Source organism: Passer domesticus, chromosome Z, assembly GCF_036417665.1.
Source record: "Passer domesticus isolate bPasDom1 chromosome Z, bPasDom1.hap1, whole genome shotgun sequence".
NCBI classification, from domain to species: domain Eukaryota; kingdom Metazoa; phylum Chordata; class Aves; order Passeriformes; family Passeridae; genus Passer; species Passer domesticus.
In genome coordinates this window covers 25,388,920-25,533,098 of record NC_087512.1, presented here as the reverse complement: position 1 = coordinate 25,533,098, position 144,179 = coordinate 25,388,920, and the positions used below count along the sequence as shown (strand labels likewise).

General features: G+C 36.6%; 1 protein-coding gene and 2 long non-coding RNA genes across 8 annotated transcripts; 1 reads left to right on the top strand and 2 right to left on the bottom strand.

Moving 5' to 3' along the window:
- The first annotated feature begins 30,296 nt into the window (after positions 1-30,296).
- Positions 30,297-143,872, top strand: SV2C (synaptic vesicle glycoprotein 2C). 4 transcript variants are annotated; one of them, XM_064402719.1, is made up of 13 exons: positions 30,297-30,650; positions 56,569-57,269; positions 77,651-77,831; positions 91,033-91,184; positions 111,929-112,062; positions 112,218-112,307; positions 117,005-117,115; positions 118,707-118,795; positions 119,158-119,322; positions 122,038-122,171; positions 123,449-123,652; positions 124,505-124,664; positions 134,277-143,872. In XM_064402719.1, exons 2-13 carry the CDS (start codon positions 56,693-56,695, stop codon positions 134,458-134,460), a joined length of 2,181 nt encoding a protein of 726 aa, XP_064258789.1. In that variant the 5' UTR covers positions 30,297-30,650; positions 56,569-56,692; the 3' UTR covers positions 134,461-143,872. The 4 variants fall into 4 exon arrangements, with proteins under 4 accessions (XP_064258789.1, XP_064258790.1, XP_064258792.1 ...); XM_064402720.1 differs by lacking the exons at positions 30,297-30,650; positions 56,569-57,269; positions 77,651-77,831 and adding exons at positions 83,597-83,770; positions 84,793-84,912; XM_064402721.1 differs by lacking the exons at positions 30,297-30,650; positions 56,569-57,269; positions 77,651-77,831 and adding exons at positions 83,851-83,902; positions 84,793-84,912.
- Positions 62,180-84,408, bottom strand: LOC135289263 (uncharacterized). Of its 3 annotated transcripts, none has more exons than XR_010352046.1 (3): positions 83,650-84,408; positions 81,819-82,701; positions 62,180-62,613 (listed from the first exon to the last, which is right to left on the bottom strand). It is a non-coding gene; the product is annotated as an uncharacterized LOC135289263 (long non-coding RNA). The 3 variants fall into 3 exon arrangements; XR_010352044.1 differs by lacking the exon at positions 62,180-62,613 and adding an exon at positions 78,576-80,011; XR_010352045.1 differs by lacking the exon at positions 62,180-62,613 and adding an exon at positions 78,576-80,011 and having other exon boundaries at positions 83,784-84,408.
- On the bottom strand, positions 93,290-101,253 carry LOC135289264 (uncharacterized). Its single transcript, XR_010352048.1, has 3 exons — positions 101,211-101,253; positions 99,197-99,258; positions 93,290-93,421 (listed from the first exon to the last, which is right to left on the bottom strand). It is a non-coding gene; the product is annotated as an uncharacterized LOC135289264 (long non-coding RNA).
- Positions 143,873-144,179: the final 307 nt, after the last annotated feature.

Sequence of the window (144,179 nt, the reverse complement as noted above, 5' to 3'; positions counted from 1 at the left end):
GACCCCGCCTGTGCCTCCCACCAGCATAATAAGCATACTACTTTCTAACTTTAACTAGTTAGAGAGTCTTTGTCCGTGATTTTTGTTTTTGGCGATTCAGTAGGATGAAATGAATGAAATGTTTTTCAGAAGGAAGCCAAACTCTTCTTCCTAACAATTAATTTGGGCTAAAGTAGCTCTGCTCAAAACTAGATCAGAATACAATATTTAGGTTTCTTAGTACATCAGAGATACTGGGGAAGAGCAGCAATGATTTTAAAAGACACGAGTATGCAGAGATTTTTGCAGAAATTTTGAATGAATGTTAATTAGTGATGCCAAATATGTAATTCTCTTGTTTGGTGCACTGAAAAGCTATGCCTTTGACCTTTGGTCTCCCTTCCATTTGGACCTATTTCTCCTGCACTGTAGAGAGAGCACTTTCTTCTCTTAGAATCACCCTCTCACTACTGTCAAAATGATTGATGGGTTTTTCCCTCTTGTGCCTTCATAACTCTTCATGTTAATAATTTCCATGTATTTGTCCTTACTTTATGTATCAGTGCTTAGATATATAAATCAAAATTAAATGCTGAGGGAGAAAACATGATTCAGAAGTCTGTCTCTTTCTGAATTCATGAGTACCTGATCGGATCACTAATATTTTCTTTAGAAAACTGCCAAAGTCTTTGGGAGTCAACAGGCGTACACACAAGGACCTCAAAGTTTGTCTGTGGGAAGAAGTTGATTGTCTTGGCTTCTCTCCAAGCTCACTAAAATTTGGAAGTAGTACCCGTGTCTTATGCTACAATACTCTGGTGCAGCATTGTACCAGGAAGAATGACCATATTTTTCCTCAAGACCCATGATCAGGTTACTTACTGTGGATGAGTGAGGCTGAAGTTCAATTCAGTCTGTCTCTAAAGAGACTGAAGTTTATTTCCTACTTCTCAGATTAGTTCCCTCTCCATATGATTAGTGGGATGTTTGAAGATAAATAGCTCTGTGGCCCCCAAGACAAGAAAGGCATTGACCTGTTGGAACAAACCCAGAGGAGGGCATTGAGTGTATCGGGGGCCCGAGGACATTTCCTGTGAGGAGACAGTTGAGGCTGTTTGGCCTGGAGAAGAGAAGGCTCTGGGAAGCCCTTATGGCAGCCTTTCAGTACTTACAGGGGTCCTGCAAGGGAGCTGGAGAGGGATGTTTCCCAAGGGCATGTAGCAGCAGGACAAGGAGCAATGGGCTTAATCTGAAGGTGGTTCAGTTTAGATGAGATATGAGGAAGAAATTCTATCTGGTGAGGGTGGTGAGACACTGCAACAGGTTGCCCAGAGAGGTTGTGGACTACCAAACCCTTGAAGTGTTGAAGGCCAGGTTGGATGGGGCCTTGAATGACCTGGTCTAGCAGAAGGTATTCCTGCCCTTGATGGTGGGGGCTGGAACTTCATGATCTTTAAGGACCACCCACAATCCAAACTATTCTATGATTCTGTCTCTAAATCCTCCTTGCTACTTTTCTTGAAATAAAGGAACATTAAACTATATAAGAAAGAAGGCCTCTTTTACCTTTTTCACTTTTCACTGCTGCAAGTACTTGAATATAAATGCCTAAGAGATGTCAGATTTGTGTCCAGATTCATACTTAACACTTTTAAGCTAAAACTGGTCTCCACAATTACTCCTAAAACTTATATAATATTGTTATTTAATTTTCTAAGAAATGTAGAACTGAGGAAGGAAATTTCCCCAGCTTTCACTTCTGCCTGGTGCCTCTTGGCACAGACACTTCTCCATACCTCAATGGTCCATAACTTTTTTATTCTTTCATTATGCAATTCAGAATGACTGAAGTGTTCACAGGCAAACAAATTAATGGAGGACTTTTAAAACTTAAATATATATCTTTCCATTACAGCCCTGTAAAGGGTAAAATGCTATTTAAAAGCTGCTGATGCTATCTTACATGTGTGCAGAAAATGCACATGATTACTTGAATTGATTTGAACCTGGATGTATCTTGAAATTTTCATGAGAAAACAAGCAATACATTATTCATTGTAATGTTTTCAATAATTTATTTTGCATGTACTTTTTACCCCTCTCTCCACAATAATCATGCCAGGTTTAATTTAAAAAGTAATAAACTCCAATATAGCTCTAAGGCAATCAAGTTTCTCTTGTGTTAATATAATTTGGAACCTACCTGGTTTGAAATACTAATTTTTATTTTGGAAGGCTAACATAGGTCAGTGACATCTTAATGAACATTTGTAGATGTTTATGCTTGGATTACTATCTAACAACCACATATTCAAATTAATCTGGTTTGAATATGTTTCCTGTTATGTGGTGTGTTCTTTCTAGAAATGTCATATAGCCCTCTTCAATTGGAAAAAGAGGAGGCAACTAAGGGGTTTTTCCCTTCTGTCATTCTTTAGAAGCAGGAAATACAAATCTGTTAAATAACTTGCAGATGAGATGAAACAAACCATATGGTTATTAAAAAAAGTCTGTGACTTGTTAATTTCCAAGGTCTTTTCTGGTCTTTTCTACACATAAATTTGCTAAAGCAGAATTTATATTTCATAGCATAGAAGGCTTAATGTCTGTTAATTTGAAAGTAAAAATAAGCCATCTTCAAGTGCCATATGAGAAGTGAGAGATTTCCTTATTCCTTACCTCAAATCTGACAGCATCTCTTTTCATAAATTTTACTAATTATTTATACAACAAATCTTTCATAGGTAGGCTGGTTTTTTTTTTGTTGTTTTTTTTTTGTTTGTTTGTTTTTATTTTTGGGGGTTTTTTTGGTTTTTTTTGGTGGGGGTTTTTTTGTTTTATTTTGTTTTTGGGGGTTTTTTTGGTGGTTTTTGTTTTGTTTTGGGGTGGTTTTTTTGTTTGTTTATTTTTGTTGGGGTTTTTGTTTATTTGTTTTTGGTTTGGGGGTTTTTTTTGTGTTAAAATACACTCATTCTTTGAAATGATGTCTCAAATCTAATTTTGCACCCTAAAAAGTTTATATGGAGGAACCATAAATATACGTGCTTGTGTGCACATAAGCAGTCATGTACACATAGAAGGTACCAACTCAACAGGTTTCACTTCTAGGAAGTGAAATATAGCATTATCACCACTGAAACCTAGGAGATTATCCAACTTCCAATTAAAAGTTGCTCAGTTCTTTAATTTGGGTTGTGAACTGGAATGACAGCTTTAGAGTGTCCAGCTGCTCACAGTGAGAGGTGGCCCAGTTATAGAGGGCACCATTGTTACTGGGCATTGTGTTTGGGCTGCTTGGGAAAAGAAACTTCAGAGAATGTTTGTGCATTTTTTTTCCAGTGTTTCAAATGATATGTTCAATGACAAATTGAAACACTCTCATCACCATCTTTCTTTAACAATTGATAACTGCTAGCAATGGGTAGATTGGTTTCATAACTGTGAATATTAATTCTAATTTGTTTGGATCTTTGAATTTGAAATATTTAATTTTTTCTGGGAGACTAATGAACCTTGATGTTTGGACATTCAGATATAGTTAGATTTATTTTACCTCCAGGAAGCAGTATGTACCATAATATTCAGAGGGTATTAGGTAACAAAATTCAATAGGTCATCTGTGCAAAGTGTAACCTCACATTTGCCAGTGATTTTTAGGAGAATTTTTATATATCCTCTTGCTAATACATATTATTATTGTTGTCCAGGTGTATTATACTCTCAATTTCTGTAAGTTGTGTGTTGTAAAAACAAACAAGTATTGCTGTATTAAGGACTCTGTTCAGTAAGCCTTGAAGCCTTAATTGTTTAAATTTCTTGTTAGGTTCTGCCTTCCTCAGAAGTGCAAATATTACCAGTGATCTCTAATTTCAAGCTTTACTGATTTCCAGAAAGCAGATGATGAAATGAACTGAGGAGAACATGGCATTTTAAGAATTGACCTTCTGTTGCCATTTTGCCCAGAATTCTCAATGATATGCCCATCATGTTTAAGACTTTTGACCTAATTCAATACCATACTGGAATTGAGTTTTTCCACTTCAATTGCAGTGTCACCATTTCATACTTTCTTTTATGGTTTTATTTGCTACATCCTAGCTTGCACCAAATTTTAAGGAATCTCTTAGAAATATGAAGCATAGAAAAGTAAAGAAAGCAACTTCACTGCTTTGGGCAAAGGCTTCTGCTATCTGGTGGTATATCTTATAACTCCCTCCTAGAAAAAGAGTGTATATAACCATTTATTGCTTAAATTACCATTGGTTAAACTTTTATTTTTTTAATGTGGTTAAAATAAATAAACACATGGACACACATTTGACATCTCTTAGGCTTTTATGTTCAAGTACTTGCAGCCGTGAAAGGTGAAAAGGGTAAAATAATGAACTATTATTGATGTGAGTGGAGGTGATAACAGTAGGTCATCTTTGTGTTGAATGTAGCAATTCTTCTGAAACTCTCTGCCACCATACTCTCGCATCCAAAAATATTGCAGTCTACATGGATATGGAATTCAGTGAGTTAAAAACAGTTTGGGTGACCAGGCCGTAGGTTGGTGGGTAATGGTTTGTACTCTACTTCAGCCCTACTTCAAATGTAGAATTTTGGGGATCTGTCTGAAGCATACCCTATTCTACACCCTCATCAACGTTCTGAAGGTAGTGAGAGTGCACATTTGTCAAGTTTGCAGGCGGGACAAAACAGGGGACCTGCTTGAGGGCAGGGCTGTCATTCAGAAACAGGTTGGAGGTATGGGCTGACAGAGGATTTAATAAATACCAGAAAGGGCAAATGCAAATTATTTTGCTTAGGAAGACAGGCTGGGAGCTGACCAATGTGGGAGAAGATATGGAACACGCCTTGTGCGTTGCTTTGGCCTGGGGTAGGGTTAATTTTCGTCATTGTGGCTGCTATGGGGCTGTGTTTTGGGTTTGTGCTGCACACAGAGTTGGTAACACAGAGATGTTTTTGTTATTGCTGGGCAGGGCTTGCACAGAGCCAAGGCCTTTTCTGCTTTTGGTACTGCCACACTGGGGAGGGGACTGGGGGTGCTTGGCAGGTTGGGAGGAGACACAGCCAGGACAGTGACCCCAACTGACCATCCCAAACAGAGGGATATTCCAGACCATGCGGCATCATTCTCAGTGTATAAAGTGGGGGAAAGAAGCAGGAAAGGCGAGGACATTTGTGGTCATGTCATTTGTCTTCCCACGTAAGCATTTTGCATGATGGGGCCTGGCTCTCCTGGAGATGGTTGAACACCTGCCAGTGCATGGGAAGCCCTGAGTTAACTCCTTGGCTTATGTACACAGCCTTTGCTTTCCCTATTAAACTGTCTTTTTCTTAGCCCATGAGTTGTCCAGCTTTCACCCTATGATTCTCTTCCTGGTCTCTCTGGGGAGGGAGTGAGTGAGCAGCTGTGTGAGGCTTGGCTGCTGCCTGGGGTTAAACCCCTGGAAGTCTTGGAATGCAGCAAAGTGAATGTGAGCCAGCAGTGTGCCCTGGCAGCAAAGAATGGTATCCTGGTCTGTGTTCATAGGAGCACAGTTCATAAATCAAGGGAAGGGACTGTGCCTCTGCTTGGCCCTTATTAAACTACATCAGACTACTGCATCTAGTTTGAGCACTCCCTAAAAGAACATCACTAAACTGACTGAGTTCATCATGAAGACAGCAAGATAGCTGGAGGGTTTTATAAGACCATCTCTTTCTGTACACAAAATGCTATCCAGACAGATTTTGACATTTCCTTGCTGAGTGTTATTGCCCTTTCTGGCACCTTTTGACTCTCACTTGTATGCTTTGCACCTATTTTATTTTATTTTATTTTATTTTATTTTATTTTATTTTATTTTATTTTATTTTATTTTATTTTATTTTATTTTATTTTATTTTATTTTATTTTATTTTATTTTATTTTATTTTATTTTATTTTATTTTTTCCTTTGTTATTCTTGCTGTTGCAATTATGATATCTAATACATGCAGCATTACCTTGTATCTCAGACTTCAGCCAACCTCAGCAAAGTAATTCAGTGTGGTGCGCAGCCTGACTTGTGTCATCCACCAGCTACCAATTTTTTTGTGTCTCGCAGCATTTCAGCATTTAAGCACCCCACATGCATTGAGGTATCTATCCACTGCAGGAATATAGAGAAATATAATCATCTGCAGTTCTGTAATGCATGACATGCAGAAGTTTGTGACAGTTGCAGTCTGATGAGAATTGGATGAGAAGATCAAAAGGAGCTCATCTTCTTAGTTACCTATTGTATGCAGAGCTGAAGATCTATAAAACTTGAAGAACTAGGAAGAAAATCATCAGATGTAAGAGCATATCCTTCCATTTCAGGAAGAGGGATGTAATGTTCAGCAACAGCAGAATCTTTTCCTTGTTTAGTTTGTATCATAAAGGCATTCTGACTGTGCTGGCACAGGTGCTGGGTCATGTCCAGCATTTCACTGTCACTAGTGGTGTCCCCCAAGGTTCAATACTGGGCCTGAGGTTGTTTAACTTACTCATTCATTACTTGAATCAAGGAACAGAGGCCTCCTCAGCAAGTTTGCTGACAACAGAAAGCTGGGAGGAGTGGCTGATACCCCGGAGTGCTGTGCAGCCTGTCAGAAGGATCGTGGCAGGCTGGACCACATCAATGTCTGTAAGTATCTAAAGGCAGGCTGTCAAAAGGATGGAGCCAGGCTCTTCCTACTGGTGCCAAGCAATAGGATAAGAGGCAATGGGTAGAAACTGATGCACAGGAAGCTCAATTTAAATATGGGGAAGAACTTCTTTCTGTGTGGGTGACCATGCATTTAAAACAGGTGAAGTGAGAAAATCGTCAAAATTGGTGAGGAAACATGACAACTGTGGTTTTATCTTGAATCTTTGTAGGGTATTGGGTTCACTCAGAGTCTCCTAAATCACCCCAGAATTTCTAGGCTTGGAACTTTGGAAGCTCATACCTAAAAATTCCAGAAATAAGAGGCTTCATTAAGGTAATTCTTTTATATACAAAGACCCAGTAAACCAGTAAAATTGCCTCTAAACCTTATCTTAGTTACATTTTTTTGGAATGCTATTTGCTTCTTGATAAAGGTTTAAGCTAAATATCTCTCATATTGACTTTATTTTGAAATGGAGTAATTAAAATATGTCTAATTGAAGTTAAATTATTCAATACTTCTCAAAATATTTGAATACATATTCATGAATAACAATAACTTTTTGAGCTGACTGAGCCCATACTTTGAGTGGGTACATGCTGTTCTTCATCAGTTAAATTCAATATGACCTGCAGTTGGGCAATATGAATGTGAGAACTGCAGAAAAGTTACTGGAAATTGATGCTGGGAGTGATGCTGCAGTGTGCCAGCTGCAGTGTGACAAATGTGTTTGTGCTTAGCTGTGTTCTGAAGTAAATGGCAGTGGCTTATCTCTCAATGTCCATGACTGTCTGAAAAGTCTTTGTGCTAAAGGCAAGTTAATATAAATCACTTGCAAGATATTTTTTGTTTAAAACATGACTGGAAATGGTAAAAAAAAAAAAGAGGGTGTGAAGTAGTGGAATGTACAAATGGAGACACTTTCAAGTTGTCTAGTCAAAATGAGCTAAGCAGTAAAAACTTAAGAATATTTAGTCATTTGCGCTACTTTGTCTTTTCACATTTTAAGTTTTCATTGTAATTTTATCCCTCAACATTTACCTATTTTATACTATGTTTTGTCAAAAGCAATGTGATAACAAATAGAATTTGTGAAGGAGTACATAAATGGAAACTGTTTCATGTATCTGCAAAAGAATTTTACTAGACAGCAATTGCTGTGAAACAGCTTGTTTCTAAAACACTGTTTTCTACTGGATTCCAAGGCTCTTCTACAAAAGTCTTCCCTAAGAGCCAAATGCTTGCCTTGGTGACAACTGTTATATACTTCAAATCTGCCATGTACAAACACTACAGTAACAGCCTATTTTAACAACTAGAGGTGTATATCTGCAGAACAAAAAATGATAAGGACAGGTTTCCCTGGGAATTTTACCAGCAACAACAGAAACAACAGAAATTAATCAAATACTTAATTCCTGTGAGCGCTCTGTAAGACTTCTGAGTTTATTGCAAATCCCTCCTAAAATATTTAATCACAATAATATTTGGTCGTAGTCAAGAATTGGTAATCAGATGCTCATGTATGTCTCATCTAAATAAGTGATGGAGAGAAATCTAGGTTGGGAGGGACCTCAGGAATTTAATGTGTTGCTCAAAGCAGAGCTAACTTCAAAGTTAGATCAGGTTGCTCAGGGCTTTGAAATATTTCCAAAGGTAGATATTACACAACCTTTCCTGAAACCTCTTCCAGGGTTGAACTACTCTCCCAGTGAATAATATTTTCCAAATGTCTTTATGCTAAGAGGATTTGTTAATTTACTAATACAAAATTATGGTTTTATGGTAAAACTGCTTTCCACTGGCATATAAAAATAACTTACACAAATGCCTTATTGGCTTCTCTTATTTAAATATGTTTGTTATTGTTTGATATAAAGTAAACTATCCAATCAAGTACAGGTGATTACACCAAGAGAGTAAACACAGAGTCATAGAATGGTTTGGGCTGGAACAGATCTTAAAATATTTGCTGTTCCAACCCACATGTACTGAGCAAGGACATCTTCAACTAGATAGGCTGCTCAGGTGTCAAACAGGGCATCAAACCTGACCTTGAGTGTTTCCAGGGAAGGGGCATCCACCATGTCTCTGGTCAATCTGTCCCTGTGTTTCACCACCATCAGTGCACAGTAATCATCCTTATATCTAGTCTCAAATGCTGGGTCATGTCCAGCATTTCACTGTCACTAGTGGTGTCCCCCAAGGTTCAATACTGGGCCTGAGGTTGTTTAACTTATTCATTCATTACTTGAATCAAGGAACAGAGGCCTCCTCAGCAAGTTTGCTGACAACAGAAAGCTGGGAGGAGTGGCTGATACCCCGGAGTGCTGTGCAGCCTGTCAGAAGGATCGTGGCAGGCTGGACCACATCAATGTCTGTAAGTATCTAAAGGCAGGCTGTCAAAAGGATGGAGCCAGGCTCTTCCTACTGGTGCCAAGCAATAGGATAAGAGGCAATGGGTAGAAACTGATGCACAGGAAGCTCAATTTAAATATGGGGAAGAACTTCTTTCTGTGTGGGTGACCATGCATTTAAAACAGGTGAAGTGAGAAAATCTTCAAAATTGGTGAGGAAACATGACAACTGTGGTTTTATCTTGAATCTTTGTAGGGTATTGGGTTCACTCAGAGTCTCCTAAATCACCCCAGAATTTCTAGGCTTGGAACTTTGGAAGCTCATACCTAAAAATTCCAGAAATAAGAGGTTTCATTAAGGTAATTCTTTAATTCTTACAATAATAAGGTTTCACCAAGTTTTTAGTCTTAACAATGAGGTTCATAATTTTAAAACACTTCACCATCTTTATTGTCACAACTCAAAGAAAATGTCCAAATATTCATTTTCTCACTTCTTCTTACAGATTTCTTGTCATATATGTTTGTATACTCTGCCAATTGTAACATGTCTTTTTATATAATATGTACACACAAGGGGCTTTTATCTCTACATAGATTTTTCTTGAGGAATGATGTTAAATTTGTAGTATTTCTCCATCTAAAAATACTTAAGTACCTGATCTTGGCTTAAGATTCAGTTAAGATTTTTAAAAGACACTGCAATGTAGATTAAATCTATAAATCAAAGTGTTGAAAATGTAGAATGTTATTACATGGATTTCTCTGAGATACTGTGCCAGAGATAGGTAGAAGAATGGAAGTGTGAAACTAAAGAAAAAGAAGACACTGCAACATAGAAATTGCCTAAGCCTATGAAAAGATTCCTTTCTTTGAGAACTTTTTGCTCTGCGTTTGAAGTAGCTCGTTAGTAATGTATTGTAGAGTGATCTAAATAAATTAATTAAACTGAAATATGGTGATCCACAGGAAAGATCAGAAGTCCATCTGCGAAAGAGATCACTCACATTCAGGAAGATGCTTGGAGCATAAAGAGTCTTCATGTCCTAAGCCACTAAGTTTTTATGGACAATTTTGAGGAAGGTGCTGTCTCTCTCTTGCCTAACTACTGAGATTGAAACAATGATGATGTTCTTTCCCACCAAAATAAATAGCTCTATCAAATTCAGACAAACAACACTGATAAATTCAGAAGAAACCTGACTTAGTTAATTACTGGCCACTGACAAATCTTCCTTTTTCCAAGCAAACTTACGGGAAGGATTTTGAGAATCTAAGTACAGGAGATATCCTAGACTTGGCAACGTCTGGATCTAGATTAAACCTTTAAGGCAACCTTCTCTCACTTGGATGAGATGTTGGATGTTCTCCTGCCATTGGTAAAGAGTACACAAACCTTTTTGAACCAGTCATTCCTGAACTAGTAATAATTTGTCTGAGAGAGATGGAAAAATTCCCAAAGTTATTTGCAGAGAAGAAATGTATTAGTCATTCTGAGATACTGTACCTCCCTTACCTCTGGAATTTCATAAAGATTAGCTTTCTGTATGACCCTTTTAAACAATCATAAACACTGAATGGGCTGATTTGGTATTGAATAGAGTGTGAATTTGCATGCTTCTTTCTGTCTTCTATAACACAGAATAATTCCAGAACACCACCAATATAGCCCAACACTTTGCCAAGAAATATTGGAGGAAGCAGATCAGCTGGATATAACAGAAGCTACAAAAGACTGACTATGCTGATTGTGAGAAGGAAGATCTCAGAGTTTGTTTTAGTTACAATGTTTTCCTTTTTGATGGAAGAAACTTAATTTTAACTCCTTGGTTTCTTGCTTACTAGTAGATATTCTTCTGTTGAAGAATGCATGCATCTTGTAGCATGACCTGCCAGTGGTGGGCAGACTGGGTCCTGTCTTGAAAAACAATGACTGTTCTTCAATGTTACATTGAAGTTTGTTGTTTCCCAGTTAAATTTTAGAAGTATGGTGTGAAGCTATACATCACTCACAGGGCAATGTTTCATTCTGGCAACTGCAGCACATCATGCCTGACCTATGTTCTCCACACTGGTTCTCCTCAACCTAGTGAGAAAACACTTGAATGTTAAGTGAAACCTTATCCTTAAAACATTCTTTTAGCTATCCTTTTGTGATACCCAGATTACTGGGGATGCGAAGTGACAGAAATTGTTCTCCTTAGAAATAATATAATGGGCTTTAGCAGAGATAAGGTCCCTGCATGCAGAATTTGGAATTTCCTCAGTGAGAGTGCAAGAATGACCACAAAGTTTTGCTGGCTCTCCCTCAGAGTATATGCTGTTATGAAACAGTGGGACAGCTGGGAGAAACTGTGAGTGTTTAGTGTCAGAAAATTTCCTATGCCTCTGATGTTTACCTGACCTTTGTGATACATCAGGACAACAACCAAAGAATTCTTGTCTATCCCATAAAGTAGCAACTACTTTGAAGTTTTCCAGCCAGTAGAAATTTAAAAATCTTCCAGATATTGGCTCCAAATGGATAATATTGAAATGTTATATGATTAATGTGTTGTTCTTTGCACCCTAAAGAAGTATTAGAGAAATGTTATTTCTTTATTGGGATGTACATAGGTGAAGTGCAGTAAGCACCACTTTGAAACACCTAGACCCTTTAAAAAACAAGCTAGTTTTTACAGAGATTTTTGATGTTCCTTTCCTTCTCAGGGGAAGGAATTCTGTGGGGCCTGATTTCTGTGGTACCCATAGATAGCTGAAATTGTCCTAGTGTCTGAACAATTTTTTTGTGTACTATCAGAGACAGATGTAGGACAATGACAGAATGTGCTGAAGGAAATTTGAAAGCAAGGTACAGATCTCTGATAAGCAATAGCTGTTCAGTGACAAACACAGTAATTTTAATCCCTGACGTCTATTTCTTTCATGGTGTTTATGAAACCATGTCAATAATTTCTGCTTTCGTATTTTCAGACCAAGGTCAGGCAATTATAAGGGTGGCTTTTCATAAACAAACATATAAAGTACAGAACCAATGTGACAGTGGAAAAGAAGAAGAAAAGAGTCCTCACAAATTGTTTCTTCACTTGACTGTTGATTTTGCTAAGTACATACGTGCCTTTAGATATATATAAGCTCCATGAAATTTGAGTTAGTCCACTGGGAAAAAGCAAGTAACACAGGCACAGACCACCTCCTCATGTTCCATTGGGCTAACTTATTAAATTTTCAGAGATTTACTAAACTTAATGTCAAACTTTTGTAATCACAATAGGGATAAATTAAGTTTCTGAAGTGGTACACTTCACATTTCACTTAAGATTTGCTGCAGTCACTTATTTCTCAACATGTTGCTGATTACAGTCCTCTAATTCTGAGAGGGCTTTTGGTCTTGGATGGCCTATGAACTCTGTTTCTACGGGGATTTGCTACAGTCAGAGCCAAAAATACCCTTATCAAAATGGTGATGAACAGGATGATTTTTGAAGTTATTAGTTTTTTTCTGGTCTCAAATATATGGAAAGAATGAGAATTTTTTTTATATTTGAATGTTTATTATATGCATACATGACTAAGGTATATACATCAAAACAAATCCATGCACAATCTAAGTTTTCTACATGTGATTAAGAGAGAGTTGTGAAAGGGTTAATGTTTATATATAGCAGGTATTTCCAATTTCAAAAAGTAAAGAGAATTAAAAATTTGATATTTAGTTACATCTATAAATGTATTCTTTTAAAAAATAATAAAATTTTCATGATTACTGTGATGTTAGAGGGGAAAAAACCCTTTTATTTCAAGGAATTATTGAACTATTCTCATTATTTTTAGTTAGAGACGGGGATTATGCAGCATATACAATAAACTCTTGGTAGGACGAGAATTTGGAAGTAATACCTTTTAGATTTTCACAGCACTTGAATAGCTTGTGAAATAGCTTTGAGAAGATTAAATGTTTTTTACAAACTCTATCTATTTACCTATATAATAGCTTTTTTAATATCTAAGCATCTGTACAAAGAGCAACCCAGAAAGGACATATTTAATTTCAGCTTTGCTTTTTGCATGGCTTTTCAGAAAAACACACTGAAAAAAATCAATTTAAAAATTTCATTACATTTTTCTCAAAATTCAGGAATATGAGTAGTCTTAAAGAAGATAAGAATATTATATTCCACTGAAGACAGCATTTGAGTGTCTCCTCACAGACAGCTTTTGAGTTCCTCAAAGAATGGAAACTCCACAACCTCTCTGGGCACTCTGTGCCAGTGCTCAGCTACTCTCACAATTTATACTTTAAAATAATTAAATTTCAAAAAGCCTTTTAAATTCCTAAGCATCCACTTCTGAGCACTGCCCAAACTGGTGGGCTAGAAGCACCTTTGATCTAACAGTTATATAATATGCTTTCTTATGGTTTACTGCAGAGGCTTTCTATGCAGCATAAAGAGAAGGCAAGTTGTTCAGCAAGACATGAGATCTCCTCTACAGAGTCTTTGATTAAAACACTCCAGAACAGTAGAATTCATCCGGCGTTCCTCATCCATCAAGCTGTCCCCTAACCTTGAACGTCTCTGTGATTTACAGTGTTAGTCTTCTCTCTCTTGCATCTGATTTGCAGACAAATGCTTCGCTGTTTATCTTAAGCTTTTGTTCTTTTCAGGCTATAAGCTTATCAGGAATCATTTTTTAGAGCAGCTTTTTGGAACAATACCATCCAGTGTTTGAGATTGCAATACCGAGATACTAGGGAAACCAAACTTTCTAGATTAATAAACTGCAATTTCCTTGCATAAATTTTACATATAGCTATATACATATATATATGGAATATTGGATTATGGTATATGAATAATATGAAGTACAATTTCAGCAATCAACAATAATAAAAGAGACTAAAATTTTTTAGCCTTCTAGAATATTTTTTTTCACTGACTGTTGTGCTGCAACAAAACTCTCAGTTGCAGGAATATAACTTAAGTATAATTCTTTAGGAAACTGGAGTCCTAACCACACAAATGATAGTTTTATTCTATTTATGTAACAAATATGGCAGATCTCTTGAGTGACCTACATTTTAGTGTTCAGTAACCAGCTTTTTGTCCTCATATGTTTGGCACCAAGCGTCCACCTTTTGACAGCAAAAGACTGTCAGAGATCAACAACAATTCAACTTTTGTCTCTGTAAAAACCCACCAATGTTTTCCATTACTCTAATCACTCCTTAAGGTTTTGTGTTAACCAGATGCAGCATTCTGTGGTGGATAGCAGCCCCATTTAAACAGTGCTCTTGTAGTACATTGGGTTAATGTATTGTGATTTGATGGTGCCTAACACTTGGAAACACGAAACCCAATTGAAGAGCAACTATTCTGAGTTGGTAGCTTCTTAACTCATTTAATCTGCTTCTTCTGCATATTCCAGGTCACAACTTAGGGCTTTATATGATAGGATGTAGTGATTTTTTGTCTTTGTTCTTTTGGGGTTTTTTTTACTCACTGAAAATAATAGTAATTGGATTATGTATAGGCTTAGTTTTATCCAGATTGTGAATGAAGGTCAAAATAAGTTGTATGATATTGCTTTGAATACTTCTGCAGGCGATAGTGCTGGTAGGAAGACCACAATATCTTTTAGACTTTCAATTTATCTACGGGTGACTTTACCTGTGTATTACCACAGGTCTTGTATGATTTAAAGACTCTTTCCTAAAGAGTTACTAGAGAGGCACAAGAGTGATCCATTTAATTCTTGAATTTTGCACTGTATTTGAAGGTCTGGCATATTTTGAGTAGACTAGGATATTATTGCTGTTTAAACATAGGCTCCATCAATGTTGTTTGTACTCTAATTAGAAGTTACATAATAACATCTTGTGACTTTGAAATGTTTCACAGCACATCAGGCTTCATTATGTGTAAGTTTAAAAAATCAGGCAAATGTTTCTAAATGCTATTTTATTGGCATAATAATCATGCAGGTGCTTATATATTGCAAGACATGATTTTTATTTTACTTTAGAATTAGTTGTTCTTTCAGTATTTGAAGTCTAATATGATGTTAGAGGTAAGTAAATGTTGAAAATTTCGTCAAATATTTTTGAAGTGGAATTAAGTGCCACTAAGTTTAAACTCTTTCTGTATTTGCTTCTGCAAGTGTTAAAGCACGTAAACTTGCTGACTGAAATGTTAATGAAAGCAGCAAATATTAAGTAAATATTAGAGACTACTGGCAAGAAGTAAATCCTGATTGTAAAACTCAAGTAACCTTCACAGAAACATGACCCTCAGAGCCTCCTGTCAAAGGAAATAGAAAGTGTTTGTGATGGTTCCTCCATGCTCTTTGACTTTCATTTTAAATATCATCCATAGGAAAATATTTGTAAAAAATCTCAAAAAATGCAAGGCACACACAACATCAACAAGTTGTAAATAAATAAGCCAGTTAAAAGATGCAATTGTGTACCTCTTGCCTTGTTCATTCTGTCTTCCTTTAAATTATATTTGCCTTATGTTCTCTTTTTTCTCCTTTGTGGCATAATTTGTGGTTTAGTTGCATGATAATGAAGTTCTTCAGGAACTTGTGTGGAGGACAGGGAGTCTTGAGCATTGTTAGTATTAGATTCATCTGCATATTTCTCTAATGAGATAGATCCCACTGATCTTTCCCATGGAATTCTCATGAGGTTTAACAAGACCAAGTGCAAGGTGCTGCTCGTGGGTCAGAGCAGCCCTGGCACCAGCACAGGCTGGGGATGGACAGATCACAGCAGCCCTGCCCAGAAGGACCTGGGGGTGCTGGTGGCTGAGAGGCTGGACATGAGCCAGCCATGGGCACTCCCAGCCCAGAGAGCCACACGTGTGCTGGGCTGCATCCAGAGCAGGGTGGGCAGCAGGCCAGGGAGGGGATTCTGCCCCTCTGCTCTGCTCTGCTCAGACCCCACCTGCAGGGCTGCAGCAGCTCTGGGGCCCAGCACAGGAAGGACATGGACCTGCTGGAGGGAGTCCAGAAGAGGCCTCCGAGATGCTTAGAGGGATTAGAACCTTTCCTATAAGGAAAGACTGAGACAATTGTGTTTGTTCAGCCCGGAGAAGAGAAAGCTTTGGTGGGACCTAATTGCAGCCCTTCAGCACCTGAAGTGAGCTTACAAGAAAGAGGGTGAGGAATTTTTTACAAGCATATGTAGTGACAGCACAAGGGAGGATGGTTTCCAACTGAGAGAAGTTTTAGACTAGATATTGCTGTGAGAGTGGCAAGGCACTAGTTAGACAGAGAAGATGCCGATGCCCCACTCCTGCAGTGTATAAGGCCAGGCTGGATGGGATTCTGAGCTACCTGGTGTAGGAAGAAGTGTCCCTGCCTATGGTAGGGGGGCTGGAAGTGATAATCTTTAATGTGCCTCCAACCCAAACCATCCTACAATTCTGTGATCCTGCACCATGGTAGGTAAGATCATATATCATCTTGAGGTTGCTTCCAGAGCAGTTTTTCTGGGATGAGAAACTACTTCTCCAGTACACAGCTCAGCAGTCTTATCTTTGAGTAAGATCTTCAATTGCATATAATAATTTAATTTATTCATTCAACAAATAAATAACATTCATAAATTGCAGATATTAGAGCTTTTAGTTGCAGAAGATCTGATTTATTGCAGAAAAGCGGTAGATTTTTATTATGAAATAATCAAGAATTGTTTTGACTTTTGTCTTCTGCAGAGCAGTATCCAATTTGTATCACTTTTATTGAGAAGCAAATTATGTGTGATGAAAATTTACGTAGTGTTTTTTGGTGTACCACAACTGTATCAAAGAAAGTACCAGCGACTGTGGAATGGGAAGGAACAAGATGTTTACTTCATTCTCAGCCAGCTCTAGCAGGTCTATCTATTAACCAAATGAAAAAACTGTGACCTTGCTTGCCTCTGTATTTAAGCTCTGAAAATACTTTCCATGATGCTTCCCATTGTGAAATTAAAAAAAGGTCATGTTTTATTTTTTTGTTCATATTAAGAAGTAATGTTCTTAGGAAGCTGGTGTCTAGCTCTTGCCTGGATGGCAATGACCATGCTTAACAAAATTAATACTAAAGCTAGGTCTGTTTCTAAGCATGTAAGTCAAGGTCTTTGAAATGTTTAACGGTTTGGTGTTGTCAATATTTTAACATTCAGCACTTTCTGAATATTGGTCCTCTTTGTGATGTTACATAATTTATATTCAATACATGGTGATTTTTTTTGAATACTGTTGTGATTGATAAAGATTTTATGACTAGACAAAAAGCCTGTCATTATATATAGTCATATCAACAAAAACAGGTTACATTTAGTGAGAACTGAAGAAACACACACATCATATTGTGATCATGGCTTTCAAAGGCTGCTTGTCATGGGCTGAGGAGGAATACATTAATGAACTGGGAAAGCCGAGACAGAAGTATGGCAGTGTGCTGCTAAGCCAGTTTGCAAATATGGTCCATACTTCTAATTTTCATAGTAGTATTATTAGCCAGTCTCCCGATTATCTACTGACATTATTTTAAGGTGTATTATGCTGTTTATAAATTCATGTTAATCAAAACTCTTTAGAAGAAGCTTGAGTTGGGCAAGTGTAGTAAAGTAATTTCTGATTTTCAAGAGTATAAAGTCTCACTGCTTATTCTACAGACATCCTTTGGATGGCATCTGGCAGAGTAGTGTTGCACCTAAGTCTAGACTTTTGTTCCAAGGGTGAATGTTTTTTGTACTTTGGAACCCGAATTCTTCAAGACAAAAGAGCACATTAGACTAGCAGAGTTTAGAAGATATATGAAGTGTAAAAGTGCCTTGATATGAAATATACTATGCAAAAGGTAGGTATTGGTCATGAAAAGGTCATAATGTCAAAACTGAGTATATTAATACGTATTAATTTTTTCTCAATGTCACAGATATCTGGCAGTTGCTTTTACTGACCTGTCTAATAAGTTGTTCATCTCTTCCACTAAAAAGTTCAAACCTTTATCATAAGCTTAATAAAGTATAAACAACTATAATGCTTGTAATTAGAGTCTTCTTCCCAAGACCTGACTGTCTGCTAATGAACACCGCTGTTTTGTCCTAATTAGTTATTGACACAATAACATTTTGTGTACAGTTAGACAGAATGAATACACCATATACCTTGAGTACCAATGATGTCTAGGCTGTGTGGGTAATCCTGTAATATCACAACAGATATTTTAATATAGCTTGTGCCTGGTTATAGATAAACTTCATGATTTATGGTGAATTAGATTTAGATATTGTCCTGGTTATTTTTAATAGAATAACAAGTAGTCTCATATACAGACTTCAATACATTTAACTTAACAGTATTTTCTATTTTTATCTGCCTGCTTATTCTTCCTTAGACCACTTGTTCCACATCCATAAACTGCAGCTTTGCTCTAAGGAATTTGCTTAATTATTTTTATTCAAATATATTTTTCTTTAACTGTGCAAACAACATTGTAATCCAATTTAGCAATTAATCTTGTAGTGTGGCATTAATTTTTGCTTAAAAAGTAGCTATGAAAGATATGCTGTATATATTAAAACTGAATAGAATTAGAAAAAAGTATGTTCCTTATGCCAGCAAAAGTTTAAACTGGGAACTGGGTTCATGAATTGTTGGGAAGTGTACATGATCTTAAAAATAGAGAAAAAATAAGAAAGTGCCATGATCTATATTTGTCTCTAATTTTTTCCCAAAGTTTTTTGATTCTCTTTGCTAATTTTGCCTTTTTGCAAGGCAGAGTAGTCTTCAGAATTCCATAAAAAGAAATATCAAATCTGCCAGTATTAAAAAGGGTAAGACTGAAATCTCAGTGCATATGTGTATAGTGTGACATCTCTAAATGTCCTGAAGTGAGAACAGAGCCCTTTCATAACCCATCACAATGCTGTAGCACTGGTCATCTCTGATGGAGAAATGTAGTAGTTACATCCAAGGCTAGTGGAGCTTTTAGAGTGCTGCAAAACAACCAAAATTAAATCTGCTCTCTTATACAGACCACACGTTGTGGTATCTGGATGTATCAGTCATTATGGTGTCCCCACTTCCCTTAACCCACTCAAGTGGGAGAGTGCTATTGTCTCCGTTTCGGAAATACAAAACAGACAAAGCTGACTACTTGTCAGGTGTCACAGAGAAATTTGTGGACAGAAGTGTGAACTGTATCACACTTCTGCAACTGGATGACAACCTCCAATTCTGTTATCAGATCTCTTGCAGCCTACCCACCCAACACCAGCTGCCCTTTCTCCTGGTACAGAAATACTGCTCAAAGCAATGCCACACCACTCTTGGTGTTTCAGATTCTCAGTGGCTGGAGAGTACCCTACCCACTAACCTGCAAAGGCCAGTTTAAGGACTGCTAACATTACAGTCTGGGAGAGAACATTACAGTCTAGGGGAGAGAAATGCTCCTTGGATATCACAAAAATGGCCATTTGGGAAGCAATAAGCAGCAGAGAGACAGCTGCCATTGAGGCTGGGGGAAACACGGTATCAAAAGGCACCTAGAAACATCAGAGATTAATACAGTTTGCACACAGGAGACCTCAGTGACAGCTCTTTATGAAACAGGATGTGTTAGAAGCCCAGTTGTGGCTTTTTCTATTTTTTTTTCAAGATACAATTGTCAAAAATATTGTAGTCCAGAAAATATGCTTGAGGCTTTTTCTTAAGAAAAAATATTTCTTGGCTGTTTCCAAGTCTTACCCTTTGGCTCTTTTTCTTTCAATTCAACTTTACTCTGTAGAGTGCAGAAAAGTTGGAACAAAAATTACTTTTTAATAGGAGAAACTCTTTTAAATATGCTTATTCATTTTAATTACATGTGTTTCTGTCTGTTAAGCTTTTGAATTCTGTAGCACTTTGAAAGCCATTAGTGATCATTTTTTCTGGTTTTGTTTCTCCTCTCCAGTTTCTAAATAGGGTACGTTTAGGGCGAAAAAAGGATCACTTTCACAAAACAAACAGTTGGGTTATTTTCATCATTATTGAGCTAACATTGTACTTGCAATTGTATCATTTCCACTACTTTACAATGCTCTACTAATTACTCTTAACATACAGCTTTTTATCTTTTGTGTTGATATATTATTTTTTCACAACTCTGTAGTTTTCTGCCAGTATTGCCAGCTGCTCCTTTAAACTTTTACCATGCAAGGAGCTCATATTTTCTGTGAAATGTCAAGAAATGCAATTAACCTTGTTTTGACCTTTTCTCTGCTTTAAGTATACTGCTTTGAATTCTGTGTACAAAGAAAGGTTGTCTTCCACGTTGTACACACAAATTGAAATACTGAGAATAAACCTTAACACAAATTGACAGTATGTCAGGTTAAGCATTAATGTAGGTATGTGTGTGTGTGTACAACAGGCAACATAGATAAATATGTATATGTATGTATTCCTATGCATGTGTATTTAACATAACAAATGTAAGTCTTATGTATCTCAAATACTGAAAACCTGCAAATATATTAATAATGTGTGTTGCTAGAGGTAAGCATGCTTTGGAAATTTCTCCAGAAATGCTTTGTGTCAGTTACAGTGCCTTTTTTCCTCAAACACATGTCCTAAATGCAAAAAAGTAGATAATGAGTAAGAGTTACAAAAGATAAGGGTATTCATAGAGCACAGCAGGTCAGCTGAAACCCTCTTTCCTGCTAGGGGTGGAAATTCGGCAGCAGGGATCTAAACGTATTCTCCCTTCTGTTGTGACTCAGGGCCAGCCTTTGCAGTGCAGCTGCCCAGCCTTGCACGAGAGAAACTGCTGTGTGAGACAATGCTGAGAGAAGTGACAGCCTGTCCCCTTTGCTTGGGAAGTCCTTTGAAGCTCCGGCCCTCGCCTTCAGTCTCCACTGTGTCTTCACTGCCCATGTCTGGCCACATGTCCCTGTGACTCCAGCCCTGACCTGCCAATCTTCATCCCAGACTTGTCTAATCTCTGTGCACTTGTCTGTCACTGGTCTGTGTCTGATCTTGTTTACTGTCTTCAGATCTGATCCTGTCACTCACTTGCTGACTCAACTTTCTGTCTTGACCTTGGACCTGTCTGATAGCTCTGAACTTGTCTGAGGATTGGGACTCTTTGCTGAACCTTGTTACTGTCGCTGGACCTGTCCTACTCACCTTGTTGGGGTGCTGTGAGACTTTGCGCCTTGTCTCTGCTCTTGCCTGCCTTACTGTCGTGTTTAACTCCCTGCTCCCCTTGCTGAGCAGCCTGCTTCTGCTATCCCCTGACATTAGTCATAATAACCAGACCTAATCACAGACATAATTTACCTTAATTTGAATTTGTGGGTGCTCAACTTGATCAGATTCCTAGAAGCACTTCAGATTGAGCATCCAAACACAGGGGTAATCATGTTTAGGCTAAATTCTATTCCTTATTATATCTGAAGGACCTAAAAGAGTGTTAAGTTTTGAGTAAGTATTAAGAATACTTAATAAGTTTTCAGACAATATTGATTTGGGAGAAACTGTTGATGCCCTTGAAGGCAGAGAAGCCCTGCAGAGAGATCAAAACAGATTAGAGAGATGGACAATCACCAACCATGTAAAGTTTAATAAGGGCAAGTAATAGATTCTGCCCTGGGATGGGGCAAACCTGGATCTACAGACAGACTGGGGAATGAGAGGCTGGAGAGCAGCACTGTGGAAAGAGAGCTGGGGGTCCTGGCTGATGGCAAGTTGAACATGGTCAGCAGTGCCCGGGCAGCCAGGAGGGCCAGCCGTGTCCTGGGGGGCATCAGGGACAGCATGGCCAGCCGGGCAAGGGAGGGGATTGTCCTGCTCTGCTCTGAGCTGGGGCAGCCTCACCTCGAGTGCTGGGGGCAGTTCTGGGTGCCACAGTGTAAGAGAGAATGAAGCTATTGGAGAGTGTCAAAAGGAGGTCAACAAAGGTGGTGCAGGGTCTGGAAGGGAAGCCTTAGGAGAAGCAACTGAGGTCACTTGTTCTGTTCAGCCTGGAGAAGAGGAGGTTGAGGAGAGACCTCATTGCAGTCCTTGTGAAGGAAAGGGGAGGGGCAGACACTGATCTTTTTACTCTCAAAACCAGTGACAGGACTTGAGGTAACAACACGAAGCCGAGTTAGGAGGATTAGGCTGGATATCAGAAAAATGTGTTTCACTCAGAGAGAGGATTGTCATTGGAACAGGTTCCCCAGAGAAGTTGCCACAGCACCAACATTTCTGAATCCAAGAAGCACTTGAACAATGCTCTTGGGTACTTTGTGTTATTTTTGGGGGTTTCTTATGCAAGGCCAGGAGCTGGACTCAATGATCCCGATATGTTCCTTCCAACAAAGAATATTTTATGACTCTATGTACATGAACTTTTCTAGTAAATTCATGGCAGAGTATAAATCAGGTAATTAGAGGCAGAAATTATTAGATTTATACTGATATTTCAAGTACAAAAGATGGAGATGAACATAATATTACCTATCAGCGACTTCATCCCCAGAATTCTCCAGTTTCAGTGATCTGAATTTTCTTAGAATGGTTGACTCCACTGATTCAGGCTATGAGCTCTTGAATGTGTACTCATTCAGCATGTCTGCCAACATACTCAATTCCAGTCAGAAGCTCCTCCATCTTAGAGCCAGAAAACTTCAAATAGAAGCATAGAGGTGCTATTTTCAGTGTCCTGGGAAAAAAAAAGGAAAATAATTTTTATTAACTGTGTTATTTTCTGCTTGCTTCTCCTCTGACATCATCCTATTTCCGGATGTGTTACTGGAACAAAACAGCCATTTGGATGATTGTCTCTGTGGGCTTTCTGGAAGAAATGTTTGACTTGGAAGGTTATGAAAATGAAATTAGAAGTGAGCACATTACATGTAGAGAATACATGTGATGATAAGTAGACAGAGCTGTAATAACTAAGGCAGCTGGGAAAATACTTGTATGGTGTTGCTCCTAGCAACAAAATTTATAATTTGAATGTGTGTTTTCAGAAAAATATCATTAGATGAAGAAAGCTGAATTTTCTCTTCCTGTCATCTCCTTTATGCACTACTATATTTTATGTATGTGATCTCAGCCAAAAATGAAATTAGCTCAATAATTTGTAAGTTGATAAGTAGGAGATATGATCAACTGCAGCTGCACATCTTTGCAAAAACAGTGATTAATCTAAATAGAATCTTTGACTTGTTTATGAAACAACACCACAAGTCAGAAATATTTCAGGAGAATATTTTCTATTTGGTGCTTTTGGTCCAAATGTTTATTATTTTACATTACCATTTTGATGTTCTTTTAAAAAGTAGGGACCTATGTAAAATTTAAACGCTCCATTACAAGTTCATCAGTTTTGGTTATAAAAGCTATGACACCCTAGATGTAAAATAAATTTGATTTCAGATGAGCTTTTATACAAGTTTTACCATCTTGGGAACTAAGCATTCTTGACATCAAAAATAATATCAGAAAAAGAAAACTAATTGAAAACCTATAAAACACTGTTAGAAAAATTGTTCAAGGCAAATGTTGAATAAATTATATTGACCAGAAATAGAATTATAGTACACATACTATGAACATTATGATAAAATTAATTATCTAACATTGGGAAAGACTTACTGAGAATTTTTAGATTTATTCTGCAAACTATTTCACCAGGCATGGTTTTATAATATAGATATGACAAAATATCATAAAGAGAGCAAGACTGAAAAATAAATGTCCTTCACAAATCCCTTGTGAAGAACCTAGTGAAGTTGGTGAGCTGTTACTTGTGTGAACATTTGCTTAGACATCCCCCACCCTTGCCTTATATGAAAAACTGGTCACTGGGAGAAACAAGATGCTTCAAATCTATCTTTCAGAGATGACACAATAGCTGTAGGCTTGTGAATGTGGGAGTGGTGCCATGACACTTCCCTGGGGAGAGGGATATATACATACACACACACACACACAAATATATATATATATATATATATAAAAAATATATATGTGTGTGCGTGTATACGTACATATATGCACACATATATAACATATAATTCTAGGATGCAGAGGAATATAGTCAAATTTCAGGTTTACTTCTCCAGCTGTGGCAGCAACCAGAGGATTCAAAAATGTTTTGGATTTATGTTGGTGATTCAGATAGAATTTTAGACAAAGATTTAGAAGTCTCCTTATTTTTTGAATCAGAAGTAGCTTATGGATGGACTCTACAGACATTCCTAACTTCATTCTATTTTTGAAATGTTTTATAGAATTTTATTTGAAATGAGACAGTCTCTTGGAACACATTATTTGCACACAACTACAAGTACTCCTAAGCAGATTTGCAGCTCAGCTGTACTCCTGTCAAAATGCAAAATCTCTGCTAGTTTAAAAGACATAAACATTTGACTCCTGATTCTAAAGCATAAAACAGCTCAAAGGTTGCTGTCCATTGCACCACTCATAGTCTGCTGTTGAGACCCATACCAGAAGGGCAAGAGGGACCCAGGTTCTTGTTAGTAGATTCCTTGGGATACATTGGAGTCAAATGACACTGAAGAGAGGAGAGGAGAGGAGAGGAGAGGAGAGGAGAGGAGAGGAGAGGAGAGGAGAGGAGAGGAGAGGAGAGGAGAGGAGAGGAGAGGAGAGGAGAGGAGAGGAGAGGAGAGGAGAGGAGAGGAGAGGAGAGGAGAGGAGAGGAGAGGAGAGGAGAGGAGAGGAGAGGAGAGGAGAGGAGAGGAGAGGAGAGGAGAGGAGAGGAGAGGAGAGGAGAGGAGAGGCGATTTAGTCCACTGAAGGACTAAACAATCATCAAATAATTTGCCTTCAGGTACAGATTGTTCTTCCTGAATGAAAATACTTCCTGAAATGTGGTCCACAAAAGTGCCTGTTATATATAGATATTTTAAATGTTAAAATTCTGTCAAGATAGCCCTAAAGATATAACAGAATAGAATTTGGTACAGGTTTTGAAGTGCTTAACACTCAGAGTGCTAAACAATTAAGGAGACTCCTGGAGTTCCTGAACTGATTAACAGTTCCAGGAAAATCAGATTCTTTTCATTAACTTAATCCAGAATGAGCAATGCCTGTGCAAAGCACACTTCATGTGTTTAATTGTGTTTATTTTCTTCCACTTCTTACCAAAAACTCTGTTGCAGTCCACCGTGAATCATCCATTTGCACTGATGTGCATTTTATATATATCTATTCATAACTTGTTATTGCTTTGTCTTTGGAAGTGAAGTTTCCTATGGCTACATTCTGGTCTCTAATTTGATTATACATACCTTCAAAGAATGGAGCAATATACATAACAGAAAAAAACCCAAGACCTCAAATCTTCTGTGGAATTTCTGTTAATTACAGGATTTTTTTCTCTTAGAAATTCATTAGGACAAATACATTTGTTGCACTTCCTTATTAAAAAAAAATCAGAAAGGAGATGATGAATACACAATGCTATTCAAATATAGGCCATTAAACTTTTTATATATCTACATTTTATCTGAAACTAACATTAACTAATGTTTCAGCCGTGTGATATGTTCCAGCTTCATACTACAAACAAGGATTCCAAGTCTCTTCAGATGCTCATACATGCCACAGGGAACTTCAAGTCATGATGTGATTTACATATATTTTTATTATACATATGCAACAATTTGAGGCACCATATGCATCACTGAGATAACTGCAGGAAAAATGTCCATTTATGATTGAACTGTCTGATTATATACATTATTTGTTTACAGATTTTAAATTACAATATATGTTATTCGGTATATTTTTCATTAAAAAGGTAGTCCTGGCATAATTTCATTGTAACTTCATGCCATTTATCTAGTCTCAGAGACTATACCTCAAAGGATGTAGGTGCAAATACCTAACTATGAAAATATGAGGTCATTGCAGGGTCTCTGGTACTTCAGAAGTTCTGGTACTCAGCCACTCCTAAGTTCTGTCAGCAGAAACCAAGGAGGTCCCCTCTGAAGCCCATGACCCAACAGGAGGGTGTCTGTTGCCCTCTTGCATCCTTACCCTTTTCCATTTCTAGACTCTGTGTAAATTATTCTAAATTGATTCTAATCCACTTTTCCTTTGCATGTTCCCTCCATGTAGTAAGAGTGAACCTTACTGTCAAGTTTTGTTATGCTTTCTCAAATTCATTTCTCTGCTTCTGTAATAGCTTTGATGGTGATTCTTTGAGCGACCTAAACTACTCAGTCATGACAGCAGTGAGATTGTATTATTCTTTATGTGTAAAGACAAAAAAATCTTGAATAAAAAAAAACACCAAAGAACAAGAAAGGAAACAGAGGCTCAAGAAAATTTTCTGTTCAAGGACAGTGCAGCAGATCAGCAGAAGACCCTAAACTAGGATTTAGGACACACATATTTAATATTCATTATCTAGAAAGTCACTCATTCCTGCAAATCAGATTTTGAAATTCAGGCAACAAACAAACAGATTTAGACAAAACAAAACAAATGTTATTTGAATAAGGACCAAAAGGAATCAGATGTTAATATTCCTCCTGTTGGTAAAGTACTTAGCTGATCAGGTTGCTCCTGCCTCCATCATGTGAGGATTTATTTAGAGATCCTTCACCTTTAATTTTAGAAGAGGTAGAGGATCTTTTGATCAGTGGTAGGTAGGCTTAACCTGTCATGGTTTTTTGTTTGTTTTATGAGGGCACAAGAAAATGCAGTCTGATGGATGTTTATTGCAGGTAAGAATTGTTGCCATGTAGACTATTTAAAAAGTCATTTCATTTGAAAAAGAAATACCAGATTTTTCCCTTTCATTGCAGTCCCCTTTATATTTGTGTAATATTTTCAATTGGCTATGGCTAAACAAAGTTATGCACAATCTTTAGGTTCAAATTCAGAAAACATCTCAGCATAACTAAAGAAAATGGAATTATTTTTTTTCTTTGAGAAAATCTGTAGACATTTTTTCTGTCTCTATCACCTGAAGTCCTAATGAATTTGTGCAGTATGTTTAGGTGGCATTTTCCTGCTATTAGTTGTTTGGAAGAAAGGGGTGCACAAATGCTTCTCTCAGGTCACTGTGCATGGATGTAGTCTGAAAGGTTTATATGCTGGATACAATAGATATTGAAGTGCTTTATTGGCTGAGGTAAGCTGTTTACCATGGCAGCTCAGAGGATTCCTGTGGATCCCTGACCCCTTGCTGAAGATTAACCCCAAATGTTTCTATGTGCTTTACATCTATATTCTATTCATTTCCCATTCCCCTTTAAAGTTAAGGACATTACTTGTAGTAATGTAGAAACAGTGATAAAGGTGGAACTTGCACAAAAGAAACATGCAGTTGGATGTAGGATCCTGGTTCTGTGAATAATTTAACTTTAGTTTCAAGGGAAGTGCTATCAGTCTTTTCTGGTTGCTATTATAAGATGGTTCCATACACAAAAGTTACTGTATTTATTTCCTTGAAAGGAAATAAAGGAGAAATAAAGCCAATATGAGACAGATAAACATTTAAGGGTCAGGTAAAAATACATTAAAAAAGAATGGTGGCAAACTATCTACGGTATTTTTAACACAGACATTTATTTGCCATATACTTTTAAAACCATTATGGGATAAACAATGTTTCAGAATCATGACTTCTGAATTTTTCAATTGCTTTACAAAGTAATGCTACTTAGGTTTTGTTGTCCATCAAACAGCTAGAAAGATCATCTTTGGTTTTGTCTTTTTGGAGAATGAATGCAATGTGTTTGTGTTCATATCCTAGGGTCATCCACTAGCAATAAAAAATGTGTATTTTGACAAATGTATTTTGTAAATGTGACAGCTGTAAATGAAAAAGTCTAGATCTGTCATAGACTCTATAGAAAACTGACCGAGCAGCAGATATCATAAGTTTAAATGAATGCATACAAAGATAAAATGTTATGTTTGATATGAATGAGTACCCTTGAGAGAAAACTTTAGAAAGGTGTAAGCCATTAAATCCAGGAAGAGGAAAAATGGAAGTAGTCTGTATAGAAATCTCAGACTTGAGAGGTATTTTTTTCATCTAAATTTCCAGTATGCAAGAAATCAACCTCAGGATGTCTGTCTTGGTGGCAGGAATAAGACCTGCTTCCTGCCAACCTGCAGTGGAGAGGTTTCAGGGGAAGAAATTTCTGCTTTCCTAAAGATACTCCTCATGTTTAGAAAACAGATCAAGAAGACATTATGCAATTTTACTTCAGTGGTGCCTCATGGTTCCACAATAAGCTGTCTGAGCTGGCACAATCAGTCCTACATATGAGCTGAAGGTTCAGCATCATCACAACTCAGCCTGAGACAAATGAGTCAGTCACTGGTCTAGGTGAAAACTCACTGCTCTTTGACATACTGTCCTTTGGTTTCTGGAATTACTCTGAAGGCAGATCCACTCACCAGCCCATTTAACCCTGAACCACACAAGGGATATAGCTGATGCCAAGAAAGTGATAGGATGAAGAGCAAATGGAAGAACGAATGTGTCCAGCAGAAGCACAGTGTTACATCAGTTTAACCTGGCTATGGAACTGCACACATTTTACTTGTGTGGATCAAATGCTTGTTTCATTCTTTTAATGTATCTTCCTTATTGCTACAAAATGCCTACAAACCCATCTCACAAATGTCCCTCTCTCTAATGCAGTAGATGAGGAGGAAGGTCCCTGCTGTAGTGGTTGTTTCTCAGTGGAATTTGAAGGTAAGTAAGGTTAAGAAAAAATGTTGAGTTTGTCCATTATGCTTTTATCACAGTGGGTTTTTTCCTTAGCATTTTAGTCTTATATGTTCAAAACCTAAATGTGATGGTGTTTCTTTCTTTCATAGTTATATGTGCTCAAGAACTCATAGGGAGCAAGTTTTTATCCTAATCAGTTTATTTCAGTAAAATACAGTAGCATTGGCTTAAGATGCATTTTATACAGAGAAGTCTTCCTATTAAATAGTCAACAGTAAATGGATGGAAATGACATTTTGTCACCATTCTTATGTGTATAGCACAAATAGCCTTTTCTTTTGTTGCCATATGAAAATTTTGGAATATTTTTTTCTTTTTGTATGTTGTGTGTGACAAGTTTAGTATTTTTAGTAAAGTGCTATTTTGTAACACCAGGTGCAATTTTCTAATGCTAGGATTACTGGAAGGGACAGAAAAGTAATAGGCGTTTCTTTTCTGTTTCTCTACTTTCACACTTGACAGCACTCCATGCATAGTTCATTCAGATTTTCCCCTGGGTAACAAATCAATAAGCCACTTTCCTTTGCTGTTTGAGTCTTTTGCTCAACAACAGAGGAAAAGAAAAATATTTTGAAGCATAAAAGCTCACAAATACTGACAGGAAGACTCAAAGGCAGATGGACTATCAAGAATTACAATGCTGTAGTGGGCACACATTGGGCATGTGCAGAGTATGGGACAGGGACAATAATGGTACCTGCCCATTACCCTACCTTTGACCTATAGGCATATTTTGTGGATTAATATTTTTGGAAAGATGAATCCAAATCTTATATTTGTTAATAAAACTAGCTGAATATTTGCTGGTTTTTATTATGGAGTCCTACTTGTTCAGTTTCTCTAACACCTTAATTTTGGCAATACCACTGGGTTTGTCACATTACAGACTTTGCCAATGCAATTGCAAGTAGATGTATACAAGTAAATATATACAATCATATAGGAGGAACTACCTTCATGTTCTTTATTCTACAGTGGCTATAACATCTAGTGTGACAAAGTTAGTATGTAGTTTTCAGTCTTTGATGCCACTACTTTAAATATAAGTTGATTAGAGCAATAAACATAATAACTTCTTACTGTCTGGAAAAAAGGCTTTACAACTAATCTATTTTACCTGTTCATTTTAAAAGAATCAATAAACGTTTTTATGATGTTTTCTTAAAAGCCATGTGGGATATGGGTCCACTATCGCTTCAGGCAACCTGTTCTAATGCTTCACTCTTCTTGCAGTCAGGAATTTTTCCACCCAGGAAAGTGAATATTGCTTGTGGCTGTTCCTGCAGCATCCCTGATCTTCACCCTCCTCAGTCTTTGTGTGGTTTCGCACTGTTGCTGCAAAGTGTTCACTGCTCGCACTCTGGGAAGAGAGTAAAGAGGAGGGATGCAGTGATCTCTGGATGATCATCAGGCCTGTTGCAACCTGTGTTGAAACAAGCAATTTCGTATGCTCTCCCCTGTCCTCGCCTCTCATAAAACACTGTCTTCTGCAATAAAGTGAATGCGCGAGCGTCACTATTTTAATTTTTCTCTTCCAGCAGGAGGAAGGGCCCTGTTTCCACGGAGTCTCCCCAGCCGTGTCTGAGCCGGGGGCGTTTCCGTGCCTCCCGTCGGCCGGCCCGGCCGCTGCCTGCGGCGGGGATGGCCCGGCCCGCCCCGCACGCCTCCGCTCATTGATGGTGGCGGCCGCCGCCCGCCCGCCCGCCGCTCCCCCTCTCTCCCCGCTCTGCCGCAGAGCCTCCACCGCAACGCGAAGCCCACACAGCCGCTCCGGTCCGCCCCTCCTCTGGTCTGTCACGCTCGGCGGCTCCTCCGAGAGGCTCCCCGCTCCCTCCCGCAGCTTCGCGCCGCGAGCAGGAGGCAGCGGCAGCGGAGGGAGCTGCAGCGGCTCTCCGCCGCCTGCCCCCGGTAAGTGATGCTCCGGGCACCCGGGCTGCCGCGACTGCTCGAGAGCAACTTTTCCCCTGTTTTTTTTTTTTTCTTTTTTTTTTCTTTTTTTTTTTTTTTTTTTTTTTTTTTTGGGTTGGTTGGTTGGTTTTCTTGCATGCTTGACTTCAACTTCTTCACGGGACTTAGAGGGGTCTTGCTTGCCGGAGACGGGGTAGAGCTCTCTTCGGGGCAGGTCGGGCGCTAGACGGCAGCGCGGGGATCCCTCTCGTCTCCGCGGTGAGCGTGAGCAGCCTGCGCTCGGCTGCTGCTCACTCCAGCCCTATCCAGATACCGGTCTCTGGACAAAGAGAGCAGGTTACACAAATCCGAGGAGGTATGAGCGTCTAATCTTCGCTTTAGAATCTGGCTTATTAAAGCTGAAACTTTTGCACGCTAGGGGACCAAAAAACAGGGGTGTCGAGGTTCGCAGACTCCAGGTGTTTGACGAATACAAGTTTGCAGATGTCACAGCAGTAAGGGTGGCGAGGAAAACCGAAGGCGCAGAAAGGTTGTCAATTCCAGTTCCTCAGAGGACCGACACTTTCTAAGATGTGTTAAGGAGGTAACAATCAGCATTTCAGACCTTGCAACAGAAAAGGAAGGTGGGGGTGGGGGGGGGGCAGGATAAAACAAAGAGAATAACCAATTTAAGTGGTTTTGAAAACACTGTTGCTTTTGTCACTATAGATTTCCTTCAAGAATTGTCACTCGCATTGACTATGTTGAGAAAATAGTTTGGTATTCGAAACCCGTAAGGTGCAGGGAGGGATTTCCTTCTCTGCAGCTTCAGGAAAGGAGTTCTCCAAACATACTAAGTCCTGTTTTGCAAGGGGCTCTGGGAATTTAGGTCCAAGATGATTCTGACATATGTGGGGAGGAGAGAATAGAGAAGTCACAGTGATGAAAAGTATAGTCCAAGTCCTAGGGTTTGGAAGAGCCATGGGATGGTGAGACTTTTTGAGGCAACACACATCTAATTTAAAAAGGATTGCAGGATAGAAGAGCCTGAGGAATTAAAGAGGCATAGGTCTGGAAGTCCTGAGTGGAGGCAGGACACCCCAGGGGCTGGAGGGCTGAGTGATGGGGGTAATTGAATGTGTAGGTCACCGACTAGGCTCAGGGCCCTAATCCTGCAAACCACTGTGGGTGCAGTGTGAGTAGGGGACGAGGGTGGGAGCTGAGTCATCCTGGCTGGGGTGGGCACAGCACATCTGTACAGAAGGGAGGGGGCTGAGGAAAGAAGTGAAAGATGAGGAAGAAGCACATACAGATAGGTGGGGAGGAGGGAGGCTGTCTCATCGAAAGATGCTGAGATCACCCAGGCTTCTCTGTGATTGATAGTATCCTGCTCTCCTTTCCGTAAAGGGTTAGGATGCTGCTGAGTGTATCTCTGATGGAGAGGGGGATGAATTGCAGAGGTTAGTACAACACAAGGGAAACCTACTCAGACAAACACTCTCGGTACTGCTGGTACTCGGGCTGCATTGCACTGCAGTGCAGGGAGCTAACAGGAACTTCTGCCTTAGGAGAGAGAGGGAGCTGCTGAATTCATCTGTAAAGGTGGCACAAACTATGCCAGAAATTACAGCTTCTCAAGGGAATTGGAAATAGAATTGGAAGTAGAGCTGTAAGGAGATACTGAAAGGATTTTCCTGATGAATTCACAATAAGCCACAGAGGGTTTCAGGAAAAAACATCCCAACACACAAGCCAAATGAAGGTCTCTGGATTAATTGTAAATAGTATATTTCTATTGGAAGTTTTCCTCCAAGTTCTCTAAGTGAAAGGGTTGTCCTGTTTTAACTGTGTCGCATATCTTCTCAAATAGAAGTTTTACGATTTTTTTTTTCCATGGGTTGAGTTCCTCGTGGGAATGAAAACAACAATTTCACTGTCTTGTAAAATGTTTGGTTTTCCCTGTAACTGTTCTTTTATTCAGTATTTTCCTGAATACTGAAAGCAGCATGGTAAACAAAACTCCATTCCTTCCCTCTCACCTAGGCATTTTCTACAATTCCCCTGAATGATAGCTTACTATTTTACTGTTTTGTTGGGGTTTTTTGTTTGTCTGTTTGGGTTGTTGTTGTTTTTTGTTGTTTTTTGGGTTTTTTTAATCCCTTTTCTTAATGTGGGAGCAAGAAGTATCACTTTTCTGTATTCCAAAGAAATGAAGAATTTGATAAAATAGTCACATTAATTTCCAAGTGGACTTTTACTTTTATTTGGAGGAAAGCTTTGCATAGGACAAATACAGAGAAAAAGACAGTCAGTCAATTAAAATTATGGATTCATGTCGAGCCCCCAAACGTCTTGAATTGATACTTGAGGAAAAAGAAAAAACAATCATTTGTTTAATGTCTGTATTTCTAAAGCTGTATTCCTGTGTTGTTTCAATAAAAATGACCCTGAATATCAGTAGCACTGACTAGATAGAGAGTTTCTCTGATGGCAATTTGATGTTAAATTATGCGTCATTGCTTTTGGGAAAAATGGATTTAAATTTGACCAAATGTAATCAAACCAAATGTTTTCTCATTATATATTTGAGAAATCTAATTTCTTTTCAAAAATAATAAGGCAAAGTTGTTTTTTTTTTCTCAGTTCAGAGCAACATGTAAGAAAGATACTTGCAAAAAAGGAAAGCAATACTAAAAAACATTATGTTTACAAAACACAGTGTTGTCTCAGGTGACAATATGAAATCTGTAATTGAATGTATATATACCTGGGAATGTAAACTTGTGTAAGCTACTAGCACTAGTAGCAGATTTTAAATTGGCTTTTTGAAATGTGTGTTTCAAATGTGTGTTTTGCAACTGACAAAAGTTTATCCACAGTAGTCCTGATTATTCTGTTAAATCAGTGTGAATTGAATTGTAGGTTTCGGTGTCAAATAGAATGGATCCAGCTATATAATTATCTAGGGTTTTCGTTATTTGTGTTTTCTCTTTTTCTTTTCTTTGTTGTTGGTTTGTTTGTTTGTTTGTGGTTCTTTTTCTTGCATTAAAATAGTATTAATAAAAATATTTCATATTCTCAATATTATAAAATTTGTTTCAGCATCACAGGCAGATCACTTGGGCTGTATATTGCTGTGAATCTTTGCAACCCATATGCACCACAGGATGCATATCAATGCATGTTTAAACAAAAGCTCATCAATTAGATTAAATGTGTTTGCAAACCTGTGATAGGGAACTCACAGCTGCTGCCACTGTTTTTATATGATGTAGTGCATAACATTTTCCTATTAAAACAGAATGGAGTCCTTTGTAAAATGACTCAGAGGACTAGATTTACAGCTTTTCTTCTTTTAAGTGTTTGTAAGCAATATAAAGAAAAAAAAAATTGAAAGTGTGCTCAAAGTACTGACATTCCAAAGAAAAAGGTAGTTAAATTTCCCTTTTAACTAACTTCTTCAGTTTTTAAATTAAATGGTACGTATTCTCTAGTATCTTTGCTGCAAAACACAGTGGGCCTCTTTTTCCGTAAAGCAGTGGTTGATAACCTAATGCTTTTAATTTATCTTTGATTTTCTCTATTGGTACACTGTTCATCCAGAGACATTCTAAACATACAGAGTATATATTCTTGTATAAATACATACGTCACAGGTCAGTGATCTGCTAGGTTTGTTTCAAATTACCATTTTAATGTCAGCAAGAGCTAAATAAGGGTGCATGAAATATAACCAAATGTAAATTTCTTTAGCATGATTATTATTGAGGCATTTGTCCTCTTGTAAAAAAAACCAAACAAATGGAGGAAAACAACATCGAGCTCAATCCTTCCTTCTGTGTGGTTCCAACTCTCAGTCATTTTCTCACCCAGAGAGGCTAATAAAACTTTAAACGTTGCATACAGAACAAATAAAATTGCTTAAAGGTGTAATGCAGTGTAATTCAATGTAATAATACTAAGATATCGTTAGCATCCTTTCATTTTTGAGACTGATTCTTACCTCTGTTTGTCTGTATTTCTGCTGACTGACTGCTGACAGCAAAGACTTGCTATGCATTAACAAAACATCAGAGACTTTCACGATTAGATGGAGATTCCATCCAAATATTTCTAATTGAACTTAATATGCAGCATATTAAAAAGAAAAATGGCACCTATCACATGATTTATCTGCTTCAGCACACAAGGCATATAGCTTTATATTGATCTGGACTCATAAAAAGCATGGTGCTGCTGCAGCTTCATGTTTCCTTGCCAGCCGCAAGATTTTTTTTTTTTTTTTAAGATAAAGCAGCATCCCTGTAGCTGTTTCTCTCTTTCACTGCAGGTTATTTCTGTGGTCATGGCTGCATGGGCCTAGTTATGTGCTTTGTTCTAGAGTGGAAGTCTGAGTCTCACAAGCAAGTCTTAATTTTTGACGGAAAATCCATGTTACAATGCATACTGTTCATAGCAGCATTAAAGCATCCTGCAGGGTTTTTCCCCTTTAATGATCACATGAGGGTTTGTGTAGGAAAAAGCTTCATGAGATGCATTATGTAAAATAATTATTTGGTCACTATTTTACCATTTAACCACGGTAACTCTGAATGGAGACATTACTTTATTCACAGCACCTCACAGGGCCTCCATACCTTTAGCTGACACCATTTTCATTCTATATGGAGCTGGAGGATAAAATTTGCTGTCTGTAAGCATAGCAGTGCTTATCCCAAGACGTCTTTGCAAAATGTATTCTACCATCCCCACCTCCCTTAACCATAGAGGGTTTTGCTTTTATCTGACAATTGCAGCTGTTGCTGCAGCCTTACAAATAGTGGTTCCCTGTACTGTTCCTAAGGCTGAGAAATTAATGACTTCTTGGACCAGAGCTGTCCATGAGCCAGCAGCGTGTTCTGGTGGCGAGGAAGGCCCGTGGTATCCTGGGGGGCATTGGGAAGAACATTGTCAGCAGATCATGGAAGGTGATCCTGCCCCTGTACTCAGCCCTGGCAAGGTCTCCCCAGGAGAGCTGTGTCCAGTTCTGGACTCCTCAGGACAAGAGAGGCATGGAGCTCCTAGGGTGACTTCAGTGGAGGGTGACAAAGTTGATGAGGGGACTGTAGCACCTCTTTTATTATAGAAGAAAGGCTGAGCAAGTTAAGCCTGTCCAGTCCTCAGAAGAGACAAGTGAGGGGGAACTTGATGCATACAGTACTTGATGCCTACAAGTACTTGAAGGGAGGGTACCAAAAGGATGGACTAGGCTATTCCTAGTGGTGCCAAGCTATAGAGCAAGAGGCAATGGGAAGACACTGACACCCAGGAAGTTCCACCTGAACTTGAAGAATAACTTTGTTGTGTGGGTGACCTTGGACTAGAACAGATTGCTCAGACAGGGTGTGGAGCCTCCCTCACTGGAGATAATCCAGAACTATCTGGATGCAATCCTGTGCCATGAATTCTGGGATGACCTAGCTTATGCAGGGAGGTTAGACAAGGTGACCCACTGTGGTCCCACCCAATCTGACCCATTCCTGTGATTCTGTGATTTGATTCTACGTAAACATATATATGCCTAATGTATTAACTACATATATATATATATTAATAAACATAGCTTTACCAGTATAATTTATTTTTTTAAACTAGACTGATTGGTGTGTTTCCACTCAGGCTCATTTGATTTTAATATTCACCTGGAATACAGTAGGTTAAGGTACCAAAGTTTACCATTCGATGTCTTGTTCTCCTATTTTTCGTATCAGCATATAGTTGTGCAGCTGCTGTTGGCTTTTTCTTTTGGGCAAAATTCTTGGTGTCTAGATACTGCTTCTTGTGAGCAGAACTCACAGACTCTCTTCATGACTACCTAGTGGACAGTTTGCCACTGACACTGCATTCACTTTTCGTTTTAACTCTTTCTCAGCCTAAGAGGAGTGCCATACTTTCAAATAACTAAACCGTTACTTCTTTCATTAAATAAATCAAATTTTGGAAACAGAGAGAATATCAGACAAAAGCATCCTTAGTGATGTAAGACATACAGCTAACAAATTTCTTACTGTGCCTGGAAATTTTTTTAGGGGTGATCTGTTAAGCGGGGGAAAAAAAGGAGTACTAAGGCTCGTGGGAGTCTCTGCTATGCAGATGTAATCTGCTCTTTCCCTTGGTATGCCATCTCATCACTGGCTGCAGTATACTGCAGACGTAATGAAGATGTTTAAAATAGCTAGTTTCTGTGGCAGTTTAGTACACCAATACAATGCTCTGAATGAACTACAGGCATACTTGAGATTATCCTACAGTGCGGATATATTGTCCTCATTCAAAGGCAATTAATTTAAAACTTACAGGAAGGCTTCTGCACAACACTACTGCAGTGCAAAAACGTCATTGGATAATGTACATTTGAAGGTACTCCTAGAAATTATTTAATTCAGTCTGCTTCTAAAGGCAGGGACAATTCTATAGTTAGATTGGGTTGCTCAGGGCCGTGCACAACCAAAGTTTAAATATCTCCAGGGATGGGGACCTCAAAGCTTCTCTGTGTAACCATTCTCATGCTTCACTGGCTCATTATGAGGACTGTCTTCCTTATAACTATGAATTGGAAAGAGGGGCAAAATTGGACATACTAATCTAACCACATCTTGACAAAGAGAGGGGAATGTTGCATTACATTCTGTAATTACAAATAAATACATCATTACATCATACATACAAATGGACACATACAAGGTAAAACTCTTGTTAATGCATTCCAGAATGGGGTTATCCTTCATTTGCAGAGGGTACATGGTGCTGTACAGCAATGTAAGTCAAAATTGGGACTCTGCCCAAAAACTCTTACTACAGAGGACCTGATTTTTTTGGAGACAACATCTCTTATTCTCTCTTAGGAAGATGTTATTGTGTGTGATTTTTCTAGTGTGGAATTCCATGAAAAATATTTGGAGACATGGCTGCCTACAAACAGCATGGAGATAAATGTCCCATTGAGTTATCAAGTATTATGTAATGGCTCAAGTGTCAGTTGACAAAGATATTCTACGCAGGTGGCTTCTCCTCAGCTGTGAGACCAGGGGCACCTATTGCATATTCACGTGTAAGGACTAGTTTAGATCCCAGTAAATCTCACTGTAATTCAAATGTGGTTAATGCAATTTCATTCAATGGGAATTTGGCCTAGAATCTGTCAATATAGAGGTCTGTTGGAGAGAAAGGACTAAAAAGTAATTGATCTTTTTTCTCTCTGATTATTTTCCTTCTGATTTGAACAGTCCTAGCTATATAGATGAATAAATAAGCACTTGGCTAGAAAATTTGTAACCTAAGATTTCAAGTATTCAGTGGTATCTAAAATTGTACTCAGACAGAACCTATATGGTCAGCCTTGGCAGATATTGCCATGTTTATTAGCATAGAATAGTTTGTGTAGGTGTGTTTTTCAGTACCATAAACAAAAGAAATCACATCCATTTTGTGAGTGTATAACTACCTTATAGGACCTTATAAAGGTTATAAAGGCATAACGTTACCTTTAAATGGAAAAAAAAAAGTATTTTCTGTCTGTATGTTTTAATCCTTTTGTAGACATTGCATTTACCTGATGAGGACATGATCCTTATGGGCGACAGCAAGTATAAACTTACAACTTCATTCTTTGCTGCTCTAAATTAACAAATGGATTCTTAAGTTTAACATATTTCATAGGGTTTTCCAAGTTGGGTAGGCCAAGACTATTGCAGCAAAAATTCAGCTCACTTGTTGAGAAAACTGAAAAGCTTTTTATGTTACTCTTTGATAATTTCTTTGGTCCATTCAGCTGGAATACTAATTACTTTCCAATGCCCTCCTTGCCTTCAAATGAACTGAAAAGGAAAACAAACAAACAACCCATGTGGACATGGAGAAGTGAGTCTGTTTTTCCTAAAAAAACATATAACGGCGGTATAAGTGTTAGACCCTAATGGAAACAGCTAGCAGTGGCCTGCTTAAATGCACTAACATTTATTCTGTTACTTCAAATTTAATTCAATATTCTCTTCTGAACTTGGGAGAATCTAAATCTTTATTAATTCTAAAGGTCTTAAAAATTTTACTTCCTACATGATCTTGAGGATATGAGCTATCTTCTGCTCTGTAAATGCACTCCTTAAACTCTGAATATCTCAACAGATATATTTAGGTCCATATTTACAAAAATTCTTACTAGAAGACATATTCCCATTGAATTCAATAGATACTTGTATTAAAAATGATTAAGGAATCAGTCCTTGTACACTTGAACAACCAATCACAAACTCCTAAAGGTTAAAAGATAATACAATCAGTTTGGGTCTGTGTCTTTGCTCAGAAAAACAAGAAGGCAGGGAAGGTAAAAAAGCCTCTAGGCAATTGTCCAAACACATTTTAAGAACCGGATGTTTAGAAAATAGGTTATTTAGATAAAAGTAGCTGTTCTTAAAGACCATTATTTAGTAGGTCCTATACTGAACAGAGCAATGCTTTCTCCTTAAGCATTTTAGCAGCTAAAATCCAAATTAATAAAATGCAAATATCCCATAAAGTATTTGCTGGAGCTGTGGCTTGGCTATCCACTGTCTGTCCATGACCATGTCTCTTCATGAAGATAGTAGCTGTTCTGGAAGCAACCATAAGGCTTTAGTCCTGGACACCTTAACTCCTCAAGGCAGTTTTGTGTGGAGTGCTGATTGTTTTGTACTAACTTCCTTGGTAGAAACAAGAAGATTCCTGGAAATTGTCTTTAAGTTCACATTTGTTAAATGGTGAAAAAAAACCCCAACTTTTTTCTGTTGTAAAATAGCATTACAGTGTTGGTTATGAATCTGGAACAACTGACTATAAGCACTGAAAAAAACCCACTGAGTATTGCTCTGACACATCTTTTGACTGGAGTGACTAAGGGACAATTCAAGGGTAACCCATTAGGGTGATTTTCTCTACTACATGTAAGTTATTGCTTGGCCTACCAGTTGCTTTAGAAGGTATCAGTGGACTTCATTTTTTGAAAATTAAGAAAATGTTTTTCAGATCCCCAGCTGGGATTGAAATTCATTACCTGTGAGTAATAGTTATTTCTCATACCCAGCTCACCCTTTTGCTTAGGAAGATGACTGAATTGCCTGCTGTATGTTGTTTTTTCTCCGCATAACACAAAAACCATTAAATGTTGCTTACAATTTTCCTCCTCATTTAAAATGTTTCAGTTCAATTTCAGCTACAGTTTCATGGCAGAAAACTACCAGAACTCACAAAGTTGATTTAAGTTCTTTTATTTTCTGTCTTTAACAAATATTTATCATTCATGGGGTCATGTGAAACAGTGTAGAAGATTCCTTGCTGTAATCAGCTGTACAAAGTGATTAAGTAGAATGTCACGCTGCTACCATTCTACTTCATCTTAGCAGATGGGGAAACTGTTTCTTTGTAGGAAATAAGTAATTTTTCTCAGAAGAACAAATTTTCACTGGAGAAATTACCTGCTAATTTCTGTATTCTAGTAACAAATGAGCATGATAACTGTCAGCTCTGTACCCAGAGGAAGAAAATACATTTTCCACAATTTGGGAAACTATTGCAAACCAACTTCTTTAAATATATTGACTGCTCTCTAAAGTAGTTTTTACTCATAGAAATCACCAAAGAATCATTTTATTGTGTATACTTGCTGAAATATGAGGAACTCAAGGGTATTACCAGAAGTGTGTAACATTCCACTTTGGTGTTTTATGGGACATTGTGGAAAAGATAGGAATAAAATTTTTCCTTAATCTTCTAGGCTTCACATATGCTCACTTCAGGTACAGTGTTTCAGAATAGAATCACTATAGATGCCATCAAATGAATAAACATACAAAATCCAGATAACAACCCTAATAAAAAAATGTGTTTAGCTGAAAATTTATGTTGTTTAGTCTTCTTCTGTGGTTCTTCCAAATTGCAAAACTGCAGAATCATTTAATTCTCTGTTTATTTATGGAGATGTTGTAGCATATAGTGTTAGTTCATAGCTGGCCATTATTCAGCTTTTTGGCTATTTTTCTCTTCCTAGGGAACTGTACTTAGGAGTACACAGAAAGAATTTGAGTAAGTCCAGTAACATAGTAACATAGTAAGAAATGTGTAATTCTAAGGTGGAAATAATATGTTGAAAAAATATCCTAACATAGCTCAGAAAACATGAAGACTGTAGTGCTTTAGGGATTTTTACCAATCAAAGTTACTTTGGGCTAATGGTGAGACAGAAAGTTTACCTTCATTATCCAAGCTCACATGTGACAGCCATAGCTAATTCTTTCCTTCTCTTAGAAATACTTGAGGATTTTTGCGTCCTCTGCTGAAAGGTTTTTTCTGATTGTAGGGGCATAAGAATTTAGACATATTTTCTTCAATATTTTTTCATATTATTAACCTTAAAAATAATGCAGTCAGATGCAATATTTAATTTAAAAAATCCTAGCTCTGTGGCCAATGTTGTACAGAAGCAGATTGTGGGAATTCAAAACACAGAAACCTAATTTCTAAAAAACACCCATTGAAGGTTTTTCCCCATATATGTACAAATGTCTATATGCACATAGATATGTAATGTATCTATAATATTATTTTTTGCTAGGGAGTGGTTCATATAAATTATTTCCTCAAGGGAAGAGGTCCTTGTAGAATAAGACCACCTGGCTGATAAAATGGAAACTTGTGGCAAATAAGTGTTGACAGAGAAAGTGTCTGCTAGGACATGAGTAGGAAATGGAGCTGAATTATCAATTAAATTTTTTTCTGTCAGATATTAATGACTCTTTATAAAGTATATTTAAGTGTATTTTATTTGTGGTTATGGGGTAAAAATATATTTTTTGTGGTTGTGAAAAATAATTTTATATTGTCCCTCTTATACATGAAAAAAAGGGAAGCTCTTTTGTATCTCTGTATTTCAATATCTAGGAATAGGAGCAAACTACAGGTTTGAATATGCTACCTTCCTCCACTCCTGTGACTGGAAAAATGAACTACTGTGAGCTTAAACATTCTTTTGTTGGTTGAACTTTATGCTAGCAATTTTCCTTAAATGATTGCTTTTGTTAAAATATTAAAATCAATTTTATTTAATATTTTAAAACAATGGAAGCAGTAATTTGGTGGTGTCTTGTGTTTTTGATATTTTAGGAATGTGGATTTTCAATTAGTAAGCTATTTTTAATCAATACAATTTCCTAAGAAAATGTGTAGCATAAATGGAATAGACTTGATTCGAAAGGAACAGTTACTCCTTAAGGGCTCTGTAAACATGTAGATGTTTTTTAAAAAATCCGAGGAAGAGTTAAAAATGCCATTAAGAAAACCTGTTATGTGCTGGTCTAAGAGTGCTACAACAGCAGAGAACGCAAGGCTTTTGTGTTGCTCTGGGGGTGAACCACTGACAGACATAGAGAGGCCAGGAAAGCACATGCAGTGGACAGAGAAGATGCACTGATACACATTCCTGTAATATTTTGGGTTAGATTAAGAACTTCCTTAAAGGGGAAGTCCCTTGCTCTGGGGGTGCAAACACTGAATGTTGTGTCAACTATACAATCTACAAAACTGCTTTCAGTGAAAGTTGATGCACAAATAGTCAAGGAAGTAAGCACTTAATATGACCTATATCCTGAGGCCACCACAATATACTTTTTAAAAGCTGATTATAAACTATAATCAATAACTAATTGGCTGATAAAGTAAAAATGTCTCTTCTAAAATAGTTTTTCTAATTAAATGTAAAAATTCATGACATCCAAGTTATTGTGGCAGGGCATCCCCCATCCGGGGAATAACGAGCTTAGACTCCATGATTGCAGAAGGCTGAACAACTACTTTCTTAAGCTATACTATATTATACTACATAATACACTAATACTATACTACACTAATACTAAACTAAACTCCTGTGACCCTTTCAGTCAGTTACGACACAGCTTTGACCTAATTGGTCAATCAATCCAAACAACCAACACCAGAGTCCAATTAAGAAATCCCTTTTTTGGTAAACAATCTCCATAACACATTCCACATGTGCCAAACAACAGGAGCAATAAATAGCGATAAGAATTGGTTTTGCTTCTTTCTCTGAGCTTTCTCACAACCTTCCCCAGCATTTTCCTGGGAAAGTTGTGCCTGCTGCTCTCTGTGAAGAGAGCTGCTGCCACACCAAGTATTTCCCTAATTTTCTCTAAAAAATTAATTTTAGACAATAGCTATGGTATACTGGGTCTTAATTTGGACTTACTCTGCTGTTCATTTTGCCTGTTTTGGACATATACCTCTGCTACACAAGTGTGTTGTTTCTTCTTATGCTCCCTTCAGATTCCCTGGCCCCAGAGTACGCAAGAGACCAATTGCTTTCATTAGTCAGCTGGCACTGGTGGTACTGGCAGAAAATTTCCTGCCTTTGAGCCAAAAATATTATCTGATTAGAGTCATCCAGGGCCCCCACTATGGCTGCATAAGGAGGGTCTTGCTGTTTCTTTTGGATGAAATAAAAGTGATAATTATAAGCCAAGTCAGAAGAGGAGAAAAATTGAAATGCTTCTAAATGCCTATTAGTAATATAGACCATTTAAATGATGAGTGCCCAAGCATGGGGGCGAATTAGAATCACTGGAGAGTGCAAATAGTGTCCTTTAACATGTTCTGTGAGTGTATTTGAAGCGCTGATAATGGTATGATCCCGTTGTCAAGGGATGTTATTGATGTGTCATTGCTTCTCTGTGTGACTGATAGCAGCAATATCTTCAGTTAAACAAAAAAGCACTTTTGAACATGGTACCACTATGCAGGCTTCTGTTCTTGATTATCTGCTGAAGGGTCATGACTGGTTCTGTTTGAGGGCAATATCAGTAAAGAGCCAGAGTGGAAAATAGGGATAATAATTAATCAGATGGAAGACATAAATTCAAGGGAAATTGCTTTAGAACACAGACAGGTCAGGAAGGTACCTTCTTGACCTTTGCAGCATCAGAGACCACTGTCTAATGAAAGATAAAACCAAGCTGTTAAACGTTAAGTAATTCTTACGTTTTTGGGAATGTATGGCTTTTAAGGATTGAACCAGTGAGGGGAGGCTCCACCTTTTAAAACATGGAATTGACCTGAAAAATTATACGGGGCTGCTGAACTCTTTCCTAATGGCTTGATTTATCATATTATACTGAACCTCGGGGTTTAGAGGAAAACACAGTCAAAAATATGACTGTGCCTAGTTTATATTGCTGTAAAAAACAACTACTCCTTTTAGCAGGAACACATACAATAAAGTGGAAGTATTGTTTCATTATTAAGCAACAATTACTGATTTTGACTTTTCCCCCCCATATTTTTATTTCAGCTCCTTTTAATTAAAATCTTTTTAATGTGAATCAATAAATTAATACATTTGGTCTCAGCAGCTGGCAGATGTAGTATGTTATGCCCCCTTCAGAACTGTGTGGTTAATAGTTTTTCTTGGTGTGCTCCATACCAAAGACAAAACAGATTTAAGGCTTTTGACACCACCTGCTCCAGAAGATATCTAATGACTCCCAGTCTCCTCTTTATGTTTGACAGAAGAAAATGCTTTGATAATATATCTAATATGCTACTTGAATGGCAGCACAGGAAATCAAGCCCATGATCCTGAGTGCAGGAGTGCTGCAGAGATTCTATTGCTTCAACCTTTATCCTTTCAAAGGTTTCTTTCAATGACATTTTTCTTCCTGAATTTTCAGTCATAATATAAAAATGCTGAAGTGCTATAAATTCATAAACCCGGTCAATGTTAAAAATTGTACAGAATTTTGAATTGTCTCTCTTCTGTTTTCAGCACACACTCCTAGCAAACTACTGAAGATAATTGTTCTATAAAAGGTGCCACCTGTTCATTGCCAATCACCCTGCCTTCAGTGTGAGTGTGTTAATTTATTCCAATCCAGTCTAAAATCTTAATCCTTAATGTTCTTTGCAAACACCCTTTTCAGAATTGAAGAGTGTGCTATTGCTTGATGTGGCAGAACAGAAATATGAGATTACAGATAGGTAAGAGTCTTGATGCTAAAAAGTGCAACTCAGTGTGTGAAGTGCAGTGTGTTCCCCTTGTCTTGCCAGAAAGGAGAACTGAGCATGTCTGTTTGTAGACTACACTTGCTGCCTATGTCAAAAGTGAGGCTTCTAACCAGCCATTCTGATAACAGCTGTGGTCAGAGACTGCAAATGAAAAATACTGCCATGTTGGGTTTTTGGCTATAGATTATAGTTTTGGTCCCAAGAGGCTTTATAATTTTGGGTATATCATTCTCTATGGCTAAAGCTGTCTTCAAACTTTGGGTGTCTAGAGACTAGAGATGCCTTCAGAATTTTCAGTAGAGGGACGGACCTGTGTATAGAGAATTTAGCCTGCTGTCAGTAGCTTCATTGTCCGTTTTTGATGAAGTTTCATGGTCCTAAGGGTAGTCTGCAAATCAGGAATATGACCTTGTTGATTGTGAGGATGCTGATTGTCCCAACAGACCTAATTTGCCCTGCAAGTCTCACTGGGACCCCTCTCACAAGCACCTTCTGCCTGCTGGTTCAGGACCTCTAGCTGAGACCAGGCTTTGGCCCACATGAGAGTTGCCAGGGAGTAGCAACCATGAGACTGCTCCAGGAGAGAAGACAGGACAGGAGATGTGAGGGACCAGGGTGTGGGCAGTGCTGTCACAGATGGAACATTGTCCTGATGCAGAGCATGGCGAGAGCAACAGTTTTCATCAAGTATCTGGTGCTCATCAGACAAAGTAGGGCAGGGTCATGTCTATGATCTGTCAGGGAAGTCCAGTCTGAGGTTCAGGAACAACAGGGGATAGGAGACAGATGAAGCTATATAGTGCAGATATAGTGAAGCTCAACTTGGGGTGGCCAAGTCTGAGCTTAAGAGCAAACTTGAGTCCATGGCAGAGCATCTGGTATACTGGAAGGGGCACTGGGTGAGGCAGGGGTGGATCTAGTCTTAATGAGGGACAGGAGCTCTGACAGCCAATTAAAACTCTACAAGAGAAGAAGTGCAATCAGTTTCAAAGCAGGGAACTTTGGGAATTTGTAAACTTCACTGCTGGATGTCAAATATTTTAAGAACCAAACTAAGAATTAGATTAAGAATAAGGTGAAATACTGAGGATCTCAGTGAATCAGAGAATTGTTCATGCCTATAAAGCACAAAGATTACCAGGTGCTCTTCTGCTTTAAAATAAAATAGAGATGGTTTGTATGACAGAATTTATTTCTCAGATGTTTCAGCTCACCACACCTTTTTGCTGTGCAAATTCAAACATAGGGAGCAGAACATTTTTTTTCAAATTGTCAAGTAGGTTGTTTTCAAAATAAGCTACGGAAAGCTTTCTGAAATTGATAAATAAAATTTACCAGCTCTTCTATCTTCATTTTGCTGCCTTTATTTTGTGCTTTTAATGGTAGAGCACTGTGTTTATTCAGTCGTGCCATCCATCTCTACATATTCTACCCAAAGGAAAAAAGCCACACTGAGGCTGTGCTCAGATTGTGTAATGTACTCTGAGTTACAGATAAATTCCATTTTGTTAGAAGTTTAAGTTCCTGAATCTGAAAAGCTTGGGTCTGCTGCATTTTCAGTACAGACTTTTCATCTGTCCATTATATTCGTCTCTTTTCATGGTTCCTTCTCACCTATGCTATCAAGTCCATAAAATAAAGGCTTATGGAGTTCAGAGAACCAAGTAGTGGTGTAAAATATAAGCTGCGAAAGCATTATATTTGTGTTTTAATGGGACCTATGCATCCACAGGCACTTTGATTCATTTACTTGAAGTTTTCTTACACATGCTGAAATACTGCACATATAGGCACATATACACTGTGCAACTGTCAATAATAGTGTGATTCAGGATAAAAAAATGAAGATGTGTAGTCAACACACAATGTTTTTTGAATCTCGATTAAGTATGAGTTTATGCTAAGCATTACAAAGTCTGTTTTTCCCAGTGTGGCATAAAATGAGGTAAACAATTTGCACAAGTGTAAGTCAGTGTAGCCTTAAGTAAAATGTAGTTGGGCTTTTAGCAGCCCCATTTGTGTTTAGGGAGCATTGAGCAGTCATGATTTCCTTTCTTACCTAGTAAAGGCCTGGTAGACAATGCGTCAGCCCTCATTGTGAAAAAGTAATTTCCACCTCAAACTGTTGCATTTCCCCACCAGGAAATGTAAGATTTTAGGAGTGTGCGAAATCACTTTTTTTAGTGCAGCAGAACTAGCACTTTATTTGAGTACCAGGTTCCATAATATTAAATAGCTTGGGTATATCTGAAGATGAGCAATACATTACCGTGATCACAACCCTCCAGTAAAAATGCCGCATGAGGCATGGTGCAGAAAAAAATACTAGGAAAACTCTAAAGAAACAGGATGAATTAGAAAATATTGGTGTACATGATCTGAAGTATATACAGTACAATTTTTTTCAGCCAAATAATTTAGAATGTACCCTGTTCTTTAAGAATAACAGAGAAAATCTAAGGTGAATGTTAAACCAAACCACTTTGCAAAAAGCAGTCTAGGAGTCTTGGTTGTTCTTGTACAAAAATGAAAACAATGCAAGATTGCAGGCTACTTTCAAAGTACAATAATCTGTTCCTTAACCTCTTTCTTTTATGTGAGGTGCCAAGATGTTTGAAGAGAGATAATAAACTTTTAATTACTTCAGAAGGAAAAATAATATGTAAAGATTTTAAATTCACTTTCTACTTAAACTCATTGGAATTTTTTTTGCTATTTTTATATCTTATAAATATTTAGATATATTTTGATAACACTTAAAATACCTTTTGCCTAGGTACCTCTTGTCTGCATATTATCAGGCTGCTTTTCTTACAGCCTTCTATGGGTGTTTTTTTCTGTCATTCTTGATTATAGCTGAGTTCCTATATTGAGAAATATCCATGACAGAATTTGAAAGTCATTGTTACTTCTTATGTGCAAGTATATGCCTTATCAACTTTTGTTATGGCCTTATTATGTGTAATGATCTGTTCCTGACATGTACAGCTTTTGCTTCTGTAGTTATACAGCTTTCTATTTGGTGTCTGTATTTTTCTAAGCTGTTTTCTCTCAGAAGTAGTAAATTTATGGAAAAACACAGTTCAAAGAGCAATGTGCTTAAATCACCAAATACAAATTTGAAATCATATTTTTATGCCTGCCCATGTCAAGTTTGGAAAGTGGTCTAATTTTTCTGTGTTTAAATTGCCACTATTTCAAAGTAGGAAAGAGAAAATTATTAAATACTATGTGTAGTTTATCTAAGGAGCTCATCTTAAAAGAAATTCTTGCACTTTTGAACATTAATAATCTATAGCATTTGTTACATATTTTCTGCATATCCTAATTAATTTGCATCAAGAAATGTAAATGCTATCTATGGTCTAATTTTACTTTTCAAAACAGAGCAAAAATAGCAGGAACAGTGGCATTCTTTTTGCATTTCAAAATCACTAGTGATCAAGCATTTTGAACTAGAGCAAAGTTATAAAAGTCATAAAATGTTGGCATTTTTATAGCATGTGACAAAAATCTGATATATATTTTGAATCTGTTCAATTCTCTCATCTTTGCCCAGTGCTTCTCCAAAATGAAATTTGTATGAAAACAGAAGACTATTTTCTTTTCTCATATGGGCAGTGGTTGCTGCCCATATGAAATTAACCAAATTAACCAATTTTATCTGTTTAGGGACCTAAATGGTCACCCATCTTCTAGACTCTGCTGAGGTGTCCTTTTGTTTCTCTCTAGTTTACCTGACTGAATTCTAAACCTTTTTTGTTATTCTGTAAAAGATATATTTATATATTGACATATTCAGCACTTGATGCTTGGTTTTAATTTATAAAAATAGAGCTCTTTATTTAATGTGTGAAAATCAACTTTTTTTTTTTATATGTCTGAATGATAGAGTAATTTGGGTGAAGAAGTAATTTGGAGGTTACCTAGTCTCGGATCTGGATTTAAATGGTTCAGTCTTGTTCAGTTAAGTTTTGAATACCTCTAGTGCTGGGAATCCCAGTGCTCCTCTGTGTAGCCATGTAAGTGGATGGAGACTTAACATGAAGAATTTCTTCCTTAGAACTGTCTGGAATTTCCCTTGCTACAACTTGAAGCTGTTTCCTCTTTTCTTTTTGTCTTTGCCTCTGAAAAGAGCCCATCCTCTTTGTATTTTAATCCCTCATTAGATGATGGGGGATGGTGAATGGATTTCTGCTTAAGAATTCTCCTTAAGAATTCTGCTCTCTGACTGGGCAAAAAAAGATTCACTCTCCTTGTGCATCATGCATCCCAGACCTCTAACCACTCCAGTCATCCTCTGCAGACTATGGTGATGATGAAGTGCATGAAGTTGGATGTGGTGTCAGTGTGGCCACGCAGAGGGGGAAATATTCCCTTCAATCAGTGGAGAGCATTCCTCCTAAAGTGACCTAGCTGTCATAGTGGAACGTGTTTTGCCTGTTATTCACCTGAATCCAAAAGGCCATGTGTGCAAATTTAAGGGAGTGATTTAGATTTAAACAATGTAAATACTAATTTAATTAAAATTATATATTTCTCATCTTAAATTTACATTTTGGCATAGCCAGATTCATGAGCTATGGCAGTAATATACCTGTTACAAATAACAAAAAGTACCAAATGTTAAAGATAAAGCAAAAACAATATGTTCTTTGAGTGAATAGCAGAGTGACTGAAACAGAGTGTGGATGAGAAACCAGGACTTCAAGTACCTTTTAACATTATGCTGAGAAACCACTACACTCTTACCAGGGTTTATTGAGAACAGCAGCTGATTCCCTGTGCAGAGGCCAACACAGACCAGAATCAGATAAAGACAGAATTGGCGGAACTGAGAAGAGTCTTTAGACTCTCATTTTGCAGGCACAGGAATGATGTGCCCCAGCAGAAATTCAACAGAATGAAAAGTTACATGCTTTCAGAAAGTTTTTCCCAGTGGGATCTCAGAGTGTGACCCTGTATTTACTCCTAAAAAATAAAGAATGCTTACCTCTTTTATTTCAGGAGGAAAGAAAAGACATGTAATTCCAGCTTGTAATACCACTTCCTCTACAAGATGCCCTTCAACCTTCCCAAGCTTTCCCCAAGTCCCAGTGCTGTTTTGTGGCATCTGTCAGTCTAGTATTTGTACAGTTGCTGTTTCAAAGTACTTGCACATCACAGCTTTGTGCAAAGCAATTTCAGAAATGGCTGCTTCAGTGGTTGAGGCTTATCCTGTTGCATTTGCAGATTTTCGTCCCTGGAGAATTTCCACAGTGCATTATTTTCTTATTTTACTTCCAGTATAGGACTCCTTGGCTATTATTCTTAGAACTTCAGTCTTGGTGGTTTTAAAATACATTTTTTAAAATATATATTTATCCCCAGGTTTTCCTCTTCTTCTTTGTGAGCGGAATTTTTTCTGCTTTCTTTTGATCTCAAATGATTAATGACTGCTGGTGGGCCTTTACTTCAGAGAAGACCTGTCTGCTTTTTGTACTGCAGCAAACATGACAATGGCAGATAAAAGACAGAAATTGCTAGTCGGTGTGCTTTTGGTAGAGGGTTGTGGGGTTTTTTTTTATTGCTAGCATTGCGCAATGAAAACTTGCTTGTCCAACTGCTTTCTGCTGTTCCTTCATTATTTAAATGCAGGATGATGCTTTCCACTGTGATTCTGACAACTGAAAAGTAAAAAACATATTGGAAGCACTGATGATGAAAGTGAATTTTCAGGAGAAGTACGTATGAGAAGGGAGATAGCCCTTGGCTTCAGAGGAAACCATTTTATTTTGCAATTTTTTTATACTTTTAAGGCAGCATATCTCTGTACCTAAAAGTACAGAGATATGTTTGGTTAAAAAGAAGTTTTTACCAATAATGAAATTTAAACTTTCCTAAGATTTGGGTAGTCATTCAGGTAATGTGGGTAGAGTATGAAATCTCATTAACTTTTACTGATGACACTTAGCTTATGTCATTCAGGCTGGATGATTGATTCTTGTCAATTCTTGTTGAACAAAATTATGCGTTCAGCTCGTGTTAACCACCACCCAACACAGATCCTGGAAATAATATGCACTTTGAGTGAATAGCAAAGTGCCTGGAAGGGAGCACTTCTTCACTTAAGAAGACCACAAGAAGCATAGTATTCAAAAAAAAAAATTAAAATCGCAGTGTTGGAAAACCACAGTGACGTCGCTTTGTCTTTATGGGAATGAAATTTTTTTACTATTTGCCAGGTAATACTAAAAGCATGTAGAAGCTTAAAGTAGTCAAATAGTGATCAGATTGACTGCAAAACTGACAAAAGCAATCAAAACTGTGGTGTTTATGTACAGTAACAACTAGGAAGCATTAGATTTAAAAAAGCAAAACAAAACAAAAAAAAACCCTTAAAAATGATGAACTAGCAAAATTTTCTTTGTATATGCTAATCTCTGTTAACATTTTACTGTGGGAAAGGCAACAAGACCTCTCAAAACATGTCCTATGACTGAACAAAGTGTTGAGTCATCTTTTCCTAGGAAGGCAAGCTCTTGATTAGATAAAAAATGAAGGAAAGGTTCATTCCACTGTAGGGTCTTAACAGTTTTGTTGCTATAATTTAATTAGTAGATATGGCTATTTCAGTTTTGGAACTCAGTCTGGCCTGTTAGGGGTGCATTGAACTGAGTCTAATTCTAAGGAATTAGATGTTGTTATTACAACCAGAGAGTAGGTAGTATCTATTTTATCTTCAATAATTCTCTTGCTGGCAGTATTGAACCTTTTTTGTAGGTCAAAAGAAAGAATGAAAGGGGATTAATAAGAGAGGGTGGAACACAGATGAACCTTCACTCCAGACTGTGACCTTAGGTGGAACTGTGGATCAAAGAGGTTTAGAAGACTGGTAAGAGTGAGCTGAATTAGACATGACTGTGTCAGCGTTAGGATGGTTGTGCTCATAAAACTTACCAGCATTATATCACCCTTCTTCAGGATGTTCTTTGAAAGTTATTTAGAGCATAGAAGTAAAGCATGGAGGGCTAATATAATGGAAGCATAAAGTGAAGAATGTCCCACCTCCTAAATTTGTACCTATAATTTTCCACTCAGCCTTTCTTGGAAAATCTGTTTTTACAATATTATTGCATTTTTATCAGAGATTATTCAGTTAAGATTTCCTGATTTTCACTGGACAGAGTTTATATCTTTTGTTTTAGGTTTGTGATTTCATTGTCTTATGTGGTCTGATTTCATCATACTGTTAGATTTCTGGTTTGCACTGCTTAAAGTAAAGCTTTTGCAGGTTCTGGTTTCATTGCTTATATATCCAGATGTAAATAGGGAAGAATTAGGCCTGTGATCAAAAACACTATAAGGAAAGAATTATTAGAGTTATTTGGTTTTGGTGATATGTTAAGGCTCTAAGGGGCAGTTAAAGGTAATATTTTTTTGTTAAAGACAGATGTCCTCATACATTTTGCTTTCAGGCAAATATGGTCTTTTTTCTGAAAAAGGTTATGAAATTTCAAGTAAAAGCAAGCTAAAAGCAATTCCACTTGTTTTGTTCTAATTAGTTAAATAGTTTGAGAGGAGCTGGGCTGGTAGAGCATATAGTGAGGAAACAGTTATCTCTGCTGGTTTAATGGGGAAGGACAGTAATAAAATGGGAAAAAAGAGATTGCAATGTACCATGAAGACCTTGCTTCTGCTGAACTCAGGATCATTGATGGGTACTAGACAAATGAATTCTTATGCTCATCTTGCACACGTGTGTTATGTCTGCAGGGAGGATGCAGCGACAAGTGCTGGTACAGGACCAGTGGTGAAAATACCATCCAAGCAGGGAGAGTGCTGGGGACAGTCACTGGTGGTGGCACTGCAGCCTTGCAGTATTACACAGAGTTCTGTCTACTGCAGCTTGAGCTAGAAGAGTGCAGCCTGGGAATGTGACTCTCAACATGAGAGAAAGAAAATTTTCTTAAAATACAGAATTTAGTTTTTAATCTGCTAGCATTATCCAAAATGAATCTGCTTCACACCAGCTTTGATGCCAGTTCTTATTTATTTTAAGTAACTTAATACCTCTATAAATAAATACCGTTTATTGAGGAATCTGTTATTTATTAGGTCATACTGAAGTAAATACTACCCTGGAAAAGTAAACAGAAGGCTTTGCACATTGAAGAGATGAGCAGAAAGTTTGCAGATATCCTGGTGAATTCAAGCGTGGGTTGTTTTATTTTCTTAATTACTGAGAACACTTGCAAGACAATAGCATCTTCTGTTTGTGAATTAACATAGTGCAGGTGCCTTTATTTAACCTAGGATATAAAATAATTTGACAAGGTAGTAAAATTGGAGGTTGTTATGATCTATGAGATGCACATTTGAGTGTGACTTCCAGATCTGTTCTGAAGACTTCATTATCTTATATACATATAGTTAATACCACTTTTTGGAGTACCCAGTGAGTCTTCTCACAGCCTATGTTAAGCAAAGATCTAATTCTTTGTGGGAGTGAGTTTTCTGACCTGTCATAGATTTATAACTTTATGGGATCTCACTGATTTAGTTTGTAATATCCAATCTTTTTTTCAGATGTAGCACAATCTATACACAATGCTAAATATACTGAAATCTGTGAATGTAACATAGTGGAAAAGAAGAAATATTAGAGCAAAAGAATGCTTTGATTTTTATTTTGTGTATGCATCTTTGAGTGTTTTTACAAAATGGTTTTTTTGTAGGTGTTTCCTGAAGGAGTATTTCTGTTTCTGGTGGAAACACTAGTTTCCTGGGAGTTTTTTTGTTTGTTTGTTTGGGTTTGTTTTTGTTTTGGTTTGGTTTTGGGGGTTTTTTTGTGGGTTTTTTTGTTTGTTTGTTTGTTTTGTTTTGTTTTTGTTCCAGTTGAAGGAATTGAATAGGAATATGGTTTTTGCTTTAGTGAAAGTCAGTGAACATATTGGCTGAATTGGTTGGTACGAAGAAGAGTGTATAGCTAGACTATCATCTCTGCTTTTGCTTCTTTATGCTACTCAGGTAGTCATTAATCCTTACTCTTTCAGACTTTCCAGTTACTTACTTGTAGTAATCAGTCCAACATAATTGAAAGGGTGGGAAGCTATCATGCATGGGCTGTAAATTATGCTTCTTTGTACTTATCACCTTAAGGCACAGATTTCAATTCATTGAGAAAGCCAAGCAGTTTTAAAAAAGTGTTCAGATTAAGTATTTTGCTTGGAAACTTCAGTAAGAGAGAGACATTTCTGATTTCTGCCCAGACAGAAATCTTGCTCTGCCTGTCTGCATGGTTTTTGATGACTGGGTTATGCTTTCAGTGAGTATGAGAGGTAAAAATCCTTGTTGATGTTCCTGGTTTATCACAAACTGCAGCACAAGTTCAGTTGCTTTTGCAATTTTACTTTTTTGAGTCTGTTGAACTCGTGGGATAGGTGTACTACAGAAGAGTAAAGCATGGTTTTACCAGTGTTGGCTCTTAGACTCTTTGTTCATTTGGTATTCCTAAACTCCTGCTTTCTTCAAGATATATATATACATATATATATATACACACACACACATACACCCACATATGCACCCTGTAGTAATAGGGATTTTGACAACTAAAAACCCTTACTGGACAAACAAAAAAAAAACAAATATCAGTCTAAGAATTAGAGGAAGTCAGAGTTTAGGTTAAATGGTTTGCATGGACACTGTAGAATAAACTAAAATTTAGGAACACACTGTACTCATTAACACTCAGAAAAGTACCTGTTAGGATTTCATGGCATTCTTGAAAGTATTTGTAGAGGGCTTCAGCAGATCCAGTGAATGTTTTGATGCATTCCGCGTGCAGTAACAGCTAGTAGATACTTCTAGCTAGAAAGATAACTTCTACCGAGCACCTTGACAACTGAAAAGCTGTAATTAAAGAAACTGCCTTGGCATAAAAGATTCACCAGGATGACCTACTTAAAAGGATCATCATGTACCTAAAGTCAGGCTACAGTTTTCAGTCATAAATATTATATCAGGGCTTTTTTAAGGCTGTATTTCTATTCCAGTAAATGCTTCAGTTCGCATTAATAGTTGAATAGTGCCATCACATCTGATTTCTTTCAGAAACAGTCAAAATGTATGAAATTAATCCAGAGGAAGGTACTAAAAATAAAGATTTTTTTTTTTTACTACAGGTGAATTTCTATTATTAAAAATCTAGGGAAATACCTTTTAGCTTCTAAAGTCATGTCTATGTGATTGTAGGCTTTGTTTTCTTGTATCAGAAATACATCACATCCTTAGTTTATCTAATGCAATCTGTAGTTTTTTCTATCCCTCAAACTATCAGTCCTAAAACTCATGTCTGGAGTATACCTCTGCAGACAGTATATGCAGTAGAATAAATAAAGGACAACTTCTTAAAGCCATTCCTTGGTCTTCGCCCATAAAGCTCTGAGGGCAATTCACACTGCTTTGGAAAGGGTAATAAGATTAGCTCAGAAATTTCCATCTATTTTTACTCCTGCATCATATCTCACTGCCTCCTTAGTTGCATTACTGCAGTTTTTCTGAGGTAATGCTGGAAAATAGATCATTAAAATGATCATGGTTAAAAATAACCTTTTCCCCAAGCTGGAAGCAGGCAGTGTTTTCTTAGAAGCACTGCTAAAAAACTGTAGCCTGCTTTCTCCCAGAGGGGAGGCTTCTGCAATCTGTTGCAATGTCCAGATTCACATATGTGCATGGATGCACAAACACACACACACACACACACACACACACACACACACACACACACTCCCTTAACTTTAGACACATGAGTAATGGTGCAATTTTGTAATTGATTTTAGCTGTTCTAACTACAGACTGCTGCCAAAAAATGCTGTTGCCAAAATATGATCCTGCACTTCTTCCTTCTGTATGCTTGCATGCTGCTGCTATTTCTTTCTGCTGCCTCTAATGATAGTGCAGATGTGTGGTCAGCAAGATGTCTTACAGATATGCCTGAAAACTGCATGGAGAAGAAGGGAATGGTTAGTATTCAGTCTAATAAGCCAAATCCTCTTGACTTGTTGTATCTGCATTTGGGCTGCACAAGATGGAAAGATACAGCAGGGGAGCAGGGAGGAGAACTGGGACAAAATGTCTTGGTGCTTTCATGCAGCTTGGTAAGTGGGAACTCATGCTGGACTAACACACTGGGAGATGCATTAGCTGATAATACACAGTTGCTTCACTCTGTCCCTGCTGTGAGTATAGACAGTGAAGAAAGGAATGTGTCTGTCCATGACTTAGGTATTGGGAATCTCCAAAGTGTGAAAGTGTCACCACTTATGCCCACACAGCTCCCCGCAGTGTAATTTTTAGGGTGGGATTTCATATTGCTAAGACTTGTGTGAATACACTGGCCAAATTCAGTCAGCTTTGAGACACTGGTACAGATTGGAGGAATACTAACTTTGTGCAGAATTTGTGTTAAATAGAAGGCTAGAGAGATATTTCATGGTAACTCACTGAGAGAAATGTTAGTGCTTGCAGCCCTTTCCTACAAAACAGGGAGTTCAAATGGGAAAGGATGTTGCAGCTGAGTCAATATTATGTATGATGCATGGAACTGCTTGGTTACTTTCAGAATAAAACCTGACATCTTCGACTAGAAAGTAAAAAATTGAATTCTGAAGATCCTCTGATAGATACATTAAATTTATCTTTAGCATATTTTCCTTGTAACCTGTGGTATTTGTATCTCTGAAGAAAATGCAGGTTTTTATATTTGAAGCCCTGTATTGTGATGTCCAGTGCTTAAATACAGATTGGGGTGATCAGTGTGAAGAGGCATCTAAAAATAATGAAGTATAAGCTTTTTTTCTCTTATATTTTACAGGCTGAATATTACAGCTTCACTTGTACCTGGGCTTTTTCCACTGATGTCCAACACGCAATAGACATTCCAAACAATATTTGGCAGGTGACTTTGCAGCCTAACAGCAATCCTTCTTTGATACAGGATGGAGGACAGCTACAAAGACAGGACTTCATTAGTGAAAGGGGCCAAAGATATTGCTAAAGAGGTGAAGAGGCAAGCAGTGAAAAAAGTGAATAAAGCAGTTGACAAAGCCCAGGATGGCTACACACAGAGATCCTACAGTCGATTCCAGGATGAGGAAGATGATGATGATTACTATGGCCAAGGAGGAAATTATGGTGTAGAAGCAAATGATGATGAAGGGTCGAGTGAAGCAACTGAGGGACATGATGAAGATGATGAAATTTATGAAGGGGAATATCAGGGAATCCCCAACATGGGGCAGGGTAAGGATGACATGGCCTTAGGTCAGTCTATGCGTGATGAATACAAGGATCGTCATGAACTGGAAACAGAGAGGAAAGCTGATGAAGAAGAGCTGGCACAGCAATATGAATTGATAATACAAGAATGTGGCCATGGTCGTTTCCAGTGGGCCCTCTTCTTTGTGCTAGGAATGGCCCTAATGGCTGATGGGGTTGAAGTGTTTGTGGTTGGATTTGTGTTGCCCAGTGCTGAAACAGATATGTGTATACCCAATTCTGGATCAGGATGGCTTGGTAAGTAAAGTCTTTATTCTATCTTTTTGCTATTAAAATATTTGCTTCCAGTAAGACTAAATATGTATTTGTCAACAGAGAAGCTTTTATAAAGAGAAGTTTGTCTGGAATAAATACAATTATTTAAATTAAAATTAATTATATTTATTAAGAATTTAATTAATATTGTAGCTTTATTTTTATATTTCTATTTAGATTATTGCTTTCTTAGTCAGTCTGTAAATGAATCACTAAACAGAAAGACTGCACTGTAAAACTTAATAAGGAGATGGGCAGATTTTGTTCTCATATACAAGAGTAGATGTCCAAATGAACTAATCTAAAAAAAAAGCAAAACCACAAAACCAGCCTACAGATGGAGAATTGGAGTTCTGTTGAAATGATATAGATGTAATAAAGAGCAGATGATACAACCGTATGGCAACATTTTCACATATGAACCCTTGAAATGGTGAGGTGAATTAAATCTAGAATTTTTTTTTAAATCCAGTGAAAAGGCTATCTATTACAGCCTTTCACTCTTTTTATTTTTAGTTCTTTTATGCCAATGACTGTTCACTAGCCATTCAAAGAGAATGCTGTTTACTTAGGGTCAGGGTGGCAGAAGGATGAACAAGAGCCTGAGGTGTGCTTTTTGTGTCTGTTCTGCTGATGGGAATAGGCTGTGTCTCATCCCCTTGCCTGCTCCCTCCTGTGGTGTGGAAAATAGGCAGTCTGAGCCAGCTTTGTGTGGCTTGGTGAGAGCAGCAGTACTGCAATCAAGTCCATGCTGTCTTCCCTGGACATGCCTGGGCACAGAATGTAAAACAAGGCTCTCGTGGTGCAGGGCTGCGGAGAAAAGTTGTAGAAATGGTTCCCCAAGGAAGAGGGGAGGTAGGAACCTGGGCAATTGAGACAGAGCAGGAAATGAAATGTATATGTGTAGATAAGTAACTTGGGCCTGAAGACTAGAGAAAAGGAGGACTTACAAGGCTTTTAAAAGCCTTTGTTTTCTACAAAAAGGTGTTTTCTACAACCAGATGTTCTGCTTGTACCCTCCATCCTTGCAGCATGTGATTATGTTACAACAGATCTCATTTTAGCTTTGCTCACTTTCCTGACATATTGATAGCAGCAGTTTGGCTCTGTGAGTTTCAATATTGTGGACTGCACTCTCCCACAGTTACATCTCTAAGCATCCCTCCAGGTGACAGAAGCATAAGTGGAAACAGATGAGGAGTTCTCAGATGACTGTGTCCTTTGCGTTATTCTTTGCTATTTGATCATTTGTTATTAGAACAACTTTGCCTATAGTGCAGTGATTAAACTTAAAATGGAGGGAAATAAATTATTACAATTTTAATGGTTAAAGAGGTTGAATGCATATAATCTGTTTTGTATTGCTTGTTTACACTGAATGTTAACATTGTATGTGTCATGCTTGGACCTGTGAGCTCTCAAGTCTACTTCTTGAAGGAGGATGAGAAACAAAAACAATGCAAACCTGTACTACTAGATAAATGTCAATGAGTCAGTGCAGGTAATAACATGCAATGTATCTTAGAAAAGTAGTGAATGCCCAATATGTTTTTTAACATGATTTTTTTCATCTAGTCCTTGGCAGATGACAATATCTTTAAAATCTACACCTCAAATTTTATAATTTTTGTAATTTTTATAGGTTTTTTTAATAATTTTTCTCACCCTCATTTTTTTAATTACTGATAAACCTGCTTCTTTTACTACATGCACCCTGCTCAACAAATGAAAGAGTCAAAGTTGTCTTTGTTATCCAGGGCAATAAAATATGAGGTTAACCCCCAAATCTCCAATTAATTCAAAATGCATTGTATTTTTTACAAATAGTATTATTTCTAAACAACTGCATTAAATATTATGGAGGTGTGTGGAATTGGGATCGAGGAGTATTGTCCCACAGTAGTAGAGGCCATGAGTATTCACATCCACCTGTTGGGGTCTGACCCGTGTCAAGAAGGTTGAGGTAGAGTGCTTATGATGCTATCTTGAGATGTACTGGAATAAGTCTGTAAATGTTTAACTAAATTCAGTACAGAAGCTGTTAAATACATCATAGTTACAAGTATGTGTGTGTGGTGTGTGTGTGTGTATGTGTTTGTGTGTATAAATGATGCTTGTTGACAAAATTAAGGTAACAGCTCTGGAAAACTCAGCTGTGCAAGCAATGTATTTTCATGCCTAAAATATAGAAATCATAATATATCTTCCTATTGCAATAATATAAAACTAGCCTCTCTGCTGTAGTATTAACAAACAAATAATTGTGTTCTAAAAGATTAACATACAAAAACAGGAAAGAACAGCGATAAGCAATTTCTTTCCCAGTGTGTATTGAGGGCATTGCAGCACGTGACTGCTTTAGCAATAATTTCACCAAAAATATATTTCTTTCCCATTGTTACTAAAAATGTATCATAAGCTGCAAGTCATCAGTACACTAATGTACATATGGCTTATAAACAGAGTAGATATTCTGCTTGCAGACAGCATAACCGTAATTCCACTGATACAAAATATTCATTGTACCAGTGAATGCTTAGTGAAAGCTTTTTTATGTTGTCATAACTGAGCTCTGACCACCATGCATTTCAATTACTCTGCATTTGTGATTTCACCTTATAATTATATCCTAACTAGGGTCTTCCAGACAGGCATAATTCTTTTTCTCATTAGAATTCCTTAGTCCAGAGGATTTTGGTATTGTTAGAGTACTAAAGTCACAAGACTAGTGCTAAGAGTTATAAGGTAAAATCAGTACACATATACAGTATTTATTTTTTAGGCAGTTTTCTAGACTGTCAAGAGACACACTAAGAGCATCTTAATTTGTCTTTGAAAAAGCATTCATTGATTTAGTTGTAAAAAGTAATTTCTCATATATCATGCCGTGAGAGTTTACTAGGGAACTTGAGCTAATTAAAAACACGTGATGATATTTATTGACCCTCCCTGTTGCATCTTTTATTTTTTAAAATTCACTTTCACAAGGACAATTTCCCAAATCCTTCCATTTTGACCCTTGCATGAGCTTGAGATCACTGTTTGTTGATCACCAGATATGTCTCAGAGGCTATAAAGTCACATAATGGGTGTGCTGGTGCCACAAACTGGCTTCAAGCTATCTTTTGAATTCAGTAATAAAGCAATTATTTTTTCATCTCAAGTAAGTGGTTTTCTTAAGAAAAGGGCAGTTGACTAGCTTAAATTATCCAAGTTTATAGTGACATGTCACAAAGCATCAGAGAAAGGTGTCCCTGGTGTGTATATAACTTGGTGTATATATACTTGTCCCTTGGTGTATATATAATTCCTGCATTTAAGTGGATTCACACTGGCCTCTTGGGTTCTGGCAGCAATGGAGCAAGACTGTACCTTCGTGAGACATGCTATTTTAACACTTTTCCTGCTTGCTTCTTATCTCTTTAATTTTATCAGTCAGAAACAGAGATTAATTCTCTGGACCCTGATTTGGGTATACTTTTCTACCCAGTTTTTCTCTGTCTTTGCCTTTGTTCTTAAGTTTTATTGTGGGGGTTTGTTTTGTGTGGGGCTTTTTTTTTTTTTTTTTTTTTTGTTTTGTTTTGTTTTGTTTTGTTTTGTTATTGTTTTGGCATTGTTTGGGTTGTTGCATTTTCTTTCAATGTTATATTTTTATTATGGCCTTTCTTTCCTCAGCATCTCTGTACCTGAAATACTGAAACATTGTTTTCAATGTTATATATTTCAATATAAGCTAGGCCAAGCTATTCTTTCCCAGCTATATCCATTCAGGCTGCCATGTTCCTTCTGGCCATCCTGCCACTGGTTCTCCCATGGCACCTCTAAGTGCTCACCCTTGTGTGTAGGACCCTTGAGAGCTGCACTGCTGTCACCATAGTTGGCAGCACATACAGGCTGACTCCTGCTCAGCTGGTCATGAGGCCACTCCTCACTGCATCAGTTGGCACCTTTTTCAGACAGACACCTCCGTTCTTCTTTTGTACTTGTCATGGAATCGTAGAATAGATTGAGTTGGAAGGGACCTTTAAAATGTCATGCAATCCAAACCCGCTGCAATATGCAGGGACAGCTTTAACTCACTTGGGTTGCTCAGGGCCTGTCCACCTCAATAACAGAAAAAAATCTCAGCATCTCAGGATTTAGTGATTATTTTTAAACATTTTAATTTTATTTTTTGCATGTGTACCATTAGGCACTTTTATTCACTCATATCTTTTACAGAGGCCAATTGTTTCTCAGTGATTTCTAATAGTCTCCCTGGTCTATATGGTCCTCTGTATGAAATTTAGACTGAATAATCTCTAGAGGGTGGATAGTCTTCGACTCTGCTCTGTCTTACCATTGTGTTAATGTATGTGTTAGTCAAGACTTTGATACAGATTCATAGACAGTTCAGTACCAAATTTAGAAATAATTTTTATTTGTAAAATATATTCTTAGCTGATGAATCAACCTGCAGACATTTTCTTCCTTCTAAAAAACACAAGTATTATGGTAAATCACTGGACTGATAATGCAGGTACTGTGAATATGAACAGCAACAGCTTACCTTGGAAATAAAATTATTTTCTGAAACCCACATTTAGTGTGACATAATACGTTGATCTAAGGGGTTTTTCTGGTTTTTTTCTGAATTTAGTAATCAACTTTTGTGTAGTATTTGTAGAAAGAAGAATATAATTGATATAACTAGGTCTTTTGGGCAAAAGTACTTCTCAGTCTGGGACAACAGACTACCAATGCTGCTTTGATTACTAACTTGCATATTAGCTGCTTTAGTAACAGTGCTTCCCATGCTTACTCTGTCTCAAAATCTACCAAACGTAACCAGCATAATTTTAATCCACATATTATTTCTCTTTACATGAGAAGAAGTGCTCTCCAGAGGTTTGGTAGCTGATGTAATGTGCTTATAAGCTCTGCTAAGAACACCAAATAATCTCTGAATTTTTCCACTTCTTATTTTAAAGAAGTACTGGCTTGCCAGGTCGTTGTTGTATCGTTTGATACTGGCTTTGCAATGATAATTTTCAACAACTTTATATTCAACAAATACCTTCCTTCAAACTTACCTATGATGAATACAAGTCCTTCCATTGGGACAGAATAACTCAAGTCACTGGTAGAAGGTAGTCACTAAAATACTGGGTAGCAAACAGCTCTGCAGAAGAACCTGTGGTTTTTAGTAGGAAGCAAGTTGACATAGGACAGCAGTGCCTTGCATCTGCCTTGGCAAAAGTAACCAATAAGAAGAGAGGAGTGATTATTTTCTGTTCTCAACACAGTAAGCCCACATGTTGGATTCTGTGTCCTGTTCTGGAGCCATCTGAAAAGGAGAAATTAACAAATGCAGGCAAATTTAGTAGAGGACCAGTAATGTGACAAAGGAAGTAGAATACACAGCATACAAGAAGCAAAAGGATCTGGTGTTTTTTGGTGTGGAGGAAAGAGGTGTGAGCTGAATCTGTTTGTACTATTTGGCAACAAAATTGAGAGAAACTACTGTGAAGGGGAATTAAAATTTTTCTCAGAGGAGCACAAAGATCAGAAGTTACAATTGGAGATCATCTGGTACAATGGAGAAAGTTCAGAGTGAGGTGGTCAGCCACTGGGAATGTTGCACAGAGAAGCTGTGGGATATTTGGGAGATTTTCAAAAGTTGACTGAAGGCTTGAAGGAAAGTTATTTTGCTCTGAAGGCAACAGTGCTTTTAGCAGAGATCAGAGTAAAGCTCTTCAAAAGTCCCTCCCAACCAAAATTTTTCTGATTAATTGTCTACAAATGTGTGATACTTACACCTACCTATGACTAAAACGCAGGCTACAGCTGTTGCACTTCAACAAGCTTTTAAAGGAGGGTTAGAACTCATTGATTGTATATAGGCATGCTATTTCAAACACACACTAGGGTCTAAATTAATTTAGGCATAATCATATAGCTTGAATTACTTGTGCTCCTCCTGAGATCTGGCAGAAACCTGGAAGCATGTGACCAAATGGTGGTGAATAAAGGGCTGCTCAACCTGAGTTTGATGGGAGTATTTTTAAAATATTCATGTATCTACATGTCTAGTGGGATTATTTGCTGGTTAAGAGGTTTGAATTTTAATAGATTGTCACAAAACTGCCCTTACACCACAGTGAGTAAAGAGCCTACTGCTGAGTTAAGTAGTATCTGTGTATATCATTATTGTCATATTTTGTTGAATATTAGTATAGGTCATTAGAGATGGATGAGATCTCTTCCACGCTACTGCATAAAATGTACTGGGAGAAGAGGAGTATCTTCTGGCTATATTCCAGTTATTAGTATGGTACTGCATTTGTTATGACACAATAGACCACAAGTTACATAAAATAAACGAAATGTTGTTTCTCTATTTTTTACTATGTTATGTTCATGATGTACTCTTAGACATTTTAAATTTATATAAATTTTGAAGTATGAATTTTATTCAGGAGAGCACAGATATCAAAAAAGTTAAGTCCTTATATATATGTGGTATATAGACAATAAAAGCATCTAGATAAAGACTATTTACTGGAGCCATACCAGATGTGTGCTTGTGAGGAATCTCACTGAAATAACAGTGAGAACCTGTTGCGCTTACAGTTAATAGTAGTAATAAATCTTTAGCAGCAATAGAAATATTTAGAAGTAGAGCTGCAGTCATTGAAATGCATTCTAAATATTCCAGAGCAAGGTGAAAATTGGTCTGTAGGATTAATGTCTTACTCCTTCAGAAGGAGATGCCAGAAATTCAAACGCCACCATGCATGCTGTTGACCTTTGGTACAGTTCAGCTGCCTTGCAAATGACATTATTAAAGTCCTCCTAATACAGTGCTTTTTGCACTTCCCTTCCAAACACAGTTTTTTGAGGGAGAAAAGTTAAGAGACAGATCCTTGCAATTTCTAAGCTGTTAAAATATATGGACAAGTGAAAATGGTGTTTATGTCTGGTTTTGTTTTCTGAGGGGAAAAAGGTGACAGTGGAGGGAATATGTAGAGTGATTTTGTTGGTTATGACCTGGACTAAACCTGTATCACATGGGACATCCTGGACTGTCATGAGACAGGAACTGGGAGCACAGATTTTAACCATTAATGGAACCCAGTGTACTCAGTCCTGTGTGCTGGTGCAGGCTCCCACTGTAAGCACCTATTTAACGTGGGTCATAGCTGCCCTCTTTTTCTGAGTATGATGTTCCCCAACCACTTTGTCAAAGCCACTATTAAGAGGGTGAACAGACCCATTTCAAATGTTTTTCCTCTTTCAGGTTGTTTCTACATGCAGCTTTACTGCAAGGACCCGAACAGATCATTGACCCCAACCCATCATCCTGCTCAGAACAGCCCCCAGAATCACACCTGAGAGCCTGAGAGCATTGTCTAAAAACCTTTTGAACTCTCTGTCAGGCTGGTGCTTTGATCACTATTCTGGTGAGCCTCTTCCAGTGTCCAACCACCCTTTGGGGGACAAACATTATCTTGGTCCTGCCTAAACCTCCTGTGGCACAGCTTCATGCCACCTCCTCAGGTCAAGTCACTTGTCACCACAGAGATCAGTGCCTGCTGCTCTGCTTCCCCTCATGAGAAAGATGTAGACTGCAATGAGGTCTCCCTTCAGACTCCTTCAGACTGACTTCAGCCACTTCTTGTAAGGTTTCCCCTCAAGGCCCTTTATCATCTCCATTGCCCTGCTTTGGAAACTTTCTAGTAGTTTAATGTCTTATTTTTATACTGTGGCACCCAGAACTGCCCCCAGCACTTGAGGTGAGGCAGTGCAGAGTGGAGCAGGACAATCCCCTCCCTTGCCCAGCTGGGGATGCTGTCCCTGGTGCCCCCAGGACGTGGCTGGCCCTCCTGGCTGCCAGGGCACTGCTGACCATGTTCAACTTCCATATCCCTTTCCAAAGTGCTACTCTCCAGTTTTTAGTATCATTTATTAGCATAGAAATTGAAGTTAAATAATTATTGCTTGTAGTTTTCTTCAAATCTGCCTCAGAGATTGAGTTTGTCCAAAATAATCTAAAATCTCTGGGCTGCTTTTTTGCTCTTGACAGGTTATTTTCTGGCTCTGCCTATCCCATCACAGATCAGTAATTTTACCATTTATGTCACACAAATTTATAGTCCTGCAAAAGTGGCCAAAAGAAGGAAATGTTTCCCAAAGGAAAAGCCTGAGGGTGATGTTGATTTCACACATTTAATTTGGCTGTCACCTTCACTTTTTCCTCCCTCTCTCAACTACCATGGGATCCATGGTTGACAATACATCACTTCTTAAATCAATGTGTCGAATAGAGTTTTTAGCCAATCTGAACATTTAAAAGATGATGGTGCACTCTCTTCCAAGTCTCAGTTTGGTTAATTCTGCAGAAGAGTTTAGTATAATCTGCAAGTTTTCAGATTCTTTGCGTAGCTTTGAATTTTGCATCTTCCATCAAATACTGAGCTATGAAATGAAACAGAGAATGTTTGAGTTCCTTGTCAAGATGAAGAAATATTTTTACAGAGAAAGTGGTAATTAACTTCCTTAAGATATGGACCAAACAGTATTTAATGGCTTGGTCGTCACAGCTGAGTAAATATCTTCCTATGCATTCAATTATTAAATTTAATCAATCAAGGATTTTTTAAGCTTGTCGAAGTTTGACTTGTCTTTTATCTTACACTATCAGTATGTTGAATAATTGAAAGAAAACTATTATAGCAGCCATTTGAAATAGCTTCTTATTCCAGACCTTTGGCTTGTTTAAGGGAGTGTCAGTGGTGAAAAACATGGAAAAAAGAATTTTAGTGCAGATGCAATTCTTTCCTAGTGATGGGTGCATCAATTCTCAATGTACACACTTGTGTCACTTGTTTGAACTATCAGTTTACGATTGTTTCAAATGTATGGAACATCACTACTTTCATAGCTGATGCAGAATCAAGGTGGTGGTTATACAATATCACACAAAAAATACTTACACAAAGGAATACATTAATATGACAAATATGTTTTTTTTAAATCTTCCCTTCATGCAAATGCTTTTCTAGCAACAGCTATAATTGTAGTTAAAAGTCTGTCCAGGATACTGTGGTTTACTGACATTTATAATAATGTCTCGTTTGCATTTAGTCTTATTCATTTTTCAATGCTTTGTCAGCCCTATAGAGAATGAGAAGTATTGATACAAAGGAACAATATAAATGTGAGATTTTGTGGTTTCACATGCTACTAACAGGCCACAGGACTCTGGGAGGAGTTGTTCACAGATTTATTATGTGAGCAGAACTGTGGGTAACTTAGGGAAGTTCTTCTTTTTTTTTTTTTTTTTTTTTTTTTTTTTTAACTAGGGAATCTCATCTTTTACACGCGTATCAATTTCACTTACTACTCACACTGCCAGATGGGTACGTCCATACTGCTCACCGGAAAATCTTGTTTCATGGCTCTACTAAACCTATGACACGTTTACACAGCATCTACAATCCTGCTGCAGCTAGGAAAAAAAACAATACCAAAACCAAGAGGTTTTGATGACAGATTATATACGTTGAGTTATTCTTGCTTAACAAGTAAACTTTACCCAGTATAAACATGTAATGGACAAAGTGTTTTCAAAGACTCACAGAAACCTGTTTGATAGGCAGAAAGGTGGTTTTATATAGTTTTTTGAGGGGATTGCAGAAAGTTGCGAGATAACTATAAAGCAGAAAAATTAAGAAAATGGTATAAAGTGAAACTGCCTTTACATCCATCATGTTAAAGAAGATATGTATTTTCAGTGATAGGCAACAGTGGTTATTTGCAAGTTTCTTCATGTCAGTCTATCTGGAATGAAATTATTTGCTTTATACTGGCAAGAAGTGCAGCATCTTATATCAATTTGAAGCAGCATGGATGAATATAACCCATGTGATATGTGACTCTATTGCACTGCATATTGCTTTTGTCTGGAGTTCATCTCTGAACTGCTCATTTTCACAGAGAAGAAGTATTTTCTTAATCCATCAGAATTCAGGGCAATTTTCAAGGTTGGTTCTGAAGTTGCCACTAGCAACTGGATATTATAAACTGGATATTATAACAAATGGATATTATACACTGATAGATGCAGTAGTCTAAAAAAAATTCCATTTAGACCATATAAAAATGCCTCCTGGTACTGTGGTAAATACATAATTAAAAGGCCTGTTTAGCTTCACCAGCACCTGCAGGTGTATTGGCAGCATACAGGAGATTATTCTGATTCATTATTACTAATTCTGACATTGGATTATTTAATCTGTTTCATTGACTCCAAACTGGAAAGCAGAAAGAAGACATGGGATGGAAGATTTGTTTTTCACTCTCATGCAGCCCTGTGCTAGGTGAGGCGAACCAGGCATCTTCTCAGACAGTGGCAAATGTGTGTGTTTCAGACCCTCATTCATTTTGGTAACCTGTTTCTGAGTAAGTTCAGACTAATTCAATGTCTGTTTCTGAAAGCAAAAGGTTTGGGGGTTAGAGTTTAGGGGTTTTTCTTTATTTATCTTTGTTTGGTTTTTTTTTTTCTACTTTGTTTTTTTTTAGTGTAATTTTTCTTCCCCCACCCTTCCAGTTCATTGGAATAATGATGGAAACAGCCACTGTATGGCTGGAACAAAATAAAAAGAAGGTATTCTCTCCCATTTATGAGGAAAGAAGTTTACTTCTGCTCTGGGATATACTTACAGAAAATAGACTTAATGGCTATTGAACATAGGAGAGATAACCAATGGTTAGCTTAAATATTGAACAGAAACAACAGAAATTGTAGTTTTGTTATTTAGCTCTTAGTAGCACATGTTTTGATGTACTGCTTTGGATGAATCTGTTATTAATGTAGGTTTTTGTGGTTTGGAATTTTTGTTTTAATTCAACACTAATTAAAAGTTAGTGATATTCCTGGGATGTGCTCTGTTTAGAGTCAGAAGCAGGACTAGTTGAATTAGAAATTAATATTCAAGCAATAAAACATGTGGCCAAAATGAACAGTTTTGATATGAAATGAGATTATTAATGTAGATGACTGCATGGGCAATTTAAAGCTTTAGTGAAATATATCTTTTGGCTTTGAAATTTAATTAATCCTAGCTCATTGCACAGTGCTATGCACTGTTCAAGCATACGCAGCATTTATAATCATACTGATTTTCAGGACTGCCATGGAAGTGCCTTTCAAATTACAAAGTCACAGCAATTTCCACCATGACAGGGTCAATTCAGAGGTGGACAAAGATTGCAATGAATTTAGCATCTAAATCGGAGAGAAGAAAAATCCAGAGGAACCTCCACAGTTGCTGTGGGATAAAACACAAATTATGGGGGCTAGGACAGCTTAACTAGGTGTGTTTTATCCAAAGCTTGTCTGTTAGGATTTTCTTGCTAGTGCCAGAGGGAGTTGTTGGATCAAAGGAAAAGATAATGTGAAAATAGTATGCTCAATGATAGTACCTACGGAATCTGTCAACAGCTTCATGTCATCACCTGGGATTACCTGAGCTTATGTTAATGTCTGTGCTCTATATATTGCATATTGATAGCTACCATCTTATAAAATATTGTTCATATGGGAAGAAAAATACCATGTATTGGCGGTTTTTTGCAGTTCCACATTGTTAAATTTGAATGCTGATTGATTATTTGTGTTGGAAATAGCAAGGAAATAGTGCTTTAATCTTTTTTTGTATAATGCACTGTTGATTTATCTATCCAAGTAATAGCTGTATGAAATAACAGTGTGCTGCTGTTGGCTGAAATAGTGACTATGGGTACCCAGTTTATTAATTATTCCAATGAAGAAATGGAATAACTGATCAAATATTTATTCTGATAAATCTGTTATGGAATAAATAAAAATTGTGCTAGCATCTGGTAGGAGATAATACTTTTTTTAAAGACTTAAGTTCTTGGCACGATAATATTTTAAAAGTAGAAGTGATGATGACGATGTACTGCTGCCTTATCAGAAAATGCAGCTGTGCAGAATATTCCTCAGCCTAGCAAGTAATCTATTACCTGTCACAATCTCTGCAGCTACTGATCTTCTTCTATTAATTTATTAATTTATCTAATTTGGATATGAGGATAAGCAGAAACACTTATTCCTTTTGTCATTACAGTGTTTCAATTAAAATAATATCTGAGTACACAAGAATTTGTGTTACTAATGAAATAAAAATCCAAAACTGAGTATTATTCCATTATTTTAAAAAAGTATCAGCACACCTGCTGGCGTAAATTTTAAATATATTATAAGGTGAATGTGACTATAAGAAAAGTGATTAGCATGCAGAAACATAGAGCAAGAATTTTTTTTTTTCAAAATGACCTGATAGTTTAAATCAGTAAAATATATCACCTGCACTAAATATTTAAAATAAAACTAGTTTCATTAGCCCAAGGAGAGGAAATATGGAAGCAAAATCCTTCATGATGGAATTTAATTGAGCCTTATGCCACAAGCACTGCAGGTTGAAAATCTCACAACTGAGGTACAGGAAACTCATCAAAATTAAGCATATTAGGCATATAAATATAATATGAGGATACCAGAGGGAAAAAACCCCAAACCCTATTAATAACTGAATGAAATTTGTGTGAATGATTGTTGTGGTTCATTAATTTTCAATGGACAGTATTTCTTTTATAAGACTAGAAGAATTTTGATCAAACATTTCCAGCAATCAGTTTTCATCTTCGTCATTTCCCTCAGGATGGATCTACTGGAGTAGATTCCTGAGACATGCAATTTGTGTTCCTGGGGAAAATAAAAAATGGTTTTGTTTTGGTTTCATTTTTCTGGGGCTTGTTGTATTTTTTTTTGGCGAGTTTTTTGTTGGGTTTTTTTTTTTGAGTTGTTGTGTTTCTTTTTGTTTTATTTTGTTGGTTTTTTTTATTTCATGGAGAGGATATAAAAGTTCTTACTTTTCCTTTCCATCCAAAAAAACAATATTCTTGGCTCATCTGTGACCTTTTGATCTTTGGAAGAGCAAGATGATCTCTTTGGATAGCCATACCACCAGGTGATTTTTACTTAAGTCTCATGTTGAATTAAGAAAAATAAATGGTAAGTATTTGTCAGTCTAAAGTTTTGGTGACATAAAATTATATATAGTCAAATTTTGTCTTGCATTGCATTCTTTCTGCTTTCTAAATATGTCAGAAGTCCTATCCACTTAGTTTCAGTTGTTTTTCAGCAATATTGGAGGCTTCCTATTGGCTTCTACATTTTTTTCCCTTTTCGGTTTGTCTGAAAAATTTGGACTTCGTTCTTTTGAAAAGGAAAAAATATGCAAGAAACCACCAGTTTTGTGTTCTTTTTAATTTCTATTTAATGTTTTGTACTTTTTTTAGGCTGTATATTTTGCTTTGTATTTGTGAAATTTCTCTTTAGAACTGTAGTATAGGCTACCTCACAACAATTTTTTTTTACTAAATCATTCACAAATTATAATAGTCTGTCATAATATTACAAACCTGTATTTTTTAATTGTTTGTGCTATTGATATTTTTTCTCATTATCTTTAAGATCATAAACAGGTTTGCACAAAGAACTGTTGAGTTATTTGCTCTTTTCCTATATTTGCTGGTCAGCTGAGTATGATATTACTTTTCCTTGGTTTTACTTTGAGTTCCATTTTCTTGATTTTTCATTGCAGCTGTATTGCAGCTATTTCATTGCAACTGTATTGCAGCTCATCTGTATTGTTTGAGAACAGGATCATTTTGTGTGAACACTGGATAAAATAAATTTGATTTTTATTTATATGGAATTTCTGGGTTGGTATTTCACTGTCATCAGATGTTTGTGGGCATATTTGAAAGTGGTGCTTGGGTTTGGTGGGTTGTTATTTTTTTAGGTTTTTTTCTTTGTTAGTTTGGGATTTTTTTCCTACTAATGGAGCAGACAGACTATTTCTTGTATAGTTTTAAATTGATTGCAGTGAGCTATCAATTGTATGAGATGTATTTTTTGTATCTTGTACATTAGAGGATTTCTCTGAGTTGTTTTATTATGTAAATACTAAAGAAAGAGAATTCTACCAAAAAAAAAATTGTTTGGGTTGAAACAATATTTTTTTGTTTTTTTGCCTTGATGAAAACACTGATGTTTCTGTATTGCTCAATGAATTTAAGAAGTGATGAGGTTGTATTTTCTTTTTCCAGTAGTCTCACTGGAATTTAGTCTCTTCTTTTTTCTTGAATTTATATCTTTCTTTAGTTATTATGGACATAAAATTGTCCTTTTTTACTGACTGTGAAGCATATCCAGAATATTTTGTGAACTAAGCAGCTAAAAAATATGGAAAAGCAAAATGGTCTATCCTGCAAAGGCTTGTCACTTTGGAATCATTACTATTAGAGAACTAAGCACAGAGGTTACTCAGCTGCAAGTTTTCTTCTTGAAGGCCCAAGAATGACTGCAGTGTGATACGTGCTGCAAAAACTTCTATATTCAGAATGGGGAGTTCAATATTCATTTTAAAATAGCTTTATATCTGTCATGTATGTAAACAGATAAACCCTATTACCCTGGTTTCTAAAAATAATTCCAATAATACAAGTGAACCTTAACTGTTTGTAAATGTATTTCAAGCCAAAGAGCAAAGAGCTTCAAAACAAGTGTGTAATTAAGCATCTGTGCTAAAGCATGTGAAATTTCATACAAAGCCTGTCTGCAGTTGTCTTGACAGGGAAATCAGGAGGAGTGGATTAGTCTGAAAAGTCATAATAGAAAAAGAGCCTGATATGATGTGGCATTTTGGGGATTTACATACGTTGCATATTATTATGTAAGGGAAGTAATTTAACATCTGAAATTAAGACAGTAAATGTTTACTGTGAGAAACAGCTAGAGTTTAGATGAAGGAAATCCAAGGCCTGAGAAGTCTTGAACTTGCAAAGATTCATGCAAAAGTTCAGTTTTAGTTAATATTGTTCTATCTCACATGCTTACTGGAAAATAGTACCTATCAGCTTTTTCAGATGGCTGAACAAATTGTGATTTACTTCAACCACTTAGATCCTCACATTAAAATTTTACCATTCTGTGTATATAGAGCTTGCTGTTTCACCACTGCAAGAAAGATTTAGAGAAATGAAGAAATAGTTATTACAGAGAAATACTAGTTTGTGGCAGTTCTTTATGTAGGAATATTGCAGCCATGGTACATCTGAGGGGATGAATGGCATAATATTAAAAATAAAAAGTGAAGATTGAATATACTAAGTACATAGGTTTTAGACATACAAAGATAGGGGCTGTAGAAAATTTGAGGGTTTTTTCTCAGTTCTGGAGTTATTACAGATTTCTTATATATGTTGTTTAATGGATAAGGATTTGCCTTATTTACCTCTCATTGCAAACTCTTAATTAGAGGTTATATTTGGTGGTTGCTGTATAGGTTGCTACAATTTTCCGAGTCTTTTCCCATCAAGGAAACTATTAACAGATTACATTAATGAAATACAGGTTTGAAAGATTATAATATTTAAACTCCAAATATACTGTATTATCAAGGTTAAAACAAATATAAATCCAGATATTCTCATTCTTATATTCATCGTGCTACTTATAGGCATTGCAGTACTTTACTATGAATTATTATATCCTAAACAATAGCATATGGGAAGATCCTAGTACAAGTAAATAAAACACTGATTACATTATAATTCTTACAAAAATTGTTTTGCTTCTTATGGAACTGCCTTAGTACCACATTTACAATTGCTCTTTCCAAAATATAAATGGTATTTTAATTTTATTTTAAAAGTTTTTTTATAACATGTATACTTTTTCTGGCTGTATGAAATGCATTCCTCATTCAGAAAAATTACCTAATCAACACAAAAGGAAACAAAAACTTCATGCTCGTTTTATAACTGATTTATATTAGGTATGCTAATGCAAAAAGTTAATCAGGTAGTCCCATAGCCTCTGAATCTCTCTATTGCAACAAAGTCTGACTTTTCTTTCATTGCTGTATTTTTTACTGACTAAATACACTTACAAGCTGATTTCTCAGAAGGTTGTGTCTATCGTTTAGATACCAGGCTAATTACAACAGATATCAGCAAGTAATGAAGTTATGGCAGCACAAGGAGTAAAATACTGGTTAACTGAACTTAAGTGACTAGTTATGCATTTATTGTTATGTCATTGTTTAAATTGTCCATAACTAGCATTTGGATACAAAGGGAGTTCTTGGTCAGCTGTTTTGTAAGGCTAAACTCTTTCTAGCAGTCTGAAAATGCTGTGTACACATCCCTGTAAAAATATCTAGACATCTGGTAGCAAAAGTGTGTGTACTGTGTAAAGCAATTCCATGCTAAGGTTCTCTTGTCTGAAGAGGATGTAAGTTTGCATTATGTACATGTGTGCAGTGGGTGAAAATCATGTAAGATTTCTGCTGTGGAAAGAAAATACAGGTTTGTTAAAACTTGTCACAAGAGCAATAAAAGAGATTATTTATTTTAGCATGTTTCTTTTCAGCTACCATCTGCCTCTTCTCAGTGCTCTTCCAAAAATTGACAGAATTTTAGGTTACATGTTTCCTTCTGGGCAAAATCCAAGACATATGATACAGATATCATTAAAAGTCTTTATATTTTAAAATATTTTAAAATATGTTCTAAGACCAGACTGGATATCAAACCAGTGGGTTCCTTCCACTGTATTAGCTGGTTTCTTTAGATGCATGAGTGTGCACGAAGAAAAGCAGTCAGTCTTGTGGCTGGTAGTAGCTGTTCAAAAAGGGAGTACCACCCCTCAGCATCACATGCTAGGTTGACACCTATATACATATATACATTGACCAACAGCATGGTATTTAATTTTTACATATATGAATTTGTGCAAAATATCATGCATGAATTATGAACAATGTGAAAAAATTCAGTGTTATCCACAAGACATTTATGTTCTGACCAGTAGCATAACACATAATACACAAGAGCTACTAAGGTTAGAAAGGAAATGCTCATGATAATCTAATGATAATAAAATTATCATCTTATCAGCTACTTACATTTGTTGGGTGGTTGTTCAGCTATTTTACATGGTTAGAGTTCTCCTTTGCCATTTGTCACTTTCGTGACTTATTGTGAATATTGCTGCATGGTAAAAGGATCTTAAGGAAAAATTTGGAAGTTGAGAGAAAGGGCACTTCCTTTACATGATGCAGGAGAGGTTTAAACTAAAGTTTACTAAACTAAAGAAGGGAGGAGAACTTCAATCTAGCCCAATCCTAGCATTTTGGTGCCGGTGCCAACAAGAGAAACCCATAATTTGGAGAATGTTCAGAATCCAGCAGACTTAGTTAAGGAAGTTCTTCATGATGAAGACACTGGGACAGATTGTACAGAGAAGCTGAGAATGTCCCTGGAAGTTTGCAAGGCCATAGTGAATGAGGGCCTGAGAAATCTAAATCTGGTCTAACGAGGAGTGTCCCTGCCCATGGCAGGGGGGTTGGAAATAGATGGGCTTTAAGACCCCTTACAACCCAAACCGTTCTATGTTTTTATGAATCTCTTATAATATAGAGAGACAGCAAACACAAAATAGAAGTAAGACATAAAATATACTGAAACATATATTGTTGGTAGCTGCAGTAGGTTCAGGATGGAAGGGTTACAGATCTTTGGTCAAGGAGAGGATTTGTGCAGAGACTACAAGGCAATTAGGAAAAAAAATTGGAAGTTAATATAACTGGAAAGAAAAAGATAATGCTGCAGCTCAGAGAGCAACTTATTTATAGCAGTTTATTGACAGGATGAGAATATTATTTTTAGCAGCATCTTTCAAATGTTCTTTAGGAGAATTACATCAGTGTAAGAGTCCAAAACACAGTACAATGACCAAAGAATTTTTCATCTAAAAGAAAGGTTATTTTTTTAAACTCAAGGCTTGGAAACATTTCTTTAATTGTTCAAAGTGTTTGATATATTTGTGCATCACAAGGAATGTAAATTGTAAAAATTAGGATTATTTGCATAGAAATATTTCAGTTATCTCTATAAAGAAATAAAAGGCTATTTGATTTGTCTTCACTATTTCTTATATTAGAATGTTGATTGGGGAAATCCAATAATACTTATACAGAAAAGAATTAATGAATTTCACTGTAAGAAAAAAAAAATTAAATGTTCTCCTTTTTGAAATCTGTCTGCTGGCAGTATAGCTATTTGACTATACTTGCTACATTCTTTCCACTCCTATTGACAAGCAAACAGCAGATCTGTTGGATGGAGTCTCCAAACTGCTTATGGGCAGAGATCCACCTGCAGCACTGTAAAATAACCTTGACTGCAGGAGAGCTCTTAAAGCAGTTGAATGAATATGCTAAATTACCCACCAATCTTTGTCTCTTTAGGACCAGAAAATAGCCTTGTGCGTTTACAGGAAAATCTCAAGTAGTGGAATAAAATTTCTGATCAGAATGAAAAAGCTATCCAATAAATGTCTTCTCCTAAACACCTTTATACCAAAAAAGAATATTGGAATATCTGTGTCCTTCCTGAGCTAAAAAAGATAAAGAAAGATGTCTTAGTTGTTCTGCAAATTCAGGATTTACCTATATTATCATCAGTATTCTTTGATGGAAGTCTAAGAACCCAGCAACATCTAGAAAATATTCATTGACAAAAGTTGTTTTTAGAAGACACTGAACTGTAGTTCTTATCAAGTTTGTTGCTTTAGCAATTCTCCTGTGATGAGCAGCATTGGATCTGTTATCTTATCCTGAGATTAGATGTAGTACTGAGAAATCTGGTTTAGTGGAAGATGCCCCTACTCATGGCAGGGGGTTGAAATTTAAGGTGGTCTTTGAGGTCCCCTCCAACCCAAACCACTTTATGATTCTGATTCTATAATCTTGCTGATATACAATATAAAACAATGTGTATCCTATTTTAAAAACATCCTATTTTAAATTATGTCTCATAAGGAAATAGAAGTGGAAACTACTTGCACAGAATATGAGGGAGAACAGGGACAATTAAGGGTGTATAAGACCCTGCAGATGTCAGCACTTCACATGTTATCATCTGTAATTCCAAGAACAGAAATATTGATGAGTAAACTCTACACTGATATGTGTTTAACCAAGCCCAGGAATTTAAATAGGTTTTTTTCAGCTTCCTTTACCATCAAACTACCTGCTGCAGGGCAAAGGTGATTCTTTTGGAGGGTGGAATTTCACAGCAGTTAAGAGTCCAGTAGAGATGCTGAAGAATTTGTCCATTCTTGAGACTAATCAACACGAGACACATAATAAGGATTTCTAGTATTTTAATTACTTCTAGCACCTTTGTAAGTAATTCCTCCCCTGTAGAAGGTGGTAGCAATAAAACCTAACCTGGGAAGTTCAACAAGAAATTAGATGGAAAAAGAATTCCATGTATCAAACAAAATACAATATTAGTGATTCTGTCCAAAACTTGATAATTATTTTTTCCTTCTGACAGTCTGCTCAATATGTTGTACATATTTGTCAAATGTTCCACAGGGTGTTTGGAAAGGAAATTATGTACAATGTGCTACAATGTGAACAATTAAAATGTTACATATTTCAACTTATCTTTCTGTGAGAAAGTACATGTGGAAACACAATTTATGTTTAAAAAATATCACCCCAATATTATTTTTTGCTATGTCATTTTAATAAATGTAACTGTATCTGTTCAAAATATTTGGAGGGGGGAACATGACAAATAAACCCAAAACAACAAGTCAGGAACATTACAGTGCTTTTGCTTTGAAAGGACATTGACTTTTAAAATAAAGAAATACACTGATGTAGAAGGGAGAAAAAAACCAATCAAGATGGATGTCTTTGATTCTATAGATGTTAGGTGGAAAGTGTTTGTTTTATAATCAACTTTTTTTAGCACATATTACTCCCATGATCCCAGTGCTTAATCTCCTGCAGGACTGCTCATACTCTAGAGATGTTCAGACAAATTGTATCTGTAAGGGAAGTAATAATTTTTTGCAGTATTTAACATGAATTCATTTTAATTCTGAGGAAATAGTGGCATTTTCTCCTCCTGCTCAGACTTATTTGCCTGCATGTTTATTGTTTTAGCTAGATGCACCTTGTTTAATATTTATACTAAGCTTCAGTTTAATGTTTATATTAAGTGTGTCTGGTGTACAGATGAAAAAGACAGTAGGAAATTTGTTCTGTCTAGATACATTTGCAAAACTGTGCATATAATTTCTATTCAGTGAGAAAGGATAAAATTATCTGTATACTAATATTTTTGTAAATATAGAAGGTTAACTGATTTTGGTGTGGTCAATTATGTAGCTCATAAAATATCTCTTTTTGTATTTTTGTGTATTACAGGGAGTATTGTGTACCTTGGGATGATGGTGGGGGCGTTCTTCTGGGGAGGCTTGGCAGACAAGGTGGGAAGGAGACAATCACTCCTGATATGCATGTCTGTCAATGGATTCTTTGCCTTCCTTTCATCCTTTGTCCAGGGCTATGGCTTCTTCCTCTTCTGTCGCTTGTTTTCTGGATTTGGGTAAGCTCCTCTGGTTTTGCTAATTTTCACAATTCTGTGTGTTAATAAAACTTTTCTGTTTGCATAAGCACATTATTTAGTGTAGAAATACAGTCTGTGTCTGTGGTGAGAGAATTAAGCAAGGTAGCTACTACATTCCTAAATAGCTACCTGAAGGGGAAGAATAATTTTGGGGGAAAGATACAGACTGAAAACTGTGAGATTGAATTTGTTCTTATATTGCAAAGGATTTGTTTTGTGAACTTGATCAACTTGATTAGCCCTTTTATGCCTCAGCTTCTTTATGTACAGTATCTTTTTCAGTCAGCAAAATAACACTCTTCTCACAGGTGTACGCCAAGATTTTGATAATATTTGTAAAGTTTCTAATGTCTTTGTGTGCACAGTATTGTTTATAATACATGGCATCATTATAAATTTAAAATAGGATACTAAATTGTGTCAAATGTTTTTTTCTGAAATATTGGAATTTATGGACCTGTGTTTCCTTTATTTTTCATTTAGATAACTTCTCAGTGATTAGATTTATAAATTTAAACTTTTATGAGCAGAGAAGGAGTTAGACAAGTAAACTACTACGAGAAAACCTCTACCTTTACTGCACACTTGGATAAACAGACTGCTTGGTTTAGCACTCCTAGTCATTGCTTGATTCAGATTAAGACTCCTAATTACAGTTCCAATTCAGACCACTATGTCTTTGGTATGCTGAATAGACAGGATTTGGTGAGAGCAAGACTGCAAAGTCACACACATGAACTCCATTTCTTTAATGGTTTTTTGCCTTTATGTTATGTAGTCATGATTCAGCAGTGCAGTTGTGTGATATTTGTGTTTTGAGAAATCCTTTGAACTGGTCTGAAGTAGGCTAGGGCTCAACATGAATACAAAAAAGAAATTACCATAGTACTCAGTAGTTTCGAACTGATTTAGGAAAAGGAATGGAAGGACAAGAGGAGAGAGAAAAATGTGAGGAGTCATCTAGTTAGAAGAATCTCTTAGTCTGACACCAGACCTTCAGATATGACTTTATAAGACAACAAGGAGAAATGGCAATATCCTACTTCCTGAAAACTCCAAAATCCCATAGAAAAACAAAATTTAACAAATCCCTTATCATAAATCACCATCAGTTCCACGAGCTATGCTTTTTCACTCCATGCACAAACAGTACAAATCATGTTGCATGCCACTTTCACTCTTCCATGATCCTGCAAAGTCGAGAAGCTTGTTGTATTACTGCTTAGCCTGGCCAATTCCCTGGGGCAGGTTTGGACCCTTATGCTATAAAGGTTTGTTTTTTTGCAGACCTAAAATGGCTTTAACTGAAATTGTCCCTTTTGGGATATACTGCAAAATATGTATTTATTATGCCTCTTGAGAAACTTGCCTGCACCATTTCCTCCACACCTGTCCAGCAGCTTTTGCAGTAAGAGTCAGTGCCTGCAGTTTCCTTATGATATAGATATATGTCCTTGATCGGCGACTGCATTCTCTTGTGTACCCAGCTTATGATTAATGATCCTTGAAGGAGCAGGTCCTTCATATTTTTATCCTACACTTTCCCCACTCTGTTCAAAGTCCCCCTACCTCATCTTTGAGAGCTATATGAACAGATCATAGGTAATTTGTCACCATTTAAAAAACTATATTTTAAATGGAGTGTCCAAAACAAAACAGGCCCCGAACCAATCAAACAACAACAAAAAAGACAGCATGAGCTGCAGAGTTGTTCCTCATAGCAATTACTGCAGAGAGAGGTTCATGGCTGGTTCATATTTGCTGTTTTCTTCAAAGATTGGATTTTTCCCCTGAATAATCCTTTTCAGATTATATCAAGGCAGCAATGTGAAAGCCATGAGGTTTCTAGAAATTGGTTTGTCAGATCCTCAAAATGAGGAAAATCCCATCTTGATGATGTTTCCCCTTTTCCAGTCAATGGGCACCTCACAAAATTGCCAGAATTTCTCAGATATGGATGATAGTGGCTTAGAAACATTGTCTTGCAATTCCATCAGAACCCACCAACGTATCTTATCAGGTCCCATTAGCCTGTGCACCTTCAGGCTACTTAGATGATCTTGAGCCTGATCTTCTCCTGCAGTGGAATTTTGTCATTCTTCCAGTTCCCCTGCCTTGCCTCCTGCAGCTGATGTGAGCGGAGCTCTTTGAAATGAAGACTGAGAGGAAAAAAAAGTGGTTGAGTGCCTCAGCCTGCCTTCTCCGTATCAAGGTAACCAGGTCTCTGGTTTCCTTTGGGAAAAGGCGCGTTTTCCCTAGGCTTCTCGATGACATTCCACTGTGCCTATTTTTGAGGGAGAATGCTTTGTTACAGTAATTTTGTGTGATTCAAATAGCCCAGCTATGGAATTAGAATGATTTTAAGGAAATAACTGAATTATTTCAGTTATTTCCTTAAAATACTTTTAAAGACAACATAGTACTGTTACTCAGACTGGAAGTTTTCTGAAGGGGCAGAGAATTATCTGGATAATTTATTTTAATTAAAGATCACTGAAATATTAAGAAGTACTCAAATTATATAAAATCACTTAGGTATACAGAATTTAAACTGCTCTGTTATCTTATAGATAATAAAAAAAAAAGGTTAGGAAGGATGAAAAATAAAACCTGGATCTGACAGAAGATTTCATTTATTTAAAAAATACTATAAAATATATTTTCCCATAATCACTTGCAGTGAAAATGTGTTTATAAAAGTAAAATATTCAGGGAAAAAAATACCCCTTCAAATACTTCCCCCCCCCCCCCCCCCCCCCCCACCATTTTTTACCTGAAAAAACGCTAAAACTAGTAAAACTTATGCAGGTAGAAAAAGATATTTTAAATGCAAACCAGTAAAATTAATATCAAGATACTGCTGCATAAAGAGTATTAAGACATACAAAATTCTGGAACATAAGCTTAAGCTAGACAAATAAATGAAGAAATGTTGGAAAGGCTGCAAAATAATTTCCTTTTCTAGAAAATAATATCAGAACCCTGATTCTTCCATTGATCAATTGAAAATCAAAACTCAAACGGAAATTGAATCCAAAAGCTGATAAAGGTCTAGGAGGGTTTAGACATGGTTTCCTGCATAGTGAAAAGATCTAGAAAAGAAACTGTGAGTTGTATTCCTCATTAGCCATTGGGAGAAGGTATAAATATTTATCATCAAAAAGCACCTTGTTGTATCTGTCTGAAAACGTCAAAGGAAAGTTTCTCTCGTACAAAGCATGACTCACAACACAGCTGTAAACCTGAATGAAGCTGCAGCCTGGTGTCTGTTCAACACTACCACTGTGAAATATTGTTCCCAGCTACATTGTTTTGTCCCATTTCTATAAAACATTAATCTAAGCTATTAGTTTAATATTTTTGATACTTACAATTTTAGATGCATTTCGTAAAAGTACAACTAAATTTATAATAAAGTGATTAAAACTGCACTACACATTTGTCTTATCCCATTAAATTTCATTTTGTTGCTTCAAGATATACAAAGGCTATACAATCTGGGGGAAAAAAATCATGCTTATCCAGCCCAAATATTATTTCTGAAAAAAACCAAAGTTTTCATACAGTGAAAACTAGCTATAATAAATATCTTGAGGTGAACTACAATTTAGAAATTTTTCAGACAACTTGATATTTTTGCTTCTGGTGCAAAGTTATTCTTCCTTCTGAGCAAAATAAAAAATGTGAAATAAATGTGTCCTATTTTAAAACCACACAGTATTTCCAGACTGCAAAGATTTCTTTCAATTTGCCAGAATTGCCAATTTGGCCAAATTTCTTCTCAAAACCAATATAAATATAAGGAAATACAGGTTAGATGTTGTTAACTGATTTAAGTAAAAGCTGTTAAGAAGATTTTTCCCTGCCTGTTATCCCTTGTGAACGAGAGCCTTTCTCAAGATATATTAACATAATATTCTTTTTCCAGACGGCTTTAGAATATACTTCATTGAATCTGAGACTTACCTTCAGACAGTTTTCTTCATCGTTCCTTAGACAATCTCTAAACCTTCCTATAATAGTCCTTCTATATTATTGTGTTCTAGCACAGAGTGCTGGTGTCACTATGGTAGAACAAAATTTATAATTCAGATATTTTCTCAAATTCTTCAGTTTTCAGTGGGGAATCAAAAGTTAGCAAAATCCAAAACTGTGAATGTAGATTCTTGTAACTTGCAAGGGGTTGCCTGAGTTAGTCCACACACCCTGACTTTTACCAGCAGTTTTGTATTCTGTGTCTAGTGGCAAAACCACTTAAGAGTTGCATATGCACCTCTTAGAGGCTCTGACATGAAGGGTGTGCAGGCACAATATGTATACATAACAACTGCAAAAACGTTCCAACAGAGATGAAGACTGTGGAAACAGGACAAGATTGTTGGCTTACACAAGCAGTTCCTTCAGGAACTTCAGATCTAGACCAACATCTAGCTTTTATAATTTTATGTCATCAGTATTTAGTATCATGTTGTATTTATCTTTTACTTCCTCATAGCCACTTGTTCCACTGCTTTTTCATGAAGAACCTTGTATTCTCTCACTCTCAAAATGTTGTAATCTTCTGCCTCTGATTCCTCTCCAGCATCCAGCTGTGTCCTTCCCAAGACTATCAGTGTTTTTACACTGTGAGCTAATGAATAGTTCTGCAGGTGACTGGCTTCAAAGCTGATAAGCTATGCCAAAAGCGATATACACTTCTCAGTGAAGCCAAGTAAGAAGTTGGCAAGGTCTGAGCTTCACAAATTGCTTTGCTTCAGTCCTCGCAGCTTCAGATGTGGGTAAAAGTTGATGCAAGGTTCTCAGAGAGAAGGGGGTCTTCCCTAAACCTTCTCTTCCCTTCTCTTTCCTTCTGTAAGAGAAGACAGCATTCTTATGAGGAAAGAAGATTGCATAAAAGGGGAAAAAAGGAGGAAAAGACCAGACAGGGCTAAATAAAGAGAGACTACATGACAGAAAAAATCAAAAGAAAAATTATAGAATTATTTAGGTTGGAAAGGATCTTTAAAGTCATTGGGGTCAACCATCAAACTAATACTGCCAAGTCCACCACTAAGCCTTATTCCTCAGCACCTCATCTATACATACTTTAAAACCTTCCAGGGATGGACATTCCACACTTCCCTGAGCAGCCTGTTAGAATGTTTTGCAAACCTTTCCATGAAGAAATTTTTCCTACTACGCCATTCCTATGGTACAGCTTGAGGCTATTTCCTCTCACTCCAAGTTTCTTACTTGGAAAAGGAGAGACCTCTTTTCACGTAGATGTAGGGAGTGATTTTTTTTTTTAATTTATTTTCTCTAGTTGAAAGTCCCCCAGTTCCTTCAGCCACTCCTCTTAGGACTTTGTTCCAAATATTTCGCCAACTTTGTTGCCCTCTCTGAACATGTTCCAGCATCAAAATTACCTCCATGTAGTGAGGGGCCAAAAACTAAACACAGGATTTGAGGTGTGGCCTCACCAGTGCCCAGTACAGGGGGACAATCCCTGCCCTGGCCCTGCTGGCCACACCATGGCTGATCCAGGCCAGGATGCCATTGGCCTTCTTGGCCACCTGGGCACACCCTGGCTCATGTTCAGCTGCTGTCAGCAGCACCCCCAGCTCCTTTTCCTGTGGCAGCTTTGCAGCCACTCTGCCCCAGCCTGTGGCACTGCCTGGGGTTGCTGTGACCCCAGGGCAGGAGCCAGCACTGGCCTTGTTGAACCATTGGGCTCAGCCCATGATCCAGCCTGTCCAGATCCCTCTGCAGAGCCTTCCTGCCCTCCAGCAGATCAGCACTCCCACCCAGATTGGTGTACCTGCAAACTGACTGAGGGTGCACTCGATTCCTTGTCCAGGTCATCAGTGAGGGCATTGAACAAGACGGGCACCAGTAGTGAGCCCTATGGAATAGCACAGGCGACCAGCCACCAGCTGGAGGTAACTCCATTACCTGGTAACTCCATTAGCTACTTTCTGGGCCCAGCTAGCCTGACATTTTCTTTTACCCAGTGAACAGTGCAACTGTTCAAGTCATAGGCTGCCAATTTCTCCAGGGCAAAGCTTTGAGAGGTGTGTCAAAAGCTTTACTAAAGTCCAGTTGGGCAACGTCCACACTCTTTCTGTCATCCGCAAAGTGGGTGATCCTATAATAGAAGGAGATCAAGTAGGATCTGTTTTTCACAAACCAGACCCGTAATGGCTGGGCCTCACCCCCTGGTCCTCCTGTATGTGCCATGTGGTGGTGCAGGCTCATCTGCTCCATGACCTTCCTGGACACCAGTCAGGCCTGTAGTTTCCTAGATCCTCCTTCTGACCCTCCTTGTAGATGGGCATGATATATCCCAAACTCCAGCAAACTGACACTTCCCCAGTTAGCCAGGACTACTGATAAATGATGGAAAGTGGCTCAGTGAGCACTTCCACCAGCACAGCTAGGACCCTTGAGTGGGTCCTATCCAGGCCCAAACATTTGAGCATGTCTAAGTGATATAGTGGGTCTCTGAACATTTCCCTTTGGATTATGTGGGCTTCATTTGGCTTCTTCTCTCTGTTTCACAGATCAGGAAGCTGGGTACCCTGGGGACAGCTGCTCTGAGTATTAAAAATTGAGATAAAGACACCAGTCTTTTCTTCATGCTTTTTCACTGTGTTTCCCCATTCATGTGAAAAAGACTGGGTACTTTCCTTAGCCCGCCTTTGTTGTTAACATATTTATTGAGACTTTTTTTGTCTTTTACAGCAGTAGATAGGTTAAGAACCAGTTGGGCTTTGGCTCTTCTGATTTTCTCCCTGCATGACCTCATGACATCCCTGTACTCTTCCTTAGTAGCCTGCCTAGTCTTTTATAGATCATAGGCTCTCTTGTTTTTTCTGGAGTTCATCTCTGTGTTCAGTCAGGCTGGTCTTCCCTGCTGGTCCAGCTTTCAGCATATGGTAACAGCATGGTCCTGCACTTCTAGGATTTCATTCCTGAAGAATGTCCAGTGTTCCTGGGCTCATTTGCCAACTACAACTGCCTCCGAAGGGACTTTCTCAATCAGGCTTCTAAACAGGCTCATGTCTGCCTCCACAAGTTCAAGGTACATGTTCTCCTTGCCAACCTCCCTTACTTCTCTGACAATGAAAAGCTCTGTCATTTTGTCATCGCAGTGTCCCACAGAGCCTTCAACCATCATATCCCATCACCCACCTGTCCTCCTCTGCTCACAAGCAACAGGTACAGTAGGGCACCCTACCTTGTTGACATCCTAACCAGCTCTGTCAGGGTATTATCATTCACACACTCCAGGAACCTCCTGGACTAGTTCCTCTCCACTCTGTTGCTTTTCCAGCAGACATCTGGTAGGTTGAAATCCCCCACAAGAACAATGGCCAGTGACTGTAAGAGTTCTTCCAGCTGCTTCTAGACTATTTCACCTGTCTTTTCTTCCTGTTTTGGTGGTCTATAGCAGACACTGACCATGGTATTTGTCTTTCAAGTAAAAACTTGGAGAATGAAAAAGAATAAGAAAATCTACAAAAGAAAGAATTAATTAGCAGTGATTTCACAAATACTAGCATTTGTGAAAGCAATTTATCTGACATATCTGACAAATTCTTTGCTATTATATGCTGGAATGTAAATTAAAATTGATTTTTTAAATAGTGTTGGGTAAATACAGGGAATGTAATATTTATTTGTCAATTCATCTTTCATCAGAACTGACTACTGTAGAGTTCAGTAAATTATCATGTGAATCATTTTTTACAAGGACTCTCTTGCTATTAATAGCACACAGGCCACTTATGTACCTGTAAGAAAACTTCCTTATTATTCATAGTCCAAAGAAACACTTGTATTTAAAAATGGGTACAATGATCAACAAAGCTTAGTCTTTTGTGTGATGCAGTTTTCTAGATCTTTATCTGGCAGTTCTCAAGGAAAAGGTGGATGTGTTTGCTCACCGTTAAATACTTTGCTGGTCTAATGGCAGTTCTGAAAGGAAAACAACAGAAATATTTTTCAATGAGACTTATGGTACTGGAGTAGAAAACTGTTAAGAAAACTGTTGTGTGCAATTGAGTGGAAGGACAAGGAGTGATGGGCTGTTTCTAAATCTCTGAACCTGTGTTTTGAGCAGTATCACTTTTTAACAAGTAGCAAATAACAAGGAGACAACTTGCAAATGCCGTCTCACACAGACACTATCTATTTTTAGTCTGGATGTTGTTCAAGTTTCAAAGAGAAGACAAAGTATTTCAGACAAACCTACCTTGTATATTTAGTATTCTGTAAGGGCTTTCTGTCCTAATTATCTCTATTCCTTTTATACTTTTGCATTTCAAGCCCTTTTGGCTAGTGAATCTGTAAATAAACAATAACATATCTGTAGCCAGAGGTTTCTGAATGCCTCACAGACGTGTTTTCATCCCAGCTGCTACACTATGCAGTTGCCAAAATCTGTTGTGACAAATCACAGCTCTGAAGGTAGATTAGCAGACATTTATCATCTTTGTTTGCAACAAAGAAAATGCAAATGTATCTTAGCTTATTGTCTGTTTCACTGAATCCCACACTCCTAAGGTGCACCCCTTAAATCTCCTTTTGGTTTCACCTTTCTCACAATTGCACAGAACAAACATGAACTGAGAGTGTACATAAATATGCATTCTCTCTTGCTCTGCCTGCTTCTGAGGGGGTTTATTACATAAGATGAAGAATAACTAAAAATATAATTATTTATCATCTTTTGATTGACATTTGTGGTATTCTTCCACATATAAACAGTATGTGCAGGAGAAAAAGGTTGGTGCTATTTTCTTAGTGTTGTTCTTGCATATATTCCTACATATTTAGGAAGAAAATCAAGGCTGAAGGCATGCATCCTTTTATTTCACATTAAAGGTCTGATTCTTATTGAGTGAGAGAATTTATTTCATGATTTTGGGCCAAACACAATGAAGTTTTGTTTCCTGCTGGTATTAGATTGTGCCTCATTACTGAATGTATTATTCAGGAGACAGATATCACTCATGATCGTCTTCTCACAGGCTTACATCTGTGGGGGTTTTAATCTTCTAAAAAAATGTTCAGAATCCACACAATTTATCTGTGAAGATATAAAAAAAAGTACTTAGTTTTTGTACATACTAACAAGACACAGATTTTGTGACCCCTAAGGAAGTAGTGCATGGACTTCTCTCTGTTATCTGTGGGTAACATGTTTACATCCACTCCTTTAGTTAGGATAACTGAAGAGATAACAGAAATTAATAAGAGATGAGTTATAAAAGCTTCAGCTTGTTTGAACAATTTGTGTTTAGGAAAGTTAAACTCCTTCCCATCTTTAGAATGAATGTTCTTCTCAAGTCAAACCCACAGTTTTCATGGGCTTTTCATCTGCTCAGGAAGACACATCAGAGCAGAATATAGTTTCACATATCAAATTATTTTCTACAAGTGACAATGAGCCATATAATTTACAAACACAGTAACAGTAAACAGCCCACTGTATCATACCAATTCATTGCCAGAAGAAGACTTAACACTGTATCCTGTGGGAAAATAGCATTTCTTTTAAAACAAAAGATTAAGTCTTCCTACTGAAAAATTAGTAGAAGTTCTGCTTTTAGTTTTATTTGAAATTCACTCCTGTGCATGCCACCGTGCATTTGTCAAAATGTTGGCGGGTAACAACAAGGCAATTGCTTTCAAACTTATAATACAAAAATGTTGAGAATCAAATTTTATTCCTTTCCTGTAAATATGGAAGGGCTCGCCTGGAGGTACTGAATTATTAAGGATTTGTATGAGTGCAAGACGGGACCTAGCCAAAGTTTTATTTTTTAAAACTGTAACAATTATATTCTTCCTTGCAGCTGTTGCATGATTTATTGGTGTATTTTTTAGAAATATGAACTTTTGATAAGTTAATTAATAAATAGCAGTAGTGGCTGAAGCATCTGAAAAATCCTCAAAAGAGAGTGATGGAAGAAGTTGGAGATACTCTGATCTTCTCTTGCCCTGGTCTTTGAGAGATGGTTTATGCTTCTGCTAGCATAAACTAGTTCAGTATACCAGATACCATATTAGCTCTATAATAGAAAATGCCTGTAGTACCAAGAACAAGTTAAAACTTCAGCAAGTCAGAAAGAAATTTCTTTGCTCCTTAGAAGAGTTCTCAAGGTCCAGTGAGTTTTTAAGACAATTTCTCATTGTTGTTTGGTGTGAGTACAGTTGTAGCTGTTCCTACTGTCACTTGTTCTGCATTTAGGAGCAAGTTTTAGGGAATGGAGACATGGCTACTGCCACTTTGAGATGTTCTAACATTAAGAGAAAAAGAACAGTCTTCTGCAGGAGGATCCTTCCTCTCTATCTTCCCTGCTCCTCCAGTTTTGCTGTTGATTAGCTTTTCTAGGATTTTCATAATCAATTTTTAGTCCTTGTAGTAGCTTTATGATACAGGAAGAGCTTCATAAGTACCAACATACTAAAATATTGTAGCAGTATCAGTCTGCACTTACATGAGGCCAGAAGGACGAATTTAACCAGCTGAGAAGCAAATTTTTCATTCACATGTTTAAGGTGCAAAAAAGTGCACAACTCACTTTACTATGCAGTCGCTATGAAACAATTGCCTACAAATCACCATAGCAGCAGTTTTCTGTACAATGGAAGTACATCCTCTATTTCTCCTTTAAACTATAGACAGGTTATTTTCACTGTTTAATCAATGCAAACACAGTATCTAGACTTTAAAGAATTTCTTAACCTGTTGATGTTCTCACTGAAAGTGCTAAATAAATCAATCAGTTGGAACAGAACTGTGAGTTTTCAAAGCTGATTATTTTTTTTCTGCTTATAATGTCCTAAACATGTCCTAAATAAACATTTTTATTTTCTGACTCCAGAATTCCTTTTACATGTATAAAATATCTATTTGCTAGCAAAGTTGCCTTGTTGACCTGGACAGGGCTTCTTCTGTAGGTTTGGAGAACATTTAGTATGTAGCATGTATGTCAACCCACCTGGATCAGTTTTAACAGCTAAAGCAGCATTTACCTCTCATCATCCATGATATAGTTGGTTCATGATGACAGGTGGGAGATACCTTTTTATCTACTTTTGATCAGGTTCTCTATATTTTGTGACATTAAGACAAGGTAGATTTTCTCAGCTTGAAACATCCACCCAAAAGATGCCATGAGCAATATATTAAATTAGGTCTTCTTGAAAGTGGACCCGTAACACCTACAACTCCTTATCAGCACTTTTCATCCTTGTCAGGAAAGAGGAATATCTTGGTTCTACTAGTAAATTTTTGACCTTAGAAAAGAAACTCTAAGTAGAACCATGAGTACTCTATTTGGATTACTGTGGGAGTGCAATTCAAAGCCATCTCTGCACCCTGGAAGGTTTACATCATAGCTGAAATCCTTTTATATTTATGGAACTGGAAACCACTGAATCCATAAAAGCACTGAGACAGCAGGGTTTCCCCATCACAGGAAAATGAGTTGTGGTTCTACCCTTGGCCATGCCCCCTCAATTTTTCCCCAACCCAGACTTCCAGGGGAAGCTTCAAGGACATTGCCCCTTGTTGCCTGTGACAGGGCAGTGTCCTAGTGAAGGCTTTCAGTATTTCCACCCATGAGAAGAAAGGGGATACACCTTGTTGGCTGTGGTTGTAACAGGAATTCCTAGAGGTGTAAGCCTTTGCACTACCAGAAGAGCATATAACACCTAGCAGGCTCAACTATGCAAAAGATTTGTTGTAAAGCTAAATATTGACCAGCAGTATTTCAGAGAAGACGAGGCTTCAGGACGTCCTAACTGGACCCTCCAGTACCTGAAGGGATCCTGTAAGAAAAATTGAGAGAATTTTTTACAATAGCATGTGGTGATATAACAAGGGGGAATGGCTTCAAACTGAAAGAGGGCAGGTTTAGGTTAGATACTAAAAAGAAATTATTTCCTGTGAAGATGGTGAGGCACTGGAACAGGATACTGAGGAATGTCGTGCCATCCATGGCAGCGTTCAAGGCCAGATTGGATGGAGCTGTGAGAAATCTGGTCTAGTGAAGGTGTCCCTGCCCATATGAAGGGAATCAGCTGATCTTTCAGGTCCCCTATGACTCTGTGAAGAGCTGTACAAGGGAAAAGAGAAAACAGCAGTCCCCTATGTAAATGTAACAGCTCAACCCAATACTTCATAACAGTACATGAAGATATATTAAAATAAACTGTATGGCTATGGCACTGAATTTTCTTAGTGGTGAAATACCGTTTCTGTATTTTCCCTTATTAATATCTGTTTAAAACTGTTTTGAGGTTTGCTGTTTGCTTGAGTTTAGCAGCTGCCAGATGATATATAAATATGCATTTATCTTTAAAATTCACTTACAAATTCAAACCATGCCATATATTGCTTTAAAGTAGGTAATCTGAAGGTATTTTCTTCATTGGAAAAGATAAAATCCACGAGCACTTGTCCTGATATAGAACATTAGACAGTTTGTATATGTAGTGAGCGGATAAAGATAGTAACAGATGACTTGAAAACTGGTACCAAAAGTGATATATATTTTCAGTTACTTGAATTTTTGTAAAACTTAGTTGAATATATTTATTCTACCATGATAAAAAAATGAATATTATATGAATGCACATGCTTTTAATAAAAAATTAAGTAAAAAGCCAGCATGGGCTTAAGTATTCATGTAGTCCAACTGAGTAGAATATGTTTTGAATTGTGTGTAAAAAAAAACCTATTGACATATCGCTACTTCTTGGTTACCTAAATCATGGGAGGTAAGACTTACAAGGATACCTATTACATTTTGGGAAAATTATTAATTTTTTTCCATTAGAAGCAAGGTATTTTGACACTTGTCAGTAGACTGCCATAATTTTGTAATGGTGAAAGTCAAGACTTCGCACTTGATTCTGTTCCAGTGACTGACACACTGACAATTCCCTTGCAACGCTGAATGCAATAAATAATACATAGAATTTTCAAGGAAATATTTGACAAAAAATTGCATCCAAACTGATGAAAGTTTTCTCTAGAGTTCCCCAATATATGGTGCAATTTGAGAAAAAACACTTGCTAGAGAAGTTGCTTATATTTGAGGTTTTCAATGACTGCTGCTACGGGATTGTTCAAACTTTATTTAGCTGTTACTCTCTTGCTTAATCCGTGATCTGTATCTCCTTTTAGGATTGGTGGAGCCATGCCAACAGTGTTCTCCTATTTTTCGGAAGTGCTTGCTCGGGAGAAACGAGGTGAACACCTGAGCTGGCTCTGTATGTTTTGGATGATTGGTGGCATCTACGCTTCTGCAATGGCTTGGGCAATAATTCCTCATTATGGTAAGAAAAGTCATAGACAAAGAAAAATCTCCTTGTGATTTGGAGATATTCTAGTATGAAAGTAAATGTCTTGAAGCTTGATAGCTTAAAAAAGGTCTTCATGTCTGTTTTTGAACTACTGACCTAACTGATAAAAAGAAATTGAGTACTTTTGGAGGATATAATGGGAATAGGTTGTACGTCAAATAATAAATAATTTATTACAAGATGCAAAACTTCACCAATATTCATATTTAGTCAGATTTTTAAAATTACTAAAAACCTGTGTACATGAAAATTCAATTGCTGTCATTGTTAAATCTGGAGAAAATAGATGATGTGGAGATTTGCATCAGAGAAATTTTAAATTGCTGGAATGTCAAATTAGTGGTCCTTTTGATACAGCGATAGATTGTGAATTGAACAGTCCTGAGAATAAGAGTAAGAGCTTTCTTAATGTTTGCAGCACTGAAATCTGAAATCAGTCTGAAAATAAAGCTGTACTGAATGCTTCTTAGTAGATATTTTTAGTGGTGTAAAAACAGATAAATGGAACACCGTACATTTAAATGCTGTAGGGATGTATGACGGCAACGGCTGAAGTTATACTCATGTAAAATATAAGCTACTTTGTCAAAAAGCTCTTTATTTTCCCTGACATATTTAAACATAATATGGAAGTATAGATTCAATTCTTTGTCTCTTGTGCTTGCGTTTTACAAGAGTTAAGTGCTCACAGGTCTCCAGGGTTGCTCAGACTGCTCAGGGGCTCTTAAAAATCAGCTTCTTAAGCAGTTCTCTCTGGCAGGCCTCAAGTGAAGTAAAGCAGCACTGTGAGCTGGCATCCAAAGCAGCTTCTTTTAGCCAAGTTATGAGGTTTATCAAAGCTATATTGTGAAGTTTTGCTTGAAGTGATGGGAACGTTTAGCAAGTGATATTGTCCAGAAATAAATTATAATAATGCAGACTAATCAAATACGTAGACTGTTGCATTAAAATTATTTTAGGGTTCAGTACACCAAAGCTGAATCTCTATCTTCAGCCTTGCCTTTTGACTTTGAACTGCTGGAAGCAAAGAGAGGAATTTGTGCTGACAAGGCATAACATGGATTTTTTTTTCCAAAGTAGTAAATTGCTCTGGATGCCAAGTTCTTTTTAGCTTTCCTATGGACTTTTATTTTCTTTATGTTTAAATGGAAAAAGCAAACATTATGACAGACTGATTTACATAGGTAGTCTAATTTAATGTAGATTTTATAAATAACTTTATATACTTTACTGCCGTGCTTGTAGAATATCATATGGCAGTATATTTTAATACAGTACACTTATACCAAAGCAGTGTCACTACAGGGAAAAAAATTATCTTTCTTTAGTGTTGGAAGAATATCAGCAACAGAAAACAATGCTGCACTGAGGTTTTTTGTTGCTGTTCTTGTTTTTGTTGTTGTTTTTTCCACCTGCAAAAATATTTGTTAAATAATGTAAGAAAAGAGAAAGTAAAAAACAATTTCAAAACATAGTATGTTTTAGTGCTAGACATACAAATCACTACTTGCAGTGTATTTATGTAAGTTACAATGATCAAAAAAAGGCCAAAAAATTCAAGCTATCAAAAGAATCCTTTTTCAGAGTAAAATAAGTAAGTTTGTATGTCATTTTGGCAAAATTAAACAGAACATATTTATGGGATTTGATGAGGTCTTAAAACAATCTTTACTTTTGAATCACACTTTTTTGTTATGCTTGAAGTTTAAAACCTAGTCTTAGTTCCTAGTATTAGCATGAGATCTCTCCAGTTCAGGCAAACTATTTTCTTGTAATAATCTGTGCCAAGCTCTCAGACATTGCCAAGGGATCCCAGGGCAAGCCCTCCTCCAGCATTTGGGGAGTGTGGTCACACATTGCTGTCCCCTCCCAGAAATATTTCAGGTCAAGCAAATGCCCGTTCAGGCACCTACATCATTTGTATCACATGCATTTACCAGGAGGATCTTATGGTATTTTCTCTTTTACTATTTCTAAATTATTTCTACATAGATTTATTTTGCCAGAATTAAGCAGATGTGAATCAGCATTCACATTTTCACAGACCAGGAAACAAAACATAATTATAAACTACCCACCCACTTTAAAACTTCATTTATATTTGTGCATGGGTATTTCTGTGTTCTCTGCTTCTCACTTGAGGACCTGACAATGTTTGGTTTTCTCAGCTGGACTCAGAAGTTACTCAATAGCAGTGAATGAAGCTCCATCTGTAAAAAAGCAATAAACTGTCGTTGAGCATAATGGAATTATTCTTCTATTAATATCAGGTCAACACAGTAGAATACTTCTGAATATTCTTTTCTTCCCTCATTTACCAATGTATTCCTTTCAGTTGTACTCCTTCTCATACAAGCCACTTTTAAAAAGTCCTAGATTCATAAGTACACATTATCTAGTCCAAGACAGAATGTGAAGCTATATATGTATGTTTGTCCGTTGAACATTTAGCTATATCTTTCTGGGAGAAAACACAGATTACTCTCTTTATGTAACAGTTTCTCTCTGTTGCTGTTCAAGCAGCATAGCAGAGTCTGAAACAGGAGTAATGCCCTGGAACACAAAATAAAGTGTTGATAACTGTTGTTTTGACATCCGCATGTTGCTAACTGAGGGATAAGTGTGATGCAGTGCTGCAGTCACCACATACGGAAAGGCCAATATCATCTGGAAGACAAGAATCTCTGAAGCAAGGCTTTTTTACTTGTATATATGTTGGCCATTGTTTAAAAACTGAAAGTTTGTGTAGACTTGTTCAAGGTCTCCTAAACTGGATCTCAGGCTGTGAAGAAGAAACATCTGCAGAGAAATGCTTCTAATTGTAACTAATGTTAAAAGTCCCAGGTTAGACTGCTAAAAAGAAATTCCTCTCTACAGTGTTTGTATCAGTCTGGATAGGAGAAATAACAATCATTCTGTAAATACTTCTGCAAGTGCAATTTTAATTTTAGCATCCTGTTTCAAGGTAGAGTAGTTCAAAGATGTCAAAGACTTCAACTGTGTGTTACAATAATGAATGTATTACAATAATGAAGAATCCCAAGAAAGAGAAATTTTTGTTTAAAATCCAGATACTTATATCTTTAAAAAATGTTTACACCAAGTTTATTTTTTAGTCTGAGAATAGGAATTAAAAAGAATTATGAAATTTGTTTTATCAGTTATTAAAAACCAAAAAAATTTCTGTGCCATGATTGTAAAAATCAGTCTCAATTTTTATTGTAACATATCTCCAAACTAAACATCAAGGGAAGCTATATAAGGATTTCAGTGTCCTTAGTCTGTCAATTTTGATATTCTATCTAATTTTGTTTTGCCTGCAAGAGTCATACAAGCCTTTTCTGGCTTTATGGACTATAGGGAAATCATCTGAAATTTACAACATTCCCCAGAGTATTTTACTTTACATAAAAAATATTGACTTTACTATTTTACATTAAAAATATTGACCTCATTTGTTCTTAAATCTTGTTCTTGAATAAGAAAAGGAGTTCTTGACCAAAAAGAAATTAGATTGCAAGGCAGAGAACAAGATGATGCGGGTATCCAGGCTGTTACAGCATAAGTTGCACATGGAACCTGAAGCTTTTTGCAGACTCTCACACCCCACTTCTGGTATTAACCAAAGAAGAGACAAGATAGCCATGTCAAATGACATTAGTAAACAAACCTCCACTGCACAGAGAAGAGACATTACCTCCATAAATATGCAAAAGATTCCAATTAAATTAGGCTCCATTATTCCCTAAACAATTTCAAATTTAATAATACAGAATCAAGGAAAGAGGAAAAATTCAGTACAAATCAGATGTAAGTTTAAACATTCTTTCAGACCAGTGTAATCTGGCCAGACAGATCTTCATCAAAAGTATTCCTTTTTCATCACTAGAGTCTTTTGTCCTACTAAATTGAGGACCATTTACTTGTGTTCATAAGAGAAGTATTTTGCACCATTCAGGAAACAAACTTGGGGCAAAAAAGTGTGGAAGAAGTCTAAGGAAACAGCATTCCATTCCAGAAGTGAAGATTTCTTGCCTAAGTGTAATGTGTCTCACTGACTGTAGATGGGAATGTATTAATATGTTCTCTATTTCAGCAGTTTTCCATTGCATCAGCAAACAACTGGTATTTTATTTTGTGACTAAAAGTCACAGTTACAAATTATAAACTTGTCACGAACAGTATTTCTACTTCAGTCATTAGAGTTTTATTAGAGAAAGCCATTTTTTTCTGAATGTGTTTTTCAGACAGGAAGTTCTTTACAGTAACAGAACTTAAAAATATAGACATAGAAGTGTCCAAAAAATGCACTCACTCTTGACTTGCAAAGCACTGTATCTAAAATATTAACAACAACTTCTATTAAAAAAAATTAATTATGTCTCCTACTGGAAATTTTGTATTCATTTCCTCGTCCCTAAAATATATTCTCTTCTATTCTCTCTGAATGTTTTTGCTTTTTATTTTTCTCCTGTCAATGTGACTAAATGAGTTTAATGAGCAGAAACTGGAACTTAATTTAGATAGGATAAAAGTTAAATTTTAAATACAATTGCTATATAGTACTAATATGAACTGCCAAATATATTTACAGAATCTTCATTCACTGGATGTTTTCAAGGGCACATGAAACTACAGACTGTCTTTAATAGTTTAGAACCATGCTAAGTTCACTAGACCTACCAATGGAGACCTATTGACTGTTTTAAATTCTACTTTCCATAATTACATAAGTCTTTTTTTAGGCCCAGGAATACATGATGGCTTTTATCTCAGTGCAAATGTGAGGATAATGGACCAATCTGTTTTTCTTTTGAGTAAGAACTGGTTTGCAAAGTGGCCTGAAAAATATTTCTCAGTTTGTAGCAGAAGAGTGTTGCGGTAAAACATTTAAATTAATCTGAAGAAATTTACTCTACTGGCAATGAAAGTGATCCTTTTATCACCCTTTATCATGGTGGCTTGAAAACATTTTTTGTTGTACTTTCCATGTCACATTTGCTCCATTTTTATGTCATCCAACTGAAGATAAGAAAGATAGACCTATCTTTAAAACAACAATGAAATCCCCTTCTGCATGAAAGCGCCATGAATGGTATTGTAGTAAAACAGGCAAGGCAGCAGGGCTGCATGCTGCAGCTATGCAGATGAGGAGATAGATACTGGCTCACTGGGCAACTCACAGCATGCAAAAGCATCAGGCAGTGTTAATGGAGGAATTAACCTCTCAGCCTGCTGCAGATTTAACTGAGAACATGATGGACTAAAATTGTGGAGCAGCAATGAAAAAAGAAAACATTTTAACTCCCTTATTCTATATGGGTTTTTGTTGGGCTAAAGAGTTTCTTAGTGTCACACAGCAGCAGTGGTATTGGGTTAAAAATTCCCACAATAATGCTATGTACTACCTGTGGGTTAGAGACTCAGGGCACAGCAAGTGCTAGTGCTTGATGAGCAATAAAAGTAGAAGGATCTTATGAGACATCCATCTTTCAGCACTTCTGGTGAGCAGACCTGTATCCTTTTAAGTGGTGGGAGCTGTTAAGTGTGGATTTACAGACACTGATCTGATATTTCTGTCAAGGGATGGTAGTACAGATAATGAAAAAGATTTTATAATGATCTGTTAGTTAAGCATCTGAATGAAACTGCCACGAAAGAAGTAAAACCTCAGGCTGAGGTTGCAAAGGCCATTGTGGATTCTGGTTTGAAGCAATTTAATGAAACAGATGCCACTCAAAGTTCCCTCACCCCCATTTTATTAAACAGATACTGTTCCTTCACTGTTTGTTGGGGTAGACTAGAAAACAGCAAAGAAAGAAAAAATATTAGATTTTTTTAAAAAATAGAAAAAGAAGGACCATTGAATATTCCCAGCACATATAGGAAAATGCATGTCTATCAAATTATTCTGGCTGGTAGCTCCAAATGGAAGACAGAAAACTTCTTGGCCAAATAACCCCACACTGGTAGAAAAAGAAATTTGTAAGTTGGTCCTTATTCAATTTTTTAAATTCTGGAGTCTCAATTTTTAAAAACTCTAACTCCTTAATATTATTTTTCTTTCCTATTGTTTTCCTCAAACATGTCTTTAAAAATCTTCCTTTTCATGGTAATTCAGAACTTTATGCCATAGCAACAGCTGTTTGGGAAGAAGCTGAACCCAAGGCACTGTTTTCTACTGCATGGTAGTTTCTATTTTTGCAGAAAAATAGAAATTTGAATTTTGTCAGATGTCCAGTACAAAGAGAAATGCCAAAGAAGATGGCCTGGGTAAGAGAAGCATGGGGTTTTTTCTCAGCTGTAAAAAGCCCCCAAATGCACCAAGAAATATGCAGAATTTGAAATCAATATATTGTCCTTTTTTAAACACTTGATGGAAACATATGAACCAAATTTTAATACCAAGAACAAATCTTCAAATTTCCCTTATACAATTTCCTTTCTGATATATCTTCGGTCTTCAGAATCAGCCTTCACAAATGAAAAATACCATTTAAGGTGTAAAGAAGTTAAAGCTTTGTTAAGGTTGAATCTGCATTTGCTATAAGACTATGTCATGCTGTATAAATGGAATAGATCAGACATAAAGGCATCTACTATGTCATGCAATATCTGTTAATCTGTTTTACATTCCTCTAAGAGGCAAAGTGATTGATCCCCAATGTGCTATGCTTCCTCCCTGCGAATACTTAATGCACTTACATTAATCAGGTGTTCTGCAAATGAAGCTTTATCCATACTTTTTAAAATCTGAGTTAATTAAAGCGTGTACAAGGAAATTTCAATGTTAACTTGAGTTATCAACTTCTATTTATGAATTGTTTCTTATTTGAAATAATCCTATTAAATTAGATTACACTGAACGTGTACTTTAAAAAAATCTTCATCTTTAGGAACAACAATAATGATGGAGTAAGCAGAGTTTAGAAGAGCTACTTATGCAAATCTAGCTAGGAGAGCAAAAAAACCACTTTATCAGGTTGGGTTTTTTAAAATTTTCTGTGCTCTAATGCAGAGTTTGATATGGTCATTTCAATGTTTATATTTGCAAGCCCTAGAAGTTTAAGTAGCTTTTAGCACATCTACTTAATGAGCACTAAAGATGCTCATGAGTGAGCTTCAAATGTAACCTTTTCCTTGGCACTTCAGGCTGAGGCTGAAAGAGAAAATTTGTTTAGGGAGAGGTTCAGTAAAAATCTAGCAAACTGTTTTGTGAGCAAAGAAGATATGAGGCTCAGTTTCCTAGGGGTTTCTGTCAATCACCTTTTGATCCTGGTGAACTCCCTTCTCCCCTCTCTTACCTGATGTTGCTTACAAGTCACCGCAGCAGTCCCTTTAGTTTGTCCTTGCTTTTTCTAGATCCTTTTCTGCTATAGTCTCTACAGTTCCCCCTTCTTTCCTTCAGAACTCTGCTATAAGCAACATTCAGACATTCACACTCTCACCATTCACATGTGCAATACAGCCCTGGCCTAGCTACTCTCAAGTAGAAAGCAACTCATTTTGACCTGGGTCAGCCCAGTGCCGAAGGCAATGGACTGGGTGGCTATGCTGCATTCCCCACCTCCAGGTAGGCTCCAGCATCCATGAGGGACCACTGATATCTCCTGCCTTTTTCTTCATCTTCCACTGGACTCTCTCTTCTCTGTCTGGGCAGTGTATTTCACAAGGCTTTGGAGAATACTACTATCTTTGGGACTATTACTTCCTGCGATATTTGATTGAAGTAGATTAATGGCTTTAAAGAATGCTGGTGGAGGAACTGACAGACAGATGAACAGACTGTTGCAACAAACATCATTGTTCAATGCCATAAACACAATTTTCCACAAAACATGTAGTAATAGTCAATCATTCTTATGACAATAAAATTGTCAACTTCTCAGCCTCACTCTTAATGAAAATTCAATTTCCCACAATAAATTTGCCTTAGTATAATTTAACAAAAATTACATCCGGGTTAATAAAGCTGCCTTACAAACCTGTTCAGATTGACCAGCAGAAGTGTACCTGCAGTGTCAGACATTAACCTTGCTTTTCACATCTAGAAACAATGAAGATGCCAATCAGATAAGATTTATTTGTTAATATTTTTAATGTTAAATCACAAAAAACCTGTGTTTGATTTTGTGACTGTTCCGCAACAGATGAAAAAAACATGAGATAAAGCATATACAAAAACACATTCATTTCCTCTGGAACACAATGAACAGTATGAATTTGTCAACCATACTTACATATTATTTCTGTGGCTTGTAGAGCTATCAGCTTTGAAGAACTTGGTGATTGTCCTTTTAGTAACAGTTTCTTTTCACTTTAATAATATAGTCTTTCTAGAGATTGCATATATAATTGGTATATAATTTTTCAACTTGCAGTCCAGTTGCCATTAAAATAAAATTAACAAAATCAATTGCAAATGACATTGGATTTTTTCAGGAAGTTTGTTCATACTTTTTCTCAAAGGAAAATATTCTATGTTACTTGTGAAAATCATGCTTACTTTAGTGAAAATAATTCCATTGAGGTCTACTCAAATATCCATGCTTACCAGTGTATCTGATTATATTCTTTCTGCTCATACTTGTAGGAGAGGATCTTGCTCAAAAATATGGCAAAACTGGATCTACCTCCCTTACAGTGTTTGTGCACTTCATATTTCCAAGACAGCTCTGTTTTTACATCATACAAAGATGTTAGCAGAAAACATAAATAAAACGAGCAGTGATAAGCATTAAGATTTCATCGTGAGGGCTCTAGGCTGAGGTTTACATTCCCAATTTCCTCAGCTTTGGTGCTGGGCAAGGTGAAGAAATGCTGCTTTCTACTACTCACTGTTCCTCCCTTGCTGTTTGAGTTGGCATTGATTTCTTTTTAGTATTAGAGCATTTTAATTTTAAGCATTCAAAATTTTGTTCCCCCTCTTAGCTGTTTCAAGAAAATGGCATTGCCATACAATAAAAAAGTAAGGAATTGCAGATAAAGAGATAAAAGTAAGGCTTTTATGTCATTTTCTTTTCCCATAGAAACGTTATTTAATTCAGTGTGATACAAATATTTGATTCCTTTATGATTCTAGACTCTCAAGAAAATCATGAAGCTGTATAAAAGGAAGAATGTAAAATAATTCTCTATTTTCTTAATATATTGTGTTTTCATTTTTTCCTTTATAATTGCATTTCAAACACTGTGACTGACTGCTCACAGGCACAATCCACCTCCTGCTGCCATTATGATAGACTGAAAATTATTAGTACTGATTTGAGTGTGCAAAAAATATTTTGTTGGAAGTTTGACCAAGGCTTAAATTCAAGACTTCTGACCCATGGTTCACAGTATGTACAGAAAGGCCCTACAGTCTGTACAGTAAGTCCAGAAATGTGACCAGGCTTGTTCAATTGACTGCTGTTACATTAGCAGATCATTCCTAGCATGCACATTGGCTCTAATAATTTGATCACATAAACTACCTGCTTAGTCTATCTGCGTCTCTCACAGGGATAGGCAATTGCTCCTTTTCATTTACTTTTTTTTAAGAGAAAACAAGAGGCAAGCGAAATAGCAAAAAAAGGAAATAATACTTTAATCATAACACTGAAATGCTCATTGAAAATAAGATTTTTCTTGCAACACTGTTCAAACAAATAAATACAATAGTTAAATTTTGAAAGAGTTTCTTGAATTACAGAGATATTCTGCTGTTACACTGCAGCAGCACACAAAAGGTAGAATGTGTATCACTGATAAAAGACATGTCCTCTTGGTATTCTTCAAATATTGTTCCAGCATTTCAATTAATGTTTTGTTTCAGTTAAGCTAGATAAGGAGTCCCCATTTTCTTTTCATAAGCTACAGTGTTTCATTGTGCCTTTTACTGATTGTCTTTTTGATTAATTGCTTCTCTTTCCTTCTTTTCCATGAGCCCATTATTTAAATATCCTTAGTCCAGATGCACATAAATCACTGTGAGTCCTGGAGCAGGACAAGAACACTTACATTTTCAATTAGTTTCCACATCTAACTGCTGCTTTTAGTAGTGTCTGCAACAACTCATTACATCAAATATAGCACCATTTGTGATCTCATGGCTGTGGATAGACAGTGGAGGACACCACACAAGGATACACAGATACCATTGTATCTGTATTTTGTGTATGGGTAGGACAACAATATGAAGAGATTCTGTTGAAGACAAGCGTTTCCTTATAGACTTCATTCATAATGGCTACTACACAGGGTATTTGACAATTTTATATTGTCTTCTTGTAGAAGTGGGTTCTCTCTGCTCTCAATGATTTACTCTTTTTATACTCTTCGGCACTGTCCAAACAGATGCCCCAAAATTAATACAAAGCCATTTTTCAATTCTTAAATAAAGTAGTGGAAAACTACTAAGCACATGTAGGAGAATGGAGGTAAAAAACCTTTACAAATGTAAAGCTGTATACAAATGAAGTTCATACAATGTTTGAAGCACATTTTAGTGACATTTGGTTGCACAGTCTTGGTGCCAACTTTGGCCATGTTATTTTGAAACCCTGACAGCAATATCTCTTAACATTCTGTCTCCCCCACTTCTGACATTAATTGCATCTCTTTCAACCATCATCTCTGGAAAGCTTGACATAACCTTTTCTTAGACTGACAAGCCTCTAAGTTGTGATGTTGTCAGTGTTGTGGCTGGCAGATTTTACTTTGTTTTGCAGACTGTGAAGTGCCTTCATTGAACAGCTGCACAGAGCCAGACCCAAGCCAGGACTTTGTACAAATGCATGAGTACATAAATCTCTGGGGCCACTGATTCAGTCAGCCAAACAGTCAGATCAATTATGTGCCACAGTCCTTGTAATGAGATTTTCAGCTACATATTAACCCTTGGTGGCCTATTCTTATTTATTTATTTATTTATATCTGAGTATTTAAAACATCATCTTTACAGTTTTAAGTCTCAATTGTAAACTTAATGTAATTATTGAATAGATCTTGTTCATACTGGAAAAATACATTTCAATTTTTATGGTCACTTTTATCTGGTTGTGAAGCTAAGAAAGTTCAGCTACTGCTGCTTTTTTACAGCAGGGTTTTTATAAAATGCTTCTAGCCTATACGGACACACAAAAAATTAAGATAAATAAATCTTTCTTCCATAGTTATCCTTAGTCAGCTACATAGTATCCTACAAATCCATTTGAAAAATGTCTGGTGGTCATTAGGAAGGATACAAACCACTGACCTATAACCATCCCAGTACTAATTGTTTTTCCCTTAAGTCAATGGGTTTACAAAGGCACTAGGAAGATTCAAAATGTTTATATAAAAGAGCATCACAGCAGTAGAAAAATTTTCTTCAATATTTTCTTCAATAGGACGGTGAATGGTGCCATATAATGTAGCTTTATATTAAGACTTTAATTAAAATGAGAAAATTTTCTAAATCAAATTTACACGCAGAAATGTGACATAAGCAGACATTTAAAGTAAAATAAAACTTTTGAGCTTTTGATTACATATCACAGCTCTTTTCATCTGGGCCCTGGACAAAAGCTGACCTGTGTTTTTCTACACTCATTTCTACCAGACTTGGGCAGTTCACTCTGAACAGCGCCCTAAGTTGTAGTTTTCATATTTTTCAGATTCTATACTACCTTAGTGTGTGACTTTGGACTTCATATAAAGTGTTAGCAAGTTCTCTTCACAGGGCAGTTAGACAAAACAATCCTTTTCAAGCCTGAGAACCAAGACACCCTTGCAGCTTCAGGCCCAAAAAGGTATAAACAATGGCAATCTGGGGAGAGCAGTCTGGAAGAATGGGACTTCATAGCCTGGAGCTGTAATTGAACAATTAACCCAAATATGTAAACGGACCAAAACTTCTAAAAGTGTGAAAACTTGTGGCCAGTTGTCCATCTTGGTTCCATCTTGAGCACAGCCCCAGCTGGGCTCTTGTACTGCCCAAGGTGTATCCTTTGAAGGACTTTTAATGAATACCTACTTTATTCCTTTAACTCTGCCGAGCCTCTGTTCCAGGTCAGCCGCTTTAGCCATCAGGGCTATGAGTGCACAGAAGGGAAGTTCAGAACCTTCTAGCCTATAATGTGCATATTTACTTAATTTAAATAGCTACATAGAATTTCTCATTTTAAATTTCAGGAGTATGAAATCCACTTAAGTTTTAGGAGAGATTTTGCACTGATTTGTATTTTATAAACTATGAGGTAAAGCAGAATAAAATTATTTTGCGAATGCACAAAATACATTATTTTAGAAACACTGATTTAACATCTAAGCAGGAAATTAGAGATTTGCCATAGCAAGCTTTCAAAATCTGTGCTCATTAACCAAGAACTCTAACATGTGAGCATATACTCACTCCTCAAGGACTATAGTGGTATTTGCATTCAGAATGAAGCCATGCTGAAGTTACTCAGGCTCAGTTCCTGGTAATGGGTGTCTGAAGTCTGGTTAAATGAGGGGACAGAGGCAAAACTCTTAATGGTGATCAAAGTCAAGATGTTGCAATGTTGTCTTGAAGTGCTTTTTTGGCAGGTTTCCAGTCGTATAGGACAGTTGCATTGCAATTGTGTTCGGAATTCCTAAGGTGCAAAATTGTAACCTGCCTGGTGCTGGAGACATTACACCAGCATGACATCTTAACAAAGTTCATTTCCACTATTTCTCTCTTGCTTGCAAATGGAAACTTCTCAGTGGCCAAGGTTAAACAAACAGAAGTACAGAATTTCAGACCTGTCTCTACTCCTCATCAGTGGCATGCTTTGTTCCTTTCCTCTAAGTGGAATGCTTTACTCTTAGCCCATATTTTCATGAAGAATCATGTTGTTGGGTGCAATGAATAATTGCAGGTGGGATCAGCCTAAGAAAGGCTCACAAATTTCTGTATGGTAATTGCACATCAGCCAAACACATCTCCAGGGTCGAAAGGGTATTGGATAACAACCAATCTCATAGGAATGAGGTGCAGGTATATCAAGAAACCATGCAGAAGCTTTGGACAAATTTGATGTGTCTCAGTTTTGAGACAAATTTGATGTGTCTCAGTTTTGAGACAAATTTAGGAGAAAACACTCTGAAATGAGTTTCCTCTGAAGAGAAGGGCTCTTGTAATGTCTTTTGCCAATGAGAAATGAATACCAGTGGGTGAAAGAAACCCCAAAATATTTATTGACAAAAAGCAAGCAAACAAACAAACAAACAAAAAACCAAAAGGGTGCCCACAAGGCACAGAAAAGGACTGAATAAATGCAAGACACTGAAATTTCAAAACCTTAACCCCAGTCCTGACCAGACCATGTGGTGAGAAGGCAAGGGTGGTGGCTGCTCTCTTTGTGTCAGGGAAGGGAAGAACAGGAGTTTGCACAGCCGCTTGGGCAGACTAGATGGGAACCTTTCTGGCATTAGTCCCTTCCTTGCAGCAGGTGAAACTGGTGGGTTTTAGTGTCCTTCCTCATGTTGGTTCAGCTTCTCTGGGGTTCAGGGCAGGCCCCCACTGACTCCTCTAAGGGACTGGAAAAAAAAAAAAAAACCCACCCAAAAAGAAAAAAACCACCAAAGCCAAAACAGTTAAAGGAACAGAACAAGAAAAACCCCCAAAACAACACAAAAAAAAAAACCAAAAAAACAAAAAAAAAAAAAAAAAAAAAAAAACCCAAAAAAACAACAAAAAACCCCCACAAAAACAAAAACAAACACCCAAAAAAACCCACGAAAAAAGCTGCCAAGAGGATTCCTAGTACAGCGTCCAGGCAAGCGGGGGTGGGGGGGGAATCCCAAACCTTCTTCCTTCAAGCTAGCAAAAAACTAATCCAACAAAACCACCAATGTAGCACTCCGGTCCATTCTGCCCACAGCACACCAAAAGTGAAGATTTGAACCAAACCAGCAGGAGCTCAAGCTCCTAGTCCCACCCCTGGGGCCATCTTAAAACTTCAGCAGCTGTTTCTGGGCATAAAGCAGATGATTAGGAGAAAATGTGTCATCATAAAACCACCCCAAGACATGACGTTTATATTTTCCTGCTTTTCTTATGTGATAATGTCTTTGCATTTCATGTCAATGTTTTTCTTTATGGATTTTAACAGTAGAGTCTCTTCCAAAACTATCTGTATTTTGACTCTGATTAATCTTATTTCTACACCTCTTCAGTGTTACTGAAGTCTTACATCATTGAGTTAAGATTTAACCTGGGTAAACATTACTATTCCTGTTTTATAGATGGGGATGCATCATATAAATATACAGAAAACCACAATAAAACACCACAGATTGCCAAAAACTTGCCATACAAGTGGGGTGATGTTATGCAGGGTGATGGCTTGGAGACAAACTGAATGGCATAAGTGTGTATGCCTCTGTACAAGATAACTTAAAAGGCAGAGAAATCTTCCTCTTCTGTCAATTGTTTTGATGTCAGTTAATTCCTACAGCTACCATTCAATACAGAATTATTCCTGCAAATGGTACTAAGTCAAGGGCTTTTTGTTTTTAACCTGCTGTTTATCTGTAAAGGTGATAATTTATTTTACTGCTGCTTTACATTAGTTGAAATGTAATTTGTCCAGCTCTCTGAACTGTAAGTGAATGCATTTGCTATCATACTTTCTCAGTCATATAGAAAGGGCTGAAGAGGCAAAAACAATTCTGAAAATACCATAAGCTGCTTCTTGTGAATACTCTTTACTTTTTTGCCATTGTTTGCTATAGCTATTGGAACAGCTATACCTTCTGAATAATTGGGATAGACCCCTGAAGGAGGCTATATAGGGTGAATATGTAGAAAATTTATAATGGTCAATTCAGTTTGTGAGTCCTTGCTCTCTGGTTCTGTATAACTTCTCTTCTGCTCTGTTAGACTTCATAACATGAATGGATAATGAGTGATTTTGTCATATTCATGTCTCTATTTTATTTGGTTGGCCCAGTATCCTTCCCAGTAAAGAAAATTGAAGTGCAAGAATAGCTTCCTTTGTTCAACTCAAGACACAGGCATGCCATTCCAGTACATCAGGCCCAGTACTGGCAACAGCCTGCTTCAAGACCCTACAGGTTTTAATATTTATCTACTAGGGAGGCAAGAGAGATTCTGATTTCATAACCATAGATAGACCAGTTATTAGACACCCCTTGCCACTTCTGACAAGATTAGACAGATAACATGACCAGGCAGTTGGGTACCTGCAGTTCTCTTATTAGGGATACTGCTTTAATTCTCTTATATGATTATGTTAATTTCTTCTTCATTTTAAATATTATCTTCTTGACTGCACTGACTACTGTGAGTTACAGCATCTTAATACAGCCATACCTCAGGGCCAAATGAAAGTCAGATTTCAGACAGAGCATTTCAAACCATGCACAAACTTACAAATTTCCCTTACCTTCCTTACACATCTACCTTCACCCCAGCATTTATAAATATTCTGATTATAAACTAATTTTTGTGGGTCCTTTTTTTCCTATCAGGCCTCATACATTATTACATTTATTATTACATTTCTGTGTAAGTGAAAGCCTTACTTGTCATTACTAAACCTCAGATTTTGGGCACATATCATACCACGTCATTGTCTGAGGTATGAGGATGCACAAACACCCTCCTTAATGAAAGATAAAATTTTCAGGGCCGTTCTACAGCCAGCATTAGAGAAATTTAAAAAGTGGACTGTTGATGGCACTGATCAGGGGTACTACACCTGGATTACAGTGCTATGCAGGAATAGGTGTGATAGTATTTGAGAGAAAATTATTTTCTCCGCAAGATCAGTTCTTCTTGCAGCTGTCCTGGGGTTTGCTGGAATACAAATACTGCCACTGGAGTGGCTGAAGACCTGGTTTTCGTAGGTCTTCAGATACACATGTCAATGCTAGCACAGAGGAGTGATTTGGGTCTGTGCTGACAAACCTTCCTCTGTGACAGAGGAAATATGTCTTTAGAAAATGCTTTGTTCCTTCTCATCACGTTTTAAGTGTCAGCAGACAAGTCTGAGTCTAATGTGTTTGAAAAATACATCTGTTGAACTCTTCTATATTCTCCTTCTATTGAACTGGTGAGCCTCAAAGGGTAGTTACATTTAGCTAGAGAACCATGCACCTTTGTTAAGTTCACTCCATCATGGCCCACCACACTTCAGCTATTTCATTTCCAAATTCCTTCTTCAGAAATTACTGGCAGCTGATCTGCTGAGACTAGGTTTGTAGAGTACCTAACTCTCTACACAGGCTAAAAATAACACTGCTTTTCCCATGTAATATTAATAATTTAATCACAGAAAAGACAAGTGTTCTACTTTTTGCTACTGGAATTTTACAGTAATACAACACTGAAGAATTCTGAAAACATCATTTCTACGATTGTATAAAATCATGTTTTCCATCCAGCTTTGTAAAAATGTGTATCGGATTTTCCTCAGCTACAAAAATTGCCTGAACTTTTATTTTTTTCAGTTTCAGTGATGTTTCACCTTTATTCTAATAAATAGCACTACAATATATGGTCTCAAATCCTAGATGACACTGACAGTTAAACTTGGTAATGCCAGGGAATCAAAAATATAAGTGCAATAATAAGGTACTTAAATGATGCAAGCTTCAAAGTATTTCCAGTCCTCATAATTTTGCTTTCGCCTTAGATTGGGAAATACTCAACAAAACAGCAGCATTTGATAGTGAAAGCCTTCTGCAATAGTTTTTAGCTTTATTTGTATTGAGTACGGTAACAGTGCCACCAAGTGACAATTTTGAGCAATCATGCTTCTTGGTTACCATAAATATTTCAAACAAACACATTGTGAATGAGAGCTAAAAAGCTGACTTCTGACCAAAGGCTGTATGGCAAAACAGAAATGAGAAAAGCGAAAAATTATGTAAATTATTCTTTGGAAGAATCTATGAAGTCTATGAATTAATGTAAGTTCATTGTTTCTCTTTTTCCCCAGTCTGTAATTTTTAAGTATGTTTCTGCATCTACTCTCTCCTTTGATCTACTAAAAAACAGAAATCTATGAAAAATCAGGTTTTGGCAATTTATGACACTGCCACGAATCTAGTTTCTCTTATTCATACTGAACAAAAATTGTCAAAATGCTCAGCCTTTAGCTAACCATGCCATAAAATCACAATATTTGATTGGATTTTATTTGCCAACTTTAGTGTCTTAGAAAGGTGTTCACAACTTTATTCCTTTGGTATATATCAACTGTCTCCTTGCTAGCCAGTATTTATGCAGAGCCTGTGGGCACCCATGTTTTTCATTGCCCACTTTCAATTTAGTGCAACATGTATGAGTTTGTAGAGATCTATGATGTTCCTTGCAACCCTTACTGTGGACAGTTAAGCAAATAATCCCCACAAACTGTAGGAGAGGATCCTTGTGATCAAATGCACTTGCTGTTTATCAAATGTTATATATTCATAAAATTCATCTTAATGTGCACAGGTTTCCCTCTGTATATATTCAGAAAGTTCCATCTTTTCTCTCTTTTGGAGCAAGAATTTTATATCTTTTTGATATATTAATATTATCAGGCTGATAGTATACTGTTCTGTGAGACAAGATTTTGTTGACATTGTGCTCAACTCATAAATTGGTGATTGGATACAAATTAACATCTTGTGCATTTTGATTTTGCTCCACTGTGCTCCTGTGTTTCTGTAATCAGTAATTGCCATGTCTGTTTTTCACTTGGCTTTTTCCAGCAGCCAGGAAAGCAGGAGGGTGAGATTTAGCACAAACGTTCCTGCAGCAGCTTCAGATTCAGCCATCACAGGTTTTGGGCTGCTCTGTAGTACCTTACTGCCAAGATGCATTTGGGACAAATGTTTTGCAATTCATGCAACGTTGTGACTTAATGACTCTTGAGATTAATGAGACTAATGGCTAATGACTAATGACTCTTGAGTACACCATAGCCAGGGTGCAAGGGTGGATCCATTTTGAGAAGGGCACTGAATGCAGCCATGTAGTGCTGCTGCGCCTTTGCTATTTTGCTGTGAATCAGGGGAGAAGGAGATTGACTTACAGCCAAGAACACAATTTCATTTACTTCCAAGACTTGCGTACAAAGGGAATGAAAGCCACTTTGTGAGCTAAATTCAGAGCTGCTCTAATAGCTCCATTATCCAGATTAGTTCATGACCTGGGGAGAAAGGATGTGTTAAATATAAAAATAAATCAAAACTTGCTGTGCATTTGAAATACATGTTTGTTTTGCTGATCTAGTGCTAGTGCTGGAATAGATGGGAGAAAAAACCTTCAGAAAGCTCTGTGCAGCTCCTGCTTTTTTTTCTGTGAATTGCTTTTTATAATAATGATATTTCTCTTTTATTAATTCAGTAGATACATTAAATCACAAGATAAATTGCAGCAGCTAATACAGTACATAGTGAAAAAGATGGAACAAAAGCAATAAAAACTATAATGAACATTTCACTTGGCATGTCCCTCGGGTATTTTGAGGAGTAAAGAAGATGTTTTGTAGGTTGTCACAATGACAGCAGAATGAACAGCGCATTTATTGTTTTTAATTAAATGTAGTATGGTTCACTTATATTAATAAATGACTGCTAAAGATAAATTATTGAGAGCATTTTCCAGGACTAGCTACAGAGCACAAGGTGCTGCTGTTGCTTTATAACAGGTATAAAGTAAGGTTGATTTCATTTACTGCAGAACTGCCCTTTATACAGCTCAATCTTATAAAACATAAGCTGGAGCTGTGAAAGGCAGATTGCCTAACTATAACAGTGGTTTTGTGTATTTCTGGAACTGTTTCTAGTAACAACAAAAGCCAGTACCTTGGCTGATACTGAATGTCCTGAAAGATAAAAACTCCCCTCCTGTGCTGCCTTCCCTGCAGCATTAGCAATTGCACAGCTGCCCAAAGATTCAGATCAACTCACTGATCAGACCAAAAATTAATTTCACCAAAAAATTATTTTGTAAATTCTGCATCAGGTGATTTTGTTTTATACTTTAAATTGCATAATGAAGAATGTGATTCTATTTTCAGAATGTGTACACAATATCCAAAACACAGGTGTGGTCTCTAATTACTTCATTAACACACTGTAAACCTTTCTTTACTGTCTTACCTCTTCCCTTCAAAATTTAGATGTAAAATAAAGCCACATTATTTAAGTCTTGAAATTCCATAAGATCAAATGTTAACATTTTCAAAAATCAATAAAATGTGAATTCTAATACACTTTTATGTCTTTGCTTTTGTTTTATTTACAATTTTATTTGTAAGTTTTAATACCAGGTTTATTTTGGAATAAAATCTAATGTTAATTTTTAGACATCCTTGTTTAGTTGGAAGGATATTTTGAGCAGTAATGTTCATATGGAGCCTTACTTGAAAAAAATTACATGGGATTCCAAGATCATTGCCAACACTCTTACAGATTTTATCCTTTTCTCCCTGAGGTAAAGGTGGCAGGTCTAAATGGCTGCAGAGTAAACTGATGTAATTTCAGAAATATAAGATGTTTGTAGGAGACCAGAAATACACCCATTCCCACATCTGCTCATCAAGATGTTTCACCAAACCATTGATAAAGAATAAAAATAAGTCATGGGTTGACAGTACTTTTCATGTGGTAGTATATAAGTACATTAATATGAGAAAGACATTTTTTCTCAATGTGTTTATGAACCACAGCATAGAATCTTTATATTCCAAAACACACTTTACATTTCTTACACAAATACCTCATTTGGAGAACTGTTTAATAGGCCATTTGGTACTATGTCCTACCAGTTGTTTCCTGGCATCCAGATGGATTTAACTATATCTTTGCCTAGAAAAAACAGGTAGCAAATACTAGATTAATCCAGTGTATCAGTTCTTTCATTACCCAAGATTTCATTTTCTTCCAGTGACTTCTTCTGTCCTTTACCATTATTCTTATCTTCCACTCACCCTTTAATAAGGTATTCTTGAAAATATTACTTGAAAAATTCTGCTGTGCTCATGAATAAAAGGCAAGGTAGCTATGCAAATAGTACTTTTTCTTAAGATAAATTCTTAGTTTTCTTATAATTATAACATTTCAATAGTCCAGTCATAATATACCAATTAGCCAGATATTTTATTAAAAAGTTGAACTACTAGTCCTCCAGTTTCACCTGGGTGATTCTTACTAAGACTATTGAAATCAACTTTGTAGAAAAAGTTAATGTTAAGGAAAGCAATTCCATAAAATATATAATTTGTGTATAGATTTTTAAGTCTCTCTACTTCCATTGTTCATAGAAATTTGGGGGTTTATATATATATATATACATATATATATATATATAATTTATTTATATATTTATGTTTATATTTATATTTACATTTACATTTTTAATATATATTTGTATATATATTCTTATGCATGGTGATAATGTTCCTGTTTGGCTCACATAAATACCTTAATGAAGATTTTGCTAAGAGAATTGAAAGAAGCTTCTTCCTCTCTGAAAGACAAGAAAGTCTTTCATCCATAATACAACCACTTTCCAGTATGACTAGTAACATGCAAAAGGCTAAAAGTCATAGTGTAAAACTACTTTTTAGATGCCCAATATTTGTGGAAATATATCGGTCAGGTTTTTTCAAATATAGGTATCATTTTGCATGTCCAAGAAGCAACATATATAGGATAACACATATAATACTCCTTATTTGTCTACATTGTGTGAATTTCTGCTTCCACAGGATGGAGTTTCAGCATGGGTTCTGCCTACCAGTTCCACAGCTGGCGAGTATTTGTGATTGTCTGTGCACTGCCTTGTGTATCTTCTGTGGTTGCCCTCACCTTTATGCCGGAAAGCCCACGGTTCCTGCTGGAGGTATAACTTCCCAAACGGTTTCTAGATTCCAGTGAAAATTATTTCTGCTTTATATCATGACTTCTACCAAGCAGGCATTTAGAAAATTCAGGGACTGTAGGTAGTAACTCAACTTGTAAATGTGTTGCACGTTAATGTTTTGTTCTAACATTTAGGTTGGAAAACATGATGAAGCTTGGATGATACTCAAGCAAATTCATGACACAAACATGCGTGCTCGTGGTCAGCCCGAGAAAGTCTTCACTGTGAGTATTGCTTTTAAAGCTAATCGCCTATCACATCAGCAAGCCTCCTGACTGGTGAGGTCAGCTTAAGCAATCAATATTAATTCTCTAAATGGCTAAGCAAATTTTTTTTCACTCTAAATGACTAAATAAAAAGTATTGTGAATTCCTTCTGAAATTGTTGTATATACAACGTCTGCTAAGAAATCAGCCTTTTGCCAGGATATTCATGGGCATATGAAGCCACAGCATGATAATTTTATCTGGTGAACCAAGATAGCTAATAGATTCTACCGGTGTTTTATTTATTAAGTTTTGACCCTGAGTAATAAGAGTGGGCACATAGTCCAAATTAGTTAGCTGTTTTGTCTTTAGGATTTTTAATTTTTTCCCATTCTTATCAGGTAAAACAATGTTTTTAAAAACTACATCTTCATTTCTATTAAATAGTAATTTCAAACATTTAATATTCTCAAAATGTCTGGGAGGCTCAAACTCATTTTGTTGAGGTTTAATTATAAAACCCTAATTAAAGTATTGATGGGTTGTTTCTACTAGAGGAGAAATGTCCAATTCAAAAATGGAATTTTTTATGGCATCTTTGTTATTTATGAAGACTATATAAAACAATATTGTCTTTCTGGATACAGTAGGATCACACAGCACTTTCTTGCTTTGAAATCCAGTTGGCCTCTCCAGCTTGTGCAGTGCTGTGGGAGTATGTACACTCTGCTCCCTGAGAGCCATATGTGGGATGTTTTTCCTCTTCCAGAAGCTTTCTTCTTATTTTAACACACATGTAACTCAATTAAGAAATCCTCTTAAAGATTCTGCATTTGCAGGCAGTCTTGAGGAATGCCCATCTGACCACATAATTTATATTCCACTGAGATTTGCAGTTTGCTGCATTGAATGTAGTTTCCATTGCTTCCATTTAAACCTTTCCACAAAGAAGCTCAAGAATTCCTATATTTAACTTGAAAGAAAGATGGTTAGCATATTTACCATGTTAAATCCACATTTATTGGTACTCTGGTGACGTACTCCTAATCCCACCTAATCTAATATTTTATTTTCTGATTTAATTTACGAGTAAAGGGATTTGCCTAACACCATACAGCTATGGTGTAATTTCACAATTGGCTCTTGCTGATCTGAGCAGCTCTCAGACAGAATATGACTGCTCCTGGTGACTCCAGGTTTTTTTTTTCTGCTACTATTGATATTCACTGACTGATTTCACAGTCAGCCATAGCGCTGACCCTGTCCCCTTTTAGTATTGGTTTAAATACCAAGGAAGAAGAGAGAAATGTGCTGGAGAAAATGTGGGCGGAAGGATAAACCTCTCACGGACGAACCCCCAAGCTGAAATAAATGGGCAGGAGATCTTTCTCCTTTTTAATGCCTTTATTAAGAAGAATCAGCTCAGGTGGGGAGAAATCGACGGGTCGCGCCCACGCTGCCGCTGCTCCCAGGCGTGGCACGGAGGAGGAGGGTGATGCAGCTTTGTCCGCTGGTCTGCAGTCAGAGCTGGGGATTCCGTCCTCACGGGAGAGTAGCAGATTCCGGCTTTTTGGTCTAACACCCCGGGTCATCTTTTTAATCAACATCTTTTCATGTTAGGGTGAGAAGCAAAAAGGATCCAAGCAGGTACTGGACTACACTCCCATCCGTAGACGTCACTTAGGTCACTTGTTAGCTCATAATTTTATGGGTTTTCCTGGGAAAGTCACTTTGACGTAATCATAATCAGGTCCTAAAGCAGCTGTCGAGAACAAAACAAAGCACATGCTGCTTGTTTCCAGCTCTTGTGATCTGACAAGCCTTTGCCTCCATGGTTGTTAAAATGTGACACTCTGACACTTTATCTACAGTCACTTTTGCTAATTGGTCAGCCATTAATTTTGCCCGTTTCTGCCCTAAGCATTAGGAAAACTCTATTGCACATATCAAGTTGAGAGTAGAAATACTGCACTCTCTGTCAAGGTTAGACATATATAGAAGTCCCTATTTTTAGCTTGCATTAAAATGATTAGAAAAATGCATCATCCTCTTCTTTTTGTATAACATCAGCACTTCATCTCATAAAACTCAGAAAGCAAAGAACTTATGAATAATTTGTTTAACACCCTTTTAGTTTCTGTTTTTTTTCTGTTAGTCCTCAATATTGTGACATTTTCTCCCAGTAATTTATTCACATACTTCTCCTAAACTTTCTATACTCCTCATTTTCTTGCCCAATGCCATTCTATGACTTGTGCTTTACTATTTTCCTCAATGCTGTTAGTTACATCAGACACCCTTTGATAGTATGTTTTCTGACTCTACAGATGATTTAACTTTTTCTCTATTACACCTATACTTTTAGAGTAATTTTCTTTTATGTATTTTTCTCTATTGTATTGATTTTATCTTTTTCTAGAAGCTTTCTTTTTCACAAGTTATGTTTATTCTTGTTACTTATATTATTGAGGTGATTATTTTCAAGCCTTTAGAAAGAGACGGCATCAACGGACAAGTAGTTGGATTTAGAGTTAAACCAAAATGGAATATTCTGGTTCTTGAATTAATTCAGAGGGTGGCTCTTCATACTTTGAAGAATTTGTCCTGAAAGCAGTGACACTAACACCAATAAATTGATAGTATCTTCAATCATGGAACTACCAAAGTTAGACATTTATGTACATGCTTTATTATCTTCTTGGGTTTTTAAAATACCTATTTATTAGATCTCTTTGTTTAAACATTTAAGCAAAAAAAAAAGCTTTGCATCCTTAAAATCAAAACTTTTTCTACTCCTCAATTACCATTTATTAATTCTTTTTCCTCTAAATACTTCTCTTTGCAGCAAGTCTTGATTTTTTAAAATCTAAAACATTACATGTTTCTAACCATTGCTTTTAAACAGAAGCATCATTTTCATTAAAATACGTTTCCTTTTCTGGGTTTGGGTGTTTTTTCATTCTTCATACACTGACATGCTGAATTTGCATGTTCCAGATGGACTATTATCCTGACTCAATAGGACTTTTTATATGTATGTTAAAGAATCACCAAGGCCAAGGAACTTCTGTCCCCAGTCACATACAGTGGTCCCAGGATACATATGTTTCCCTCAATCTCCACAGCTCCAACTGAGTCAGGTGCCCAGTACAATGAAAATGCTGTGCCTTAGCCCACAAGAGTGAGACTCCAAAGGCATTCCTTTTCTGCCCAGTGGAGTAGTATGTAAGGATTTCTGTACATAGGAGATACCAGATACTTTTTGAGGACTTGACCCAGTCTTTTTAAGAAAAGCTTGAGTATTGCTTGTAAAGCTTGTATTGCTTGAGCAATGCAATGATGCGGACTCGATTATTGGAAGAGATTATAAACAAGAAGTTTATAGGCTTTTGATAACGTCATCATCTGGCAAAACAGAGAGCTGTAGTACTTCAGAAATGAGGGCAGTTATACCTCAAACTGCTAAATGGGCTTTTCTGTGTTCTTGTTCATGGCATGAGGCTGCTGTTGCATCGCAAACAGTATACATCTGTAAAAGCAGTGGGCTCAAACCTTGACCTTTATCATCAATATTGCTATATACTGAAGTCTTGTAATCCACTGTGATCATTGGAGATGGGGGCAGGGGTTGTCCTCATTCTGTTAAGGAGAAACAGAAGCTATGTTTAACTTCAGAAACTGCAGCCAAACACCAAACATGCAGTCTTTTGCTTTCTCCTTCCTTCTGTGTCAGTCCCTTTCCCTATTTTATTAATTTTCTTTCTGTTCTCTACTCATCTTCTGTTAAAATAAATTGTGGATGAATACACTACCTTTTGTGATATCATTATGAAGCTGGGACCAGAGGAGAAATGAAAACAAAAACCATACAGTAGTATATGCTTGTCAAGTCCTGTATCTGGAAAGACATGGTTCTACCATTTAATTTTTCTTTTTTCTTTAGTTTGTTTTTTTTTTTTTCCTTTAATTTTTGTTTTACTCTCTTCTGTAACAGAACCACATCCTGGTTCTGCTACACAAGAGTGAAAGTAAAAACTAGCATTGCAGGATGCATTATATTCTCCATCAGTATTTTTCAATATTCAGTATTTTTCCCTGATGTCTGTTTATCTCATTTCACTTTAGATAAGTAGATGATTGTTCATAACAGCAATAATATGCATGGTTCCAGATAATTTTACCTAACTTCTTCTCTCTTCATTAAGCTCCATGTATAACACTAGAAAAAATAACAAAATAATAAAAAGCTTGTCCAACTACTAATGCATGACATTTTGAATACTTCTGTTTTCATTGCTGTGTCTTTAATCAAATGACTTCCAATAATGTTTTGATAGCAAGTCAGAAACAATTTGAAGGCAAATTCTGGGCACGGTTAACTGGTGGATGAAATTAATGTTTTATCCTTTGTGGCATCAGGTATATAAAACAACTCTCTAGAAGAATATGACAGCAACAGCTTATTATAGCCAGAGGAAATGTATTTTCTATATGCCTTGAAAATAGAGTTTTCTGAAACTGTTGCATTTTTAAAGACTTTGGCATTACAATATGTTAATATTACTTTATAAATCTAAAACATGTCTAGTGTAGACACAGGTTGAGTATCTGCTCATTTTTAGCAGATGGGGTGTAATAAACCCCACCAATACTCCTCCATAGGCAGTTCATGATTCCAGGAACTACAAACATTTTTGTTCTGTTTTCATTTCTAGGTTACCAGAATCAAAACACCTAAACAGATAGATGAGCTCATAGAAATTGAGAGTGATACTGGAACTTGGTACAGAAGGTGTTTTGTAAGGATCCGCACAGAGCTGTATGGTGTAAGTAACAACGCCTCTGTTCATTCTGTAATCACCTTCTTCCTTTTAAATTAACTTTCATAAATCAGGCAGATTTGCTGAGCTCCTGCTGTTGATAGCTGCAATGCTACATTTTCCATGCAACTGAGAGAATCAGGAACGAGTGTAAGGTTTTGGTTTCTTGACCCATAACAATGCAGGTGAATCATGGAGCTTATTCCAGCTTCAGAAGAGGAAAATGCTGCATTCATCCTCACAAAAGTGATGGCTAATAATTACATGGTGATATTCATAAACAGCACAAAATAACTATGTATTGAGAATGTGGATCAAAATATATGTATGGAAAGAGGTGACATAGGAGGAGATGAAAAATTATCAGGAGGAACACGAGGCAGCCACATTAGTTGAAAATTATAAATTCATTAATAAATTATGTACATTAAGGCCTTTATAAGGCATTTTATCTGCATATATTTTTAGGTATGTCAAATGTTTTACCAGAAAAGTATTTTAGAACTATTTCAGATTTTAATACAAGCTTGCTGGGACTGTGCTTCTTATCCTTTTGTTAATTTTTCTGTAAAACCAAAATTTCATAGTATATCTTTGAGCCTTGCAACAGAAATTGAAACAGTCCTCATTAATTAATCTTTTAAAAGTTCAAAACTGTCTTTTCACAGCTATTAAAAATCTGTCATTTCAAGCTCTCTAGAACTATGATGAAGTGCTATAAACCAAGATTTGTCACAAAGTTACTTTGTTAGGAAAAGTCAAATTTTCTCCAGAGAAAAAAAAATCCAGAAACTGCCTACTTTTAGAATTAGTGACCAAAAATGGAGCACTTGAAGACTAAAATATTATGATTTGGCATCATATTAAACCAGCTTTTAAGGAGCTGCAGCTTGGTTGGCTCACATCCTCTCCTCTCCTCTCCTCTCCTCTCCTCTCCTCTCCTCTCCTCTCCTCTCCTCTCCTCTCCTCTCCTCTCCTCTCCTCTCCTCTCCTCTCCTCTCCTCTCCTCTCCTCTCCTCTCCTCTCCTCTCCTCTCCTCTCCTCTCCTCTCCTCTCCTCTCCTCTCCTCTCTTCATGGAGAGATGAGAACACCACTCTCAGTCAGTTCAGCTATACTGTCTCTGCCCCTGTCATAGCCCCACATTTTCCTCATATAGTGCAGACATGAATTTCTAGCCATAGTAGGTTACAATATATCAAACTGTGATTGTAGCTCTGTCTAATTATGGAATATAGTTTGTCTAATACTGGGAAGTGAGAAGAAAACATTTCTGAGAAAACCCCTGGCTTATTTGAGAAAGTAAAATGAAGCTGTCTAGAGATTAAGAAAGTTGAGGTGATCAAGATAAGGCTGAATTTTTGTACATAGTCCACAGTGGTTACAAAAATATTGATATGAGACTACAATATGTTCTTGCAGCTGAGAAAGCAAATCACATCCTGGGCTGCATCAAAAGAAGTGTAGCCAGAAGATGATTTGTTCTCTCTCATGCCCTGAAGAAGCAAGCAAATAAGAATAAATATCTTCTAGCCTTTAAGAAAACTGTTCAAAATAAGTCAAGATATGTAAATAAATGTGTTTCATAATGATTTACAGATTTGGTTGACATTTATGAGATGCTTCAACTACCCAGTGAAGGATAATACGATCAAACTTACAGCTGTGTGGTTCACCCTGTCTTTTGGGTAAGAGTGGTTGAGATCAAACCATTTTTTATAGTCTTGACAGACAGAAAAATTATCTGCATGTAAATTTCTGATGCTGTGATCATCTGTTTCATTCAGGATCTTTGCACAAAATGCTATGTTTGTCAGTTAGTCTGTTCTTGGTTGCAAACCTGACTCATCAGGAATACCTTCTTTGAAAAACTGACCTATTCTGGTGTCAACATCTTTCAATAATTCTATATTATGGAGGATTTTATTGTGATGGAGCAACAGCTCAATCACATAATTGTCCAAAACAATTGGACAGCTGCTCATTCACACCTCGCACAGATTTCTGAATGAGTGAAATTGGTGCCTGAAGTTTTTCTGTTTTTCCCCAGCTACTATGGCTTATCTGTCTGGTTTCCTGATGTCATTAAACATCTGCAGTCAGACGAGTATGCATCCCGAGTGAAACATTTCCGCAATGAGGAGGTCTCACATTTCGTCTTCAACTTCACTCTGGAAAATCAGATTCACAGCAACGGAGAATACATCAATGACAGGTCTAGAGGTTTCCTATTATCTTGGCTTAGTTGGAATAAACCGATGCATGTTTTAAAGCTCATCCTAATAACCCAGTTTCTTCCATGAGGTAATGATAGATGGTTTTGTTACTTTTTAGTAAATATTTTTTCTTTTTTTAATTTCTTATGACTCATGAGCATGGGAAGAAATGTACATGCCCTTATGGTTCCTGTGTGAGGATCCACCATGCAAACCCAGCTTCCTTGTCTTCCTGCAAAACAGACCATTTTACTTCCTTTCACAGTGGGATTCAAAGGTTTTCAGATCCAACATATGCAGTATATTGTAGGGGGCTGGGCAAAGATGTACTTTCATCTCTGTTGCTGCTGCTTTTTTTATTGATGATAGACACTTCTGTGAACAGGCTGAACATTGGGAGGTAAGGATCTTATCACAGAAAAATTAAAGCTAAACATTACCATAGACCAATGAAAAGCATGAACAGCTCTGAAATGGGAAACACCACTCTGGCAATGCCTTTTGTGATTTTTTTAGCCAAAGGCAAATATATTAAGGCTATATCTGGACTTCACAAATAACTAGATAACTTAGGGGAAAATTAAACACAGCTGTTTTAGGTATCTGGTTTCTATTAAGAAATGTACACACCAACCATGTGAATGGTGTGCTGGAAGTCATGATAATAAGTAATTATTATTTCCATACAAAAATCTATATGTAAGTGAATAAAATTGATTATTTTGTGATTATTTAGTAGTAGTAGTAGTAGTAGTAGTAGTAGTAGTAGTAGTAGTGCTTGAGTTTTGATATAGTTAAAGATTTACGAACTGAAAAAAAAATAGTTGTTATTTAATTTTCAACCTAGCCATAGCTTCCAAGTCCCATTGCTTTCCAGAATGTAGATGTTGTCCCAAAATCAAAGAACTGTCTGTAACTGCATCAATTGAGGTTGCATCAATTGAAACAGAATATTCTTGTAAAACACTAAATCTAGCATTAATTTATGCTAAATCAGTAATTTACTCTTTCAAATGTGCAAATTTAATATGCCTCTGAGAGTTATTTGGGATTCACAAAACATTTTCCAGGAGGTGTGAACCCATTCGATATCCTTGCTTCATAAATGTTTCAATACCCTACTCACTCTCAATTTCACTGTTCCTTCTTGTTCTTTCTTAATGAGAAGATCCATCAATACTTGACTTTTTAATACATTGCTTTCCTGTTGGGTTTTAATTCAAATCATTGGGACACCAATTTTAATGTAGTCACATACTTCCTGTACAAAGGTAAAAAAAAAAAAAGTGCATCAGAAGAATGTAGAACATGTAGTCTGTCATTTTTGTTTTAACTGACTAATCTAGTCACTATATTTTCTTTGTTCTTCTCTGGAACTAGTCTACATTTTAGAATGGAAAGTGCTGTATGAAAAATGATAATGAGAACTCCAGCCTGATTTTAATCAGTCTGTCACAAATGAGAAATGATATAGCAACTAAAACTAATGGGCTGAAAACATTATTCTTCTGACCAATACAAAAAGAGAATTCATTAGTTAGTAAGTCACTTACTGTGATAAATGCTACTAGCTTCCTCTCTCCTTTCTCATAAAGATGTGTTTCCAACAAATTTATTTGTGAAAGAATTTAATTCCTGCTCCTTTGTAGATAGCATTTTTTTTGTGTGTGTTCCTGTTCCTACTATTACTCTTCTTATAATAACACTTAACTGGTGACACTAGGTTTGATTAGAATAAGGTTGGGTCTGTGTTTGGAAGAAAAAACTGTCCTTTTTTTCCATACCTTCGTGTAAAATAAAAGACATCATAAAAATAATGATGCCATTCCACATATTTGTTATGGTTGCTGATGTTAGCATAATTATGTTATTTGGTAGAATTTTACTAAAAACGTCTTACTCAAAAAAGCATTGCTTTAGTCTAGTGACATCGGGGTAGAAAGTTACTGTATGTAATATAATTTGTCACTGATTTTTCTATTTATATTTTGATAAAATCTAGGTGTTAAATGAGAGCCAATAGGAAGGAGGGTGTTCAGAAATAAAAAAAAGCTGTCAGCAAATTGTTTACGTTTAATTTACATCATAACTATAATTACAATTGTATCCATAGGCACAGAATTAATGAGGACATACTTACAGCTGCGTGTCTACTGTGTAACTGGCAATATAACTTTTTATTCATGCTATAGCCATTTTATGAAAACAATTTTTAAAACCGATATGTTTTGCATTTGAGCCTAACCCAGTAACCAGTGTGCTCCTCTGACAAATCAAGATTCTTTTAAAAATTCTTTATTTTCAGCTTGTTGGTATTAGCAAGTGTTTGTTTTTTCCCAGTGTTAATTTCTGAAGCATGATCTCCCTGTTTACAGGTGTAATGTCAAATTTCTAGCAATTGTGATTTTACAAGGCTGACTCATGCATTTCATGACATTGGTTTTGATTGATGATTAAAGACAAGTAACAACAGAAATATTACCAAACAAATTATATTACCAGTTTGGGCCAGTAACTATGTGGAGCTATTTGTCTTACTAATTCTTCTTCTGAACAATAGTATTCTAGAATGAGTTAATCATTGATCAGATCTGCAAAATGCATCAAAGGAACCATTGTTACTGGAGTTGAGATTTTTTAGATCTAAATAGCTGCATCTGTTGCTATTTCAAAATTATGAAGGTAAACTGACAGCAATTCTTTATATTGGGCAGGTTTATTATGATGAAGTTTAAATCAGTAACCTTTGAAGATTCACTTTTTAAGAACTGTTATTTTGAAGACATTACTTCACTGAACACATACTTCAGGAACTGTACTTTCGTGAATACCACCTTCTACAACACAGGTAGGAGAAAGAGCCTCAAATGCTCATTGGTCAGCTGCATGTTTTCATCTTACATTTATAATTTGTGGATTTCTAATAAGACATACAAGAACTCCTTTTGTATAATAATAATAAGAATAATGAGAATAATAATATATAAAAAGCAGCTAGCTTGTTACAACAGAGAAGTGAATGGATCTCACTGCTCAAGAGATACTGCAGTCCTAATATTGACTCAGAAAATGATTCATTTATTTTATTCACATAATAAGTGATTTATTTTTCATCTTCGATTTCAACCATCTCTAAAGAGATTCAGTCTGGAGAGAAGAAAATGCATTTTACCACTTTACTGGTAGCTTTAATGACTGTATTTTTATTTAGTCCAAAAGGGACTGGCTAAATACATTGTTCACTATGCTTTCTGTGGCAGGGGAATCTGAATATAGGATTCAAATTACCTAGTCTATATTAATTCCCAATCTCCTAAGTATTGTGAAAAAAATATGAATCCATATTTTCATATGTTTAAACAGAAGACTTCCTTTTTATACAGTTTAATAAAATATAACTGAAAGTAGAAGATGGCCAAATAAGCTTGTTGAAAAGATGGGACACTTCTTCCCACTTTCCTGTAACTACAGCAGTCATAACAGTAAGAAACCTAGGTTTCTGAGCAAGCAATGACCTTAATGTAGAGGGAAGGTATTTTTGATTCAGGTTTATAAGGCTGACAAAAGGAATGGAAAAACAAAAGGAATATAGGGATATTCTCTGGAATGGTATTGGCAGAAGAATTAACTGCATAGAGTAGCTTATCTATTAGCAAGCTGAAGACCATGAGGCCTTCTCAGAAACAAAAATAATTTTAAACTGAATTCCACCAGAATATTTCACTTAAAGGAAGTCAAACCAAACTGACCACAATTCACAGTCTCATCAGGAAATAGCAGGCCTAATACTGAGAAAGACTGAGTCATAGAAACTTGCAGATACCTAGCATACTTTATGCAAGACCAACTGGTGCTGAAAGGCCTTAACCAAATACAGTCCAGCAGGGTAAAATACAGTAATACAACTTCCTAATTCCAGACTTTAGTTGTCCTTTTCAAGAGCTTTGCAAATTTTTCTAGTAAGATAAAAACTATCAAAATTACCAGCAGTAATTAATGCCTTTTTGCAAAGCTGTGGAAGCTCCAAGCTGTCATTAAATTTGCTTGAATTTGAAAGGTTTTTAATCAAAAGTTGCACATGGAGTTTTCTGTTAGCTGAAATTATTCTTTTTCTTCTTTCCACAGATCTCGAGCAGTATAAATTTGTTGACAGTGAATTGATAAATTGCACATTTTTTCACATCAGGACAGGATGCCAGATTTCTTTTGATGATGACTACAGTGCCTACTGGATCTACTTTGTTAATTTCCTGGGAACTTTGGCAGTGTTACCAGGAAATATTGTGTCTGCTCTCCTGATGGATCGAATAGGACGGTTAACCATGCTAGGTAGGGGCTTCACTTTGGTACAGGGAACATCAAAAGTAACATGTCCTCTTTTCAAGGAATTTGACTAGAAAAACATTCTTTCTGCAGATATGTAATTTATGTGCCATCATAAATACTGTTTTTAAAAACCCCCAGTTTTGAAACTCTAAGGAAAAAAAGGATCTGTAGCCACGTCTACTTGCTCTTCCACAGATCTTACAAGACCATAACCTAGGCATTTAGAATGAGATTTTGGAGTCTGATGACCATTGGTTTATCTCTGCTCCAGCTGAAAGGAAAGAAATGTGCACAGGTGACTCTCAGCTAGTGAAGCAGCTCCTGGAAAGTATCAGCTGTTCTTTGTCTGTTATCTATTTTGCATAGGAACACAGTTGAAAGGTATCTCCTGTGTATTGTCTACAATGAGAAATCTGTTTTCAATTTACTTAAATAACTATGTGGTAGTTCATTGTCTTTATTTTCTAGGACAATATCTCTATATAAATACATTAAAATAAATACAGCATTTTTATTATATGAACAGGTCTCATGCAATTGCAAAAGGTGATGAACAAAGAATAGTAGGGGTAGTTTTGCTCAGGCATCTTGCTTTGGTAATTCAAAGAGACTTCCAACTTAATACTTTGGGATATATTTTGATATGTGAGAAGTCATATTTTTTTCTGTGACCTCCTTTCTTCAACATTTGTCTTTCTGTCTGGCCTTACCAGTAGAGAAGATCTCTTGGGTTTTTAACTCAAATATTTGGGTCACTTATCTAGCTACACTGTGTGCATAGAAATATTAGACAAAATAAAGGTTATTCTTTAAACAAACTCCACAACATGTTTGTTTCACCTGCCTTGTACCTAGGTGGCTCCATGGTTCTTTCTGGCATCAGCTGTTTTTTCCTGTGGTTTGGGACCAGCGAATCCATGATGATAGGTATGCTGTGCCTCTACAATGGCCTCACCATCTCAGCATGGAACTCTCTAGATGTCATTACTGTGGAACTGTATCCTACAGACAGAAGGTATGTGCAGTTACACCTCCCCTAAATTCACTGAAACTATGTACCAGCAGAAATGGCAAATAGAAATTATTTTGTATGGTTCTTACCGAGTTAGTGATGTTTTGAGAGGGCCAAATTAATAATTTGCCCTATGAAAAGCAAAGGAAAACAATGAGGGGTTTTGAGCAACTTAGTATGTGTTTTGCATCAAATATCTCCTAATCAGGAAAATACCATAAATGTAGTTTCATTTGAAAGCAGAAGGTCTAACACCTACTCTCATTTAAAAGACAGCTAATATTTCTGAAAACAATGATGGAGTATCTTTGAGTTTCCTGTAGTTTAACTGTATATAAGGGCAGTAGTTGGTCCAAATCAGAAATACAGCTCCATTTGTCTGTTGACTGTGAAATGGTGGGAATCATGACAAAAATCACTGTCTGAACCACCCTGTGCTGCTAATGGGTCTGCTGTGAATTTGTGTGCAGGGCCACTAGGAGTGTGCTCTAAGTAGGTAAAAATTATCTTGGGCACTGCTCTTGACTCTTCAGGGCTCTTGCAGGAAATCTCAGGACAATTTTCAAATCCTGCATTGCTGCTAGATGACATGGGTTGGGTTTTTTTCGGATACAGGGCACTTTTTAATCCTGACCTTATGTCACATAATGGACTGAAGGAAGAACTGTTGAGTCATATTCTGTTGTATGGGGAGTGCAAAAATGTAAAAGCTGTGCTATCTTGAATAGACTTAAATACTTCTCCCCTCTCAAATCCTTAAAAATATTTAAATAAAATTGTCCAGATTCCTAAAAAAGGACATTGTGTCCTTTCTCCTGTTGCAGTGCTAGTTATTATGTCATTCACTGGATATTTGAAATGCAGTGAAAAATATTTCCAGTTTATAAATGAATGAGGCCTTACTGACAAGTGTAATTTTTTGGAAAGGACTTACCCTGTCTTTAACATTGTCTGTGAAGAGATTTAGATAAGTGTAGACTGGCTTCCCTGTTTTACTTTCATTATCATTTTAAAATTATGTGCTTCTTCAGACAAGAAATTGATGTCCACAGCTGTAATTATATCAAGTAACGATACCAGTCTACTTATGAATCCCAAGAAATGAGCTTTAATATTAAGTGCTAGTATTTTTAATACACCTCAGGAAATTGCTCTTCTGGCAAGGATTCTTCCACCATCCAAATGCTATGATATAATTCTAATAAATATACTGGAGAAATGACCATCTTTTGGGTATTCCTGAATGTAACAGCCACAAATGTTTTCCTAAAATGAAGTAAAGAAAAATAATTGGAAAAGTCATTGTTGGAAATGGAAAAGAAATCATTACTAGGAATGATAAAAAGAATGTAACAGATATTTATCTATGTATACCTATACAGATGTTAAGGCATCTGTAGTTGTATCCAATGGTTGTTTTTCATAGTTTCTACTAGCTTTGGGATTGTAGCAATTTCTTACTCACCTTTTCTCTATTTAAAAATCTTTTGTATGCAGAACTGCCCGGAAACAGAACCTTAATTGAAACTGAGTTGTTTTTTTACAACAAATCAGAGGAAAAACTTGTCCCCTTGAATTATCAGTATAAAAAGGCTGATGGGTGAATGTACCTGTTGACATTTTTGACATATCCTTTTGATGAGACTGTTTCCCAGAAGTTCTGATAGTGATGGAACCATGACTGCTAGTTTTTGCCAGCTTGGTTATAAGTAAACAACCAATTCAAGACATTATTTTAGACTGGAGCAAAGCTACTTCTTCTTTTGTAGAACTTTTTGAAAATTAATACCTTCAGAGACTCAAATGACTTGTTTACAATCATTTTTGTCTGATAATTTTTTTAATCCAGACTAGATGCCGTTTAGCAACCAACATTGCTCACCTTTCATACTCCTGGGTTTCCTTCTCAGAATCCTGTGATCTCCATAACCAGGCACAGCTGGCCACAGTTTGCTGGGAATTTCCAGCTTCTGCAAGTAACTGTAGGGCTGAACAACCTTTCTTGGCATATGTGGGACATGAAGCTTCCTGATCTGTTTTTGCATATGAAATCCTTCATACTTAAGATGATCTCTTTTGCTACAAAGCAAAAGCAAACAAATTCCAGACTGAATCTGGTCCTGAAACTGGCTTCCAAATTCTCCTGTAAAGGGAATCTAAGCATAAAATCTTTGCTCACTCTCTCAGTGTTTAATACTATTTTCTTACAGCCTATCAGTGAAATGACCACAAATGTGCAGCAAAGGGTAGCTGGAGGTTGGGCTTAAAGATAGATGGCTGAAATGAGGCCAGTTCATGCTACCATGCACAAGAGGCTGGACTGGTAGCCCCTCCTCTTCCTCCTCTTGGAGACCAGCCAGTTGCTGAATTGCAGGGGCTTTGCTGCTGTTGTGCAGTACAATACGAAAGGTGTTTCATAAATCGTACTTGAGAAGCTTAGGGATCATACTGGCTTTTGGCCAGGCAGGAGTGTGGTGAACAGTTTGGTAAGGTGCAGTCTATGTGATACAGGGCACACATTTCAGTTTATTCTTTATCAGCTATGCTTGCTTCAAAATCTTGACAGATTTGGATTCTGTATAAATTCAGACTCATCTACATATTAACATTTTAGTTTACTGATCCCGGGAATCGAGGTAACTACATAGTTTGTCCTACTTTCTTGATGAGTACAGCCAAATTTTATGCTATTTTAGGTTAGCTTTTGCTTTTGTGTTCTTCGTGAAACCTCAGCTGGTTTGTACAACTGCTGTAATAGATATTAGAGGACCTATAGATTTCAAATGGTTCTCAGGTAGATGATGAAGTAATGTTCAAATGGAAAATAATGTTACTAATGTTGGTCATAAGTAGGTTTCTGTCTTCTAGATTATACATGTGAAGTAATTAATAATATTTTGATAATATTCTACCATTTCTTTAACTTTTCAATACACAAATTTTAGAAGACACTCATGATAGCTAGATATAAACTAGTGATTTCCAACAAGTAAATTAATACAACTCAAGAATGTAAAGAAGTTTTATTTTATTTCTTGTCTCTTCTCCTGTCCTTTACCTTATATTCTTAATGGACTCTGCTATCCATCAGGAGAGGAAATCTGTAGGCTGGAGTGTGTGACACCCAAAATTCCAGTCACTGAGCATTTTAGAAGGAGGAATGGGCTGGAAGTGTAACTTCAGTACACCTATAGGTGCCTAGCACTCCAACAACATAAACCTGAAGGTGCTAAGCTGAGCACCTAGAAAATATGAAATGTATGCTTAAAGACCATTTTGTTAGCTTTATGTGACTTGCTTGCATCATATGCAAATTGTGCAATAGGAGTAGGGATTTTATCCTTTCTTCTGACAGCACTTCACTCTCTTAACCATGAAACTGTTTTCCCATGTTACAGTCCCCAGTGCATCTTCCAACTCCTCTATCAGATGAGGGAAACGAAATTTTCTTCACTACATCTATATTTTACCCTCAAGCCCTCTTTGTTCTCTGCATTGGCAGAGTGATGCGGAAAAAAAATATTGTGTGATGAGGTAATTACAGTTTGCATTGTAATGTGTGTGCCCAAGGGGCCTGCAATAACACTGCACAGTTCCTCAGCTCTGCCTGTAATATAAATATGGATGGAAGAAAGCTTAAGTTCTCTGAAGAAGGAACTTTAGGACATTTTTATCACTTTAAAAGGCAATTTTTACTTTCACATAAGTGGTGTCTTCTTGTGGACTTGGGAAGCACCAGCATTATAAGCCAAAATTCTCATCAGGGAAATGATACAACAAATAACTAAAACCTAAATAGAAAGTGGAATAGAAATAGATCATCTCCCACATAGAGAATAAATCAGACTGCATCAGATCACCAGCAATTCATCGTTTTTCTATGGCTGCCATAGATCTGGGTTTGAATCTTGTCCAGGAATACTTAGAATTCAAGGTGAGCTACAAAATTAAGTCATCCTGTTTTGCCTTTTTTTAATGCCTCTGAAAAAAATTTGTAAGGGTTTGGCCATAATTAAGAAATAAGTCTATCTTCTGTTCATGATTTTTAATTTTTTAACATCTTTTTGAACCCTTAGGATCTATGCCCACGGCAACAAATATTATTCTCACAGTATCTCCAAGTTTGTATTGGTGTGGATAATAGAAACTTTCTATTCTTTTGAGTCATAATAGCAGTAATTGACTTAGAGTAGATTCCCTGACAGCTATTTTCTACTCTCATCCTGTGGATATAGTTCAACTGCATTTTGCTGAAATTTTAAAGTTTTTAAGGCATGACCTGCCACACCTATACCTTTTGCACTAGTCCAAGGAAGGAAGGTAAATTCCACGGTTTTATTTGCACACACAGCACTATAATTGATCAAGCCATGAACTACGTGATATGTAGTTCTGTATTAACTTTTTAAGAGAATATAAAAGTATCTGACATAGAAAATTGTCCATAGAACATTTGGATACTCTGTTTTAATGCTTTACATATTATTAATCCTAACAACATTTTGTTGTAACTTGCTATTTTGTAAATTGCTCTGGCAAGAAAGATAACAAATATTTGTGCTACACATTTATTAGCGCTCTGCCACAGGAAGTTTTTATTAGCAGTGGAAAAGTGGATCTGAAGTATTTTATGTAGGAATACAAGCACCTGGTCTAAGAAGGAACATATGTGGCAATCAGGAAACAAGCTCTTTTAGTCTAAAGGCTTGGATAATCCCTCTATTTTTAACTGTTTGGACTCTTGCCATTTTTATGTGGACCTTGGATGAAAGGAAGATAAGCATTTTTCTTTGCTACAGCTTTCTCAACAGCAAAAGTAAAATCACATTGGGGAAAATTCCTTTTCAGTAACATTGAGCTTTCTCTTCATGCTGACATTTTTATAAAAGACATTAGTATTTTTCTCCTATCAACACGAAATTCTGTATCTGGGTTTTTTTTTAAGACAATCCTAAATTGATTAACCAGCATTGTCTTACTGATGTGCCTGAAATACATAAGTGAATTCTTTAGCTGGACAAAGGATTCTTGCTACTTATGACTGGTCTTCCTTGACCAGTAATGAGGATTGCTCATGAAGTCAATATGACATTTTTCTGCAAAAGGTTGCCCAATTATTGATCAACACTGAGAAAATGGTTGTATACATAGATGGTCCTATTCCCTTAGAATTTTTCACTTAATTTGTTCATCATGCTAAGATGATACATCACATAATTTTAATCATTTGCTGACACTCTTTCCTCAAACACTGTAACAGAGACTGTACTAATGCCGCAAGAGACTATAGTCATACACATGTGTGATTTGCAGCATATTTATCTCAGTATATTTATTTCCAGGATTTTTATTTCCCTAGATCCAGGAGAATTAATTATAAAAGCATGAATTAATACAGATTTTAAAGAGTTTGAATCACAAACTGTTCTAAGAAGGATGTTTTAAAAAAGCAAGCAGTCTGAATTTGCTATCCCTAGAGCTCCATAATGGTTTGACACTTTGTTCTGACTGTAAGTAAAAACACATTCAAACACAGTATTAAAATTGAAGGGTGTGAAGATATAAGATTAAACAGTGCTTTTCAGGTACAGGTCATAACAACAATTTACTTAAGCCTGTTAAAATCTTGTTGTTCATGCCAATTACGTGCTTATTTTAGGCAAAAGGACATGCCTGAAATCTGCTTAAAGATTAAAAGATTGAACTTCTTCTGGGTTGTTCATTTTTTAATTATCAGGACAGCTAAGGGCAATAAAATGAGCTTACTTTTTCTTAGTTTTATTTTTTTATGTTTTGATAACACTCATGGGATTAGACTAATAAAAACCCCTTACAATAAGCAAAATTCTGTAAGTCCATTTTACCAACAGAACTGGTTTTTAGGCACAAAAAAATTGCCTTAATTTTGTTCAGGCAGAAGAGATATTGTATGTATTATAAAATTACTTTAGAATCTGATACAGTAATGATAGGTATATAATCAAGAATAGATCTAAAGAACAGTGGCATCTGTAGAAATCAGAACATGAAAAGAAATGGTTCAAATTGCTCAGAAAATTGTATTCAGACCACTGTCATAACTAGTTGATATAAGCAGCCAACATCTGTGTAACAGCTTACCTTTCTTTATAAGGTAGTATAAAACAACACTAAACATAAGTAAAACATCCCCATATGTTTCGTGCTATTGTTTTTCCAAAGATTACGTGCCTGTATCTATCTGAATTTTTTTTAGCTGGATCTGTGTATTCTTTGGGGAGTTCTGGTATCTCTGAATATACTGAGGCTGTTGATGACTAGGCATCTAGTTTCTCTGTGTTTGGTTTTTTTGTTTTACTGTTATTTGGAGTTAAGTTTGATTTTACATCAGCATTGACAACCAAGAAAATCATATTTATGTGCAGATTCTGATCACAGCCAGTCACCACCATAACTTTAGAAGAAATTTTCGTGCATAAATGAGGCTGACATTAGAACCATTCTGCTCTTTTCCTTTCCTTCTTCCCTTGAGTTCTTCAGAATAGCTGCAATCTCTTGTTATCCTATCACATAAACTTGGTTTTCCAGTCCAGCTGTGTTGTCTTTAACCTCTTTCCACCTGCTTGCAATACAATCTATTTTAATAAACCCTTTCTTCAAGAATCTCCTGCCTGCATGCTTTGTGCAGCTCTTCAGAAGGACCTTGACAGGCTGGAGATATGGGCAAAGAAGAGCCATTTGAAATGCAACAAAGGTAAATGCAGGGTCCTGCATCTCAGGAAGAATAATCAGTGCAGGTTGGGGCAGACCTGCTGGTTTAAAATTACTCTGTTTGAGCTTTGAGGTTGGACCAGGTGACTCACTGTGGCCCCTTTTAACCTTACACACTCTGTGGTTTTGTGAACCCTACAAGATCCGTCAGTCTGGGGCTCCTTCCCTCTCAGTAGCTGCAACCCATCCTGGGTCATATTCCTCCAGATATTTTGGACTTTATATATCCCTGGAGCACAAATGTTTCCATGCTAGACATTTACTTTTTTTCTCTTAGGCTATGGAAATTGATCCCAGTACGACACTCTTCTCTTCTCCCTTCAGTGTAGCTCATGCTCCTCCTTCAGACCCATTCCTCCAAAGGTCGTGCTTAGGATGGGCATTTTTTAACTTGATCGTTTCTCCTCTGAAAATGGGATTTTCAAGGAGCTGCTGAAAATGTTTCTCTGTCAGAAATTTCAAAACACAACACTTGTCCAAGTTTCCTCATCTGCTGCTCTCAGCAATGTGCTCTCTGGCAGCCCTCAGGGGTCCTGGCTGCCGGAGGGCAGAACCTGTCATTTTCAAAATTGTTATGTCCAAGATGTGCATGTTTAGGTTTCCTTAGCACTATGTATTTTGTAAAAGTACTGCAGGTTCAATCAAATATATACAAAACAAGTAAATAAGGACTTTGAACACGTGAGAGACAGACACATGTAGGTCTCTTCTACTTGTTTTTTCCCCCAGATTTTTTTGATAGTTTCTACTCTGATGTAGAAATTACCTGTCTCTTTTTCTTTAGATACTGCCAATACTTAGTGTCATGCACTGTCTGGATGGGTGCCATGCTTTACACAACGAGGAATTGTGCTTACTTCAGACAAACCAGTAATTTCTTTGCTAAATATCAGACATTTCAGAGATTAAAATATTGCTGGGGGGTGCTAGAGGCATATTGCCAAACTAATAATACATAAATATATAATCACCCATTAAAAAAAAAGTAATTTCTGTTTTGTCCCAGATTCAGAAAAAGCATACAATACACAAAGCTGATACTAGAACACTATGAACTCTTCTGATTTACTTTTATAATACTTTATGTAAGGGAACTGACTTTGGTCTGCAACAATGGAAAAGAAATGTTTAATATAATGGGGAAAAAAACTGTCTGAAGGGGCATTAATTAGTATGTTACATGTCTTAATTCTGTTCTGCAGACATTCTTTTAAATTATTTATTTAAGAATTTGAAAGGAAAGGCACCATTATTTAAAAATTACACATTCTGAATCTTGTTCAGAATGTGGAGTTGACTTTGTGGGTTAACTAGGATTATGTTTCTTAGAGCGAACCACAGTATTTTAGAAATGTACAAGGATTTAGACCTAGTCATCATTCTTTTGATGAAGGGTCCTGAGATATACCAGGATTGGTATTATTCTGAAGCACAGTATCCCACACAGGGCATGGACAGTGCGGAAAGCCCCTCTATCCTGGTCACCTCTCCTAGACCAAAGCTTTTACCACTCCCCTAGCAAACAGCTTGGAAGCATGACACCAACAGGTCTAACTGATCTACACTATTGAGATTTGCCAAAGAGTAGAGGAGGTGAACTCTGGCACTCTGGGCTGTGGATAGGTCAATCAGTTGCTTCAGACAGAGGATCTCTCATGCCTTGATATAATTGTTTGCAGTTTTCAAAAACAAAAATCTGTTCTGCAAAGAGCATTGAGAACATCCTTGCTCTTAGCTGGGGTCAAGTGTTCGTACTTCTTACTTTTGGTTCTCTTGGCTCCTCTTTAGTAGCTCCAGTAGAAGTTTTTCAAACTTTCCAGGATCTCAGTCTAGATCTGAGCATAAGAGCTCTTCCTTTCTCTCACAGGTGCTTCAGTAGAATAACTAGAGCCTTTAAAGTCACTTAGATCACTAGCATTTCTCTTAATTCTTATTGAATAGACTAGGGCTTTTAATTACAGTGCAAGCAAGAAATATTTTGTTCTGAAAATCAGAACTATTTTTTTGAACTTCCAAGAGAGATGAGAAATGTTACAGATTCTACCATTATACAGATATCTTTGTTAGGAAACTTCTGGTAGGGCAAGCTTATTCCTGCATCAATGAATCATACAGTCATGTCAAAACACAATGTAAATTATGGCAGTTTGCATCAGACATATATCCAAGAGTTACAAAATAATAAAAATACTGCAGACTACTAAAATTACATTGCTGTAATGCAAGACTCCACCTGATTACTGGTGTCATACTTTCTGTTGGCAGTCTGTTTCCTTTTCCTTTTGTCCAAAGTTTCGCAGTTATTTCTTTCACCCAACAGATTTTTATATACTCTACCTTCTTCACCTCTAAGAGATGAACATTCATTAATATTGGAAGTCTCATTAGCCTTTGAAAAAGCACTGTTTTGACATGTGTACCACCTGTAAGAAACTCAATTTTAATTCAGTACCCTAAGATGATCATCCTTTAATTCCAAATAAGAATCATCACACAGATGACAAAGCAGTTCTCCTTTGGGAGCTACTTGACATGTCTGCTCTCCTAATCTAGCCTTTTAAGTCTTACTGAATTTCCATTTGCAAGTTCCATGTTCAACTCTAGAGGTGCAAACTCACCTGTTCAGTCATTCATTTCACATTTTAAACCCTGAGGCAGAAAAATGAATTGCCTTGTGAAATACTGTAGCAGCTGAGCTTTAATTTCTTATTTTAAATAACAGCACAGAATATGAGCACAAAATCTTTATTGGCATAAATTTTGTATAAGCTATTGGGACTGTACTGATTTATTTGCACTGAGGATGTGTCTCAAATGTGTTACTCTTTCACCTGTATTTTAACTTTCTTCTGTTTTCTCTTCTAGGGCAACAGGCTTTGGCTTTCTGAATGCACTATGCAAAGCTGCAGCTGTACTTGGAAACCTAATATTCGGTTCCCTTGTTGGTATCACCAAAGCAATCCCTATTCTCCTTGCTTCTACTGTGCTAGTATGTGGAGGTCTGGTAGGACTTCGGCTTCCTGATACAAGAACCCAGGTGTTGATGTAACTGGGAAAAAAAAATTCACTATTTATTTCATTCTTTGTACAAATGTCATTCTCCTGACTGATGGTGCAAAGGCTTCAGATTCTCAACACACATTAGAGTGCTCAAATGTCAGAAATCAAACTCAAAAGATACTTTGGAGTAGCAGAGATTTAACAACCTCTGCATGAAATTTTTAAATTTTACTTTTATTTGCTTGCATATTTTGTTATTCAAACCCATTTCACTTTGAAGTGCAAAGCTACCTCTTAAAAGAGTTTTGGTGACATACCCAGGAAAGTAAAAACCATACTGATAATTAGATATTTAAAATGAAAGCAGTCAGATTATTTAAAAAACCCATGCTAAATTTGGCCATGGCATTGTGAGCTTTAGTAAAAGTACAGACGTGCAAGTCAATTACTTGGCAGTATTGATGTGGGGAATGTTAATGTATCAATGCATGCAACATTTGTCAGGAAACTCAACTGATTGCATCAGCACTGTGAACAGTGACCTTCTGCAGCTGTGCTTAAGTGATAAAAACTCGTGGCAATGACTCTTCCTTGGGATACTTTTTTAGGCAGATTCAATCTAAGCAAAGATTACCAACTACACCCCATACTGACTGAGGAGAAGGCAACAGCTACTGCAGGGAATTAAAAAATCCATATAGGTATGCAGCAGAGAGAATTAAAAAATTAACATTTTCACTTTTTGCTGCTGATGCTCCAGAAAAATAATAAACAGGAAAAACAAGAAAACTCTTGTTTTATTCTCATTTGTGGCATCTGGATTTTTTTTTCCATTTAAAACAGTGAATTCGTCTTATTCAAGGAATGAATGAATGCAAATAGTTTTGCTGTTGTTAGTAAGAGTAAAGGAAGAATCAGGCCATTGGACTATAACAATTATGATTTCAGAGGTTTATTTGGAATTTATATATGTAAAGACCTTAATTCTTTTCATAGTTTCTACACTTCTTAATATAACCATTTTCTCGGACAATTTTTAATAGTTCCAGAAATGCCTAACCACTTAATATTTTCAAATGTCTGTTTGAAAAGCCACTAAGAAATAAGCCATGGCAAGGCTGCAGGGAATAGTAATGCTTTTATTAGACCAAGTGCATAGATGGAAAGCAAATGTTAGTAAATACAGTCCTTCTATGCTGTGGATTGTTCTGATTACTGGAAAATTCCCCATCAGTCCTAATGCTATGCAAAAAGTTACGGGATTTCTTTAAAAAATCAGCATTATAAATTTAATACAGATACATTTATAAAATAATCAAAGAAAAGAGACAGATCCTCTTATGACAAAAACTGGCATTGCTTTCAGTGGAGCTAAGACAACTTGTATCTGCTGATTAACTATCTGCAGTTTCAAGTGTGAAATAACAAATTTGCTATAAACATATGGGAAATTTTATTCAGTATTTTTTTCTAATTATGTCTGACAGCATTTATTAGGTAGATGAATCATTGCCAAGCAACTAAGCTTTCAAATAAGTTCATCATATTTTAAGCTAGACCTTTTTTTTCATTTATTTTTCTCTTGCTCTTAGATGTGAACTTGGATTTAGGTAGTAATATGTGGCACTGCAGTCTTTATCAGTCATCATCTTTGTCATATTAAAAGAATCAGTAAAGCTCTATGTAAGAAGACCATTCAACATATTTATAGTTCACTGTTTAATCTACTGATTCTAGAAGTGACATTTTCAGTTACTAACAAATGCCTCTGCTACACATTGTAGCACAAAAGATGTTAGCCCAAGATGCTCTTTTCACCTATGAAATGAGAAAATTGGCAGAATTTAAAAAGCTTGAATATGGAAAACTAAGGGGCATTATTTTGATGTTGGTAATTTAAAAAAAATAGCGAGTGTGTTTATTTTGGAGTGTTAAGATGAAGGTATTTGAGATGAAATATTTTATGTTTAAATCTGACTTAGACATGTCTCTTAAATTTCTAAACTATGCTAATAAATGATGAACTATTTTTCACTAAGGTCTAGAAAAAATTCTGGCCTTAGTTTTGCACCAGTGGCCTTTTTTCCACAAATCATAGCCTTAATATTATTTTAAGGCTGTTTTCTACAATTACTATTATATTTGAGCCCTTTTTCTCTGTGCAATTCATTAGTAGCACATGTTCAACTCCTTGCACATACTGCACAAGTTACTTTGAAATCTGAAGCCTCTGTACATACTTGGAGTAAACACCAACAACTGGTAAAATATTGCTTTGTGTTGCTATGCACTGTCCTCTTGCAGTAGTATATTCTGTCCATCTCTGCATGTAATTCCCATAACACTCAGATGCAGCACTTCATACCTTCTGACCAGCTTGAAGGAAATGGGTCACAGAAAAATAATACTCAGCTTTTGAGGTCTATCATTCAAGTTTAGCACTCTAAAATCTCATTACACATATGTCAATTATCAGTGCTGGTCTTATCATAAATCCTGACTATATCATGGGTCTGTGATTAAGTCTGGATGTAATGAAATGAAATGTAGCAACAACAGGAATTAGCAGAGATTTTTAAAAATGGACACTGCATGGTCCAGGATTATAATGTTCTAAGGTAGAAAAAAGAAAAAAGAATAGTGGATAGGAATTGGGAGAATAAGTAAATGAAAGAGATGAACAAAGAAAAAAACCAAGAACAATTCCAACATATGAAACAAAACCTAAAGTTAGAATTTTCCCAGATGGCAAGCTAGCTGGCTCAACAGATTTGAGCTAGTGTGCAAGCCAACACCAAAGTTGTTTGAATATTCAATCATTTTTTTTTAGCATAGTAAAGCTTTATCTCTTAAAGACAAAAAAGTGAATGCAATTTCACGCTATAAATAACTTTGTGAGATAGGTGAAATCCACCAACTGGAACCGAAATCTATGGAGATCTGGACACAAATATTACTTACATTATAAGCAAAGTTAATATGACTGGTCTTCAGTAACTGCATCTTTTCTTGCAGTCTCCAAAACAATCACAGGTAATAAATATTGAACAGAAGGATCTGCACTTTCTTTCTATGTCTATTTGTTTATATGTTACACAAAGAATTGCTTAGTGGCATGGCTAGATTCCTAATACACCAGACAGAAGCAAAATTGATATTTTTTGTGTATTACAGTTATAAAACCTATGAAATCAAAACTGCTTATTTGTGTGTTTTGGTCGCAAAACTGACTGACTGCTAACTAGAAATCCCTCTCAGTCTATATCCCTGAAGGAGGATATAACATCTAGGAATTTTCTGTGCAGCTGAAAAGCTCATCCCAACAGTAGCAATGACAAAAAGCACAATGACCCCTGAAAACATGTGACTCACAGCCTTTAGAATGCTGTTAACCATAACAGTCAAATATTTTGAAATTTAGAAACTGTCCACGAAGGAGACCACATGTTTCCATTTTTGGCATAGAAATTTTATTTGAATTAGTTTTACTCCTTACAGGTTGTCTAATGGTAGAACTTGACTTAGCAGACTCTAATTTCTTTAAAGCAACTTATTCATCATGTTAGTACTCTTTGACCAGCTTGGTTATGTCCATGCTAGCTTGGAAGCATGTGCTGCAACATTTGGCAATCCCTGCCTTGGTTGTTCAGTACAGGCTCCTAGAAAGGGAACTAGGAATAGGTGTTCACAGTGGAGGACTCCACAGGATTGGTAATTAAAGACCTACTGGGAAACCTTCTTCCTCTCAGCTTGATTTTAACCCCTTCCCTGACAGATCTGTGTAATACAAAAGCTGGACACTGATGAAAAAGAGTTAGCCCTCCTTCCTGATGGTTCCAGTAGTCTGCTCCTCTTTTATCACAGGAATATGGGTCAAAGTTAAGATTGCTAACGTAAGCTCTGCTTGCTTTCTCTTCCTGCCATTCCATTCATTCCAACCCAAATTACTTTTCTTGCTAGGGGACCAGCCTTAAAGAAAATTAAAACTCTCTTACTTGCTTCTGACTTCCCAGTAATGTTCAGTAGGAAGTTTTACATATCTTTTGCATTTTGGTTATAACTTTTTTAAAAAAAATATGTAAAACAGCCTTGGAAGTCCTGTGTGTGAATCTCACCTTTTGAGACAGCCAGAATCCACATTTACCTGCCTATTGAGAAGGCTGACCTAATACAAGGAGAGGTGTCCTCTCAGAATAGTCCCTGTTGACCTCCTGATTTGAGGGAATCTTCTTGCCTGTGCACCTAGCTCAGCACCATTTGGAGGAAATTATATTCTGTATTCTTTTTGTCTTCTTTCTACCACTGTGGATCCTTATCTTTCTGTAACTGCTCTTGAGGCACAATGGTGGATACCAATTCTCAGCAAAGTAATATAGTCCTCAGTCCCTCATATGGACAACCTCTGTGTGCTAGGCTTTAGCTCTCTTCCCTATTCTGAGTTTTAAATTAATCTTCATTAGTCAGAGAAAGATGTTTACATCCAGTTGCACCTCTTTACCTAAACAAGATGATATCATGCTAATACAACCTACAAGCCATGTTTCCTGTTTAATAGCCTGGAAATGCAATTGAAATTTCAATCACAACATTAAAAAATGAATCTTTGCACTCAGGGGGTCAAAGACACAAGAAGTAAAAACAGAAATACTCCACTTCCTCTGCTGTTTTGAAAGAAAACACATGTTCAGTAATCATATTCCAGAAGAAAACACATCTGAGAGGCTGCTTTTCTATATTTCCTGCCTTCTTGTCCATTAAACTTGCTGTAAAATATTATGTATTTGCCTGCATTAGTACTTTCAAATGCTGCTAGTTGAGAAAACACAGCATGAAAATACAGACTTTTGCTTGTACTTTCAAGGTAATACATGGTTCAGGCAATGATGTGGAATTAGAAAAGACATGTTAGCCAGAAAATCTTGAACTCAGTTCAAAACATGAATTAAATGGAAATCATCAACTTATAATGCTACTTGCAGATCTCTCTTACCTTCATTTAACCTCACGTAATCTACAACAAGTCCATGTGCTGCTATCATCTTCATTTGCTTTCTTCTAATAATTTCAACAAGTGCTGCAAAATATATTTAGAGTCACTATCATTAACTGCTCCTTTTTTTTTTTTTTTTTTTTTTTTTTTTTTTTTTTTTTTTTGTAGAAGTCAATTTCCTATTTCTTCCTGCAAAGGAAGAGCCCTTCAACATTTAGTCCCACTCTAGCTGTATAACATTGTTTTATAGAAAAACAGAAAAAATATTAATTGAGTCTGATTTATTTACTTTTCTTATTAAACATTTTTTAAATTATATATAGGCCAAAGATGCTGGCCTATAACATGGAGTTCTGGGCCTTTGAATACATCCTGTGGAACTCAAAATGAACAAAGCAGTAATTTTCAGCAGTCTCCTCCCACAATATACACACGAGTTACATTTAATAGGACCAAAACACTTAGGGAAAAGTACAGTGTTTTCTAGGGCAAAATATCTATTCTCTTTGACAAAGGTCTAGAACATGTTGCTTACTTCTCACTAGTACAGTCTGATAACCAAAGATTGGAGATTACTTAACAGGAGTATTTGGGTGAGGATGACCTGACATGAAAGTACTGTTCTTTCCACCCAGGGTACTCATGAATATACATTTTAATGACACATAAAACCAAGATGATTTGTAGAGACCTTGCCCCTACTCTGGCCATCAACACATTTGAGTTGTAGCCAGACATACCAGCCCACAAGCGAGAGAGAAAGTGAGAGAGAAAAAGAGCTGGCAGGCACTTTCAGCACTCTCTCCACAGCTAACCACCTAAGTTCATTTCTCTTGGATCCTAAGGATCTGGTTTTCAGTTTAGCTTTCTACTTTCTAATTTTGGACATCTACCACTTGCCATTCAGTTTTCACAAGCAATCACGACCAATCAAGCTGAAGCTGCTTTAATGCTAAAGGACAGCACTCACAGCTCGTTGCAAGTAGAGTACTCTGCAAGAGCCCAGTGTCATATGTGTTGTTCCAGTTTCATTTGTTGTCAAGCGCTAGAGTTGTCAGCTAGCACTTCTCCTGTACAATTCTGCATGTATTCTTATCTATGTCATGTCTTCTGTCCTCTTAATGTCTGCCTTGTATGATCATATGTATGCCCATTCCCCACTAGCTATGTGACAAAAATATTTTGTGAATCTTACATGGGTCTGTCTTACCCAGTTAAAAAGAAGAGGGTTGGGAAAAATAATGAAGCGGAATCAAATTAAATGTAAACAATGAAGAGTAATAGTTCAAGAAATAGGCTTCAATTATTTTTATTTTTTCATATGTTTTCTTCAAATCCTAGCTTGAAGCTATATAATATTGTATATTGTAAAGAAATAGTACACAGTTAGAAGTGAGTACATATGTGAGTGAGGATACATACATATGGACACACTCACCTCTATAACACAGATGAATATTAAACTTACAAACCATGTTCTCATTTCTTTCTCCGTGACAGTGTTACTTTCTTCATTGTGCATTATGCTTTGAACACAAATAACATCCTGCTCCATTCCTTGTGCAGAAACCTTTACTTACTTATGTGCAAAATTGTTGGGATACCAAGAGTCATCTCAGCTGGCCATTAGCTTCCAGTCATTGGAGACCTAAAGTGGTCTGAAAAATGAGCTTTGACTTAGCTGTTGCCTTCCCCATCTGCCCAACCCACCCTTCTGCCCCATCACACTGTGCCAAACAGCAAAACAGCACATCATGCAGAGGCAGTGATGTTCCAGTGACTCGGAGACACAGCACTCTCAGATACATAAACTCCTAAAAGCTATGAATTTTGTCTTATTCAACCAAAAGGCCTTCAAAATGGTCCATGGGGATATCAACATGCTAATTTCTGTGTAATGTATGAGAAAATGTCTGTGATTTTCTGTATTGTATGTTTTTCATTGTTTCTGCATATATGGCTGCTGTTGTTCTAGTGATGTGGTTAAAGAATTATCTGCTACTATTCTTATCAGCAACTTTTGACCAGCCTGAAACAGAGCCATTGCCAGGGTGTTTTTCAATTAATGATTAACACCCATGAAGATCTTCTACAGTAATTAGTGCCATATAAAGTAATGGATAATATAAATTAAGCCAATCCAGGGTGAAAATAGCACCACATACCCACAGACCAGTGACAGTGGAAAGAGCTCTTCCAAAAGCTCTGGCATCTGCTACATTTCTTCTTTGGTCTTTTCAGGATGTTCACTCTCTGTAGTATTCTTCCTCTGAAGGGGACATGCACTCATGCAACAGAAGTAAGAAAGCAGAAGAAAGGGCATATTCCTTTCACAGGAAAGAACGTATGCTTGCTATAGGAAAGCCAGCTCTATAATAAGATTAAAACAAAGAAACCAACCGACCCAAGCAGTTTGCTATTCTTTTTTATCCCCATGTCTCTCATGAGTTGATAAACTAAATACCAGTGCTTACGAAACCTTTGGGAAGCGGCTAAGAAAGAGTAGCAAGGCTTACATTATAGTTATTTTGGAAAGGAGGAGACCTTTCCAAGGGGTAAACATATGCAATGAATGAAACCATAGAATATAGTTTCTAATTATGATCACAAACAGGCAGTTTTAAGTAGAAAATTGTCTTCAAATCTACAGCAGCAGTAGATAGTACTACTGTTTATATGGAAATGAGTAAACATAGATTAAAATCAATGGCTTGGAAGAAAAAGGAGAATATTTGAAGACATACTTAAACACAACCTGCCATCATCTCCTTTGGACAAACCTTTTAGCACTTTCCTCTTCCTTCCTGCTACCAATCGTCCTAATAAGGAGACTGATTCCTTTAGTGACTCACTAATGAAATGAAAGGCCAATATGACATTTGCAACAAAAACTGAGAGCAGGCATGAAATTAGCACTGCAGGAAAGCTAACTCATGTATAAGAATTTTAAAAATGCCCCAAGCTGCTAGTGTCTGCCTGCATTTTTTGTCCCCCAAGTGGTTTAGGATCCTACAAAGTGTTAGGTGTCACAAGCTTTGTATGTGTAATCTGATCCCTGTTGCATACTAACAATAGTGAAGGTATTTTTTAGAGTCAGGAGCTTTGTCTTTCAAAAATAGGAGGTATGTGACTGTGTATACTGCCATGCTGGAATTGCTATTGTGAGAGAAATGTATTTTTCCAGCCCTTTTTTTAGGAAGAATAATTTTAGCCTGGTTTTTCCTATGAATGTAGTGCTTCACAAACATTAAAAGAATTTCAATACCAATGCTAAGTGAATAAACTGGCAACTTCTTTTAATCATTTTCTACAGAATATTGTATTAAAAACCCCAATTAAACTTTAAAAAAATGTTGTATTACCTTCAGCTGCACAACATTGTGACAACTAAATTGTATGTCATGCTTGGCCTTAAATATATGTAGGAATTATCTGTATAAAATGAGATTTTTTTAAGTGGTCAGTTTCCATTGAAGTGTAATGACATATATACAGAATTGAGGTCTCAAGGATGAGGTACAGAGAGTAGAGTGCTTGGTCTTCACTGCAACTTATTGCTCTTGTAAGGGTATTGATTTCCTTAAAAACTTGTTCATTTTTTCTTTCACTGCAATTTATTGGCATTGTCAGGTTACTGATCTTAAACCTGTTAGTATTTTTCAATGCTAAGCAACAGAAGGAAAACATGTATTCTTTCCTAGTTTTGTGCAGTTATTTTCTGTTCCTAGTTTCTGCTTCTAAACATCCATTCAAATTTCCAACTGCTCTGGCTGTACTATTTTTCAAACAGTCTTCAGTGTACAAACACACAGGTATGTATGTCAGCGGCCATGTGCTGTCAAGAAAATCATTACCATTTCTGACAATCTCCATTTCTCAATGCAAGGTAACATGTACATATTGTATATACGGGTAACAAGCTACTTTAAAGTTGAATTTTCCCATGTTAAATTTGAACATGGGAATTTGACTTCAGATCTACATCAAGATCTTGGCAATGGTCCTGACCTCTCTGTTTCTTTCCTTCTTTGTTTTCTTTACTGCTGTTTGTGCCTGGAAAGCAGGTTACAGTCATCACTATTGTATATATATGTTTGCATGTGTGTGCCTTGATAAATTCTCTCTTTTGGAGTTCTGAATTTTTCATTTCAAGTCCAGCTGGTACAATTGTGAACTCATCTTTTCAGTATCCTCATCAGTGTCAGATTGCCAGCTTCCAAAATGTTTGACCAAGTGTTTTGATTAAGTCCTCTGAGGAAAGCTGTCTGTATATTTGTGAAAGGGCATGCTCTATGTAGGATGACTGTGTACAGCATAAATCTATAAAATGTGGAAGTGTTTATAAGTTTATCTGCAAAATATTTATCATCTGTGTAACAAATGCAAAGCTATTTAGTGTACATCAGATTAATAAATGGGGATGATTTTTTGCTCTGCTATATTAAAATAAAGATATGTTCTCTGCAATGAATACATACCAGGTGTGATGATAGCCAGAATATTTTTATTCTTTATCCACAAGACACTACACTACCCACTATAGAAAAAAACCCAGTTATTTTACCTTAATTGTTCTTTTACAATGGTTCTTCATGTATCTCATCTTTAGTGCCTGTAGTAGAAGTTGAACATATAGTAAAAGTAAACATGGAAGAAGTTAATAAAGTTAAATGAGTTTAAGTGACTGTGAAAAAAAGATAGAGTAAAAGTTACTATGGTTGTAAGAGGCAAAGTTCCTCAGTTAATCATTTTGGGATTCATATTTTTCTAGTACATAC

What these genes read in the sequence shown, in the direction of transcription:
- SV2C (XM_064402719.1), top strand. Translation starts at nt 56,693, where the DNA reads ATGGAGGACAGCTACAAAGACAGGACTTCATTAGTGAAAGGGGCCAAA. An exon ending in GGAGAATACATCAATGACAG is followed by an intron (nt 119,323 to 122,037) that starts GTCTAGAGGTTT and finishes TATATTGGGCAG; the next exon opens with GTTTATTATGATGAAGTTTA. An exon ending in CTGTATCCTACAGACAGAAG is followed by an intron (nt 124,665 to 134,276) that starts GTATGTGCAGTT and finishes TTTCTCTTCTAG; the next exon opens with GGCAACAGGCTTTGGCTTTC.